Here is a 120,760-nt window from a genome sequence, read left to right as displayed (position 1 = left end):
TTAATATTGTCTGGGCACATGGAGTTGAAGTTTATTTGGGAAATCCATCAGGGAGGGAGGTTAAGACATGCATGCCTCATTGCTAGCTACATACAGAAAGTAGGAAGGGAGAAGAAAAAAGTGTGTCTCTTGGGTAAGAGAGTGAAACCTGAGACTATCAGTCTAACAAAGGGGAAGAAGAGTAAACATGGTCAGGGAGGGAATGCCTTTACTGCCCCTAGTGGTCATTAGAGTTGCTGGTGCTAAGAGTCAATGCCATCAGAAGCTGTATCTCCAACACACATGAATCTGCATTCCTTACCTTCATATGACACCAAGGAAGGTTGCCTGAGCAAGGCGGAAATCTAGCCTGGAAATCAGGAGACAAAAACTGACCATTAACCCCAGGAAGGATGACTGTCTGTGGAGTAAGGTTCACCTAGAAATGGCTAGGATTTGGTTAATATGCTCAGCATTAAGCCCAGGAAAGCAGTTTGAAATGGGGGTGCAAACTGGCTGGAAAAGAGGGAGAACCATAGCACTTGAACCCAGGAAAGGTGCTTGGCCCAGGGGCAGAAATCTGGGAGGCCAGGTCTCCCAACCCCTACAGCTGGGGTGTCACACACTCCCCAGCCATAGTTCCACTGTGAGGCTCCTGAACCATTGTTGCTGCCACTGAGGCCAAGAAGTTACCATTGCTGCTGCCACTGCCGAGGCCAAAAAGCTGCTCAGCAAGTGGGGCTGTTGCAGTGTGTAGTGGGGGTGGCAGCAGGGGTGGCAGGGGAAAGACAAGGACTGGGCGCTGGATGCTTCTCGGTCGCTCTGTCCCATTTTCCCCCTTGTCAGCCCCGCTGCTGCCATGACTGAGCAGGAGCCAAGTGCTTGCATTTTTCCAATCCCTGAGCAGAAGCTAGGAAGCTCAGCATAACCTGGCCACCATGTTTCTTCTCTCCCCCACCCTGCAGCTCATGCCAAGGGGCAGCATTCCTTCCCGCTTACTATGGCTGGCTATCATGCCTGCCTGCCTCCTCCTGCTGCTGCCACCACTGTCAATATTTCTCTCCCCCGCCCCATGCACTTCAAAGCATTTATCTTTCCTCCAGCACTGCCACACTTCTCCCCATTGCATCCTTGTGGGTCTTCAATATGAGGAAGAGAGTCACAATCACACTCAGCCACTTGGTGCAGCGCATGCCAGTGGTGCAGCACAGCAACCACACTACCCAGGACAGGATAAGGAGGATGTGGGGGCTCCCAGGGGGTGTGGAGGACCTGGGCTTTGGCCCTGAAGTCCAAGGGTAAGAGAACCTCTGGCCAGAGGGGAGGCTTGACTGGAAGGGAGGGGGCGGAGCCATGGAGCATTAAGCAGCCTGAAATGGGGGTCCAAGCTGGCTTGAAAGAAGGGGAAAACCATGGAACTTTAACCTAGAAAAAGTGTTTGGCGAGGAGGCCAGGTCTCACAACCCTTGGTTTCTCAATCCCTAGAGCATTAAGCCCAGGAAAGCAGCCTGAAATGGGGATGAAAGCTGGCTTGGAAGAGAGGGAGAATTATGGAATTTGAACCCCAGAATGGTGCCTGGTTAGGGGGAAGAAATTTGAGAGCCCAGACAGGTCTGCTGCTGCAACCCATGAGCATTAAGCCTAGATTGCTTGCTTCAATAGAATGCATGCATGTATTACACTTTGTTAATTGCTCTCCTCTGACATGCTTTCTACTGTGCTGTAAATTCAACATGTGGTTTTGTTTTAAAAGGGGAACAAATACACTGATTCAAAGGATCCTGTGTATTTAACAAATAGTCTCCTCTGCCCCACCACTGCAACTTCATGATGGAGCTGTTCCGTGTCTCCTGCTCAGGCACAGAAGTCTATTAGAAAAGTTGCTGACAACTCCTGTGTACAGTACAATGTGCTTTAACAGTCGTGTCTCATGAAGCTCATATCTTTTTAGATCTAGGTCCAGAACTTGAGAAGACTTCTGTATTTTGAGAACGTTGTAAAAACTATCTAGTCCAGCATCCTGAATGTATTATTTAAATTCTTCATGTATGAAATCATGGTTTCTTATGACAAACATTCTTTTAAAAACCACAATAAACCACAGAATCCTCTTGGACAAACAGTCTTGTCACAGTTATTGATAGTCTGGTAACATCTAGACCCAGTTACTGCAATGCTGTGCATATAGGGCTGCCTTGGAAGCCTATGATAGAATCTCTTAAATAAAGTCAAGGACTGATGTTAAGAAATCTTCTGTTCTAAGTATTATTCACAAAATGAAGTGACCAGCCTTTCAATTAGCTCACAAGCAGAGCCGTCCTATTTTTTGTTCCTCAGCATTGGAATTCAGAGGTTTACAGCCTCTGAATGTGGAGGTTCTATATATCTATCGTTGGTGAACAGCCACTGATGGTCCTGTTCTTGATGACTTTGTCTAATCCCCTTTTAAAGCCATCTAAGCCAGTGGCCACATCATGTGGCAATGAATTCCAAAGATTAATTATGTATTGTGCGAAGTACTACTTCCTATTGTCTGTCCTGATTGAATCCATTTCAATGGCAATCAATGTCATTGGGTGACCCTGAGTCTGAATATTATAATTTACAAGAGAGGGCAAAAGACTTTGCTCCAAAGAGCTTAAGGGGGGATTGAGAATTACAACAGACAGGGGCATTAGAGTACTAGATGGGAAAGAAGCTATACCTGATGACAGTTTAGTTCCTAGTTTTGAGTTTCTTATTCAGCACAGTGCTGCATGATTGAACAGCTTGAATGAGGAAATGAAATTTTCATTTCACTGGAAAATAAGCTTTAGGTTACCCCATGCTGTGTGTCCAAGTGACTGTCTCCTTTGAGCAGCATACACGTTCTTTAACACATGATGCATTGCTTTGCCACACTAAGAACTGGGGATCCGAGTCCTCAGATAAACTTTGAGAATGGGCCCACTGACTTGCTGCTAAGAGCGCACGGCAGAAATCTGCTACAAAGATAACAGAATCCTGAGACATTTTAACAATGCATAACAAACATAATAATACATGATAACAAACAATACATAACAGCATATGTTGAGGCATATGCTTTCATACAACAGAGCCCGTGTGTCAGGTTTAGAAGATGTTGTGTGTGTGTGTGGTGTGTGTGTGTGTGTGTGTGTGAAACATGGACACCGTTATAAATACGGGAGCTGGCGGGTAATACCACGGGTAAGCTTGGGTGAGAATAATATTTGCACAGGTCAGTTTGTCTACGCAGACTAGCTGGGCGCCTCCTAGCGCTCTTTCTTTGCCATTACAGGAAGAAAAGCGGCGTAGGCGTGGAAATTATCCGGAAAGGAAGCGAGGGCGGGCGAGCCGGAGAAGGGCGGTGTTGCTTCAGTCAGCTGACGAGGGCACGGCAAGGGTGAAAGGGTTTCAAAACACAGCACTTCTGATTGCTTCTTCGTGTTGTTGCTTCCTCACTGCTAAACTAGGGATCGTAGAAGAGGTCGAACCGACAGCTAGTACATGACAAGGCCCCGGCTGCTTATATTGCAATCTACGCCATGGAGGCGATAAATTAACCTTTTTTCCCCTATTAAAAGAAGCGACCGGGTTGCTGCGCTCCCTGGTAAGCCGAAGGAAACACTGTTATACGTGAGCCGTGGGGGAGGCTGGTGGCGAAAGGGGTGGAGAATAAAAGGGATGACTCGCTATCTTAAGAAATCCGGTGTGCAGCAGCCTGATCTTTTGTATGTTACTCGAAAGTAGGCCCTATTGAACTCAGTGGAACTTATTTCCCCGCAAAGTGTGCATTGTGGGCGTTGTAGTATTAGCAGTAAGTAGCCGTACAAATGACGCGAAGGTTGCATTGTATTCATTTGTTCTTGGGGAAAGTGAAAGTAAAGTCGCAGCTAACTGCACTGACAATGATAAAAGAAAACTGTCCTTGTACTGTGACCAAGGAGCTGGCAGCGGACCAAAGGGGAAGTTAATGTTGGATTGGGTAAAAGTAAAACCAAACAAGTAAATTCAGAGTCCCTGAAAAAGACAAGAGCACCTCTTAGCTGTCAAAGAACTGCCTTCGAGAGACTGGTTGAGGGATTATCTTTCCCACTTCTCATTGCAACTAGGTCACTGGATGCGAAGGTGGGCGGGGTTCCTGCGCCGTTAAAAATTATGCAGATTAAAGGATTTCAGATAGTGCAGCTATTCTCACTCCTGTAGGACAGACTTCACACACCTCCCCAAATCCCCTCTTCTGCATAACTTTGGTGTTTTTTTTTAAGTACATGAGCCCTGACTATCCCTTTTTATATTGGATCCTCAGGGCAGGACATTTATTTCAGCACCCCAAGCCTCCAGCTAGGCCATCCATCCTGAGCCTATTTTAAATTCCAAGATGATCTACATGAATTAGGCAGAATGAAGTGGTAGTGTTCTGGCCTATGCCAGGTTAGAGAAACTCAGATTGCTGAATGTGATGATAAGTAAAGGGCAGTGGGGCGGGGAACCTTGCATGTAGCAAACTAGTACATCACAGAGAAAGTTAATGCAGATCTATCCTATAAATTTGTTTACTGTGTGCAGGAACTTTCTAAGAGAAGTGGTGGCCAGTACAGGCTGAGCTGGTGGAAAATGGGGTGAGGAGAGAAAATGAGCTACAAATGAGCTCCTTCTCACTCTTCTTCACCCCCTGTCCCAGTTGCCTCACACTCTCCTGCCCTGACCCAATTATGGTGTTGATCCAAGGCACATGGATCAATATTCATCATATTGGGGATTGATGAAGCAAGAGAGAGCAAGGCTGCTGGGGCAAGAAGAGTGAGAATGAGCTACACCTGTGGTTTGTTTTCTGCGCTGCCCATTCTGGTTGCCACTAACTACGTCAAATATTTACAGTGTATACCAGTTTTCAACAAAAGTTCTCAAACATAGAAAAAACAAAAAGTAAAGAAGATGGTCCCCAATATCCTTAAGAATGATATTGTAGAACTGGAAAAGGTGCAGAAGAGGGTAACCAAGATGATCAGGAGCCTGGAGCATCTTCCTTATGAGGCTAGGCTACAGCATTTGGGCTTGGCTCTTTGCTTTGGAAAAGAGGCAACTAAGTGGAGACATATTTGAAGTGTATGAAATTATGCATGGAGTGGAGAGGGTGGACAGAGAGAAATTGTTCTCCCTCTCTCACAACCCTAGAACCAGAGGTCATCCCATGAAACTGGAGGTTGGGAAATTTAGGACCAACAACAGGATGTACTTTTTCACAAAGCGCATAATTAATCTATGGAATTCTTTGCCATAGTATGTGGTGATGGCCAACTGCTTGGATGTCTTTAAAAGGGGCTTAGGCACATTCATGGAGGACAGGTCTATCAGTGACTACTATTTAGGTGGCTGTGAGTCACCTCCAGCCTCTGAGGCAAGATGCCTCGCAATACCAGTTGCAGGAGAGGAACAGCAGGAGAGAGGGCATGCCCTCCGCTTTTGCCTGTGGGCTCCCCAGAGGCATCTGGTGGGCCACTGTGTGAAACAGGATGCTGGACAAGATGGGCCAGATCTAGCAGGACTGTTCTTATGTCCCTGAAGGGCTCTCATCTAAAAAGAAACATAAGGTAGACACCAGTAACAACCACTGGAGGAATGCTGTGCTTGAACTGGATAGACTCTCCCCCTGCTAAATATAAAAGAATCGCCACTTGAAAAGATAGAACAGTTAATCTGCGTACAGTTTTCGTGGGATTTTAATTTGCACAGGTGTGCTTTTTGTAAAAGAATAACATGACTTTTAAAAGGTTAGATCTGACCTGCGGTGGCAGCAGTCAGATGAAATGTTGTCACTTGGCACTGAACATCAAAGCTGTGAAATGTATTATAATCCACCTTTCTTTTCACAATAACTGTAGCAATGTCAAAGAAGCCATTAAGCTTCCCTACCAAAAATGAAGACTGTAGCAAGAATGAGGTGGAAAATGGACATCCAAACCTATCTCCTCCTGCTCTTGGTACATACACAGTTGAAGAGCTGGTACAGCAAATGAAAGAGCTTATCACTGAGAACAATGGACTTAAAGGTAAAATTATTTCTTTGCATGTAGTCAACTCTTCACTGCCCTGAGTTTGCTGTAAAAGTCCTGGGATCTTGCACATTGCGCTGACTGTTCTTTTGCACCGTACTGAGTGCCAAATTTGTGAAATAAACTGTGAGGGGTCAGGAAAACATGTTCTATGAGCGCTTGACAAACTGTTCCTCTAGTTCTTCATGAGTAGTCAGTTGACTATGGCTACTTCTTTCTCATCCCTTCTGCTTTTACTTTGCTGCAGAGGTCAGCTGGTTAGCTAGATCGGGGATATGATAGCCAACCAACTCTGAAGCTACTGGTGGCCCCCAAGCATATCCGAAGTAGCTCTCCAGGCTATTGAGCTTGCTTCTCCCTCCCTTCTCTTGGCCAGTACTGCAAATCTAATTGGCTGCCAGCCTGAGTGGGGACATGGTTGTGCCATTTCTTTTAGTGCTCAGGGTTGGTTTTTAATCTCTCTCCCATTAATTTTCTCCAGTTCCTTCTACAAAACAGTGCCTTTTGCTCCCTTCCTGTCCTGCAGGAAAAATTTCCTGCAATTCGGGGGTTTTGGTGTTAAAATCCCTTATTTTGTCAATGTAAATTTTTGTACAAGCAACTGAAACTAGCTCTGCTACAACAAGCCACCATTTCGTAGCAGCGGCTCCTAGGCTTTGGCAAAAATAAAGACTCTTGGAATCTTTAAGTCTGCTCATCCATGGGTTAGAGAACAGTGGATGTGCCTACGTTCTGTTCCCACACACTCCACTTTAGGAATCAGAAGAGACTTGTGAATGTAATGTAGGCTGTGGTCATTCAATTCCTTTTTTAAAAAATCAAGGAAGGGAAGTTTATCAATAGCTACTAGAGTCATAGAAGACAAAAACTGAACATCCATGATCAGAGGTGGTATACCTCCGATTATCAAATACTAGAGAAAAATAAGGGATGGTATGTTTTTTCTTAAAAAAAAAAACAACCCATAAGCTGCCTTCTGTGCATTTTTAGGATGAAATGTGTATTTTAGGAAACTTCAAATAAATAAATATATAGACCCACTTTCTTGGGATGCTTCTAGATGGAAGGTTTTGTTATGGTTAGGCATTCTGAATTGCGGCCTCTATCACCTACAAACTAGAGGTGTGCGCCGACTGTTCTTCACCATTTGTTCTGGATAAGAAATGAATTCAGAGCGAACCGCAGGTCCACGAACAGGTTCAGTCGAACCACCCGGCTGGGCCAGTCCCTTCGATCAAACCAGCTCGAACTGGCTCAGCAGTTTGAGGGGCTATGGAAAGTGGCTTGCAAAGGGGAATTGGGCAAGGATTCTCCTTTACAAGCAAAGGGGGATCCTTCACAAATGGCTTCTGATGGGCGACCAGTTGGGGGGGTGGGGCAGCAAGAGCTGAGGCATCTTTAAAAGTAAGTGATAAGGTCTTTAGTGCTGGTGGCCGTGGTACTGCTTCTCAAAGCTGCCTGAGCCCAGTGCAGAACAACGCACCCCCCTCCACACATACCTTTGCACGCTGGCGGAGCTCCAGCACTAACCTGGCCTCTGCGCGTGCTGGAGTCAGTGCTGGAGCCATACTGCTGTGCGCATACTGCTGGGGGCAGCACCATGGCTCTGCAGGGGGCCCAGGCAGCTTTGAGGAGTGGTACCACGGCCACCGGCGGTAAGCACCTTAATCATGTCCTTTTAAAGGTGCCTTGGCTCTCGCTTCCCACCCATCCAGCTGCCCTTTGGAAGCCTTTTGTGAAGGATTCCCCTTTGCTTGTCAAGGAGAATCCTCGCCGGATTCCCCTTTACAAGCCACTTACATAGCCCTTCGAACCACCAAACTCGTCCCCCATGAACCGTACTTGATTTGGTTCAATCGCGGACAAGCCCGCCTTCCTTCGAATAAATAAGGCCTGTTTGTGGTCGAGCCGCTCAAACTGGCCTGGTTTGTAGTGGACCAGTTTGCTGCATCCTGTTCATGCACACATCTACTACAAATCCCATGGTGACTGCTCACTGTGCTACAGATTACTTCTAGTCCACGCAGCTAGCAAGCTCAGTGGCACAGACTAAGTCTACAGTGGTAACACTATTCTATCTGGAAGCTGTCCTAAAATATATCTAGCTTTTGGGAGCTGAGTTTGTGGCTGTGGCAGTTACTGTGCTTGTAGTAACCTTACTGACTGAATATAGCAATGAGGCTTTTTTTTTTTTTTACAGAAAAAATGGAAATTTTGGTGGGGGGAAACTGTGGAAAGGGAGGGTCCTAGAAAATGTACAGCATGTGGTTTCTCCCCTCCTTTGCATATTGTTTGCGCAATGGAATTGGCACTTTCAAATGCAAACAGAAAACCAACAAAATCTGCTTTTTCACACACGTCTGTGATTTCTTCCTTCTCTCTTTCTATTTTTGTTTGTTTGTTTAAATTTTAATGTATTGGGGGAGAAACTGTAACATATTGACACAGTCTACTCCTGCATTCCCTCCAGAAGCCATGAGGCAGCGCAATCAAGCCATGAAGGATCGTTTTGAAGAGGTTTCTGCGTGGAGAGAGAAGCTGAAAGAAGAGCGGGAATTTTATGAGACCAAATTCAAAGAGGCTAGACAGTGCTTGGCAACCAAATGTAACGAGAATGAAGCACTTAAAAAACAACTCCAAATTTTAGAAGAAAGAGTAGTACTACTCTCAAATGTAAAGAAAATGTTCTTGTTTTGTTTTTTGTGGTGGAGGCACAAATACACTTACAACAAATGTGATGAATATTTATATACCGCTTTTCAACAAAAGTTCCCAAAGTCATTTACATAGATATAAATAAATAAAATGGTTCCCTGTCCCCAAAGGGCTCACATTCTAAAAATGAAACCTAAGATAGATACCAGCAACAGCCACTGGAGGGATGGTGTGCTGGGGATATATAGGGCCGGTTGCTCTCCTCCTGCTAAATAAAGATAATTGCACCCTTTTAAAAGGTGCCTCTTTGCTCAGTTAGTAGGGGCCAAATATAGGAAAACTGAACTAGCTTGTCTCCAGAGGCAAATACTGAATGCAGAGAGATTTTTCCATGCATGCTTGAATTCTTGTGGTTCTGCAATTCAGAATGTGGAGAGAGCAGGGGTGTGGCCGCAGAGCACATTGGTGCCAGTGGATCTGGCTAACTGGTGTGCTGTCCACTCCCCCGCCCCCCCCCCCCCATGTTTTCATTTGAATGCCTGAAGTGCATTCAAATACATGTTTCCAAATGGACTCATCAGAAAGCTAAAATTAGTTGTAGGTCGCTATTCAGTAGCAAGCCAGGATTTGCTGCCATATATTGGGTGAGTTTGGACAATATCTTAAAGACTATGCAATTAGAAAGGGGACACGCGGAGATGGTGCCCATTAGGACATCCTCCACTGATGTCCCAGTATCTTCACGGCACCTCCCTTTATCATTTGGGGGTGGACTGTTCATCTGAATGGCTGCAGAGCTCTTATGTGCCAGGAGGGTGCCAAGCATCCATCGAAGATGTTGCATCAGGCACATCTCTCTTCTAATTACAATGGCCAGTAAGGTATTATCTAATCCAACCCAGCATGTGGAATGGGCCTCACTCTCTGCTTATGGCTGCTGTTGGGGTGGACTCACCCTGTCCGTTGGTCTCTTCTAGGAATGTGCAGTTTCCAAAAAGGAGATGGTACAAGAACTGGAGCAGCTGAAGACACAGGTGGTGAAGCTCCAGACTGAGAAGGCAGATCTGGTTGCCATTATTTCAGAGCTGCAGCTTAAACTCAACACCACCGTAACCGAAGACTCATTTGTTGAGATTGGAATGCATGTAAGCTAGACCTAACCTCCCCCTCCCAAAGAACATTGGGAGGCTTTATTTTTAGGACATGGGCCTAGAGGCTCTCACACCACAGACCGAAGGTGAAGAGCTCTATGCTTGTTCTTCACATGCTCCATGAATGCAGATGGGGTGTGTGGCTTTGCACTGGCAGGCTCCACCTTTCACCTTAGAATGTTTTTAGAGAGCCCCTGTGTATGCATTATGTACGAGGATGGTTCCATGTGATCAGAAACCCTTGAAAAGCAGAGAGAGTAGTCACACAGAATTCTCTGTGCATATGGTTGTATGAGTAGGACCTCTTTACAGATGTTCTAATGAATGGGCTTACAGTGGATGTGGAAAGTAGGGATGTGCACAAACCGGTTCGGAGGTCCTTTTCCGGACCAGTCCAGTGTTTGAGCCGGTTCGGCTGTGGGGAATTACCTTTTAAGGAGCAGGGAGGGTGCTCTTACCCACTCACCCCTGCTGGCCACGTTTCCCCTGCCGGTGCGGTGTCTGAAATAGCTGTGCAGGATGGCAGTGTACCCAGTTGCCAGCTGGTCCGTGTCAGACGAAGTGGCCAGTTCATGTGCATATGCTGCTGCCCCACGCAGTGATTTTGGACACAGTGCCAGTGTGGGGAACATGGGGTGGGGGGTGTTAAGAGCACGCCCACTGCCGAACTGGCCCAGCACCGGTTCGTTTACATCCCTAGTGGAGAGTACCACTATCCTACTACACCCTATACGTGCCGTGAATGTGCAAAGAAATATATATATGGGACTGTAGCGTTTAATTCAAGCTTGACTCTGTAGGAGGATGGCAAGACCGTTAGGATGGGCCTGCTTTGGAGAACTATGTTCCACTTTATTAATTATAAAGTTTATTTTATTTTTTCAATATTGCATGACATAGCTAAAAACAATAATCAAAACTCAACATATTGAGAGAAAATCTTTCTAAATATATCAGAAAAAGCTTAAGCTTACCCTCAGTGCCCTAGGTGTGGTGTTCTCATGCTTTGATAATTTCTTATGAAAGTTTGTTAGCATCTAGAGCAAGATGCTAGAGTGTGTTTTTCAGCCTGGTAGCAAATTTTTGGCAGGGGGAATTTGCTTATACGCAGTACCATTGATAACTGCCTATCATAGGAACTATACGGAAGATCTACAGGGGCAGAAGCGGCAAGGTAGACGACTGGTGCACAAGTGGAGAAAGACTTGACTCTAATCCGACAGATTATGACATAGAGCACATTTAAAGATCTATGCTCAGGCAATATGTTCGGCAAATAAGCGGTTCTTTTCTGTCCGTATTGCATCTGTGAGTTCACATCCAGCAGGGTTGTGAGGGGACTAGTATCTGCCCCCCACTCCTTGAATCAGAATTTGGAGCCATCAGTTTCCCGCTGTGATGTGTTTAAAGAATTTTTCTCAGATAAAATCTTTCGGATTTGGGTCAACTTAGATTGAGATTCCACAGTTAATTCAATGTCTGAACTGGAGGTGTCCAGCAACTCCTCTCATGTGGTTCAACTGGATCGGTTTCAGTTTGTGACTTCTGAGGACGTGGACAAGCTGCTTGGAATGGTGAGGCTTACCACTTGTTCTCTTGACCCTTGTCCAACATGGCTTGTTTGATCTAGCAGGGAGGCTGTTGTAGGAGGCCTGGTAGAAATCATAAAAGCTTCTCTGAGTGAGGGCAGGATGCTTCCTTGTCTTAAGGAGGCAATTATTAGACCTCTTCTAAGCCTGCATTAGATCCCTCACAGTTGAGCAACTATAGGCCTGTTTCCAACCTCCCATGGTTGGGCAAGGTAATTGAGAGGGTGGTGGCCTCTCAGCTCCAGGTGGTCTTGGAGGAAACTGATTATCTACACCCATTTCAAACTGGCTTTTGGGCAGGCTATGTGGTAGAGACTGCCTTGGTCCACCTGATGGATGATCTCCAATTGGGAGTTGACAGAGGAAGTGTGACTCTGTTGGTCCTTTTGGACCTCTTGGCGGCTTTCAATACTATAGACCATAGTATCCTTCTGGAACATCTGAATGTTGAAGGTGGGAGGCACTGTTTTACAGTGGTTCCACTCCTACCTCTCAGACAGATTCCTGATGATGTCGATTGGAGACTGTTGTTCTTCAAAATCTGAGCTTAAGTATGGTGTCCCTCAAGGCTCCATACTTTCTCCAATGCTCTCTAACATCTACATGAAACCGCTGGGAGAGATCATCAGGGGATTTGGAGCTGGGTGTTATCAGTATGCTGATGACACCCAGATGTACTTCTCCATGACAACCTCTTCAGGAGATGGCATAACTCCCCTAAATGCTTGCCTGGAAGCAGTAATGGGCTGGATGAGGGAGAATAAACTGAGACTGAATCCAAATAAGATGGAGGTACTTACTGCGCAGAGTCAGAATTCCAGAGACGATTTTGATCTCCCTGTTCTAGATGGGGTCACACTTTCCCAAAAGGAACAGGTTCGCAGTCTGGGAGTACTTCTGGATCCACACCTCTCCCTGGTATCTCAGGTTGAGGTGGTGGCCAGAGGGGCTTTCTATCAGCTTCAGCTGATATGCCAGCTGCTTCTGTTTCTTGAGATGAACGACCTCAAAACAGTGGTACATATGTTGGTAACCTCCAGAATTGACTTCTGCAATGCGCTTTATATAGGGCTGCCTTTGTACATAGTCCGGAAACTTCAGTTGGTACAGAATGCAGTGGCCAGGTTGGTCTCTGGGCCATCTCGGAGAGACCACATCAGTCCTTTGCTGATAGAGTTACACTGGCTGCCAATAGGCTTCCGGGCAAAATACAAAGTGCTAGTTATAACTTATAAAGCCCTGAATGGCTTAGGCCCTGGGTATCCAAGAGAAAGTCATCTTCATTATGAACCCCACCACCCACTGAGGTTGTCCAGAGAGATCCGTCTCCAGTTGCGGCCAGCTCGGCCACACAAGGATGGTCTTTCTCGGTTGCTGCCCCGAGACTGTGGATGGGCTCCCTACTGAGATACGATCCTTCCCATCTCTGACAATTTATTTGAAAACCCACCTCTTCACCCAAGCTTTTTCAGTTCTTTAAAATTTTAAGGTTTTAATTTATGGGTGATTTTCAAATCGTTAAATTGTTTTTTGTATATGTTTCAACTTGTTTTATGCTATTGTTAACCACCCAGAGATGAAAGTTTGGGGCAGTGTATTAATTTGATAAATAAAATAAAAAATAAACAGCCAGAGTTCTAAGTTTGGGGGACTGGATGTTTTTGTGACAGCAGTTTTTGCAATGATAGAAAAATAGGAATCTGCCATAAACTGAGTCAGAACTTTGGTCCATGTAGCTCAGTATTGTCTACCCAGACTGGCAGTGGCTTCTCCAAGGTTGCATGTAGGAATCTCTCTGTCCTAACTTGAAGATGTCAGGGAGGGAACTTAGAACCTTCTGCTCTTCCCAGAGCGGCTCCATCCCCTAAGGGGAATATTTTACAGTGCTCACACATCAAGTCTCCCATTTATATGCAACCAGGGCAGACCCTGCTTAACTAAGGAGACAAGTCATGCTTTCTACCATAAGACCAGCTCTCCTATGGTCATAATTTTTAATTTGTTTCATTATTTAACTTTAATAATTAATCCCCATGTGAAGAGAAAAAGTAGGCATAAATTGACTGAAATCTCAGGGCTCCTGCTTAGCTGAGTTGCAGATTGGACTGTAAAGGCAAGCTAGGCATTTTCCTGGTCTTGTGGTAGCAAGCATGAATTTCCCCCTTTGCTAAACAGGGTCTGCTCTGGTTTGCATTTGAATGGGAGACATGTGAGCACTGTAAGATATTCCCCATAGGGGATGAGGCCGCTCTGGGAAGAGCATCTTCATGCTTGCTTGCAAATGGTTCCAAGTTTCCTGCCTGGCATCTCCAAGATGAGGCTCCTGCCTATAACCCTGGAAAAGCCACTGCCAGTCTGTGTAAACAATGCTGAGCTAGATGGACCAATGGTCTGACTCAGTATGTTCCTAGGCTATGTCCCTTTGGTGTTAGTGTGCATACAACTGGTATGCTTTGTTTCTCATTTTTGTCAGGAAGGAGAAGTAAATGGGGCTTTAAAAGAAAATAAAGATCTAAGTGGCAAAAGACTGGGTGACACAGCTGCCTACAGGTAAGTAGTGTCCTTGTGCTATTCCTGATACCTGGATTTGTTTAGTCATGCCTTTCTTTATTCACAGATCAACCAGAGCTGCAACCCCTGTGTACACTTACTTCTGAGTAAAAATGCATTGTCTGTACAAGGTTGAAGCATCTTTACTTATGAGATAGTTGAAACTTTTTAGTTTAAGGGAAGATAACCAAGCGTGGTGGTGGAAATACACAGAATATAGGTTTACAATATTATGAATGATGGAGAAAGTGAATAGAGTAAAATCTGCCTCCATAAGCAACAGCGGGAAAACTTCAGAAAAAAAAACTGTGATGGTACCAGCTGTGGAGATACAAACATATCATTAATTCCCAACACACCTCGAACACCAGCCTTTCCCACAGGATAGATTGCATCACAAATTACTGATAGCTGCTCAAACAGATAGGAGGCTAGTCACTAAGACCAACTGAAAGGAACTGGTTTATAGCACATTGGGAGTGAAATAAACTCATTTCTCTGTGCAGCTATAACACTTGCAGCTTTTTCAAATCTCTCTCCCTCAGTATGAGTACTTGAGGTTACTTCATTACATTTTTGCCCCATAGGAATTGGGTCAGAGAAAAGGAAGTAGTTATCCACATGGTGCATATTTTAACTTAAAGAAATTCACTGCTCCAAACTGTGCTAATGGTCTTACACATAGATGATTTGAAAAAGGCTTGGGTACATTTGCAAAGATGATTAGCCATGATGGAACCTGCATGTGCAGAAGAAGTAGCAGTATACTTCTGAACATGAGGTGCTGGGCCCATCACCTTCATGCCCTTCTTGTGGCTGGCCATTTCTCAAAACGGAATACTGTATTGAGAAATGGCCAGAAATTGATTAGATAGACCTTGGTCTCATCAACCCAGGCAACTTCTAAGTTCCCCTAGCATCTGTAAGATGCCTTTTGTCAATGGCAGTTGTAGCTCTTGAACTGCAGCCAGGAAAGCCCTATATGTCTGCTGTGTGATTGATTTATTTATTTATTACATTTATATCCCGCTCTTCCTCCAAGGAGCCCAGAGCAGTGTACTACATACTTGAGTTTCTCTTTCACAACAACCCTATGAAGTAGGTTAGGCTGAGAGAGAAGTGACCGGCCCAGAGTCACCCAGCAAGTCTCATGGCTGAATGGGGATTTGAACTCGGGTCTCCCCGGTCCTAGTCCAGCACTCTAACCACTACACCACACTGTGATGCAGTTGTATGGTTGGGGCAGTTCCCAGTGCTTGTGTAAATGGATGAATTGTGCTTTTGCACTGGTCCCTGGGACCTTTATACCCAGTCCATATTTCCCCCTGAGTTCTGCTGTGATCTCTGACATTGCCAGAGACTGTTATTTAGATTAATACAAACTTTGTACTCTGAATTCTACTATGAATACTGCAAATATTCTTTACCCATCATATTGCAGTCATTTGAAGGAGAGGGATCGATAAAAATCTGAACATAAAAATAAGATGATTCAGGGTAAAAGGAACTTTCTGCCCTCCTAACAGAAGGGAGAGCCTGGGCTTTGCCCCATACAAGGCAACATGTACATTGCTTTTTAACTGGATGTGGAGCCTGTTGCCACTAGATCTCTGGGGATCCCCCTCCAAAGGAAAGATTAGTTATACTGCTTGTTTTTACCGTTTCCCATCTTTATATTGAATCTGAATGCAGATTCAGATATAGCTCTAAGATGTACTAGACTATGGGAAATTAAAGGAGTCCCATTGAAATTAAAAGGACGAGTTAATAAATTCTTGTTGTTTATTTATTTAGTGCATTTTTATACCGCCCTAACCCAAGGTCTCAGGGCGGTTCACAACAAATAAAAACAGTAAAACACTAATTAAAAACAAAAACAGAAAATTTAAAAGCAAGAAATTTAAAACACGGTTTAAAATTTTAAAACAACATTCTAAAAACACTATAACAATCAAAAACAATATCAGTTATAAAAGCCTGGGTGAACAGATGTGTCTTTAAAGACTTTTTAAAAGTTGTCAGAGATGGGAGGCTCTTATTTCACTAGGGAGCGCGTTCCAAAGCTCCCTAGTGAAATAAGCTCCCATTGTTGTTTCACTGGGATTACTTTGAGTAACTTTTTTCAGTATGTCAGCCTATGTTTACCAAGGAGATGGCAGGATCCAAAGAATCATGCATCCCCTTTCATGCCGAGAGAGCTTTGGGGCTGTATTTCTTGAACAGCAGCCACCCCATCCTTTCTCCAGGTTCATGATAAAACCCTTTTGCAGCCAAGAGGAATCTAATTATGTCGCATGGGGGGTGGGTCTCCTGGTTTTTTGTTTAAAGGTAAAGAATTAATTGTGTGTGTGTGTGTGTGTGTGTGTGTGTGTGTGGGTGGGTGGGTGTGTTCGTCTATAAACCCACCTCAAATAGCTCTTTTGGTCCTGGCCAGCATCATTCATCTTCTTTCTCTGCTCTGCCTTAAATGCTAACCTTAAGATAGCACAGCTGTCAGGGATCTTCTGCGTACCTTCTACAGAGAAATGTCCTAATGAGAGAAGCTCATCCTAATGATAGATATATTTCATCAAAGTAGGAGCAGATCGGTGGATGAAACAAAAAACTACTTGGAATCTGAAGAATTGACTGTCAGCCAGCTTCTTCGTTGCCTCAGGAATGAAACTCAGAGGAGGGAGGCGTTAGAAAAAGAGCTTCAGAAAGAGAAGGACAGGTATGATAGATAGCATGTAATTTGTTTGTTCAGTGTCCAGCTTATATACATGAGCTCATCCAAGGCTGCAAAAACCTCTTTAGTTATCTAGAATAACTATGTTCAGCATTCATACTTCGGAGCGTTCAAAGCACTTTGCCTTCATTGTCTCAGTACTGTGTGGAATGATGTGATGGGTGCAGAAGAGAAAAACAAGAACTCTAATTTGCAATGGAAGCAAACATGTATAGTAGCAGCTCTATGCTAATAACTCCTTGCATTGTTGATATTTTATCTGCTATCCAGTGTTCCCTCTAACAGGGATTCCCAGATGTTGTTGACTACAACTCCCATAATCCCCAAGCAAAGGCAACTGTAGCTGGGGATGCTGGTAATTGTAGTCATCAACCTCTGGGAATCCCTGTTAGAGGTTACACTGCTGCTATCTCCTCCTTTTTATGAGTCTGCTTATAACATATTATTTGTGTGTTTTTATACTGTAAGCACAGCTGTCTTGAGCATTTAATAGAATGATGGGATACAAATACCATTATTTACAACATGTAAACATAAACAACTGCAGAGAGAGAAGAAATGCTTCATCTTAAAACCTTTGGCAGGAGTTAGAGAAGACCACAGCAGGAAAAGATGCCCTAAAACATTGGCAGCCAGTAGCGCACACATTCAAGCTGCTGACTGTCAGATGGAAAATTCACCAATGATTTTGGCTCCAGCCTCTTAATTCAGGCATGGACCTTTATTTTGAATATTCTGAACTGAGCAAAATGATCCATGACATTCAGAGATTAAAAGAGTATGGATTTGTTGTGCAACAAAGCTCTGAAGATTTTATTCAATAATTTACTTACTCAATAATAACTGGTGGGTAGCTGTGCTTGGAAAATTATTTTCTTATATAATTATGCATGCCAAGTTATCCAAAGGCTGGGAAATTAGTATAAAATTATCTGTTTATAAGAAAGAGGATAAGGATAATCAAAGGCTCTGATAATGACATCAAAATTGTATACAGGTTGGGCAGCATTCAGACTGAGGTTTGTGCAAGTGGGATGTTCCTGCTTGTACAGAGGGAGGGGCAGTTTTCCATTATGCCTTCCAAAAGTACATTCTTGAGGGCTCCACAACCCTCAAGGATATATTTTGTGGTGGGCACAGGAGTCTGCAGAGAGAAGGGAGGGATCCATGAAAATCACTCTCTTCTGCCCATGGGTGGAATCATTCCACTCACGCAAATCTTAGTCTGGATGCTGCACATTACTTTTTGACCATATTTGAAGAATGGTTTGAGACTGGGCAGCAAGAATGGTTTGAGACTAAGTTGGTTGAGTTACAAAAAGACACGGTGCTAAAGCACGCTTGGACTCAAGTAGAAAACACAGAACAAGAGGCCTCTAGTGGTATTGACCAACTGGCAACTTCTTTAATCTGATTAGACTGAGAATTAAGTGTGTCACTGAAGTAAAATCTGCACTCATAAGTGGAATAGCGGTAATATATACTGAGTAAGTACCACTGAAATCAGTGATACAAATCAGTCATAACCACAATTTCCTCTAAGCTGCCTTCAAGCCCCTGCACAGTGATCCCAAAGAGCCGCTCACTGAGCTGCTCACTTGCCCTCTTGGCTGCTCCCAGCTGAGTCCCCTGATCCTCCCAGATGTTTCTGCTTCCTTCGGAGCTGCTCCCCCCCCGCACCTTTCCCTGTTGCCTATATTTCCACCCTCCACCTTCACTGCTCTGCTCTCCCCCTGCTCCTGCCCCCTACACCTTCGTTCTGAAGCCCACGTGGCAACAGCAGCAAACAGGCGGAGGGACTCAGAGCGGAGGCTGGAGCCGACTTCCCCCAGTCTTGCTCTCCAGCTTCACCTTTCCCCCGCTCCTTGGGCTCTTTCTTGGCAAGATCGGGAAATTGGTTCCAGCCTCTGCTCTGAGTCCCTTCGCCTGTTTGCTGCCGCTACCACATGGGCTTCAGAGCAAAGGTGGAGGGGCCAGGCGGGAGAGCAGAGCAGAGCAGCTAAGGTAGAGGATGGGAGAGCATAGCATTAACTGAGAGCACCGACTGGGAAGCAGAGGGAATAACTGGAGAGTGTCTGATAGGCAAAAGAGGGAAAAGACGTGGCAAGAGCCCATGTGTAGCAGGGCCCTGACATCAGCTTTCTTTCTCTTGGAAAAATGGTGGTGGTGGGTGCATTTTGAGCAGAGGACCAGAGAGGAGGGAGGTCATGCCGCAGCAAGAGCCCACGCGGTGATGGGGATAACAGGTGGTGGAGGGGACTTGGGAGCAACAGCCGGCGGTGGCAAAAGGGTAGACTCAGAAGCAGTAGTTGTGGAGACAGTGGCACAGGGAGGGGCAGGGAACTTAAAAGAGCAACATTGGTCTCCAACTTGGGAAGGAAAGTAGTGTGTGTGTGTGTGTGTGTGTGTGTGTGTGTGTGTGTGTGTGTGTGTGTGAAGATGGGTAGGGTGGGGAAGGAGAGGAGTGTGCATGGAGGAAGGGAGTGTGTGTGTGTGTGTGTATACAGACCATGTTCTTCATCTCTCTGGAAACTATTGCCCTGAATCACAGACTAAAGGCTGGTTAAGGTAGCTTTAAGGCGGTGTACTCCCAAAGTACATGTGCCCAGAACTGCAGCCTTAAGTACTGTAAATTCACTACCATTGGAATTTCCAGATCATATGTTCAGCTGATAATATACATGTGTGCACACTGCCTTGATACTGCCATCCATAACAAAACTCACTCCACTCGCTGCTGAAAAAAATTAAAGGGAACACTGGTCATATCTAATTTCAGTGCGATTTAGACTGGAAGGTTCCCATTATTTTGTGGTGGGGAAACAGCTGTCAGGCACAGAGGAAATACAACTGACCAACACTATGCTCTTAACTATAGTATCTTATTAGTAAGTGTAAGCAAGGCTATAAAATATTTATGCAGCATTTGTAGATGCCACAGCAGCATTTGGCAGAATTTGACAGTTATCTGTACAGCCATATTATAAGCTGGTTGTTCTGTGGTAAATTCCTATTTAGGTCCAGGAAAGAGATCACCTTTAACATTAAGTGCTTTTATAACAAGATTTTCTAAGCTGTTTGTTCTATTCATATATATTAGATAGCCTGTCTAGTAGCTGTGGTTAGCATTGTCTGCCCTGAGGTGAGTTTTCATTGTGTTTGGCAGGGATGTGGTGCAGCACTGATCCTTTCTGGAATTCCAGCAATCTAGAAAAGCAACTTTATGGTAATAGTGTCATGCCTTGGAAAATTTGGATTTACGTTTTTGTGTTGCTCTAGAGTCATCTTGTACTCTGCACAAATTGAGTAGTCAAATAGTAAATAAAAATGGTGGGTGTGGCTTTTGGGAAAAATATAACTTACGATCACCATGTTCTCTTGACATTTTCTTTAACAATATGGTTGATATACTGACGTGTTTAAATTGGATTATTGCATTTCACAGATTGTTGAAGCTGGAAGAGAAAGCAGATCAATTTGAGAAAGGCACGCAAACGGACCTTGAAGAAGAGGACATGAAAGAGAGAGAAGAGAGTGTAAGTATCCCTAATTTATTCTTGCATCATGGCAAATATGTTTGTTAGTGGCTTTTGTGTAGAATCTTCCTTGGATTCTGCATGGTTGTAAAAAAAATAGAGAAGACTGCTTCCATTTCTTGTGCATTCACTTGCCCTCAAGTGCTTATTAATTCCCTCAAATCCAAAAAGCTTTGGTTTTAGATAAGAGTTAGGACACTTTCAATTTTCACTTATATCCTAAGAAGCATGGAAATTGCAAGTTAAGGTGCTCATCCAGGGGTGCAGCTATAATTGAGCGAAAGGGTTCAAAGAACACGGGCCCCCAGCTCCTGAGGGCCCTCCAGCTCCACCCCTCCCTGTTTTTTCATTATCTCCCTCACTCTGGGGGGCCGCCAGAGAGAGGGATGAACACGGGCCCCCTCTCCCCTAGCTACGCCCCTGTGCTCATCTTAACTGCAGCAAGGTTGCAGCCCTAAACTCATTCATTAGAAAGTAAGCTACCTGAGACATACTTTCTTAGGATTGTGCTGAATTAAATTTGGTATTGGAGTATAGAATTGTCTTGTGTGTTAAGGTGGTTTTGAATGGTCTTTTTCTTGCAGGTGGGCAGTGAAGTAGAAACTCTAAACCTGCAAGTGTCTGTCCTGTTCAAAGAACTTCAGGAGACACATGCCAAATTAAAAGAAGCTGAGCAGATCCAGAAAAGGCTGCAAGAAAAGTAAGGGTGCTATTGAATTAAAATCAGAAAAGACTTTTCTCTCATAACTTGAGGCAGAACCTAAAGGTTTATACTCGGTTGCTAAGGAATGTACAACCCAGTTTTCTTGAAATATTTCTCTCTCTCCTCCTGCCAGCAGCAGTGGCCTGTGTTGGTAGCTGGTTTTGCAGACCAGTGGGACAATGTGCTGTGTTGCAATCGTGTCTTCCCTGTGGTTTCATGCATGTTGTGGATTCAGTGGGCTGCGCTCTTACTTTTGGGCTGGGATCCAAATACTTTGTATTTTAAAAAAAATAATAAAAAAATATTCAGTCTTTCACCTATAGTTCTCAGGGTAGCTTACAATATAGCAAAAAATACTACCAGTAGATCAAAATAGCAAATTCAAATAGAATGATCACTTTCAATACCACTAAATGTAAGGATGACCAGCAAAGTTTTTCCTGACGTGTGGTGCCTTGACAATCATCAGAGCAGGTACCAATTGGATAGATATGGGGAGGGAGTTACACAAATGAGTGCCGTAACAGAGAAGGCTAGTCACCCACCTTACTTCTGGGGTCCTCTTGAACCTGGCCTTCAGTGAAGGTCAACAGTCCTAGGTGTGCCCCATAATGCTTGACATCAAAACTTTTGGTACTTGGGTGGGGTCTTGCTGAGCCCTCCTGGTCAAGAGCAGAGTCCAAAACAGGCCTGGAGACAAAGCCATAGTTGTTGCTTGGGAGTTTTTGACTCATTCAGGGGCAGAGCCTACTAGATTTTGATGGTTCTTTTGATGAGCCAATGTAAAAGCTGTTCATTCTCATAAGGCATACACTTTTTAAAAAAAGTACCATGATGGGGGAAGCCTTGCTTCTTGCTTTTTCTGGTGCACAGCTGAAAAGATTTAAAAAATAAAATAAAATCCAGAGCATTTATTTTCTTGGTCAGCCACTTGGGCATGCCCACTGGGAATTTTTTTTAAAAAACTTTTCCTTCTAAACTCAAACTGTGGTAAGCTAAAACAAACTAGGATCAAATTGTGGTTTGATGTCATAGTTTGTTAATTAGCCACTGTTCAAGTAAACCACAATTTTCCGAGTCTGGAAGTCACTGGAAAGCCACGCTTTATTCTAAGCAGAAATTTTCAGTCTTGTCTTGCACACAAAGGATGAGGAGAGGGAGGAACACAAGCACAAGGCTTGTTGCGGCTCATTCACAGTCATCTAAACCATGATGACCGTCTGAACCAGACTGGATCTCAGAAAGCAAGGATGTTAGCAGTTAAGAGGTCGATCCTTATTTTGGCTATTTTAATTACTGGAGGAAGTTTGCAATATTGTATTTACCTGGGTTTTTTCCTTACTAGGATTTACAGGTTCTTTGCTGTTAGAATTTGGAGGGTTGTCTTAAATTCAGGGTGGTCATCCTTTTAGGTAAATAGTATAATCTGTATTTAACCCATATTTTTAAGGGGGTCATCTTATCAGTAATCTTCTGTTCAGGTAAATGTGGCATTGTTCCAAAGGCTTAGAACAACATAATTTGAGAATCTACCCATTTTGACACATCTCTAGGTTCCAAACCAAAGTGCCTAGTAAAAAAGGGGAGGTTCTTCTTTTTAACACAGATTGATCATAACATAGCTAGTGAAATTATAGAGTGTTTTCTGTGAGACTTTCTCTGTATGAAAGTGGAGAATAAGAGAGATTTAATGTAGGGATTCACAACTGCTACCTTGTACCCAAATCTGGGCTCCTGGTGGACACCATCTGACCTTAAGTTACCAATTCCAGTAGAAGTGTTGTGCCAACATATGTGGCATCAGCTCTTGGCAGCTGTTTTTTCTGGGAGCTACTGATTGGTATGCAACCCACCATTCAAAGTGACCACCTAACTGGCAGCTGTCCCAGTGGGTAGGTCAAAGCAGGAAGTTACAGGAATAGGGAAGAGGGGCTGGAGAAAGCTCACTGCTTAAAAAAGTTATTTGGCTGCTGCTGGTAAGTCCAGTTTTCTTCTGGATCCTTTTTGTTTGTTTGGGAGAGAGAAGGGATCACAGCCCCTCCTGCACTTTCTGGCCAGCCTCCCCTGATGGCAATTGTGTTTATCCTGGGTACAGCACCATTAGACTGGTGCTTGCTGCAGCAAGCATCAGCTGTGAAGACTGATGCATGCCCTTAAACAACAATGTACACATGCCTAGCAGTATTCCCTGTAATAGGAATTCCCATATGTCGATGACTACAACTCCCAGAATCCCCAGCCAAAGCCCTTTGCCACTGGGGATGCTTGGAGTTGTATTAAGCAAGGTCTGGAAATCCAGTACAGGGAACACTGGAGCCTAGGGGAGTACACTGATTGTTCTGGGGCTCTCACAACATGCACACAGGTATTTTAGGACACATGTCTGTCTTCATGCTTTGTGTTTGCTATAGAAAATACTAGCATACCTGCAACAAATGTGATGGTTATGCAAACCGTGAAGTGCTCTTATTGAACTGAACTTAATACATGTCATGCATACTGTCAAAAAGAAAGAGCTGTGAAAAGAGATGCATTCTGTTTCCTTCTCTTGTCAGGTGTCAGGTACTTGAACAAAAACATAGTGCCAGTGCTGGAGACTTGGATGAGAAGCAGCAGCTGTTGTACACCATTAAGAAGCTGGAACTTCAGGTGGAGAGCATGCAGTCCGAAATCAAGCTGGAGCAAACCAAGACGAAAGATGAGAAGTGAGTTTGGACTCACTACTCAAGCAGGTAGTGAGGAATGGCTTTCCAATGTAATGATGACATGAGGGTCTTTTTTCCCCTTTCATCTTTGTGCATGTCTCTGCTGATCAGCTATATTGAGTTTGCAGGATTCATTCAGAATCCAGTTCCCTCCTACTTAGGGAAAGTGGTGCAGGTTGTGCTTCAGTCTAGATTTCTCCAGCTGAAATCTCCATGAGCTAGTTATACCTTTCTTCATACAATGCATTAGGACCTCGGCGCACACTGCATTTTAAGCTGTTTACCTTTTTGTCTTCCAACAGAGCCAAATTTAATAAGTTGCAAGATGCATACAGCAAACTCTTGCCTGAACTGAACAATGCAATGAAAACAGTTGAAGAATTAAAAGAGAAAGAGGTAAGCTAAAGAGGGATCCTAACGAAATGTAAGTAGGGAAGGCACCGACAGCGTGCTGCAAAAGTCTGTGACTAGCTACCACATAATCTGAAAGCATAACATGTATATGCAGTTGACATAATTCCTGTCTCCTGAACTGTTGTGGCTACTTGCATTCCAATCCTAACATTTTTATTCAGAAATAGTTTTCAATGGGACTTATTTCCAAGCAAGAATGCATAGGATGGCTGCCTTAATATACAAGGAATACCTAAGATTTTGAAAGTGATCAGCTGTATTCCCTCTTAACATAGAAACCTAGCCTATTTCTTTGACATGTGTTTTATTTCTCCCTGTCATCTAGGGGCCAAATTAGATGTAAGCTGATCAGCATTAATAAGAGACATGCTTATTATTTGGCCCTACACAACATATGTCCACATCGGTGTATGGATTGTGAGCATTTTTTGCTGGCCCACAGGGTGGCTTCCTCCCTGCTTCTATGAAAGAATCCTAGCCCTGAAGCACTGTCTTGGCAGAACTCATCCCATGGTGGCAAATCTTACAGGCCTGTCAGCCACACTGAAGCAGCCAATTATTGGGCAGGCGCATGGGGGTGGATGGCAGGAGTTGAGAGCTGAGGCAGGGCCCAGGTGAGCATGCGCAATGAAGAGGCAGGTGCCAAGACTATGGGTAGTAGATCATCTTCCTTCTCCTTGCACTCCCCGCCCATCACCTCTTTTGTCGATGGTGAGTCTCCCCAGGTATGGACGGGAGTGCCTTCAAGCTGCCTGTCGAGAGGCTGCTCAGAGTGTCTGTGCACGAGCAGTGCTGGCCAGGGCTGCCCTGCCACAAGGAGCACTAGCAGTGGGCTGTTGCATGTCCAGGAACCTCCCTGATTCAGGGAAGAAAAGAAGCTCTGAGCAGCTTCTCAGCAGGCTCTTTAGCAAGCACACCCTCCCTAGTCGGATGCAGGGAGGCTCATTCTCCTCCACCTCGGGGCTTTGAGGAGGCCCTCCTACTGCAGTCACCGCCATGCCTATGGCCCTCAGGTCATGGATATGAAGCAGCAGGACACCATCGGAGCAGAGCAGTCAAGCCCAAGTGAGCACAGGCAGCTGAAAGGTGAAGGAACCAAGTCCTGGTCAAAGAGCCAAGAAAGCTTTTGCCCAGCGACAGCCCATCTTCTCTTCTTAGTCTCCCTCCTTTCTTCAGTCCATCTCTTCCAGCCCTTCCTCTCTTAGCTCCCCTTTCCTCCTCCTCCTTTCTCCATTCTCTACACATGCAATCTCACTTTCCCAACCTTTTGGCTTTTGAACTTCCACCCGTCTTTGGGTGTTTACGCGCCCGCGCACACACACAATATGTGGCCTTTCTTCCCCTTTCTATGTTTCTCCCATTCTCCCTTCTTTTCTCCCCTTCCCTCTTCCATATAGGAAGCTTAGCTGCCTTATTCCAAGTCAGACCATTGGTCCATCTAGCTCAGTATTGTCTGCACAGACTGTGGAGCAGCTTCTCCAAGGTTGCAGACGGGAATCTCTCTCAGCCCTATCTTGGCGATGCCAGGGAGGGCACTTGGAACCTTCTGCCTGCAAGCATGTGGTTGCTCTTCCTAGAGTGGCCCCATACCCTAAGGGGGATATCTTTCCGTGCAATTGCAAACAAGGGTGGACCTTGCTTAGCAAAGGGGACAATTCATGTTTGTATCCCCCTCACTCTTGGCACAACCTTTCCATAATGAGAGTGCAATGGGCAGAGGATGGGAAGCAAAGAGGGCATCCCCATCCACAGCAGCTGCCATTGCTGCTGATACTCAGGTAAATGGCAAAAAGCAAGAAGAGGGGGCTGTGAAAGAGGCACATGCACATTTGTCCATCTGGCTGAGGGAAGCCTTTCCATCGGCTGCAGCAAATCAGTTTCCCAGCATGTAACATTAGAAGCTGTTGCCTCCCACCCCTAAAAAACACACACCTTCAAACCAACTCTGGGGCTGGGGATGATGGGAGTTATAGTTGGGCCACAGCTGGAGGACCCCAGGTTGGCAACTATAGAGTTGTTGGAGCTTTGGTCTGATCCAAAGGGCTCTTCTTTGGTTCTGACCTACTAGCCCATTGCCCCAGCCTGCCTCACGTCAGAGGTAGGATCCAGACACTGCTTGTTTTTGTGTCTCGAATTATATAGCTGTAATAATAATTAATATTGTGAATTCTTTGTTTTAATTCAGTAATCAATGCACTGAAATTTGACCTCGGCCCCCACACACCAAGTTACAGTTAGTTCTGGCCCATCAGGTCACTTGGGTTATGCACCTTTTATTATTGAAGTGCTTCTTTTCTTCCCATGAACAGTCTGAGGGGACCATGGTGTGTGTGGTGTAAGAGATTAGCCCTTTCTCATTGCACTCTTTTTTTCCTAGCAAAAAATCACATCCCCAAAGTAACCATTTGCCCCTGAAATGGCCACCAAACAGAAGTGGCTATTTGCTGAAAATAACTGGGAGTGGCGGTGGGGGAGAGAAGTTCAGTGAGAAAAGAGCCATTTCCATTTCCAGCACACATCTTGACCTAATTTGGCGAATGTCTCTCGTTGGCCCTTTTTCAATGGATGCTGCAGTTGGGTCCAGTCCCAACCTACTTTCTAATAATGATTTTTTCCAATTAAAACAGTAACAGAGAAATATAAGAAGAGAGCAATAGTTAGAGCACGAGCCCAGTAGTTCATTATTTTCAAAGCAAGTGGAGTAGAGCTGAATGTCTCTGCCCCACCTAACCAGGGTGAAGCTGCAGTCCTTGTTTTTGCAGTGCAGACAGCTTATTGTGTTGCAACAGCTACAGCTGATTGATGTATTTTGATTGCAAGGCAACTTCAAAAGATGTTCCTTGTTTCACTTTGTTTTCCCAATATGCCTGCTGCAGGCCAGAAAAATAGATAAGGCTGAGGCTGACGAATTAACTCGCAGGTTGGATCTGGCAGAGAAAGCCCTAGCTGCCAAACAGCTTCAGATAGACGAAATGAAGCAGACCATTGCCAAACAGGAGGAAGAAATTGAGACTGTGGCTGTCCTCCGAGCTCAGGTAGGGGCACTTGTTTGTATGGTTTAATGTCACTTTAAGACCCATGAGAGCTCTGGCTATTCACTATCTATCTCAAGGGTGTCAAGAAACTACAATTAACTTCCAGACATATGTAGCGACTCTTAATTTAGATGTAAATATTACTGAAAGATCAAGGTGGGGATAATCTTTTAACTATGTATGGTTTGTGTGGGTAAAATGAAAATCTACTTTTGATGATATACTCTCTTATTCTTTGTTTTCTTCGTTATAATTGTATTTTTGTATGTATCTTTTCAATTTAAAAAAACCAAAAAGCTACAATAAAATCCAATTTTTAAAAAAACAACCAAAGATTATTTTTTTTAAGCCTAGATAAACAAGGTGTTCTTCTCCTGCTGTCTAAAAAGACAAAGTGATGGTGCCAGGCAAGCCTCACTGGGGAAAGGGGAGTGGGGGAAAGAAAATGTATTTTAATTAGCATGACTGAATCCTTACATAGGGTAAGTTAAGTGTTCCAGATTTTTATTGGGTCCTTACATCTTCTAAGACTGCATTTTTATGAACAAATACAGGGAAGTAGTCCCTTTTAAACTCAGTGAGTAGGATCCAAACCAGTGTTGCACTAGTATAATGCTGTTGTGCATTGTTGGGCATAAGAATGTACTGTAAGAATGCTGCATGAAGAAAGAAACCTCTGCTCTTTGTTTTTGTGCTAGAGGGAAATGTACTACTTCTAGTGGAACAGAGGATCTGCGTACATGAGGAATAAGTCATGTGACCCCCCTGCACAACCTTGTATCTTGGAGAAGGTTGCTATAATGGCATTCTAATTATTATTGACAACATAAAAAATATTAATATGTTTCATTGGATTGGTACTGATGTTCAGTCTTCGTTTAGAAAGGGTTTTGCATTGCACCCAGCACAGAAACAAGAAGCTAATTGTGCAACATACATTGGCCTATAGTCACTCTATGACATTGGTTGGGATCTTCTTCTGCTAGTGGTTGTGTAGCATTTAGTAGCACAAACCACTTAGAGGTGTGCTTTTTATTGCCTTACACAACTAGCACGACACTGGTCTAGATGCTGCTCAATTAGATTTACTTCTGAGTAAAAGTGCATGGGATCAAGTTGCACATAAGCCTCTATAATCAATAGTTTGTTCCCCAACCCCATGTTTTAAAAGCAAATTGAGGTTATTATTCCTCCTTGTTCTCTGCTCAGATGGAGTTGTATTGTTCTGACTTCCATGCTGAAAGAGCAGCACGAGAGAAAATACACGAGGAAAAGGAGCAATTGGCTGTGCAGGTGGCATACTTGCTGTCGGAGAAACATGACCATGAAGATCTCAGCAGGTAGGAGATTGTAAAGGAAATTTCCAGCAAAGTCATATTTGCTGGAGAAAAGCTGGGAAAATATGGCTTTTTAAAAAAACGCATTTATCAAGGAGTTCCTCTCCTCTCCACTTCAGTTTGACCTCCTTTATTGATGCCACAGATTGTGTGTGTGTGTGTGTGTGTGTGTGTGTGTGTGTGTGTGTGTGTGTGTGTGTGTGTAATGAGAATATGCCATTAACTCTACTCTTCTCTCTCTCTCTCTCTCTCTCTCATCAGAAACTCATTGGCAGAATTGCAAAGTCGTCACGGAGCTAGGCTACCATCAAATCAGGATAACTCATCCAATTTTGGCCAAGGTGGTAAGATTTAAAGGACAATCCAAAGAATGTTCTATAGTATGGTCCCTGGCTTAGTATAATATGGTCCCACACTTAGCTTATTTCATCTTAACCATCTGGTTGTAAACATACTACATACACTTTAGCAGGTGTAGATGCACCTACACTGAGCAGACGCAATGCAGGCGGAAGAAAAACATGTTTATTTGCTGCCACACTGCCACAGAGTAGTCCTTACAATGGGCTCTAGCCTGTGTTCAGTTGCATTCGTTATGACTCTTTCTCCATGGTTGCTCTAGCTGTCATCCCAGTTGTTTCATTGCCCTGAGTTCCAAGGTAAAGCAAGTAGCTGAACTGATTCTCCCAAGCCAGAAAGGGTGTTCAGGAGCAACCATGTCAATAGCCCAGGCTGTCCCCACATTCCAGAAATCTACCAGAGCTTCAACAAACTCGCCATTTTCTGGACACTGGAAATTCCCTGAGGGCTGTCTGGAAGCCTCCAGGGGTGGACCATTCTAATTAGTCTACCACCCCTGCAGAGCTTGGTTGAGGCTGTCAAACTAAACCCCAGCATCTGGTAATCTGTCCATGAAAAGGAGTTATCTTAAACTGCCCCGTCTGCAGATCATTCAATTCCCAGTTGGCAAAAAACAGATCCAATGTGTGACCCGCCACATGAGTAGGACCCAATGTTAACTGACATAGTTCCATGGTTGTCATGGAAGCCATAAGATTGTGAGCGGTTCCTCCCCGCTAGACCGTAAGCCTAGGATAACCCAACACCATCTCTGACCAGCTCAGGCAAGGAGTCTGTGGTGCAGTGGGATGGTTGGAACATCCAACAGAATCCCCAGCCTATTTTGGAGGCCCATACTCAGGGACAGACACTCAAAATTCTGGACTTGCCTAACCAGGCATCTGGAAAAAGAAACATATTCAAGATAGGTGACTGCAACTCCTCCTCTGACTCTCAAGGTGGGGCAGCTGTAGGATCAGGAAACCTGGAGCTGGGAGAGACCCACTCCGCCAAGCTTGTCCAACCAGATCATTTCCATCACATGTATCAGGCTAGCATGCTCATCCACAATTAAATAATGGATGAGAGATATTTTTGTATTCACTGACCTGGCATTCAGTGACAGAAACCTAATCCTTGAGGGAGACTGGGAGAAAGAGTCAGAAAAAGGAACAGGCCTCAGTTGCCTAGATCGTTTCCTCCTGTAACGGCCTGCCCAGCTCCCACTGCCATATCTCCCACTCCCCACCACCCAAGAAATAGTTGCTCCCAGACTGTCTTTATCTGGGCTATACAACCAGACTGCATATAGAACCTCATTTTCTTTGGCACGGGATTATTTTTGTACATCAGTGATGCAAGCCTCAGTAGGTCTGTCTTTCTGGCATGGTTCTAATTTTAAGTGTATGCATATATTATGAAGTGTATACATTGTATTATGTATGTTCTGATAATATATACATACTTAATAAAAGTTCATTTATATGTTTTTATAATGAGATGGTTTCAGACATCCTCTGATGTACCAATGTAAAATCATGCACAGAGACTGAGGATGCTCTAACCCAGAACTAGACATGCTAACGTCCATTGAAATCCAAGGCCCTAGGCATGCCTCACTCTGCATTAGATTGTAGCCTCACATTTCCTACACAACTGCAAACTAGGACAATACATATAAAACAGCAATTTGAGAGCAGAGAAGGCTGTTTACATCATCAATAAATCTATTATTAAATCAATAAAAATGCCTCATTATATGCTGTAACTAGTACTTAATACCACAGTCACCTTCAGACAGGGCCATCCCATGCAGGGAGTGGGGCCCAGAGCAAGTGTAAGCATGCATGGGGCCCCAGCCATGCCCTTCATGTTGAGGAGTGCAGTCATTCTGCATTCTTTGCTGTACCCTGGTGGCGCAGTGGTAAAACTGCCGCCCTGTAACCAGAAGGTTACAAGTTCGATCCTGACCAGGGGCTCAAGGTTGACTCAGCCTTCCATCCTTCCAAGGTCGGTAAAATGAATACCCAGAATTTTGGGTTGGGGGCAATATGCTAAATCATTGTAAACCGCTTAGAGAGCTCCAGCTATAGAGCGGTATATAAATGTCAGTGCTATTGCTATTGCTACCCCTTCCTCAGGCTCTCAGCTAGTTCACTAGATGGAGGGCTTGCAAGAGAGAAAGCAAGCCCTCCATCTAAACTGCAAGCTGAGCTGGGAGGGGGTGATCAAGGTCGCTGAGTGGGCCAGACTTGCCTCCCGCAGCCCTGTGTATGGGCTGCCTGCTGCCACTTTCACTCATCTCACTGCTAGGCCAGCCCCTCCTTTCTTGCCAGTTGCACAGCACTGCCTTACCTTCTAGGCAGGCTGCACTGAGAGTTAAAGTACAGATCCACTGCAGCTGGCAAGGGAGGGCTCCTTCCCCAGCTGCTGCTGCTTTCCACTTTAATGGAGAAGAGAGCTGGTCTTGTGGTAGCAAGCATGACTTATCCCCTTAGCTAAGAAGGATCCACCCTGGTTGCATATGATTGGGAGACTAGAAGTGTGAGTGCTATAAGATACTCAGTCTCAGGGATGGAGCCACTCTGGGAAGAGCAGAAGGTTTCAAGTTCCCTCCCTGGCTTCTCCAAGATAGTGCTGAGAGATTCCTGCCTGCAACCTTGGAGAAGCTGCTGGCAGTCTGTGAAGACAATACCGAGCTAGATGGACCTATGGTCTGACTCGATATATGGCAGCATCTTATGTTCCTACCCTGTCACAGCCTGCCTAGAATGTAAGGCAGAGCTGGGTGATGTGGAAGAGATGTGGAAGCAGCCACCTTGGGGGAGGAGCAGAACTCAGGAAGGCACAGGGCTTGGGCAGCCGTTCCAATTCATGCTAAAGGACGGCCCTGTCTTCAGATTTTGAGAGAAACCAAACCCCCTCATCTTAACTGACATGAGTTACTTAACAATTACATGAACATGCAGTGTTCATATTTATTCATGCTTTTTACCCGACCTTTCTGCCAATTGACTCCCAAAGCAGCTTACAGTTAAAAAGGACACAAAGGTATAGTTGTAGTAGGGATATGTGGATGTGTGTCATATGTATGGCAGTCTTCTGGTCCAAGACATGTGATGATGACATGCTCCAAGTTCCAAGCTTTTCTTCCAGGCCTTATCCCATTCATTCTCCCAGCAGTGTTATGAAGCAGACCATATGCGTATTTGCATCTGTGGAGCATAGTCACTTCTAGCCTAGAGACAAGGCAGACCTCAATAATAATGTAAAGATCAATTTTGGAGCATGCGCATGGAGAGAAAAATCCTTTGTGTGTTTGCCATTCAACAATATCATTCCTGCCTCTCTTTTAGCTGGCTTTCGGCTACAGTGAGGAGAGCCAGTAGCCAGGAAGATAGAATGGAAGGAAACCTATCTTCCTGGCTCATCCTTTCTGAATTGCATGGGGCCTGATGATGTACTCTGAGAAATATTATTCTGATGTCTGGGGTCACTTTCAACAAGAGGACCGGATAGTCAAGAGCCGTTGTTCATAAAACACTGTACTTACATTCTCAAGAATGTAAAATCTCTTTCTTCAGGAGCAGAGGACCAGGATTGGGAGCAGCAACCGAGGAATATCCCAGTACATTCCTGTCCAAAGTGTGGAATGATTCTTCCTGATATAGACACACTTCAGATTCATGTTATGGACTGTATCATCTAAATACTGTCCTCAGAAATGGAAACTGCACTTTCAAAGCCCATCCCCATCCTTGAGTAGAGAAATTGGTCTTCAGAATGTAATGGCTTTTTTTCTATTGCTTTCAATAGGAATGGTTTGGTTTTAGTTTTTTGTATTGGAAATGTACCTTGGGGGAATAATGATTTTTAATATGTCTTTAAAGTCAGTTGTAAAATCTCTCATAACTGGTCAGAGTTGATGATTATTTGAAATAATATACTTGAAAGAGCAGGAATATTAATTCCATTCGGCAGTTTTATTGTTTGATAGAATTTTATTACAATCATAGATCAGTCAAAAAAGAAAAAAGACAAACATAGACATTACATAAAACCCAAACGAATTTTACATACAATCTTGCCATATTATAAGAGTTCTCCTTACTACAATTAAACAGTGAAAACTCTAAGTAAAATTCATCAGAATGTCCCGAGAACTTTACCAGCAGGGGAGCAATCAGTTTTAAACGACAATCCCTGTAAAGTTCACAATACAAAATTGTGTGAGAGGTATTTTCTATAGCACCAATTCCACATGGGGCATATCCTTAAATTAAGTGGAATTCCCGGTATATATCTGCCATCCCTGACCGCTGATGGTAAAGCATTAAGGTGGGCAATAAAAAAGAATGCCAAAATTTGGGGACAATTATGTTGTCCAGATAGTCTGCCGCTTTAAATCTAAACAATTGATTACCTAGAAAATTCCCATTCGTTAATCTAGCTATTTCCTCCTGAAGTTCCATGTCCATAGTATGTTGTTTAACTGCCTTCCAGGCCTGGTCAAGTCCTAGCCTGAGGAGTTCCTGACAGGAAAACGGAGGTTGCAGAAGTTTGGTATTAATCATAGTCCTCCACTTAAACTCAAAACTATCATGCATTACTAGGGAGGCCAAGCCCATATTAGTAAATGAGAGTTTTAACCAGAACTTAAGAATGCATCGCCAATAAGCCGGTTCAACCCTCAGCAAGCCATCCTCCTGCCTAATAAGAGCACTGGCCACACAACAGGGCACCTGGAGAATGGCTCTAATAAATTTTGTTTGAACAGCCTCCAGTGAGGTGAAATTACTTGGGGACCCTAGTTGAGCGCCATAAAGGATCTGAGGGTAAACTTTGGTGACATAATCTTATTGCTGCGGGGATGAACAAGACCCCCCTCGTGAAATGAAATTGTTTTATTTTGTTTATAGAACACTGAGCATTTTGTATGGAAGAGTTTATATGAGCACTGCGAGAGCCAGGGGACTGAAAAACAACTCCAAGATATTTAAATGACCTGACTTGCTCAATTTTTGTGTCCTTGAATAACCCAGTTATAATGCTTTGAATGTTTAGAAAACACTAATATTTTTGTTTTATGATAATTAATCTGAATAGACTCCATCCTACAGAAATCATGCAATATGCCAAGAGCATGTTTTAGGCCAATATATGTCTGTGCCTAAAGAAGCACCGACACATAAAGAAGCACCGACACATGTCTATCAGCCAGTTTCGGGGGATGAATTAAGGGCACTGAGAGATAAGGCACTACAGAGTTAATGTAAACGTTAAATAGAGTAGGCACAAGGATACAGCCCTGCCTTACTCCTTTAAATGTAGGACTCTTGTTAGATAAATGTCCATTCAAACTATCAAATGAGAATTTGCATGTAAATTGACAATTAACATCAATAACCTACTATCAATTGAAAGGTCCTTCAATTTCAGCCAGAGTTTTTCTCTAGAAATGAAATCAAAGGCTGACTTCAGATCAATGAATGCTACATATAGAGCTGAGCACGGGTCCTGTGTATATTTAGTTGATAGAAACTTCAAGGTAAAAGTGTGCTCTGTGGTGGCCCACTTTAAAACCAGCCTGTTCTGGAGCAAGAATATTATTACCATCTATCCAGTATGTAAGCTTACCTAAAAGAGGTTTCGCGTAAATTTTACTAATAGTATTTAGGAGGCGTATAGGTCTATAATTGACCGGTTCATCCTGTTTCCATTTTTTATAAATGGGGACTATAATTGCTATGCCCCAGTCCTTCGGGATTTACGTACACAATCAGTGTACATAAACAAAGAAGCTAACATCAGGACTCACCAATCCATGTTCGCTAAAAAAACCTCAACAGAAATATAATCCACACCAGGGATTTTAAATTGATTAATAAGGTCTCCAACCTCCCAGGCTGGGAGATCATCAACATTTAGGCCAATATCACATTCTGTAGCATCTGTCGTCTTCTACAAAGCACGAAAATGCTATTCCCAAACCTCTGCAGAGGTTTGATGAGTGAGATGAGGGTGAGGGGTGAGATGAAGGATCCCTCTCTAGCACAGGCGAGACAAGCCTCCAAAACAAGGTAGAATTTTTTAGTCTATCAATTCAGCCCAATTACGCTTAACCTGCTGAAGTTTCTTAATCTTTAACAAATGCTTGTCTTGAGTTTTCTTATCATGAAGTTCCTGGGCAGAGATGTTAGAAAAACCCTCTATGTAGCCCTTAAGGGCTCTAAGCAAGATATTTTTCGCCGCTACACATTTCCGGTCAAACCATGGATGGTGACAGTGTTTAGAGCACTTCTTAGAATATGATGGGGCCTTAGCAAGGACAGGGAACAACGAAGATAAAATACTGTCACAACAATCTAAGTCTGTCGACTTTTCATCAGTAGGTAACCCTTTTAGAATATCCTCTAAGACAATAAAGCTTAGAAGAATTGAGGACAACAGAAAGGCGCCTGACTAGATCCTCAGACTGCCTAACTTTCCGGTAGGCCCTAGTCTGTTCAGGACAGGGAACCCAGGCACCCACTCGCTGAGCACCATCATTCAACCCAAAACTCAAGAGTAGAGGGAAATGGTCACTCTCAGAACTGGGGAGAACTTGAAAATTTCTCACCCTCGGGGCCAGGCTGTATGAAATAGCTATGTAATCGAGCAGCGAAGACTTGGGCCCAGACCAAGCATATTATTTTTTGTTGTTTGAGAGTTGAATGGAGGTGCATATATACCATGTTTGTGCATGAATGTGTTACACATTTTTGGAAGCTTATGTGTGCCAACATAAGCCTGTGTACATATGCTTGCATGATTTCAGGTCCAGCACATAAGCCCATGCATCTGCTTGTGCGTGTCTGCACATATGTATCTCTTCACATGCACTTGTGTGGATACACAAATGAACATTTGAATCGGTGAAACAGATGATGATAGTTTTAAGCAGGAAGAAATATGGGTCCAGGTCCTGAGAAATTTGTTTCTTGAGTTCAGTAGCACATGTAATTGCTGCATGCTTGGATGCGACTACACATGGCCTGGTACAGCTGCTGCTGCACATCCCTGTCTCTTGTCAAAATGGTGAAAACTATTGCCTACATTGCTTGGGCATACTCTCATTTATACCCAAATATGAGTGGAATTTAAATATGTTGAGAGTATATCAAGGAACCCAAACCCATGTTCTCTTCGTTGTTTCAGCTAATTTCTAAATGAGAAGTTAACATACATTTGGAACAAATTTAATATACTGAAACAAAATACTGTAATATCACTTTTTCCAAAGGCACCTTAATGATTTAATGTTCTTAGTGCTTTTTCTTTACTATTTGGTCAGAAAATAAGATTAAATTAACTGATCCTAATATCTTTTTATGAAGTTTTACTGGTGTTGGGTTTGTTTTTTTAAAATAATCACCTGGATTCATTATGCTTGGATAGAGACAATTTCATGATATGACAAATTAAATTGGGTTACAAGAAAAATAAAAATGTTCTACAAAATCGTGTTCCAGACTGGTTTATTTGCATATTATAGATTTTATCACACTATAAATTGAAGTTTATGTTTTGTACCACAGGTATCTGCAATATATTTGCATTACCAAGTGAAATTTAAAGTATTAAGATAAAGGAACACCTATAAATCACTCCTTGTAGCAATCTTGCATAATCACAGTTAAGCAGGGGAATCCCTGTATTTTAAATTGCGGAGTTTAAATTTTTCTTTAAAATGTAAAATAATGTAGGTTTCAAACATATGGAACTAATTGTAAAGGTATTGACTTTAAAATGAAATATATACAGGAGGTTCTTAGTTACTTATGAATTTCTTGTAACGTTATAAAAATGGAGATTAAATCCCACCACCACCACCACCACATGCCACTAATAGAGTAAAAATGTGATAAGACGACACTGCTTCTTAAAACCTGTCTCATCGTGTTATACTTCCGGTGAGGATATCAAGAGTTCCGTAGCTGAGCCTGAGGCTAGTGGAAGGGAGGAGAACGGGATTCTCAGCCTTGGGTCCCCAGACGTTATTGGACTTCAGCTCCCATAATCCCTAACCAAAGGCCAAAGGGGCTGGGGATTATGGGAGTTGAAGTTCCCACCACCTTGCATGCCTCCCCTCTATACTTCCCCTGCGGACGTACGGTTCGGCGTGAGTACAAAGAGATAAAAATGCTAAGAGAAAATGATTTCATTGTCTCTCTGGGGCTTTCCTAGTTGACATCAAGTCATGTTTGGGGACGGGGCGGACATAAAAACCTTCAATTAAAAATGAGAAATTCAGGATTTTGTCATTGCTGTGTCTGGGCAGCAAATGAGGATTTCTGCTCTTTCTAACCTTTTCATGTGGAAAACTGAAGGTTTTTGAATTTTTAAAAATTCAAAATAGTCCTGCCGATTCAAATGTATGTTAACAGCCAATCACAGCGGCATCAAAAACTCGATTTCTCTACTGATTTCTATGGGTGACGCTCACTTCTGCCTTGGGGCGACAGGGGTGTAAAATCTGAACTTTGCCATATGTGCTAGTCTAGTGATTAAGTCTATGGTTTCGTTTCTGGGTTTGCCCGAGGAGGACTCAAGAGCACGAGAGAAAAGTGGGAGGGATTCGAGTTAGAATTTAGAAATTTGGCGGGTGATTGAGAGAGTGAGAAGAGGACGGCAAAGGCGGCGAAAGGATCCAAAGGTTTAAAGAGAGAGGGAGGGAGGCTTTCCTTTCCCATAGAAAGACCAGTCTGAATATAAACGGGAACGGAGGGAATTCTAATTGGCAAGCTAGTTGAGGAGGTGATCGGGTTGAGGAGGCTGGCGGGGTGTATCTGGAAAGGGCATCTGGGTCGCCAGGGAAGGGGATATTTCCCGCCATTGTGAGAAGAAGGGGGCAGCGGAAGAGCAGCACAGAAGTTGCGAGACATCCCCGAGAGGAATCTTTGGAAGAAGGAAAGCGGAGATCCGTGAGAGCCTCTTCATCATTACAAGATGGCTTAACGCAGCCCAGCCTTATGCATAATTTCCTCGTAAGTCCGTCTGAGTTCGCTGGGGACCTATTGTTCGGTAAGCGTGCATAGGAGTGCTGCCTTAGGCCAATGCCGTATATAATACTACATCTAGCGCATTTCCTACACGGCCAACGCTGGAAACGGAAATGGGATGTTCAGTAACTCTGCTGCCTGAGGCCCAAGTCTGGTAGTCCCAGGGGGGAAATCTCATTATTAGGACGGAGACCCTTTGCTTCCAAGAACTGAAAAGTTCCTGTTTTCAGCCTGTGTGTATAATAATTAGAGTGGCCAACATTCCAGTGCCCAAATAAGGGACCCAAGGCGGGGAGTAATTGGGAGCCTGGGTGCTCTATGTGTTTTTATCACTTTCAACTTAAGCTATGGTATAAGTTGGTTGTATGGGGGGGGACTTAAAATTGCTTCTCCTCTGCTTATTGATATAACCATGGTTAGCCAAACTGGGTGTGGTTTTGTCTTCTAGAAAGAGAAATGTTGTTAGTTAAAAAAAAAAGGGTTTCACACATGAGCTCTATAATCATCGCGTGCATGATTTTCGTGATTCTGATATACCTGGATAATGCTGTTTGCCAATCATTGATGGTTGTTAATGTTAATGTTAATGTTAGAGCCCCTGGTGGTGCAGTGGTAAAACTGCTGCACTGTAACCAGAAGGTTACAAGTTCGATCCTGACCAGAGGCTCAAGGTTGACTCAGCCTTCCATCCTTCCGAGGTTGGTAAAATGAATACCCAGAATTTTGGGTTGGGGGCAATATGCTAAATCATTGTAAACCGCTTAGAGAGCTTCGGCTATAGAGCGGTATATAAATGTAAGTGCTATTGCTATTGCTATTAATATTGTTGCTAATGTCCCATATTGGGGACATTTTTGGCAACCCTAAGCCCGCAGGCCATCCAGAACCACAGAGTACTCTGGGAGGGAAGAAGGGAAGGGAGTTGGAACTTATTTTTTTTTTGTTAGTGAAAATAATAGGTTTGATCTGAGTCATAGGTTCTTCCCATTTGTTGAAAATAAGGGACATATGGCATTTCCTAAGAGACAGGCAATTTGGGGCTGAAACAAGGGATGTCCTTGCTAATAAGGGACTGTTGGAACCCTAATAAGAATTGTGCCTCTTCTCCCAAGAATTTTTTTTTTAAGTTGCTGGTTTTCTTTTATACTATTCTTGATTTTTACTGCTTTATGTACCTTACTTTGCTATTACCATATCTTATAGTTATGAGGAGTTATACTAAAAATTAATGCATTTATTTCTGTAGAGGCCAGGCATGTCGTGGTATTCATGACTCCCAGTATTTCCAGTGGACCTTGAGGAAGCACCCACTGGTTCTTGTAAGAACTGGTGAGTGTTCTTGTAATTCATTTTAGTGCATTCCCATCATTAATCCCCTTGAATGTCTTCCCACTTTCTGAGAACATAAAGCACCCCATTCGTGCCCATGCAAACACCTTTCCACAGCAGGCTGACCTGTGCAACTAACTCTTTGCAGCTGGGTGAGCTGGCAAGCCTGAGTCATGTTTTCTTATAACAAGCGCACAGCAAAATTTCCACACAAAAAGGCTACCAGCTGGGCAAAAGGAAAAAGGGGTGGCTGGGTGGTGGGGAGTGTGAAAAAAGGGGGAAAGAAAACACTACTGGGCAAGAGAAGAGAACAGGGGTAGCTGAAGTGGTGGGGGGATGAAGACAAAAAAGAAAGCCCACTGGGCAGGAACAGTCAGTAAATAAAGGCAAGAGGGGAGCAACCAAGGAAACAAATACACTTGCTAAGAAGAAAAAATTAAGAAGCAGCTTAATCAGGAGAACCACAAACAGCCATTTTCTCTGAGAAGAATGGTGTGCATGCTCTTGCACTCTCTCTCCTGATTAAACTGTAAGCAAGGAGCCCTCAGTGCTGAGATCATTTCCTAAAAGGTAAAAGGGAGACCACCACCTTCAAAAGAACATGCTTGGTTTAAGTTTGTGTGTGTGTGAGCGTGAGCGCATGGGTTCCTAAACCCTTCACTTCTGCCTCTGCCTCTATCTCTGTTACTTGTCCCCCAAAGTCACTTGTCCCTTGGCCAGACATCAGTACAGCAAATGATTCCACCTGGGGAGCGGGGGACACCTGTGGGGAGATTGTTCTATACTCTTGGTAATATGCTCCTTTGTTCTTAATATTAACATGTATGCCCTTTGCTTTATAATAAATGGGGCAGACGACAGGCCTGCCACCATCATGTGTAGTTTGAACTAATGGCTGAGATGCATGGTCAATGACACTTCGATCAAGGACTTGCAGCATGTTTGTGGCTCATGTTCCATTATGCCGCACTAATTTTCTGTGAACAGATAGATAATGGTTGCTGGGGATTTTTCTACTGGGATATATTCTACTGAAAGGATTTGTTACTTTGGACAGTGAAACACCAGCTAGAGACTCTGCTCTGATAATGTGCTTGTGATCTGGCTTTATGTGGCTTCACAGCAGCTTTGAATGTGGTGACAGTTTTATCCTTTTTAGCCCTTTGATTTTATGGCATTTCACAAGAATTTTATTTCTTTTTAGGTCTCACACGTTTACACTGTTGTTCTTGTGCATCTCTCAAGCAGACAAGAGTTCTTCTGTTGAGTCTCTGCTGGTGCTGCTGAAAAAATGGATGGTGAGTAACGAATCACTTTGGTGTTTAATTTATTTATCCACGACACATACATCCTGCTCTTGTGTGGGATTTCCATTGCTCTACCGTCCATGTAGCTCTGCAACATCACGTAGTCCCAAAACATTCGTTCAGGCCATTTTGTTTTTGTTGTTATAACAAAAATGTGGTGTTATGATAATGATAAATAAATAAAATATTAAGGCAAAATGCTGTGCCCTTGCCCAGGCCCCACCAGAGGGATTGCTGCCTTGAGTTGGAAGGAAGCATATATGACCATGCTTTGTTGCCACAGAGTTCCCATTGAATTACAAGTAGAGACTCAAAGAATATAATTTATTAAAGTTTTGCAAGATAGATTGACTGATTGATTAAGTGCCATCAAGTCAGGGTTGACTCTTAGTGACCACATAGAGTCTCTCCAAGATGATCTGTCTTCAACTTGACCTTTTAAGGTCGCTCAGTGGTGCATTCATTGCTGTCGTAATCAAGTCCATCCACCTTGCTGCTGGTCGTCCTCTTCTTCTCTTTCCTTCAACTTTTCCCAGCATTATGGACTCCTCAGGGGAGCTAGATCTTTGCATAATGTATCTGAAGTATAATAGTTTGAGCCTGGTCATTTGTGCCTCGAGTGAGAATTCTGGATTAATTTGTTCTATGATCCATTTGTTTATTTTCTTGGCTGTCCATGGTATCCTGAAAAGTCTTCTCCATCACAAAGTTCAAAAGCGTCAATACTTTTTCTATCTTGCTTCTTCAAAGTCTAGCTTTTTCATCCATTCAGTGTCACTATTATGGGAAAAACCATTGTCCAAACAATTCTAATCTTTGTAGGTACAGACACGTCATGGCATCTAAATATCCTTTCCAAGGCCTTCATTGCCATAGACTAGAGTTACTAATTTTCCCTATTCATACTCGCAGTACATATATTTTGAGAGGGAGGCAACCCCGAAGGTAATGTGAAGAGTGGAAAGGCCCGGAGTTCTGGAGTATGCACACTCTGCTTTAAAGTATTAGTTGTCTCCCGAAGAAGCCATTTACAAAGTAGCCCTTTATATACTGTTCTCTATCTGGTCATCGCCTCGGGTCTTTTGTGTTGATATTCCATTTTATGGCTTTCTCCGGCAGCTACTGGTTTCACAGACTCATTCTCTGGGAACCAACTCCCTCCCTCAGAGGATTCTGTCTTCTTAGGAATGTGATGTTCAGCCAACTATCTTGCTTATTGGGGAACTGCCTCTCAACTCAGCACTTTGGTGGCAAGCTGAACTTCTTCTCCTCTGGGCTTCTATCTTCAGGTTATTCTGTATGTGCAGGCTTGACATCTCTCCTGGTCACTCTGGACTTTCTGGCCTCCATCTTCGGCCTTCTTCTGGCATGAATGCCCATTCATTCTTTTCCACCCATGCATGCTCTACATTATAGTAAATTAGTACAATTTGCTTTAGTGGTGATATATATACACTCAATTCAAGCAGTATATAGACAAACTACAGCAATGGATTTCCTCTACAGCCAGGCTGATTCACAACAATTCCTCCTCTTGACACTGCACTGATCCCAAATCAGTAGGTTTCATGTTAAAGGATATGCTTCATGGGAGAGCACAATGTTGGTGTGTTTCTTTAGTTTGCAGCTGTAAAAAACAACATGAGACAACTAATATATAATGATCTGCTAGCTACATACTATATAATAGTCCACAGGGCAAATTTCCAGTAGTACACGTGGTGGCAGTGTGTACCCCATGGCCTATACTTCTGTTCTTCAACTGACTTTTGTAGCTCCTTCCCAAAAGCCTACAGTCCTTATGTAGAACTAGCCAGTGTTTCCTCTCAGGCGTGCGCTGTTTGCACACTCACAAGTTTTCTCATGTCTGCTCGGTTTGTTTTAGATCCCACTCAGGTTGAATCAGGAGGGCCCCACTCTGAATGCACGTGCACACACACTGCCTTGATATGACTGCCAGGAACAAAACTCATTCCATGCACACATGAAAAAAAATTAGAGGCAACCGTGCCCACCACCATTCATATCATGGCCATGACTGGACAGTTACCTGGTTCAACAGCCCTGTGGGTTGTATATTCAGTTATCTGAGAATTGTAAGCTCCCTGTTATGGGTGTTGGTGCTGTGTGGGATGTGTGATCCAGAATGTTCTACAATTACACTGGTTTCCTCAATCCCAATAATCCAATAACTGGGTAATGTCAGGAAAAAAATAGCATAACTTTCTTAGTGTGCTGTGTGACCACTTTCTGAATAAATGAACAACAATATCCACTGCTTTAACTGCCCCAGGAGCTGAAGGCTTTCATTTTTAGCTGGAAGCATGCGCAAAGCAAGGGCCTCTGCTCTGTTAATATCAAGAAAAAAATAACTCTTGCATTTCACCGGCACTACCATATCTGTACTGTATTTCAGTTGCATCCCATTTTGCAGTTGGCTTGAATGGTTTCATCATATTTGACGCCTGCTTTTTGAGGTTATAACTACTGGCTCTAGGGTGCTCTGCAGTACAGGCATTACTCCACTTGGTGTCTCTCTCACCTCTATTATGGGCAAAACCGGCCTAAGCATGCCAAACTACCCTCTGTAACGTCTGGGCTTATCCCTCTGATGTGTCTCATAGAGTTTCCCTGATCCAAAGCTACAGAGCTCAGTCAGTAGAGCTGAACAATTGATCTTCCTTGTTCTGAATAAACCAGTTACGTTGCTTGCAAATTCTCCTTTTCTCTCTTTCCTGTCTCATCATTCTTTGCTTCCCACTTCTGATTGGGAAGTGGAATGAGTGAAGGTTAGTTGGGTAACAAAGGGGTGTGAATGTTGGGGATAATGGTTAGGTTTGTTTTTTATAGACTTTATTAGAAAAGCACAAATATCATAAAAGCACAAGCTTTTTTCTCTTAAACTCACTAAAATATAAGTAACGAAAGAGCGATGGAGAACACCAGTGCTATAACCCTGATTGTATTGGCTTCTCTCAGGTTTGAAAATCTCGCTGCACCTTCTGAATATTGTACTGAGACAGTTAGCGGGAGAGGTCCTGAGACAGCCCCGTGCTGCTGTCTGTGGTCAGATAAATGGCAAAACTATTGTGATGGGCTTGTACTTACATAGGAATCTCTCTCAGCCCCTACTTCATTTCTTTTTCCTGCCCTGGGGGCAGAAGACATGCTTGCAGAGCAAATGATGAGAGCAAATCTAAATAGGGCTTTAATACCCCTATTTTCCCGAATAGAAGACGACCCTGAATTTGAGACAAACCCCTTAAAAATATGAGTTAAATATAGGTTATACTATTTACTCAGAAGGAAGAGGATCCTGGATTTAAGACAATCCCCTAATGTCTAACATTGAAGAACTTGGAAAAAACCTAGTCTTAAGTATACCTTGCATCATCATCATCATCATTATTATTATTTATTAATAACATTTATATCCCGCTCTTCCTCCAAGGAGCCCAGAGCGGTGTACTACATACTTGAGTTTCTCTTTCACAACAACCCTGTGAAGTAGGTTAGGCTGAGAGAGAAGTGACTGTCCCAGAGTCACCCAGCTAGTTTCATGGCTGAATGGGGATTTGAACTCAGGTCTCCCCGGTCCTAGTCCAGCACTCTAACCACTACACCACGCTGGCTCTCATTGTGCTTGCATTTTATTTTGTTTTGATTTCCATCTGAGTAACAGTAAGCTTGACTCTTTGAATTCATCTTGTTCCAGGAAATGATAACTTAGACCTCTTAACTTCCCTATTGGAAGAGAATGAGGCACCTCCCCCAGAAGATTCTAAAGAGAATGGTGGTGATGCAACTGGAGAGCCAGATGAGTACGATGAACTCTTTGATGCAGAAGCTGATACATCCTACACAGAAGAGGTGGAGGCTGATGAGGGAGAGGATAATGACCACAAAGAAAATATGGCTGAATTGTTTGGAGATATAGGTGACCTGTCGGAGGAGGAGGAAACTGTTCAAAAGAAGCCCCATCATCCAGCTATTGATGAGGCAAAGGAGAAGACCGGTCAAGATCTACAAGGTTTCTAAAATAATTATTTAATTTTAGCAAATGAGTATTTTGTCATATGCATATCTAGCAGAATGAACGTTCAAAAGGATTCACAGGATTATCTAGTGTAGCTACTTCCTTAAAACAGGATACCAGAGCCCCCTGACAAAAGCTTGCCCATCTTTTTCTTGGAAACCTCCAAAGAGAAGCATTCCACAGTCTCCTTCCTATTCTAGCTTTGCATATAATTTGTTTCCTATTCCAGCTTTGCATATAATTTTGCATATAATCAGATACTTTGGCTGGGAAATTTTGGAGAGGAGCTAGTTGTGCTTGGAGACATAGCTCCTCTACAGATATAATGCTTGGAGATTCAACTTTAGAGCTGTTCTCACCTTTTTGTCCATGTGTTGACTGAATGGATATAAGAGGTGGAGGAGTTGGAGAATCATGATGAACTGGTCCCACCTCCAGCCTCTGTGCATCTGACCGAAGGTGAGAATGCTCTACACGCATAGAACCTGTATGTGAAATTGGGAACTCTAGTTGAATGTTGAGGCTGTTTTCATCTTCAGCTAAACATACAGGGGTCAGGGTGGGGGCAGTCCAGGATGAATTGATTTAAATCAAGGCAATTAAAATCAATAAGAGAAAACCTCAATTTAAATCATAGATTTAAAATCAGTTTTCCCACTGATACTTCACTTGTTTCTTAAACAATGTTTTTCAAATCTGATCATTAAGACATGTTAATTTCCAGCTCAGTAGAGCATTTGCAACATCTAGGAGGATGTACTTCATGTATATTATTTTCCCCCCCTAGATAACTGATTTTCACGTTCAGGAAATACAGGTGGCCCTCATTATTTGCAGGGGTTTCGTTCTGGCCTACAACTGCGGATAATGAAACCATGGATAATGAAACCTTAAGTCAGTGGGAATTGGGCAATTAGGTTTCAGAGCCCATGAAAATGACCAAAAGATCACTGAAAAGACAGGGCAAAAGCAGAAATAAGGATGGAGCACAGCACTCAGCTTTCTTTGGACACCTCAGCTTTCCCGTTCTCAGCTTTCCCACTCTCCAGCTTCTACAGTAATGCGTAATCATGACATTTCCTCACCCCACTGTTGAAGTCCAGCACTTAGCAACACAAGCCCCTTGGTCTGGTTGGTAGGTTGACCAAAGAGGCAGCACAAAATTCAGTTCAATTCAAGTAAACACACAGAGGAATGTGTGAGTATCAAGGAGTGAGAGGAGAATCAATTTTCAATGGAAAATTAAAATCAATTTTTAATTTAAATTGGATTTTTAATTGCAATTTAAATTAAATGCAGTACTGTAATTATCAAAATTGTAATTAAATGTTTAATTTGAAATTTTTAATTAAATTTCATCAAAATTATAATTAAATTTACTAATGTGATAACTAGCATTTTACGAGGACGGCACCATGCTGCAAGAGGCTCCAGAAAATGGCTCCAAGAAGCTCCATGGGAATGGCTCGAAAAAGGCTCCACAGAAATGGCTCCAAGAAGCCCCCAAAAGCTCCAGAGCAATGGCTCCTGAAGACTCCCAGTGGCTCCCTAAGGATGCCAGGTGCTACCCAATATGGCTTTTAGAAGCACAAAAAATGCTAAACGGGCAGACCAAAGCACTCCACTGGCCTCCTCCAAACTCCTCTCTCAACCCATGAGCATGTGCAGCAAGAGCACGACCATGTAAGGGCAGAACTGTTCTGCTGAAAACTGCGGAAATGCAAAGCTGTGTACCGCAGATAATGAGGTTGGGTAATTGCCTGATCCCAAATACATGAAACTGTAAATAATGAGGGGCCACCTGTAATACATAATACCTGGTTTTTATCTTGACATTACCTGTGTCAAGCTGCGCTGCATCTCCTTGTTGCACTGCTTACACTTGACACATTTTCCTTTTTACCTGGGGAAGACATGTCTTCAAAATATTCTTGGTAGGGTGTCTTACACCCAGAAGCTACAATAGTTTTTCTATTGCCAAGTTTGGGGCAATATAAGGAGGCTGTGTACTGATTAACACCGTTGCTTTGTCCTTCCACCATTTATATTATGTATAAATTTGTCTTTCCACTGTTTATATTGTGAATAGGAGTCTTAACTACTCTGCCTTGACCAAGCCTCACCACAAAACAACCACACTACTATCCAGCCTGTGTCTTTGCACATGTGACCTTAGTCTGTTTAGAAACTGAATTTAAAAGCTCAGAAACTTCCAAAAGAAAGAGCTGGTAATTGCTGGGTGGTGGTGGGCAAACTAGGGCCATTTTCATGAGATGAAACAAAAATGAATGCCCATGTTTGACTGGTAGGTAACTCAGTGTGTGTGACAAGAATGAGTTATTTATTTTTAGGAGATTGTAAGATCTATGATGTGGTCCGAGACAATTCAGAACATGGGTTCTGTGCCTGCGCAGTAGCCCCCACGGAAGGTTTGAAAGCTCCTCGAAATGCTCTGTAGCTCTGCCCTTTGCACACAATGTGCGGTATCTTCAGCGGTAGAGCACTCTTTGGCTCAGTTCCTTCTCATCTACCGTTGCATGTTCCTCACTTAAGACTTGCTCCTCAGTCATGCTTGGTTCCCTCCTCAGTCATGCTTGGTTCCTGAAAGAAATAGAAAAGTTTTTTTTGGTCTGGATTCCTTTCTCTCTCCACATCTAAGCATTGAAAGATATTGTCATCTACCTGAGTATCGACTCCTTCATCCTTGGGTGTTGCCCATCCATCAACAAACCCGAGGGACAAAAAATTAGTCCCACCGACACCAAATCAACCACCAACCTTGGCGTCTAAGGAATCAATGTTGTCGGAGCAGACCGAACTCTCTTACCCTTGGTGGTTCAAACTACAACATCTACCACTTCTAGATCTCCATCTTTCCCAGAACTTCTTCAAGTTCCCCCAATCAACCACAGATCATGCTGCCAATACTGACCTCGATGCTAGCACCATTGCTGACACCAAACATCAGTATTGGCGGCATGATCTATGGTTGACTAGGTTCTGTCTTCGACCAACCTGCCCACAACATTGACTGTTTCAGCATCGACTCTGACTATTACTACCTTGACCTTGGAGACAGTTTTTCAGCCTACCTGTGTGCTTGTTTCAGATATTGGATGAATTTTCCCTTGACACCGTAGATGTTGCTAAACTTTCCTATCCTACAAGACATTGATTCTATCCTGGGCTCTTCCCATACAACACCTTTTGGCTCTACCTTCAAGGGATTTTCATTACATTGCCATGGACTACTGGAGTTCTCCAGGAGCTCTTAATTCTGGCTATGTTCGGAGGCTGGGGAGATTCAGAAAACCATTCTATATGCCCTCTCCATCCCTTCATTATGACTACAACGGGTTCAGGCTGTGGAAACTAAGAAAACTTAAATCTGCTTCCACTTCTCAAGATCGAGCTCTTGAAAAGGACCAAGGCACTCCACCAAACAGTGGTCTCTGTCATTTCTCTGTACGGAATGAGTTCATTCCTCGGTGCGGAATGAGTTTTGTTCTGGGTGGCTGTATCAAGGCAGTGTGTGTGCATGTGCATTCAGAGTGGGGCCTTCCTGAGTCAACCTGAGCAGGATCTAAAGTTAACTGAGTAGACATCAAAAAACTTGTGAGCGCATGCATGTGTGCATGCCTTAGAGGGAACAGTGCCACCAAACCCACCTCCTTTCCTACAACCTTTGCAGGAGAAATGCAGAGAACATACTTGCCTTACATCTCCAGGTGTACAAGTCCTTCCTTCTGGACCAGCCTACGGCTCCTGAGAGAGAGAAATCAGATAATGAATACACTTCCACTTCTGATTCAGATTATGGTTCTATAGAATTGGGGAACCCTTCTAACCCTTTGTCTGATAAGACCTTGCCTGATCAGCTTCCGACTCTCCCACTGAGAAGACAAAGTCATACCGTATTCAAGTAGTGGAAATGGCAAAAGCCTTTGTCTTGGAACCAAAATCTCCAACTCCTGAGGTTAAGGACCTGGTCTATAACTTTATGTTCTCCTTCACAACAAGCAGCACTCCCTATCCTTCCAGTTTTAGTCAATTCTGCCAAATCAGCATGGGATGCTTCATCTTCAGCTTCTAAGTGAGAGAACCTTTACAGAGTCAAGGAGGAAAAGTGCTTTTTCATTTCAAGCATCCTCCACCTAACTCTGGTGCTGCATTATGCCACTGAAAGCAGATCCAAGGAGGAATCTCAAAGCGGCTCCTAAATCACTTAAGTGTAAGGAAGTGCTCCTTAAATCTATGGATGTTATTTGGCAACATCTTAGAATGGCTAAACATCTCACAGAAACAGAGTCCTGCATGCTCATGGGTGCTATATCTTTATGTCGTCATGCTTGGTTACGTTTTTCGTTGCTTCAAACGGACATGAGGGACAAGATAGAAAACCTCCCATTTAATGGAGATGGCTTATTCAGTTCCCAGGCCAACACAACACCATGGACAATATGGAAAAATCTAAGTTCACAGCTAAAACCTTTACACTTTCTTCTACTCCACAATCTTACTCTCAGAAGTATAAGAAATATGGGAGACAGAAGCTGGACCGCGAGGACTATAGGAGGTTTTTCCAATACAACCAGAGTAGGTCCTATACTCAAAGCACAAGCAACAACAGAAGACTACGCACCAGGACCAGTCAAAGCAGAACCTTTGAGCTCTTTCCTCTTCTGCCCTCCATTTCTTCAAACCCTTCCACTATCAGGCTAGTCTTTTACTCCAGCTTTGTGTCTCATTACATCCAACACCTGGGCATTAAGTATAATCTCCACTGGATACACAGTCAAATTCTCATTCTCTCTCTCTCTCTCTCTCTCTCGGCGGTAAAATACATGCACTTGACTCCTACTTTACAAGTAGAGGTAAAAGATCTCCTAGAAAAGGGTGCAATAGAACCTGTCTCTCAAAAAGATCAAAGGAAGGGTTTTTATTCCAGATATTTTTGAATTCCAAAAAGGGATGGTGGTCTCTGCCCCATTTTGGACTTAGTTTGCCTCAACCAATTCATTTATCCAAGCAGGTTTTGCATGATAACTTTACAGGGCATTCTTTCTCTTTTGGCAGAGAAGGAATGGCTGTTTACCTTGGACCAAAATTATGCTTATTTCCATATCAAAATAAGACTGAGAGTTTCTTCGATTCGTAGGCTGGGGACTCAAGCCTGCCAATACTCCATTCTGCCATTTGGCCTCTCTGAAGACTGTGCCTCAAGTCTTCACAAAATGCATGAGCTCAGTAACTGCCCATCTACGAACACAAGGAATCTCCATCTTTCCATATCTGGATGATTGGATGATGAGACAGAGAAATATTATGTACCCAGATACAGTACATCCTAACATTACTGCAAGATCTGGGGATCCAGGTCAAATGGTAGGTGATGACTATGGAAAAGGTCTTTTGAGTTGTGGTGCTCCACTTATGGTACTCACTCCACAAGAAAGTTCATCTGGTTATGCCCTCCTGGCACCAGGAAAAGAACTTTATTATAGCAGGCATTTAATCTTTTACATTTTTGATGGAAAGGGTTTTAATTGCTGCTGTTTGTCTCCTTATCTGTTTATCGCTACTGTTTTTAAACTTGGCATACTCAAAACTACCATGCTGAACTAATCTTTTACATAAGTTGCATATTCTGTATTTATGTTGATTTATTTATTTTTAGATGAGTTGAGGAAATTGCAAGAACAGATGAAGGTATTACAGGAACAGTTAAAAATGACAGCAATAGGACAGCAAACTCACTCTCTCCCTAACAAGAAAGCGTTTGGTAATTAGATTATTTTGTTTACATAATGAAATAATTGGTGCATGCATTTACTTATTTTTCTTTTTCCGCCCCATCCCTTGTTTCTTTTGTCATAGTTACTATACTAAGATATTAGTATAGTTTAGTCTGCTAGACTATATGCCACTATTTTAAATTGTAAACCACCTTGTGCACTGGCAAAAGGCAGTACAGGAGAACCCCGTTATCTTGGAGAAATTTTTACAAAAATGAGCCACAAAATGGCAGGCAGAAATGACCTCAGAGGTAATTTCTGCCCATCTCCAACCTGTGGATACACAGGTCTTAACCCTTTAATTGCCTAATTTGTTGTGTATACCAAGGTTGGGTGGCAATTACCTGACCGTGGATACTTGAAACCACAGATGCTGGTTCTGCGATTAACAAGGTTCTCCTGTATATAAACATAGCAAATATATATTTCTTTGAGTTTAACTGTTCAGCATCCAAGCTTGCATTTACAGATAAATTGTAAAGGCAGTTGCTAAAGAGAACAAAGGAAGAAAACATTGTTATTAGAGCATTGTGCTTGATCCCTGAACAAGCTGCTAAGTCTCCATTACAGTATACAGATTTCTGAAGCTTGCCAACTCATTCATGTAGATATCAAAATGATTAGGATACTTTCACTATAAATCTGAAATTTGTCTTAAGGCTCTCTGGTGTGTAGAACATCTGAGCTTCTGTCCCTCAAATGAGGATATGTAGTATTCTTGAAAATAGATAAAGTACTTTCTTCCCAGCTAGAAAGCTAAAACTTAGTATGAATAGTCCATGATGCTAAAATATGGAACATATCTGGCAAGCAGAACTCAGGACATTAAAATTGCCTTGTAGTCATGTAGATGCTAGCACCGTATATGGGATGGCATGTTGTGCCCCTTCACCTGGCCTCCGATTGCCCCAACAGCGTTGAATTAGGCTGATTGGAATGAGTGGTATTTCTAGTAGTATCTAGAAGCACTTGTTACTATTTGCAGTATGCAAGCTGAATTTACTAGTATAAATATGTTTATGGAGGCTTTTAGTTCCTCATCTTTGTTGGGGGAGCAGTGATATCATTTGGTGCTGAGACAGAGCAAACACCCCCCCCCCCCCCCCCCAAGAAGGGTAAGGTTCAAATCTGAAGCCAGTGTTGAGCTTTAAAAGCATTGCCAGATATGAGATTAAGTTCATTTCTGCTATTTAAGCTGTTCATTTCTTCTTTAATTCAGTTTATAAACTAAATTTATAAGCACTGTTTTGCCGTGGAGGTCAGTTCCTTATTTATTGTAAAATACACCATTACATTTCTTAGTCTTTTTTTTTTTTTTTTTTTTTTTTGGTCAATCAGGTACATTGCCTGTTGCCCTCTTAAATGAAAGGAAACCTGCAAAACTTCAAGAGTCACCATGTTTCGCAGCACAGCTCAACAGTCCTGCTTTGCCACCATGTAAGGGACAGGGCCAAAAACCTTCATCTTCAGGTATAGTAGTCCATAACTCTTCAAGTGTAATGAAGCTTTGTTCAAGCTGCTCCTTTACCTGCATATTTAACTATGGGTTGTTCACTTATATCTCTGGGGTAATGTGAGAGGTATATGAAAGAGTGTTTGTTTTTCAGGTGTATCAGTTTGATATGTTGTGAATTCTGCAACAAGAATGTAAACCGCAAATTGAAATGGAACATTTGCAAAATTCTTTGTACGGAATTTGAAATGTATGAGCACCGAGACATGAAGATGTAAGAGGCAGGGAGATGTGTGCCAAGGAGGGATTCTGAGGAGAAAGGGATGCACTGAGGACTGGCTCTAGCTTGCTCAGCTGCTTGTAATAATGAACATTCAAGAAAAAAGCTAATGCAATACTTTCATCCTAAATTAGTTGCCTGTGTGGCCATGTGAGGGAATTTACTCTTCCCTCTCGCATAATACTAGAACCAGGGGTCATCCCATAAAACTGATTGCCAAGAAATTTAGGACCGACAAAAGGAAGTTTTTTTATACAACATATAATCAACCTATGGAATTCTCTGCCACAGGATGTGATCACAGCCACCAGCCTGGATGGCTTTAAGAGGGGTTTAGATAAATTCATGGAGGGCAGGTCTATCAATGGCTACTAATCTGAGGGCTATAGGCCATCTCCAGCCTCCAAGGCAAGGTGCCTCCAAATACCAGTTGCAGGGGAGTAGCAGTAGGAGAGAGGGCATGCCCTCACCTCTTGCCTGTGGGCTTCCCAGAGGCATCTGGTGGGCCACTGTGTGAAGCGGGATGCTGGACTAGATGTACCTTGGGCCTAATCCAGCAGGGCTTTTCTTATGTTGTTTATCTGCCTTCTACCATGATTCTGCAGTAACTGCTAATTTCTGAAAGAAGTTTAGGAACTAGAATCTGATAACAGTTTTAAAATCCACTGAGAGACAATACCTGTATTGGCAAGGGTAGGTGTAAGTCTTAGTAGCATTTTTCATTTCTTGCATGTGATTATGAAATGTAGGATAATATTTTGTTTTCACACAGCTAGATCATTCTTTTCCCTCTTTCTCTTAGAAAATAAAAGACATGCCCCAAGGCCAACTTCAGGTTTGTTGCCACAACCTCTGAAGTCTATCACTGGGAACAGGCCTGGTTTGAGCACCAGTCAGAAGTCTCAAGTGCCAAAACGTTCCAGTGTAATTGATCAGGAAGTCTCCATAGAAACCTTCTCTGGCCTGAGGTTAAGGTCAGCAAACTGTGTGGAAAAATGATTTGGTTTATTCTTTGGCTGTCATCCAGATTAAATTTGTGCACATGGAAAAAACATTTCACATGTGTACAACTGGAAAGGACTATTTTTGCCTATTTTCCCTTCCTTCTGCAGCCCACTGTATTTCCAAGAAAATATGTTCCCAAGGGTTGCATGACCCTCAAGGATATATTTCAGGAGGCATAGAGGGCTGCAAAGAAAAAGGGAGATTGGGAAAAATTATTCCTTCCCCATTGTGTGTAGGGAATGTTTTTCTGTGTGCATGATATGTTAGACTGGATGTCAGCCTTTGGGTATAGTATGTGACTTGACAGCAGAGTTGTGTATGTGTGCTTTACTAAGAAAACTGGTAAATTCTGCTACCTGTATACTGTAAACTGAGTACATAATTTCTTGTTTTGCATAACTTATTCTGTCTTTTTACTCATGGGGAGGGGAAGGTAGGTATGCAAATAATGAAGTTAAACCACTAAAAAGCTAGTTTATTTGGAAGCCAGTTTCTGAGATTTCAGCAGGCATTGCCCACATACTTTAAGCCATATTTTTTTCCCAGCCAAGAGTTAGAAACCAGCTTTTCTGTGCTTTAAAAATAAACTAAAACTAGAAATCTTCAGCAGGCTGAATTCTTCATCCAGTGCATATTCTGAGTACTCCTGTAGAACTGCATCATACAACAGCTTTGCCTTTTAAATGATGTTATCTTAGGCACATTTTCCACTGATGCATAAGACATGATTTGAGCAAATCATAAGATGCTTGTTGAATCTCAGTGAGACTCAGTAGTTCAAATGGAACTCAAAGCATAGGTATAGTTTAATTGAACCAAATGAAACACCCAAACACTTTCCCCCCTGCAATGATTACAGTATTTCAATAAAAGTTCATTATACTAATAAGGAAAATAAAGCTGCTGATAATTTTTTTAAAAATTGTGTAGATTTTGCCATTTCTCTGTTCTTCTTCCATTGCTGACCTGGAACATTTTACACTGACTAGTTGTTGTTGTTTTGTCTCCCCGAGGAAAGGGCATTTGGATGAGTTTGGGGTTTGATGGAAATTTTTCTACTACTCTGTTCTTCTAACAGTTTCCTCTTTGTTTTTATTGTAGAAAACCCCGTGTGTCCTCAGTTGAGATGGAGAGAAAAATGGCAGGCCGGAAATGTATTAGACTCTCTCAGTTGCAAGGCAAACTTGCTTCAGTAAATCTCGAGGAAACAGATTGGGTAACATTTGGAATCATAATAAAGAAGGTCACGCCTCAGAGCTCTAATAATGTAAATATTTTTCTTGGTGACCTTCCTGTGACATTGTCATTGAAGTGAAAGTTAGGCTTGTTGTACCTCATTGATTTTCTCCGGGTTTTTGTTTTAAAGATAAACTACTGTATTGATGTTTGAATAAGTTTACAGTACTCTTCATATTTTCCTCCATGCTGTAGTGGTGATGTTGTGCAACACTATTTCCCCCAGGCATTCTGCTAGATTCAGGATGGGCGTTCCTTTTCATACCCCTGAAGCACTGACTAGCTGGAAGCTTGAAGAATTCCTTGCTAGGTTATTTTTTTAGTCCTCTCCTATTGCAGTAGATGGGCACCAGTGAGAGCAAAAGTATTGAAGGGAGTAACACAGGCAGTGGTGATCATGAAACCTGTATTTGAAGATGCTTATGTGTGGTAATTGATCCAGCATTTAGCAAAGAAAGATTATAGTCCTAATTCTTGGTTAAATTACAGATGGGTTATGTATCTTGGAATATAGGTTTTACTTGTCTCTCTTGTGAATAGAGCTTTGTAAAGTGAGAAGTTGGGTTTCAAAACCAAAAAAAGTTTGATCTTTAATATTCTAGAGCCTTTCCACTATAGTGTTATCCTTTATATAGTCTGTGTTAGTGAGTGAGTGTGGGGCAGGAAATCTCTTCTTCATATCTCACTTCAGCAATAAGCTTCCTAAGGCAAACCACTCTCTTTTAGGCTAAGGCCTCCTGCTTGCAGTATGGAGGTGGATAATACTGAACTACTTCATGGAGTTGCTGTAAGGATTACTTGAGTAACTTATGTGAAATGCAATGAACACTTGAAATGTGCTATACAAATGCTTAAAATACACTTTATTTGTTAATTGCCCCATAACAAATTGTCCTCTGGGTGGCTCGCAAAACAATAAAAACATCCAATTAAAACACATAACACAAAATAAACAAATATACAATAGTAAATACAAAACACAGTGCAAAACATTTAAAAACTTTTCTAAAGCATCAATTTTAAAATGTCTGAGTAAATAGAAAGTTTTCACCCGGCATCTAAAATAACAAAGTGACAATCCCAGGCGAGCCTTACTGGGGAGGCTATTCCATAGATGGGTACCTCCACTGAAAAGGTCCCTAGTAGCCACCCACCTCACCTCATTTGGCAAGGTCACTCAGAGTAGGGCCTCTGAAGAAGATCTTGCAGTCCAAGTCAGGTCATATGGAGCAAGACACTCTCTCAGGCAACCTGGTCCCAACCCATTTAAGGCTTTAAAGGTTAAAACCAGCACTAGGAATTGGGCCTGGAAACAGACTGGGAGTCGGTGCAGCTAATGAAGTACTGGCATGATGTAATCAAAACGTCCAGCCCCAATTAGTAATCTTGCAGCTCTATTTTGGACCAACTGCAGTTTTCAGACCATTTTCAAAGGCAACCCCACGTACAACGCATTGCAGTACTCTAAGTGGGAGGTTAGAGTCAGAGTATGAGTAACGGTGGCCAAGCTAACTCCATCCAGGTAAGGTCGCAGCTGACGTATAAGCCAAAGCTGATAAAAGGTTCTCCAAGCCGCAAAGGCCACTTAAGCCTCTAGTGATAGTTATTATCCTATTAAAAAAGAGAATTTGGCACTAGTCCTGCATTCTTGTTCAACCTATGCCATGAAGCTTCTTTGGTCGATAAAAAGAGTATTGTGGAAGTTAACATTATGAATAGTTGACAGTGCTTAATTAAAAACAAATAGCAACAGCAATAAATAGGTTACAGCTTTCAACATAGCTATTTTGTACATCTAGTTGTCTTTGCAATGGGTGCTAACTCAGTATAATGTACCCATTATTATATTTTTAATGTTTTAAGAAAGACCTCAATAACTGGGTCTTTCAATAACCACATGTTGTGGTTTTCATTTGCTCTGCTTTTACCTCTCTCTTCCAGGGCAAAACCTTCAGCATCTGGCGCTTGATTGACCTGCATGACTTCAGCAAATGTGTCTCATTGTTTCTGTTTGGTGATGTTCACAAAGGTCACTGGAAGACAGACCAAGGCATGGTCATAGGACTGCTCAATGCTAATCCCATGAAACCAAAAGATGGTTCAGATGAGGTAAGGATTCATTCTTTGCTGCTGGATGAGGACATCTCCTGTGGGTTATCTTTCCCATGTGCTCCAGAGGCAAGACTATGTGAATTAGAAGTTTTCAAGGGCCCAGGGAAGAGAACCCCACCCAGTACTGCGGCTAGCTTCAGAGATAGCCCTTCTATTTTCCAATTTAAGGCCCTGTTTTTTCTCTCCTTCCTTCTTTGCCCTTTTTTATCTGTTTTCTCTTGCTTCCTTAGTCTCCAATCTTTGCCTAATACAAAAAAACCTCAAGAAGTTCTGGTAAGAACTAATCTGCCTACTTTCCTTTCACTATAATCTAATTTATAATTACCATCTTCACAAGTTAGCCCACTTCTGCCTCAAACGTTCATGCATTTGCTATCTTGTCACTACAGCTGTACCAGATTTGGTCCAACTCAGTTAGGTGGTTCACAAGTTAACCTCAAACGTTCATGCACCTGCCGTCTTGAATTGGGGTGAATGACATCATCCGAAACAACATCATTGACATGTTCCTTTGTGTCAGAACTGTGCTAAATTTGGTCCAAATCAGTTCCAACTTGCACCTCAAATATTTAGATGCCCACCATCTTGAATTGGGGTGGATGCTATCATCACAAACTATGCCGTTGAGGTGTCCCTACAACTGTACCAAATTTGTTTCAAATTGATCCAGGTATTGCACACACGGACACAGAAAGCTGGGTGATCTCATAAGCTTTCTTTCCTTAAGGAAAGTAGTCTAAAAATCCTTCATTCCTTGCCCTGTATTTCTATACCTTACTCCTTTATCCTACTCATTGAAGTCTCCGCTGGCAGCAATGGAACGCACAGGAATGTGTTAGTGCCCAAGCAAAAGAACTCTTCAGCTTTAGGTCCTCATTGTCGCTACTCGCCACTGAAGCACTCAGTCTCAAGGAGGGTTCTTCAGTCTTCCCTCCTTCAGGACACACCCATCGCCACCAAAACGGCCTTGCAGAGGGAAGAGTGGCAACCCGGCTCGTGAATCTGCTCCTGCCACTTCCTCCTTGCCACTCCCATAGTGGCCTTGAAAGGCTACAAATGGCACATAAGAGCCGGGGGCTCTGACAAGCCCTCCAGACTTGCTGTGGACCCCAGCCTTCTCCACCCATCCGGGGCCTTGGGGCTCAACTAGGCCCATCTCCTCAGCCAGGCCTTTGCTGGCGGCCATGGGTCTCACAGAACATCTAGAGATTCCAGAGAGCCTGCACACACTCACTGTGAAACTGGCACTGGCTGAAACCAGTGAGACCTGAGCCAATTGAGCCCCAACCCTCTCCTTTGGATTTAGAAAACCCCTCCCCCACTCCCCTTCCCATTGTCATGTGAAAAGAGGTACCTCCTGCCTGGCAAGCTTGGTTTAAAAATATGCACTCCTAATCTTTGCAGCAGAGTAAGGGCTTTAGAGAAAGGAAATGTAAGAGAAAGAGGAGGGAATATCCATCTTAATCATCATCATCCTCTTCTAGCCCAGTTCAAAAAAAAATCTAGAAAGGAAAAAAAATTGTAAATGCTTTGAAAAATTGAGAAAGTCTGCTAAATCTAATAACTTGCAGCATACTGGGGAGAACAGTAATCCTTAACATTCCTCAGATTCCCCAGATCCTCGCTCTAATATTTAAAATCACCCCACTGGTTTTAAATCCAGTACAGCTCTGAGAGATCCGTCTTTTGGGGGCACAGTGAACAGAATAGAATAAACCCCACACCCCACTGATGAACAGAAACTGGTTCTATTGTGCCTAGATTTTTCAGTAATATTCCACCGCATATCAGGATATTGTAGAAATACCTGTTCTGGTGGAATATTTCTGGAAAATCTAGGCACAATAGAGCCAGTTCCTATTCATCAACAGGGCACAGGGTTTGTTCTATTCTGTTCACTGTACTCAAAAAAGATGGATGTCTCAGAGTGATACTGGATTTAAAATTCCTGAACAAATTCACAAAATGCAGAAAGTTCAAGATGGAGACTCTGTGGTCGATAGCATAATCTCGCCATCATCTAGACTACATTACCTCAATTGATCTCACAGAAACCTATTTACATGTTCCCATCCACCTAGACAGCCATCCTTCTTCCACTTCACCTATGCAGGAAAGCATTATCAATACAAAGCTCTGCTGTTCAGGCTGTCATCATCACCCCTAATAGTACATCTCAGGCTGCAGGTATCTTTCCAAACTTGAACGATCTGTTAATCAGATCACTAAACCTAACATCAGCCATACAGAGTCATAAGGACAACATTGCAGGCACTGGCAGAATGGTTCTCTAGTCAACAAGGTTAAAAGTCATCTTTCTCCCTCACAGAGAATACATCTTCTGGGCGTCTTAATAGACACTGTCAGGGGCAAGTTCATTCTCCCACAGAAGCACAAGCAGGAGACAATCAATATTACTCATTCAATCCCACAAATGAGGAAGGTGCCTCTTCCAACCTTAGCATGCCTTCTGGGGCTGATGGTATTATCCCTAGAGGCAGTTCCTTGGGCCTGTTTCCATCTGAGGGACCTTCAATGATTTCTTCTCCCATTCCAGTTAAGTTAAGAAGTGTCAGTTAAAGTTCCTCCTCATATCCTTTGCTCTTTCACATGGTAGATAGCCCCTGCATGGCCCTCACAGGGGAAACCATTCCAAGATACACCCAGATAATTGTGACAACTGATACCAGTCTTTTAGGGTGGGGATCTCACTGTCTCCAACATTCAGCACTGGGAAAATTGTTTCAGTGAAGGAACAGAAACAGATCAATTGGCTAGAACTGAAGGACATCAGTCTGGCACTGATAGCTTTCCAGTGCCTTCTGATAAGCAGGCATGTTCTCATCCATACAGATAAAATAATGGCAAAGATTCATGTAAACCATGGGGGGTGGAAGGGGACCAGGTCTCAGTCTTTGCACCAGGAGGCAGCTCTGATCCTTCATTGAGTAGAAATGCATCTAGCATATCTGTGGATGCAAGACGTTCTCAAGCAACAGACATTCAATCGATGAGACATTTATGATCAACAGACATTGATCACAAAACACCTGGTCAATCCCAGGTAGATCTGTTCGCCACACCAAACTCAGCAAGTTCTTCGCACACTTTCCCTACAAAGGCAGTACATGCACTAGTTAGTAGTTCAGCCTTTCCCGGGCTAGTTGTCCCCTCGTTAAGATTGTAATGAATAAAAGCCATAGAGCTGACTGGTTTAAAGTTCAAATTATGTCACAGAAATGAAGTCTGACAGCAGTTAGCCAAAAAAATGGGGCAGCTACAGATGTTCAGTAGGAAACCCTTTCAACAATTATAAAAGCATTAATTGATGTAAAGCTGTTTCGGTTCCTCACTGTACTTGCACAATAGGTTACATTTAATATTTACTAGCATAGAAGAGATGATATAGGCCCAGGTGTCATTTCCAGCTCTCTGTTCACTGGACCGCATTCATTTGGCCACACTTTTATGAACCAAAGGTTTGAAGTGGGTTTCAGATCTCAGTTTATTTCAAGCAATGTGGTTAAAATAAACCAAGATAAGTCAGTTCAGATGTCATTATTTATCTTGGTTTATTTCTAACTGCAGTCAGAAGTAGAATGCTTCCAACTTGTGTGCAGGCAGGGAGCGTGGAGCACATGATCCTGAGGCTTCAGGTCATTGTGCAAAACCAAGATTTGACTGTTGTTCTCCATTACCTCTGAACTGATCCTGTGTCTTTTTCAAAATGGCACCAAACTGTGTCTTGTCATGGGACTCTGCATCAGTGTTATGAGATGGAAGGGAAGGATTGCTACAGATACACCATCTGCCACTATTTCTCCATGAAAGGTCCATCCTAGGAACAAAAGAGATATACTTGCTTTGCCTGAGAAACAGAAAAGCTAGAAATAACTATTGGCTGCTATGCCCAGCCAAAAATTGTGGGCTCCTCTGGAAATAACCTTTCATAAGGTGCCCATTAGAATTGTCCGCCCAAAGAGGTTATTGGATCCACTAAAATTCCAAGAAGCCTTGGAGGGGTTTAATGTTGGCTTTGCTGGTGATCCTGTTGATGCCCTCGTTGAGAATTGGAACAACTTGCTCACCAGGGCAGTAGACATGATTGCTCCCAAGCGTCCCCTCCGACCCGCATCAAATTTGGCCCATTGGTATACGGAAGATTTATGGGGGCTGAAGCGGCAAGGTAAGCGACTGGAGCGCAAGTGGAGGAAGACTCAACTCGAATCTGACAGATTGCGACATACAGCACATGTAAAGATCTATGCTCAGGCAAGATTGCGACATACAGCACATGTAAAGATCTATGCTCAGGCAATACATGCGGCAAAGAGGCGGTTCTTTTCTGCCCGTATTGCCTCTGTGAGTTCACGTCCAGCAGAGTTGTTTTCAGGGTTGTGAGGGGATTAGTATCTGCCCCCACGCCCTTGAACCAGAATTTGGAGTCATCAGTTACCTGCTGTGATGTGTTTAAAGAGTTTTTCGCAGATAAAATCTCTCGGATTCGGGCCGACCTAGATGGAGATTCCACAATTAATTTGATGTCTGAGCTGGAGGTGCCCAACGACTCCTCTTATGTGATTCGACTGGATCGGTTTCAGTTTGTGACTCCTGAGGATGTGGACAAGCTCCTTCGAGTAGTGAGGCCTACCACTTGTTCCCTTGACTCTTGTCCAACATGGCTTGTTCGATCTAGCAGGGAGGTTGTTGTAAACATCCTGGTGGAAATCATAAATGCTTCTCTGAGGGAGGGCAGGATGCCTCCTTGTCTTAAGGAGACAATTATTAGACCTCTTCTAAAGAAGCCTGCATTAGATCCCTCAGAGTTAAGCAATTATAGGCCTGTTTCCAAACTCCCATGGCTGGGCAAGGTAATTGAGAGGGTGGTGGCCTCTCAGCTCCACGAGGTCTTGGAGGAAACTGACTGCTTTGGTCGGCCTGATGGATGATCTCCAATTGGGAATTGACAAAGGAAGTGTCTCTGTTGGTCCTTTTGGATCTCTCAGCAGCTTTCGATACTATTGACCATAGTATCCTTCTGGAACATCTGAGGGGGTTGGGGGTGGGAGGCACTGTCTTACAGTGGTTCCGCTCCTACCTCTCAGATAGATTCCAGATGGTGTCAATTGGAGACTGTTGTTCTTCAAAATCTGAGCTTAAGTATGGTGTCCCTCAAGGCTCCATACTTTTTCCAATGCTCTTTAACATCTACATGAAACCGCTGGGAGAGATCATCAGGGGATTTGGAGCAGGTTGTTACCAGTACGCTGATGACACCCAGATCTACTTCTCCATGTCAACTTCTTCAGGAGCTGGCATAGCCTCCCTAAATGCCTGCCTGGAGGTAGTAATGGGCTGGAGAATAAACTGAAGCTGAATCCAGATAAGACGGAGGTACTTATTGTGCGGGGTCAGAACTCTAGAGACTATTTTGATCTCCCTGTTCTAGAGGGGGTCACACTTCCACAAAAGGAACAGGTTCGCAGTCTGGGAGTACTTCTGGATTCACACCTCTCCCTGGTTTCTCAGGTTGAGGCGATGGCCAGGTGTGCTTTCTATCAGCTTCGGCTGATACGCCAGCTGTGCCCATTTCTCGAGATCAATGACCTCAAAACAGTGGTCCATCTGTTGGTGACCTCCAGACTTGACTTTTGTAATGCGCTCTACATGGGGCTGCCTTTGTACATAGTCCGGAAACTTCAGTTGGTTCAGAACGCGGCAGCCAGGTTGGTCTCTGGGTCATCTCGGAGAGACCATGTTACTCCTTTACTGATGGAGTTACACTGGCTGCCAATAGGTTCCCGGACAAAATACAAAGTGCTAGTTATAACTTACAAAGCCATAAATGGCTTAGGCCCTGGGTATCTACAGTAAGAGAGCATCTTCTTCATTATGAGCCCCACCACCCATTGAGGTCATCTGAGGAGGTCCGTCTCCAGTTACCGCCAACTCGTTTGGTGGCTACACAGAGACGGGCCTTCTTGGTCGCTGCCCCGAGATTGTGGAATGCGCTCCCTGCTGAGATACGATCCTCCCCATCTCTGGCAATTTTCAAAAAACACCTGAAAACCCATCTTTTCACCCAAGCTTTCTCAGCTTCCTAAATTTTGGAGGTTTTAATATCTGGTTTATTTTAAAAGTAAAAACCCGATTTTGGGATTTTAATCACTGTAATTGTTTAATTGTTGTTTTAAAATGTTTTTTTAATTGTTATATTGTTTTAAATTTGTTTTAGCTCTTTACTGTTTTAGTGGTTTGTTTTAATTGTAAACCTCCCTGAGCCATTTTGGAAGGGCGGTATACAAATCAAATCAAATAAATAAATAAGTCACATTTCCCCCCATTTATTTAGTACCTTCAGTAAAAATAGCCACTGAGCAGAAGATTAGTCTGTTCAGTTAAACACACTGAATATTGAAATCTGATGGTGCCCTTTCTCTTTAGGTGTGTGTGTCTGTTGATCATCCCCAAAAGATCTTAATTTTGGGTGAAGCCATGGATTTAGGAACCTGTAAAGCTCGGAAGAAAAATGGAGAACATTGTACACAGCTGGTTAACCTGGTGAATATTTTGGGCTGATATTGCATGGCTGATGAGAGGCCATCTGGCTGTTTGCGGAGACACTAAGTTTTGGTTTGGTGATGCTGCTGGTCACAGTCTGTAGCAAGACTGACAACCTGTAATGAGTGAATGGAGAGACAAACTCTCCATCCCGCCCAAGGCCACACCCACATTCTTTTTTTTACAGAAGAATTCTGATTTTGGAGGAAGGATGGGTGGTTAACCTTTTAATCCCCATGTGCTGCCCTTCCATATTTTGACTGCCCCAATCCCCCAGCTTCCTCTCGGCTGTGTATCCCCCTTTGTAGTTCCCAGCTCCCCTCCCATGTGCTGTGGTGCATTCCAAAAGACCAGAGCAGCCTCTCTGCCGGTCTAAGCATTTCTGTGTCCAAGTCTCTTCCTCCACTCGCCCTGGCAAACATCAAATTCTGCTCTCTCGGCACACTTTGACACCCATACTGCTAATTTAATGGGGCGGGGGGGAAGAGGCCAACGAAGTTTGTGGTAGTAGTCATTTGTACAGCAACCAGGCGCACCCAGGTTGTGGTGCACTGGTGAACTCAGGTTGTGACTTACCTGAGTGGGTGGGCAGAAACCAAACAGGAATGTTGTCAAGCTTCTGGAAGGCACACTAAGTGGACAGCTGGCTGCAGGTGTGGGGTGGAGCACTTTTTGAACCAAGCTTCTCTCATGGGGAAGAAAAATATAAGAAGATAATCTGTGTGATCTTTTCTGATCTAAGGCACTCCAGTCCCGTTTCCCAGTGTGAGCTGCAGATGGAAGCATATTTCATTATCTGCTTTTCATTATGCTGTGACCAGTACTCAGATTTCATGACTACAGCCCTCCTGTCTTTCTCCTTTTCTCCCTTCAGAATGAATGTCAATATTGTCAGTATCATGTGCAGTTCCAATACCGAAGGCTCAGTTCAAAGCGGGCAGATCTGCAGTCAACCTTCTCAGGTTCCCAGGCTCCAAAAAGGGGAGCTAAGAAGAACCTTGGCTTGAAAGAGAGGCTTTGTCAGGATGGTTTTTATTATGGAGGTGTTTCCTCTGCAGCCTATGCAGCCTCCGCGTAAGAGCAACCATGGCTACTCTACCCTTTCATGCAGTTCCTTTTCACTTCTGGCATTGTTTAGTGTCCATCTAACAACACTGTTAGGTCAATTTTAAAATGCAGCTATTGTGCCACTTGTCCCCATGGTTAGTGTGTTGTACCCAGGAGAAGTGCCACTTTCTCCTTTTTAAAAGAGCCAATGGTGTGACTGAACGGCATTTTCAGATGAGGCCAGTCTGCAGAAAGACTGACTGTGAGCACCAAAGCGTCTGCCGTCTAACATGAGTGTGGGGAGAGGCCAGAGCAATAAGAGGAAAATGTTGTTATGCATCGTAGTTGGGGGTGTAGATTAGGTGTAGATTGCATTACGGTTGGGGAAGAAGACTAAGGGATGGATGGATGAGGATTGTGTTAAGCAAGGGCTTCATGGAAGTTCATGAGGAGTGAAGGAGCTCTGCTCTCTGAGGTCTGGGAGGCATGCCTGAGCCTGCTTAAAATAGATTAGCTTGACATGCCTGACACCCTTTAACTGCCTTGTCACCATCCTAAGCAAGGTGGATTTCCCCTCAAACCTTTCAGTACATGCATGTAGGCAGTGCCTCTGCCTCTTTTCAGCTTATCGAAAAGCTTCTCCGCATTTGACAAATGAAAACATGCAACATAGAGGTCTCTCATGTTGCACTGCAGCGCTCAGGATCCCTCCCTTGATAAAGAGCAGTGCCTGCCCAATTGCAGACTTCAAGAGCCACAGTTTAGATTTAGAAGCGTTGGGACTCTAGTCTGAGCCAAGCTGCCTGTTTCCAGCCATGAAGCTGTGTTCTGCATCTCCTGTGTTCTGCAGTGCAGCAGCTGCTGCTCCTAAGAAGAAGATCCAAACCACTCTGTCCAATTTGGTTGTAAGAGGAGTTGACGCAGTTCTTCAGGAAACAAAGCAAAAACTGGGTAACTCTCTTCTTAAATATTCCCTCCTGTCGTCGTCTTAAAATCAGCCAGAGGCACCTGCATTTATTCTTCCAATAAGAATATTCGTTTCCAGCCACCCTCTAGAATTGAAACTGTAGGCAAAAGCTGGCTGAAACAGCTATCAGTTGTTTACAGTTTCCCATGAATGTGGTCATTATAGTAAATCGCTTCATGAGTAGCAATCCAGAGAATAATAAAATAGCAGTAGACCAAGATTTTGGGATAACATGAAATGAGTAGATCTTTATCAGTGAAATTGGCTGAGCCTGAATATAAATCAGGCACATTTCTAGTTTTGTGTTTTTACATACCTACTTAAGAGCTGTTTCCTAAGATGAAACAAATGTCATTTATTTATTAAGTATTAGGTCTATCTGTCAAGACGTGCCCTTGGCCAGCATAATGGATAATGGTATTCCTGTGACCTATTTCTCACTGAAATAAACATGCATCTGTTCAACTTCTTGTGACATTTTCAGGCATCATCATCTGTATAGTGTAATGTGCTTATGTTTTATAGACCCAATACAGATGTAATGCTGGCTCTGCAAATCATGGTTTGCAAACTCTCCTTTCCTTTGTCAGCATTAATCATTGTACTGTTTACTGAGTACATTAGCCATGGTTAATGCTAACCATGTTCCCTTGTAACCATAATTTGCAAAAATTGCACTTCACACTATGGTTAACATTGTGTTTTTTGATGAAACTATGCTTGGTGCTAACCATAGTTATGGTTGGTACACATATAACATGGTTAACTCCAGCCAGGGAAGAGAAGGAGTGTATATCCTTGAGACTGGCTTAGCAGGGAAAGAGCCCGTGCTGCTAAAGCTGCCTCCCAATTTAAAAAACATGATTAGACTGTTTTTCATCTGTGCCCTGATGTTGTCCTAGCTTTGGACTTCATAGTACACTAGTAGGAATATAGGAGGCTGCCATAGACTGAGCCAGACCATTGGTCTATCTAGCCCAGTATTGTCTTCACAGACTGGCAGCGGCTTCTCCAAGGCTGCACACAGGAATCTCTCTCAGCTCTATCTTGGAGAAGCCAGGGAGGGAACTTGAAACCTTCTGCTATGCTTGCTACCACAAGACCAGTACTGCCACAGTTTGCTGGTACTTGAAATCTTACTGCCATCATGTTTGTATTGCCTTCATGCCCAAAACCAGTGGAAAGTTTATTTAGCCACCTCATCTGCTTTTGAAATTCTTGCCAGCTTTGCACACCCACTGGTAAGCACATCTTTGCAGCCAAAAGGACTAGAAACTTGCTTTGAAAGAAAGAAAAGTTAGAGATGTGTATTAAAGTGTAAACTCTTAAGGCTGTTATGTTGTATTTCAGATGTGCCAAAGCAACCTTTACCATGTTCCGAGGAATTCAAAGGACTGTTGGCAATGCCCTCCTTTGGAGCACGAAACCTAAACAAACACTTGGCTAAAGCCAGTGCCACAGGTATGTTTGAAAGAAAGGTGTGATACCGTTGGCTCTTCGTGGGTAAAGCTTTGTCACTTGCAACTTTTGATTTTCTTCCTCAGAGTCTGCTGGGAAGCAAAGCCTGACTTTCCAGTCTATCTCTGCTTCAGCACTCCTTAAGCAACAGAAGCAACAAATGCTGGAAACCAGAAAAAGGAGGTCTGAAGAGCTGCAAAGAAGGTAATACAAATCAGGGTGTTTGGATTGCTCAAGAAGAACACTGTTCAATTGTCTGTTCCTTAGTGCAGAACAGCAGTCCTGAGTCTGGGGCAAGGACTTCTGTGCCAGACTAAGGACAACTCTGGATGCTAACTAATAATACAACACCAATATTCAGTATATTCATCATATAGAAAAGAAACATTTATATTGACGTATGATGAACAAAAAAGTAAATAAATTCATAGAAGCACAAATAGATCCCAAAGAGAGTTCCTGCTAGCCTCACTGTTGCTTTAAAGGTGAATAAATGATTGTCCTCTAGACTTCCATTTCTAATCCAGATCAAATTTGTTAATTTCATAAAGTCTAACACAGTCCATTACTCCTGTAGAATTTCAGTTGGCGCATCCTGACATTTCTCCATCTCTTTGCAACCTCTGTTTTTGTCCATATCATTATAATTGACATTAGTCCAACTTCTTCCTCAACTGCAGAAGCTTTCAGAAAAGCAAACAAGGGCCAGAGAATCTAATGATAAGTTATACCAAGAGATGTGAAGGCCCAGGGGGAAACCAGGAAAAGGAGGCAGGCACACTGTTTTTTCCTTAAGGGTGTGGGTGTGTGTTGGGGGGTGTTTTCCAAAAAATGGGGGGGGGGATTCAATATTTTCTTTTCAAATTATGAATACAATATTTAAGAAAAGGTGTTCAAAAATATTCATAGAAGGGAAAGTATTCTGGCCCTTACTCTCCCAAGCTTCTTACTTGCTGCAGATTCCTCCATCTTCTGCAGCATGTGCAAGAAATTTGTCTATGTTTGGAAATATACCAGATCAAGCAATAAATGAACACGTGGAACGATAGAGGCTTCTCTCAATCCAGGCAATTCAGTTTTCATAAGTCATTTATATGATAAAAATGAAAGATCAGAAGAAGCAGAAACTGCTGATAGTGATAGAATAACAGGAGACTCATCACTGCAGTGATGACATAAAAGTTAGTAGTGATGGAGCCTCTGTGAGCTTGGTAGAAGCAAAGACATGGTTTTGGGATGTATCGAATGAATGTGCTCAGCCCACTCTTCAACTGGCAAGGCATTGCACTGGATGTAAGCCAGTTTTTCTGTTTTCAATGCCAGCTTCTCTTGAACAGTTTGACAGTTAATGGGGCACAGGCAAAAAACTGATGTTGAAAATAGAAGAAACTGACTTACATCTCTCTCAGCCCTATCTTGGAGAAGCCAGAGAGGGAACTTGAAACCTTCTGCTCTTCCCAGAGCGGCTTCATCCCCTGAGGGGAATATCTTGCAGTGCTCACACATCAAGTCTGCCATTCAGATGCAACCAGGGCAGACCCTGCTTAGCTATGGGGACAAGTCATGCTTGCTACCACAAGACCAGCTCTCCTCTCCTAATTCGCCATGGGTATTCCTTAGAGAATTAAATATATAGATTCTCTAAGGCGTACCCATGGCTAATCGCATGCTTGGCAGCTCTCACAAGAGTTCACGAGCAGAAGCACTGTGGTGATTGCAAAGAGAGGGGTCATGAGGGAGGAAAGAGCCTCTTCAGGAGAAGGAGGCTGCTGTTGTGTGAATTAGATGAGGAAACAAGATGAACAAGATCTGTTAACTCAGGAAGGGAGAGAGAGAAAGAAAATAAGAAGGGAGGGGAAGAGCGAGTGGAGGAGATAAAAAGAGAAAAAGAAGGGAGGGGAAGAGAGAAGGGAGGGACGAAGGACGTACCCAAGCCTGTTAGCGGCCTGAGGGGAATGAGTGGCCATGGCGGCGCCTATTGGCAGCAAAGAAAGGCCCAGTCAACCACTGCTGCTATTTGGGGCTACCAAAGCCATTGTTAGAGGGAAGCAGGCAGGCAAGGGATGGGCCCAAGCCTTTCAGCGGCCTGAGGGGACTGAGTGGCCATGGTGGTGGCAGCAGCAGCAAGGAAGGGCCCGGTCAGCCGCCGCCACTGCTCCTGTGGGAAGGAGCAGGGTGGGGGTAGGGAGGGCTGCAGCTTGGCCAGTAGGCACCAGCAACGCTGCAGCCATGACCAAGAGGGGTGAGGGGGATGGAATAAAATGGGGTGAGGGGGGTGGAAGCAACCGGATGGAGGAGGAGGAGGAGCAGGAGTGCAGCTCTAGTGAGGGTGAAGAGACCTCTGAGGTATAGGGGGCTGTGGCAGGTGGCAGGGAGAGCAATCTACTAGCGCGCAGATGCTCCGCACAGGTGAAGGTAGTTTAAATTACTAGTTGTCTGAATAAACTACACTTCTAAATGCAATGTGCCAAACATGATCAATGTTATGAGCAAAGCAGGTTATGCATAATAAATACCCTAAAGGAACAATGTGACTTTAGACCTGTGAAAGGCACTAAAAAAGGATTGCATATATTTCAATTTTCCTCCAAATTTTTATCCTCCTCCCCCCCCCCCACACACACTCTCAATATTTCTGGAAATTTTACGTCTCTAGTTGTACCCCGATGATATGTTGTATCTATAATGTTTATCTCGCTTGGTTTACTTCTTAAGCATGCTGACTTAATAAAAAAATGACTATTTGCAAAGCTTTTCTAAGTGTGAAGTGAAACTCATTGGAAAGGAGTAGGCATTTGGTAGAAGAGATGAAAGGACCCTCCCTGATCTTGGCCTCCTTAGTTTCTTGTCATGTTGTGTTTGCCTCAGAAGCTGAAATGTTCCCTTGCCATCTCCTCTATGGTTGCTACAGTTTGAAAGCCACTGCTGTCTTCCACCACTGCCTTCTGATAATTATGGCTTTTGTCTTTTGATTTAAGCTTTCTTCAAGATACCAGTAATGCAAACACACCAGCATTACCATCCTCCACAGGGATATCTATGCTACGGTCTCCAACACCAGGAGCTGAGTTTCCCAAAGCTGCCAGATTGTCAACTCCTCAAACACCGAAACTTGCCATGGGCATTTCTGAGGGAGATGATGTTCTCTTCTTTGATGATTTGCCTCCTCCCGGACCCAAACTGAATGCCTTGGCAGAAGCTAAGAAGGTAACACAAACATTAATGTTGGCCTTTAGATAGGTAAAGGTAAACTGTACTGTCAAGTCGGTGTTGATTCCTGGCGACCACAGAGCCCTGTGGTTGTCTTTGGTAGAATACAGGAGGGCTTTACCATTGCCTCCTCCCACACAGTATGAGATGATGTCTTTCAGCATCTTCCTATATTGCTGCTGCCTGATTTTTCCCATGTTGTCTCCAATGCTTTTTAATATCCACATTAAACCGCTGGGAGAGATAGTCTGGAAGTTTGGTCTGGGGTGCTGTCAATATGCTGATGACACCCAGATCTATTTCTCCATACCAACTTCATCAGGAAATGGCATGACACACACACACACACACACACACCCCTGCCGCCCAAGTGCCTCCCTGGAGGCAATATTGGGCTGAATGAGGGATAACAGGCTGAAGTTGAATTCAAACAAGACGGAAGTATTGTCTGTAGGGGGTCGGGATCTGAGAGATGGTTTCGATTTGCCTGTTCTTGATGGGACTACACTCTCCCTAAAATATCAGATTCGTAATCTGTGAGTGCTCCAGGATCCCAAACTCTCCCTGGTTTCTCAGGTTGAGGCTGTGGCCAGGAGTGCTTTTTATCAGCTTCAGCTGATACGCCAGATACATCCATAATGTGTGTTTATTTTATCTTATGTATTTTAAATGTTTTATATTTTATATTATGTTTTAATTCTGTAAACTGACTAGAGATTTCGATATCAGGCGGTATAATAAATACCAGCGGGGATTTGAACCAGCAACCTCTGGCTTGCTAGTCAAGTCATTTCCCTGCTGCACCATTAGGTGGCTGGCATTTAGATACCATTAGTCAAATGCAACAATTGCTATTAGTATGTAGGTTCAGCATTCCCATTATGTAGGTTCAGCGTAGTGCTGTAGGTAGGTTTAGCATGATGACAGTTTTGCAAAACAATTGACAGTTTTTTAGCATGAAGGCCTGAAGGTTTTTGAAGGCTGGATGTACTCCATTCTAAAAGGCATAACAGGATGCCATATTCTAAACTGATAATTTTAACTGCGGCTTTTAACAAGTAAATTGAATTTTGAGTTGATGGCTTTTAACCTCCAGTTTCAGGACCTCCAGGCTCAAAGGCAGGATGCCTCTAAATACGAGTTGCCGGGGAGCGGGCATACCCTCAGGTCCTGTCTGTGGGCCTCCCAGCAGCACCTGGTGGGCCACTGCATGTAACAGGACGCTGGACTAGATGGGCTTCGGCCTGAACCAGCAGGGCTGTTCTTCTGTTCTTATGACCAGCTTTTTAGTTGAGAAGCAAGATAGCAATATAAATACCAATAAAATTCTGCACCAAGACAAAACGGAATTTTGCACACTTCTCGTGCAATTTTAATTTGTGTAATGTCTCTTATTTTGCACAACATATGATGGTTTGTAAACAGAGTGTGGCAAGGAGCTCCCAACCCCGAGAAAATGTATTGAGCTGCCACTTCTGGCTTCCGAGATTTCAGCAGACATTGCCCACATACTGCCAAGCACCACTTCCCAACTCTTGGGACTGGAATGAGCTCCAGGTTTCTACCCCATGACTAGTGTAGGAATCCCCAGAGGGCAGAGCCCTGGATACTCCTCTCCCACTGTAACGTGCCCTGTATGGGCACAAGGGGGTATGAGGAGGCGCAAACAGGCCTGTCACATTGGTGCAATGGGAAATACATGGAGCACAGCCTTGTTCTGGCAAGCAGAGCAGTGAGGCAAAACAGGGCCTTTGGGTCTGCAGCTCCAGTAGGCCCTGTTGGTGTTCTTTGCTAGTCTGAATCAGGGATGTTTATGACCTTGAGCACATGTCTTGCTTTCATTGTTTTTAGATGGCAGCTGTAAACAAACTGCGTTCAAAGGGCTGCATTCTCTCTAAAATTGACCCAAATAACATAAAACGTAAACGATCTGATCTCGACGTTCTAGAGATTGCAGAGAGAGTTGAGAAAAATATCCCCATTTTGGAAGGTAAGGAAGTACCACATTAAATGCAGTAATGTGTTGAGGACTAGTTAGTTGTAAGGCTGCCATGTCACAGCTTGCATCAGACTTGTCTCTGTTCAGACCCACCACTATGGCAGGCTGGCCCCATGACTATGGCTTGAAGTTGCCACCTGAGAAAGAGGACGCACAAAGGCACAGACTGTGAATTGGAAGTAGGATTCCTTTTTGCCCCACCCTGAGCCTCTTGGGAGAAGTGGGATCGCCAGCACTATACCTGCCCTGTTGAAATCCATGCCAGTCTTGATACTGGTTTCTGCAGAACCAAGGCAGCAAAATGGAATAGCTGTCTAGCAATCACTACTTATTTGCTTTCCTTTTTGGGGGGCTGTGTTTCAAGCAATAGGAACATAGGAGGCTGCCTTATACCAGGTCAGACCGTTGGTCCATCTAGCTCAGTATTGTCTACACCGATTGGCAGTGGCTCTTCAAGGTCTCAGGCAGGAGTCTTTCCCAGCCCTCCTTGGAGGTGCCAGGGATTGAACCTGGGACCTTCTGCATGCAAAGTAGATGTGCTACAACTGAACTGTGGCCTCATAGCCAGCTTGATCCTGCTATAAATCATAGCACGCATATTCATTTATTTATTTAGTTCTCTCATCCTTACTGTTAGTGAAGGATTTTTAGAAAACTTCTTTGGCTGGCCAGCCATATACTATATTGATCTCTCACATACACCCTCACTTCTTTCCTGTCAGTTGGCCTTCTGATTTCATAAAAATTTCTGATGTTTATCCTTCCTTCCTCTTCTGATGCTGCTTATGTCAGTAGGCCAGTGAGAATCTTCTCCCTTTTCTGTTCCCTGCTTGGGATTCTCCCTGAGGAGCTATTGGAAGGGCCTTCATCCCTTCTCTTTAACTAATCACCACAAGAAGAAAGGACTGGGAAAACCACATGGTGAGGAGAGTGGAAAAGGGACTGTGTGAGCCCAAAGTCCATTTACTTTCTTCTCTGGGATTCTCCTAGGCGAACAGATCAAAAGGTCCCTTGTCCGTTCCACCTTGGAATCCATTACACACTAGCCTCCCTGCCTAAGAATGCCACTAAGAGCATTGTATTAGGTTGATTTCTAACCTGTATCTCTTTAGAGAGGGGTGAATTAGATTACCAGGACAAGAGTGAGTGGCTATTGCATTGTTATCTGATAGCTGTAATAAACCTCAGTAAGCCTTTACATTTAGTGCATGGCTATGTAAGGTTATGCTCGTTGCACTGTTCTATCTCCATGTAGCTTGCTGACATCAACAGGGTTCAATGGAGTTTGGCACCTTGTGTAATGGCCCCTCTAAAAATAGTCCAAGAATTGCCATGTTGGGTCATGTAAGCAAGGCCTTTGTCTCCAGAAGTAGCCAGCCAGCTCATCCTGGGGGCTCTTGCAAGCATCATGGATATGACCATCTCTTGTTCTTTGTCCCCGATAGTCCAAGAGCATGGGAATCACAGATTAGGCCCATTGAAGAGCCATATGTAAGAAGTTGGAAGATCTCAAGTTGGATGATGTATGATTAAGGAGTGCATGAACCTGACCTCGGTTGAGGCATAACATTCTTGTGCATCCGTGGCTGAGCCTGTGTGTCCTGCTCTTTGTTTCTGTAGATGTTGGTGCTGCAGAACCTACTCAAAAGAAACGATGCCAGCAGCTTGCATATTTGGAGTCTGAAGAATTTCAAGAGATTTTGAATGCTCGATCCAAACACACAGGTGTCCTTAAGGAGGTAAGCATCTCCTACATATATATAGGAGAACTCCAGTTATTTGAGATGACTGAGAATAACTAAACATGAATTCTTAGTCCCTGGCATTTGGAAACCTGCACAAAAATGTTACATTGGCTTGCACTGTGTGTTGAAATGGTGGTGTTTCCATATATATATGCTGCCATGGGACCAAGTCTGTCTCTTTAGGGTACACCCGGCTTCCCTGTTGTCATTCTAGATAAGGAAGGGGAGGCTTAGAATGATGGCTGTGGCAGCAAAGGCTAAACAATGGGCAACACAGGGTAGGAAGGAGGGGTCTTGGTTGCAAACATCTACCAACTTCTCAAAGTATACTGCTGGGAAAACGAGCTCATTGTGGGATTTCAGGGGTTCTTGTAATGTAATGTCCTTGGCTGCAGCAGGGAGTCCGACACACAGAAGTTCATAGTAGAGACAAGGCAGTTTATTAACTAAAAGAGGAGAGATAACCAGGACCCAAAACAGTCCAGCTGAGTAGAGCATTCAGGGTAGAAGGAATGCTTCTCCAGCATGACAAACTGCATGAATACCTTTCATACGTTTCAGGTGTGCTGGGAGAGCAATACCATTTAAAGTAACATACAGCACACTTGGGTCCCCAGGATCACCAAAGGAGAAGAGCCCAGATGCTTGCTCCCTTCTTGTACTGTATCGAAAAATGCTTGTCTGACTGCTTTGTATCTCAGCCTGATGACTCCACCAAACAGCAAACTCTGGCCCCGGAGCTCCCAGCCATGCCCGAAAACACACTCCCAGTGCCAGTGCCACTTCCATTGCCCTCACAGCCATGGCAGCAGGCAGCGTTGGAGACAGATGACCGGGAGCAACTAGCCGCTCAGGGACCAGTGAGACCTATCCCAGCTACCCCAGAATCTAGTTCTCTGCAGGTTCTCCCCCCTCAGCTGCCACCCCTTCCTGTCCCAGGAGACCAGACTATACTACTTAGCTGCCAAACTTGACTATAGGGTTTCCTTCCAACAACCTATCCATGAAGGGCAGGAATTGGAACACACAAACTGCACTCAAGAGGACTCCAGACAGAGATTTCCATCTCCCGTCTTCATCCCTCGATCACTTTTCTGCAGAACAAAAAGTGGAAAAGTCTTTACCACGGGGAAGTCTCAAGACAACACTCCTCAACCCGATATGCACTCATCTGAGTTGTTGGGAGAAGGGTCTCCCAGCACACACATTCCTGTGGACTGACCTGGGTCACCTCCCCCAAACCTGAACAAATGAGGAGTGCCCCTCCAGTGTCACTGGACCCCCTCAGTGTCCAGTGACACAGGTAAGGGGTAATGGTTGACCAGGCCAAGGTGCACATTCCTATATCTAGAGGTTATTCTTACAGGAGGATTTTAGTTCATTCCTCCAGTGTTTTCCAGGATGGAGGCTGCACACCCTTCTGTTCAGGAGTCTGCCTCGCAGGGCTCCTTGGTACTCTCAAGGACCAAGCCTATTCAGGCTAATCTTTCTGTGCCCAAAGGTTTTCTAGATGCAATAAAGCAGGAAAGGCAGAGGCCCTCCTATAGTAAACTCACTAGCAACCTACCTAATCCATTTTACAGTTTTCCTTCCTTTAACAGATGGGCCAGTGGTGGCTTCGCTCAGTGGAGCAATCTTACCTAAAGATGGAGAACCCTCTGACAAAGAAGCATGCCCTGTGTTCATGAAGCTTCAGCTTTAGCCATCAGGGCAGGCACAACAGCTTCAATCATTTCTAGGGCTTCCATCTTATGGACAAACTGTTGAATAATCCTCCCACCAACCAAGTCAAACTAAGACTCAGATTGCTACAGCTTCAGAGAGCAACAGCTTTCACAGCAGATTCCACACTGGATAGTGCTGGATTCACAGTCAGAGCCATGGAAGCAAATGTAGCCAGGAGAAACATCTGGCTTAAACATTGGCAGGTAGATACTACCTCTAAGTCTACCTTGGCCATGCTCCCTTTGCATAGACCCAAAGTCTATGCTTTGGGGATGAAGCACTGAGGGATGTCCTGATTGAGATTGGAGGTGGCCACAAGACACTCCCTTCCACACCTGAGTAGGAGGACAAGGGATCTGCCCTAGGTTTTCACAGTCTTTTCCACCTTACAGGCCATCCTTTCACCCTGGGGGACACTCATGGAAGACGGTGCTCCTTTTGGAGCCGACCAGGCAGACAGGCCACTCACACCCAGATCAGTTTCATCCTTTGCCTCTCAGTCCAAGACTTGGAGACAGCAGTCCTGACTCTGGCCACCATTGATGGGGGGATGTCTTCGGACTTCTGACACACCTGGGAACTGTCCACAACAAACAAATGGGTGCTACAGTCAGTTCAATCTGGATACAAGATGGAACTATAATAAATAGCAGAAGCCTACAAATTCAGGACATCTTAGTATCAATAGATTGAGGGAACATTGCCTGCATAGTCCCATTCACCCAGACAATAGGCCCTTCCAGAGATTTTATTTGATTTATTTGATTTATATACTGCCTGACTCCAGAAGGCTCTAGGCAGTTTGTTACCAGAAACAACACTTCCAATACAGAGTCCTTCTCTTTGCCCTGTCCTCGATGCCCAGAGACTTCACGAAGATGCTGGCTCCACTGGTTGCTTACCTGCATCTGAAGGGCGTGCACGCACGCACGCGTACCTACATGACTGCCACCTTCACTCCCCAGTCCCTTCCAGGGCAAGGTGCACCTTCAGCAGACACTAACTGTCTCAGGGACCACAGCTTCCTTATCAATGTGGGAAAGAGTTACCTTCACCTTTCCTGTTGGATTCAGCATCTCGGGATTGTCATAGATGCCACAACAATCTGTTTCTTCCTAACACTGGATTGCACACAAACCCAGTACACTCTACTTCAGTCAATTGCTCCGCACAGATATTCAATCACTAGCATGCCTCCCAGGCCTGATGGTCCCTATGGTTCTGTGGGCCAGGCTCCACCTCAGGCCCCTACAATGGACACTCCTGCCACATCAAAAAGACATCGCAAATGCATGCCACCTAGATTACCCTTCTACCTGCTCTGAAAGAATCTCTTCTAAAGTCAGCTTCTATGGTGGAGAAGCATGGACAATCTGACAAGTGACAAATTCTTCACAGAACTGAGGTAGATCCTCATCACCATGGATGCCATCTTACAGGGCTGGCCCTCACACTGCCTGCCAGAAAATGCACAGGGGAAATGGATGGTGATAGAACAACACCACAGTACCAATTGGTTAGAGCTCTGCCCTATCCATCTAGCACTCCTTGTCTTCCACCATCTGATATCAGGAGCCCACGTACTGATCAGAACGGACATCTCAGCCAAAGCACTCTGCCAAGGTGGGACCAGATCAAGATCACTGCATCAGCAGGCATCAGAGATCCTCCTTAACAGCCCATCACATCAGTGAGATTCTTAACACAAGGGAGGACTGGCTGAGTCCCCAGGAAGTAGAGCCCCAACACAAAGGTCTTCCTGTGGATTATCACACAGCTGGGAATACCCAAGTCAACTTCTTCACCTCTCAGGTTCTTCTCCAGTTCCCCACGGAGAGAGCAGAGTTAGTGGATCCCTGTGGCCTCCCATTTTCCTATTCTTGTTTCTACCAATACCACTCATAGCCAGAGTCCTCAGAAAAATGTGCACAGGCAAAGCCAAAGTGCTCCTAATAGTATCATATTAGGCAAGGTGGCCATGTTTTTCAGAACTGCTGGATCCAGCTGTGTTGGAACCACTTCTCCTGCCACATAGCACAGAGGGTCCGTTCAGCCAAGGGGCCCTTCTACATCCCAGTCCAGCTCTGCTTCAGCTTACCACATGGCGACTGAATGCCATGTTAAAACACAACCTGGTTATTCCCCTTGGGACGTGGACATACTTCTAGTATACCATAAACCCTCTATGAACCGTATTTATCATATGACAGACTGAAAGAATTACTGGTCAACAAGAAGGACGTAACAAAGGCCAAAACACTCAAGCAACAGGCTTCTTAATTGGCCAGTCTCTCTCTATCCCAGGCTGATGTGTTATCTCAAACCATCCACATTACATAGCTTCCTTCAAGGTGCATCTGTGTTAGTGCCTCTAACTGTACCATCTGTGCATTTTTTCTAAAGATTCAGTCCACCTAATTCCAGATCCCACTTTTATTCCTAAAGTCAACTCTAGGTTCCACAGATCCCAGGGCATCTATCTTCCTTTGTTCTATCCACATCCAGTGGATCCTGAAGAGGAACAATGGCATAAACTGGACGTGTGATGTGCTGTATGCACTTATATCTCTAGATCATCTCCTTCCACAAATCTGATTCCTTATCGGCTACCATGTAACAAAAAGTATCTAACTCAACCATAAGCCATAAAGGCTGTCCTTCCTGGTTTAAGATGTGCAACATCTGTTTACACTGTCCCATGTCACGGCTCATTCTGCCAGATAGGCAGCCACATCCATGGCCTTTTCCACCAACGCTTCCTTCGAAGAAATCTGTAAAACAGCTGCTTGGAAATCTCCATCCACCTTTACCAGGCATTACAAACTTGACACATTAGCTTCATCCTAAGCTGCCTTTGGATGGCGAGTCATGGAACAGGTACTTCTGACACATTAGACCCATCCTTACCCACCTGGTTAGTGAGCTGTAGTACATCCCACAATGGGTGCCCTCCTACACTAGCAGAGAATGGATCATTGGTACTCATCGTTAAGGTTACTTCTTGCTGGTGTAATGGAGAGCACCCATGCTCTTCCATGTCGGCTGCATTTTATGTGTCAAACTATCTGTATCACTATGCTTGGCCTTGAATTTCTCTAATATGTTCTCTGGCCTATCTTCCTCTACTTCAGGTACTTTTCTTTGATGAGAGACATTTCTATAGTTGGCTTTATAACAGAACTGAAGGGGGACTGCCCTACACAGGCTCTGAAAGGTTCCCTTAATTTGAGCTACCCTGCCTCTGGAGCATTGTGAGTGGGGATAACCAACAATGAGTGACCTCTGTTACACAAGAAGGAAGAAACCTTCATGGGGAGCACCAGTGTTCCATTTTGAAAGTGTTAGCAGTCTTGCTGTTAGTACTCTGGGTGATCCTTTTTCTTGGGTGACAATGCTGAATAGATTACCTTGGATCCTTTTGGAGATGCCTGTTGCTGGAGAACTGATAGACAGATTTGAAAAATCAAGCTGGTTTTACTTGACACCTATCAAAAGGACTAGGAGGTAGACATGAGGAATTCAGGGTACAAAGAGAGTGCCAGAAAAAAGAGAGGTGGATATCTTCAAGAATCACAGTGGTGCACATGAATTTTGTTCTTTAAGTTTATGAATTCAACACTAACTACTGGACATGCAAGGAAGTCTTGCAGGGACCTTCCCCACTTCCTCCATCCTACATCATTCTCCTTAGCTCCCCAAAGGCCTCTTCTGAGAGTCAAAGGACCCTCGGCAATGGGGTGGGACATGAGGAGAATGGGAAACTGCCCCGAATCTGATGTGCACTTCTTGTCTGTCTCCACCTTAATTTGGGCCACTTCTCTCTGCAGCCCCTCAGCTTGCTCCTGAGAGTGCTTTGATCCTCAGAGGAGGCCTTTTGAGGGCAGGAAAAATTCCTTTGCAAGTACTTCTGTGACAGAGGCAGTAGGACCCAGCCCTATCTTTTCAAATAAGGATTTCATTTTGATCAGGGGTGGTGGGCTGGATTTGATTCCAGTGCACCTCCAGGAGGCCACACCTGCCTCACACCTTTCTCCCTCCCTTGCCCTCACTCACTCACTCACTCCTTCTGTCTTCCCTCTTCCCCTCTTTCTCCTCCACCATCTTTTTTCTGTCTTCCTCATAGGAACATAGGAAGCTGATGTATACTGAGTCAGACCATAGGTCCACCTAGCTCAGTATTGTCTTCACAGATTGGCAGCGACTTCTCCAAGGCTGCAGGCAGGAATCTCTCTCAGCCCTCTCTTGGAGATGTCAGGGAGGGAACTTGGAACCTAGATGCTCTTCCCAGAGTAGCTCCATCCCCTGAGGGGAATCTCTTACAGTGCTCACACTTCTAGTCTCCCATTCATATGCAACCAGGGCAGACCCTGCTTAGCTAAGGGGACAAGTCATGCTTGCTACCACAAGACCTGCTCTCCTACTCTCTCTTCCTCCCGCCCTCCCTTGTCCTTCTGTCTTTATCCTCCATGCTCTGAAGAGCCACACGGGTGCAAGGGAAAGGAGCATGGCAGTGTGGGAGGAAAGAGAAATGCTTAGTTCTGAGTGGGAGGGGAGGGGAGAGAGAAGTATTGTCAGCAGCAGGAAAGAAGGAAGGAGCCCGCTGCAGCAAGTGGGGAGCAACCCCCTCTTCAGCAAGTGGTGGGGCAGAGGGAAGGAAACACCAGTGGCCAGGGTTATGCTCAGCTGCAGTGCCTGGGGGCCAGAAAAGGAAGCTCCATGGGCCGGATCCAGCTCACAGACCGGCAGTTTGACACCCCTGATCTAGGAATTGTGCATTTTCTGAATGTTCCACCTTATTTCAGAGCTGTGTATTAAATCAACAACTATCTGTTAGATCAGTTTTTCTCTCTTTTTTGTTATAGTTTGAGGCTGAATTGCAGGAAAGCTACTTTGAGCCCTTGGTGAAAAAGGAGCAAATGGAAGAAAAGATGAGGACTATCAGGGAAGTGAAATGCCGAGTTGCAACATGCAAAACAGTGAGTGAACCAGCAGACTGGTGGGTTCCCCGAAATCAGGCTTGAATGATGTCTTGGGTGACAAATTGTTTTGATCCTGAGCAGCTTTTACTGTTGATTGACCAGTATTTACACAGAATGCACAGGATCCCTGTGAGCAGCCCATTTATACCCCTGGTCACATTTGGATATCACAAATGGGGATTTGTTCTCACCAGCATGTACCTTGAGATCACATGTTCCCCTTTCCACTTCCATCTTTCAAGCGTGAGGGAAGGGAAATTTAAAACTTCGGCCATGGTTTTGAACAAACTGTAGTTTCCTGTTAAATCCAGGTATTGGGAACTGTGTTTTGTTAATTCACCAGCCCGGATTTCAGACCACACCTTAATCTTGGTTTGTGAACTGTGGTCCTATACTGAGAGAGGTCATGGGAAACTCCAGTCTGTACAAAACCATGAGGGGAAGCTTTCACTCTCCTCTTCTTGTGCACATAGAGGGTGGAGAGGACCAGCCCAAGGCTCGTGCTTCTGCGTTCTCACAACAATCTACGTGCCATCTGAATACAGCCACTGCAAGGGAGAAAGCTAGGATTCCGTTCTTCATAGGATTGTGACACCAATACAGAATTTTAGAATGCTCCTGAGATGATTGTATGATGGTGTTATACATATTATTCATGTTGGGAGCAAAAATCTACTTCCCACATGGAGAGAAAAGTTGGGCAGATCATAAGGCAGCCTGGATGTTCTAAGCAGCCAGGGCAGTCAACAGTTGCCCTTCAAAAGTTTCTGTAATATTTGTAAGACTGTGAGGCGATTCTCAAGATAGCTGAGAAAGGATGGGCAGGAGCTCCAAAGAGCTTACCTTCCCCGCAGACAATCCCCAGCTTGGTGGCGGGGGGGTGGGGTGCACTCTGTGAAGTGTGGAGCAGGGCAGAGGGATCTGGAGCCGGGACTCCAGGCATCCCACACTGCAACATGCAACACGTGCGTTGTACTGGGGGATTCCCGTCAGACAGGCGCTCTGTGTGCCCGTCTCTGTGTCTCCTTAAGCTGAACTCAGCCCAAGGAGACAGACACACATGACAGCCGTCTTAAGGATGCAAGCGCACCCTTAACCTCGACTAACAGTTGCATTTCAGAGAGTTAGAGGGGCGGGAAGTGTCGAGGTTAGGCTGGGCTGCCCCAGGGCTGGGTTAGGCTGGTTGTGAGAACAGAGTGAGTGTGTGCGTGCGCGTGTTCATATTCAGAAGCAGGTTTTCCTTTGCCTAATTTTGCTTGTAGCTCCTGTGACATTTGAAACTGTTCTTGCTGAATCCACCTTGGATGTAGTCTCTTACCCAAAGACTCTCCAGAAAGCAAGATGCACAGCTAAAGGTCCAGTCTTTCAATCTATAGCAGTCTAAAATTTTATATTAAAATCCAGTAGGCTCCAATGATTAACAAGTTTGAGTTTTACTATTTCTCGTGCTTGTATCCTGACCTTCCTTCAAAAAATTCGGGGCAGTGGGCACTGGGTATATTGCATTTTATTTTTACAATGATCCAGCAAGGTAAGTTAGGCTGAGAGATAGTAAGGTTTCCAGATCTTCTCAGTCCAAGACTAGCATTATATCCATTATGCCACACTTTGGCTCTTCACTGTATTAAGAGCTTATAATGAGCTTCAGGTAAACTTTGCAAAGGTGAGCATTTTCTGTCATTAAAATTCATGAGTCCTTTCTCAACAATCTCACTCTTGATGCAGGTTGATTGTGTGTTCTTCACTTTGCCAGGAATTAGGCCAAGTATGACTAGAGCAGGAAGATCAGTGTTGAGAACAGAAGTGATGAGTTCAGACTGGTTGTCCTCTTGGGGAATAAAATAACAGAGGGCTGCTTTCTTCTGCTTCCCAAATGAACCAGCAATTCTTGTGCATTAATGGGCTATGCTTTAACTACAACAGTCATGCTTTTTTTTTTTTTTTTAGACAAGCTTCTTCATTGTCTCTCTCTTTTTCTCTCTGAAGTGTAAGTACACCTATTTCAAACTCCTGGATTCGTGTGTGGAGCAAAGCCATGACTATCACTGGCATGATGGTGTAAAGCGATTTTTCAAGTGTCCGTGTGGGAACAGAGCCATCGCTCTTGACAAGTTACCCAAAAAGCACTGCAGGTAAGAGTGGTCTTTGGATTTTCTTTACTAATGTGCAGCCACGTTCATCTCTTGCTCTTATGGGAAGGACTTGGGTCAGCCTTTGAGTGGTAGACTAGTGCCAGTCCATGGACTGTCTACCTCCCTTCTCTCCCATCTGCCTCTGGCTCATCTGGCCCCAGGAACTGGGCCTGATTCTAACAGAAGCCTGGTAGAGTTGTTATCATCCATTACCACTGTTGTGGGTTGTTCTCTTGGTACTTAAACCTTTTTACGTTTTTATGTAAAGATAATCACAAGCTGTAGCTCTTGCATTTCATCTTCTTTTCACCCCCACCCCCCACAACTTGCCCCCACCATTGGAGAGAGAGATAACACTTCATGCATCTGATGAACTGAACTCTACTCCAGGAAAGCTTCTGCCACAACAAATATATTAGTCTTTAAGGTGCCATCACACTCTTTGGATTGTCTTTGACAATCCTGTGGCCTCAGCTGATTCATTATAGGGTAGTGGTGGTGGTGGTGGTGGTGGTGTAAAGGCAAGAGCAGCCTTTGTCAGATGTCTAAGCAGGCTTTTTCAGTCTCTTGAGGGAGGTGACATTTCAGAAGCTTCTGAGGTGATTCAGGCCCGATCACAGGCACTACACCAAACAAATGGCTGGTCCCCAGAGTAAAACAGAAGATTGAATAACCCTATGTTATAGAGTGACTTGTGTGATGCTACTAATTAGTACTGAATGGCAGTGGGGACATGTTTTACAAACCCAACCCCACTTCTTTTTTTACTAACCTTTTGCAAAAGGGTGCAAAGCTGTTTGCAAGGGAGCAGATGTCATGCAAGAAGTGTCCCTGTGGCCAAGGCAATGAAGCTAATGCTTCTTCATCCCAGTCTGGTTGGACATGGTTAAGACAGAACATAAATGAGGGTTGGCATCTGAAATTGCAAAGCTGAACCAATCCTGATTTTCTGGCTTCCTTTTTCAGCAACTGTGGTCTCTTTAAATGGGAGCGTGATTCAATGCTCAAGGTAAGTAAACCCAAGGCTGTCTCCCACAGAGATGACCTGACCTGTTGACCAAATGGCCATTTAATAGCCACACTAATGCAAGATACTGCTGGCTGTTATGCATGTTCTAACTGGGGGATGGGTGGGCAGCAATGTCCCCACATCCTTTGATCTGAGCCAGACCATCCCTCCCCTCGCTTCAGTAACCACAGGCACCTGACAGAGTTGTCCCAAAGAAGGGAGCAAGCTTCCTCCAGTTGTATGAGTGTATAAGATGCCTTTCCTCAAAAAGCTGGATAGTAAGGAGGAAACGCTGACTGGAGTAAATAAGTACCTCCTTGAAGTGTTATAACTATAGTGCATTTTGCAGGGGAAATTACTTGACTAGCAAGCCTAAGGTTGCCAGTTCGAATCCCTGCTGGTAAGTTTCCCAGACTATGGGAAACACCCATATTGGACAGCAGCAATATAGGAAGATGCTGAAAGGCATCATCTCATACTGCGCAGGACATGGTAATGGTAAACCCCTCCTGTATTCTACCAAAGACAGAATTCTCTTGGCTCTGTGGTCGCTGAGAGTCGACACTGACTCGACGGCACACTTTACCTTTACTTTACCCAAGAATATAATGACTTGGTTAGTTAATGGCACTTGCACTCTGTGCAAGTGTCATTGAAATGAATGGGGTTTGTATGGGTGAGCTTCCTTGTGGATTATTCCCAAGTTGGTTATTTTCACTGAGATGACTTGGAGACGCATGTTTTGTTTCCTTATAATGTACTGAAGCTGACCTTTATGCCAATGTACTAAAAACAGAATCTCATTATAAACTCCCCTTTCTAGGAAAAGAAAGGTCCCAAGATTGGTGCAGAAACTCTTCTACCAAGAGGGGAAGAACAGCCCAAATTCCTCAGCAGCATGAAGTAACTGTGAAAAGTGCATTCATTATCTCTCTGTTATTTTCGTATTTTTAACTTCTCCTATTTCTGGTAAGACCCATTATCTAAATGAAGGGTGAGGCCCTTCTTAAAGACTTGGTCACCCAGCAGTCTTTTTACCATGAAATCTGAATGATCTTCTACTTTGAGCTCTTTTATTTGCTTTGAACTATTGACTTGGTGAGACTCTTCCTTCTTTAGATTTTAGTCTTCATTCAATGTAGGAAGTGCCTGTTTTCTTGGGCTGCAAATTAAAACAAAGTCCTCTACAGTGCCAGGGGCGTGCCATGGCAGAGCTTTCTCAGGTTGTGTAGTGGTGTCTGTGATCAACAGGGATTCAGCTGAGACTACCTCAACCACAAGGAATGTTTACCAAGATGTGCCTGCGTGTAGAGAAAAGGGCTTTGCAGTACTTGAAGACATCATCATACTCCTCAATTATTGACACTAAAAATCCTCCTTCTTTCTAGGGTTAGCAGATTGTGTGAACACTGTATCTCACATCTGTGAGGACAGCACATTACCAAGGTATCCTCCGAAATGCAGACCTTAGAACAAACCCTCTTAAGGAGCAGTGCCTTAATTTCTCCTAATGAAGGGGTGAAAATATCATGTGATTTTTAACAAGATAGCTTTTTTATTGCCTTTGCTTTTTAAACTTTTTTCTAGTTGGTGTGTTAAAATCCATTGTGCTGTGAATATTTTTATTAGCAGTGTGGAAGGTACAGACTGCTTCAGATAGAAAACTTGACTGCAAACATTTCCCACAAACCACAACAGTTTGTAGAAAAACCTGTAGTTTTCCCCAAATGGTCAGAGTACCTAGCCATAATATATTACACACAGAGAGAAGCAATGGGACCCCAAAATTAGAACATAAAGCAATGCATTAACGTTCAGATAAAATCCTACATTGGCTCTTTTGTCTTTCTTTCTAGTGTAGTTTGGATTGGTAGTTAGAACTGTGCATTTCTAAAGTTCTTAGCATGAGTGTTTAGCAATTGCCATCAATTAATTCCACTTCCCTTCAGCTTTGCCCATGTACATATAATGCATATCAACTTTGCTTGCCGTCGTTAATCAGTGGGGTGTATTTTTTTGAATATGCATTCTGAAATTTATTGAGAGTTGTTAATATTTAAATGCAATGCTGTGATTTAAACATATACCTAATGCCTGGAATCTTAATTATATGGTGCAACATAAACATATTGTGTGGCCCTAAGGAGGCCAGCACATATTGTAATGATGAATGCCGATTAAAACTTCATTTTAAAAAGGTAGCAGAGCTGTTTCCAGTTATTTTGCAAGTAGTGAAAGACAGCTTATGTATCTGGATGGAGATCTGATGGCCTCCATAAGTATGGGTTCTGCACCTGAGCAGGACTATCTGGGTAGAGTCCAAAGCTCCTCACTGCCCATGCAGGAGTTCCGTTATAATTGGCAGTTGGGCACTTTCTTTCTCAGTTTCTTTCAGTCAAAATCCTTGATGTCGGAGACTCCAGCATTGTCGAAATCGGGCCAATTCAAGAGCCAGAGCCTCCAGCTCAGGAGAGAAGGGAGCAGAAGTGGCATCACAAAAAGGACAAAGCAGAGAGGGATGAAAGCGCGAACCTTTCTCTAAAAACAAACAAACCCAGGGATAAGAGTTCCCGCGCCCCTGTGCCTGCCCTGTAATCAGCGTAATCCTGTAATCAGGCTCCTCAACGCCATCACCAACCGGACTGCAGCGTAATGTACAGGCAACTCCACCATTGGCGGAGCGATCCCTTCTTCTGGCTAAAGAAGTAGTACTGGCACCAGCTGTTGCTAGGAGATAGCAGCAGCTAGCTATGTCTACAGTAACCACACAAAGCATTCCATCTGCTGAGTATCGGGCAGCATCTCTTTCTCCTGCACCAACTCCACAGCAATCCCCATCCACTCCGCCAACACTGGGCATTTTCTGCAGCCCAGTCTCCAATAGGTTTCCAGAAAGCGCTTGCTCAAATGGGGATGGAGGCTAGTCTGGACCCTAACTCTGCACAGACTTTGTTAACGCTGCTAGAATCTAATGAAAGCACCTTCTCTGTGTCCACTTTCCTTGGATTCTTGAGCCATGGTTTAGAGAAGCCACTTGTGCCAAAAACTCTGCATATGTCCCTTGTGAGACTGATACAAGCATCTAGTTCTTTAGTCCATCCATCTACACCTCATCTCTTTACGCAGAGGCTTTTACCACAGGAGTGTGTAGATTATTCCAAGGACTGTAGATTGTTGCCCCATGGTGGATGGGATGACACTAGATGACTTCAGGCGGTGGAACCGCCTGGCTTTTAGGTATGATTACCAGAAGTATAAATTATGGAAGGCAAGGAAAAGTGCTTATGAGACTATGATGCCCACAGCAATGCAGGTGACACCATTGCGCACAGTCCACTCATCCACTACAACTTAGACCTCTATAGAGGTTCAGCCTTCTTGTCATTCAGTGAGTACTCAACCATGAGTGTGAAAACTCCTAGAAGGCCAGCTGTCAGTACACAGACCACACTGTTACAACACTCCTGTGGGTACACATAATGTTGGAACCAAAGCAGCATATCACCAGACAAAAAATAATCAAACGTCTACCCATGCTGTTGTCTGCAAAGCCAAATGTTTCTGCACCTGCAGAACCAATGGGATACTCGGATGATCTGCAATTCCGGATACAGATTCAGATTGTGCAAGTACAGGTTCCAATGAGCCAGAGCCTCCTATAGATCCCACTCCTGTGGTGCCTGCAGCTTCAACTAATACACCTACAGCGGAACTCCTTTCCTATCACTGGCAAACTGAGGAGATGTCATCAGTCTTGGGTCTTAATCTGAAAAACAAAAATACAGACTTACAGGATCAAGTTTATGATTTAATGAAGACAGCATCTGCTCCCCAGTCTGTGTTTCTTCCAATGTTGCCAGTCATCTCAAAGGCAGCACAGTCAGTCTGGGCTGTACTCCAAACCACAAGTCCTACATCAAAGCATCTAGAGATGCTTTATAGGATTCAGGAGGATGAGAATGAGTACTTGATGAAGCATCCAGTACCTAACTCACTGGTCATTGATTATGCATCTTCAAAACCGGGCCGCAGACTTGCTACCCCTGCAGATGAGGAAGGATGGAAGCTGGATGTCTTGGGAAGGAAGACGTATTCAACTGCATGTCTAGCAATTAAGATAGCAAATTATATGGTTGCATGACCAAAGAGAATACATAGGGGCAGTGTTGGGCACAAATGAACAGAGAGTGTTTCTCCCAAGGGAACATTTTTACAGAATAAGGGACTTGGTGATGCAGTTTTGACAGGTACCAACCAGTGTTCCCTCTAAGAGAGGAATCCCAGATGTTGTGGACTACAATCCCATAATCCCCAAGCAAAGGACATTGCAGCTGGGGGTGCTGGGAATTATAGTCAACGACATCTGGGAATCCCTGTTAGAGGTAACACTGGTACCAACTCAATGGGTGCATACTGTGCAAAGGCTGTTGGGGCTGATGGCATTGTGTACAATGACCGTGAGGTATGCCAAACTACAAATGAGAAAACTGCAACTCTGGTACCTGGCAACGTTCCGCTCCAATATAGACAATCCACTCATGCATCTTATGCTGCCCGAGGATGTGCTGGCAAGCGTGAAGTGGTAAACTGCAGAGAAGAGATTGCAACAGAGCATACCATTCCAAATTCTACAGCATGGCTAACCACCGATGCATCTCTTCTAGGCTGGGTGGAGCATTCAGGGGTTTATCAGACTCGGGGAGTGTGGACTCCGAGACCACGGAGTCTACATATCCGTTTCCCAGAACTCTTGGCTGTATTTTTAAGGCTCAAGTCATTCCAGCCTCAGCTAAGCAGCTGTGTTGTTCAGGTGCAGCTTGACAATACAACAGCAATAGCTTGCATAAACAAGGAGGGACGGTGTCCCACTCATTGTGCCAGTTGAGTCAACAAATTCGGAACTGGTATATCGCACAACAGATAGTCATTCAGGCAAGGCAATACACATAAGGGGAGTAAACATGGCAGATGCATTGAGCAGGACCCGGGTTTTGAGACAACATGAGTGGTCCATGAATTGGGAATATCTCTTGCCTATTTGCTACCAGGGAGAACAAGAAATGTCACACTTGCTGCTCGAGGGTGGGAATAGGTCCGGGCATGAAGGGGGATGCCTCCCAGTATGCCTGGACTCAAGGATATGTTTACATATTTCCACCTTACCTGCTGCTGAGCAGGATGGTGGCCAAGATATTGTAAGTCAAGACACACTGCATTCTGGTAACTCCCTGGTGGCCAAGGCAGCCATTGTTTCCTCGAGTACTCAAAACTACCACAATGCACAGACCTCCTCTCCCAAGAGGGACGTCAGGTGCTTCATCCAAGTCTAGGAACCCTGTGCCTAACAGCCTGGAGAATAGACTTTTAGCCCAAATTTTACTTTAATGAAAGGAAAACATCCACTAGGAGAAATTACAACTCTAAGTGGAGGCATTTCAAAGAGTATGCTAGATTGCATGGCTTTAAACCAAGTTTGGCAAAGATCAGGCATGTGCTGCTCTATTTGACCCATTTGAAGCAGGGTTGGCTAGCAAATGTTTCTGTGAAAGTCTACCTGGCAGCCTTGTCCTCACGCTACAAGGGATGGGATGAGAAGACTGTCTTTTCATATACTGAATGTAACAATTCATGAGTGGAATAAATAATTTATGTCCTCCAATACGTAGGCCAATGGAGTCTATCTTTGGTCCTTGCTGCATTTACTGAAAAGCCATTTGAGACAATGGCTACAACCACGTTAAATAATCTTTCGCTAAAGATGGCTTTTTTTATTGCTGTTACTACTGCACGTAGGGTGAGTGAACTGACTGTGTTACATGTGGATGAACTGTATACTAGGTTCTTCCAAAATAAAGTTGTTCTCTGTTTGCATCTGGAGTTCCACCTAAAATTTGTTTCAGACTTCCATCTAAACTAGAATATTATTCTTCCAACCTTTTTCAGGAAACTGGAAATGAGGCTGGAACAGGCTTTGCATGCACTAGATGTATGGAGGGTGTTGCTCTTTTACATTAAAATAACTCTGGCATTCCCTAGAACCTAGCCTATTTGTATCCTACAAGGGCAAGGTAAAAGGGTTTCTGATCTGCAGACAACGTATGTCACACTGGTTGATTGAGTTTATTTACCTAGCATATTGGCAGCAGAGGGTGGATCTGCCAAAATCTATTAGGGCTCATTCGAATAGGGCTTATGCAACTTCAGCTGTATATCTGTCTGGAATAAAATTTAAATATGTTTGTATGGCTACAACTTGGTCATTAGAGCAAACATTTGTGAAACACTATGCTTTGGATCTCTGCTCTGCTGCAGAGGCTAATTCTGGAAGAAGTGTTCTGAAGAAGGTGTTGCTGTAGCTTGCTGCACACTCCACCATTCTGGGTAGCTCATAAAACACCCATGCTTACGGAGGTCATCGGATCTCCATCCAGATAAACAGGTTGCTCACCTGTAGCAGATGATCTGCAGGAGATCTGATCCTAGTCTCCACACAGGGGTAAGCCTGCAACACATTATCCACGGTGGTTTTGTTAAACGTTGCCATTGGCGTCTTGTTACAACAATGTTGAAATGATAATTTTTTTAAAAAAAACACCTTATAAAAATTTTATTTTTATATATATATGTTATAAAAATAAAGGTGAATTCAACTTACCTTGTGAGTTGCACTGGCTGTTGTTTTCTGGACAGTGAGTAGCTGGTCGAAGAAGGAAGTGAGAAGGAAAGCGCCCAACTGCCAGTTATGGAACTCCTGCATGAGCAGGGAGGCGGTTCTGGGCGCAGTGAGAAGCTATAGAACTCTACCCGGATAGTCCTGCACAAACGCAGAACCCATGCTTATTTTATTTATTTATTTATTTGATTTCTATAGCACCCTTCCAAAAATGGCTCAGCACAGTTTACACAGAGAAATAATAAATAAGATGGATCCCTGTCCCCTAAGGGCTCACAATCTAAAAAGAAACATACGATAGACACCAGCAACAGTCACTGGAGGTACTGTGCTGGGGGTGGATAGGGCCAGTTACTCTCCCCCTGCACTCATGCACTCATCAGATCTCCAGATCATCTGTTACAGGTGAGCAACCTGTTGGTTTTTGTTTTTGTTTTTGTTTGCTTTGCCCAAGTATTATACTGTATTTACCTGAAGAGAATTTAAGACCATCCCCTTTAAAAATTTGACTGAATTTAAGATGATCCCCTTGGAAATGCAGGATATAGCTATATTTATCTAAAAGAAAGCACACACTGAATTTAAGACAACCCCAATTTTTAACATCAAAGAACTTGGAAAATACCTACTCTTGGATTCAGGTAAATACGGTAATTGATTATGACTTTACAAGTTTTTGTATTGGTGTCTAGCTCATGATTGATGATCCTGGAGTTCAGCTGCCCGAGAACTTAATTACAACTTTTTTTTAATGCTGCTTGAGCAATGGGAATGGAGGTCAGAGTTTCAGGAAAGGTGAAGAAATGAAAGGAAGATTTGGCCTTGCATTTAAAATCGTTTCATGGCTAATATAAGATAGAAATAACAATGCACTCACAGTTCAGGAGTGATAGACATTTGAATGTTTTGAGTCAGAACGTATTCTTCTCTTATTTATTATCTATTCACAGATATATATTTTTATTTTTATCTTATTTATTCACAGATAACAGAACACATCTGTGAAATCTAAACAAATGTGCTGAAATCAGCAAAAATCTATTTATTATTATTATTATTATTACATTTATATTCCGCTCTTCCAAGGAGCCCAGAGCGGTGTACTACATACTTGAGTTTCTCCTCACAACAACCCTGTGAAGTAGGCTAGGCTGAGAGAGAAGTGACTGGCCCAGAGTCACCCAGCTAGTATCATGGCTGAATGAGGATTTGAACTCAGGTCTCCCCGGTCCTAGTCCAGCACTCTAACCACTACACCACGCTGGCTCTTAAAGGAAAGGACTTGATCTAAATTCAGCTTTATCTTGGGCAACTGTTGCTTTATGTCCCACTGTTAAATAAATAAATGAGAAATATATTTTCTAGCACCTCTGTTTCTGCTTTTCATTGTCCTTCAGTCTAAGCATAGCAACAATATATCATTCCCCTTCATGCACACAGCCACCAACCACAGAAAATAAAATGAGCTTCTACCAACACTTCCAAAAGTGTTGTGGACAGTATGGAGTTCCACAAGACTCCATATTGTCTCCAATGCTTCTTAACATTTACATTAAACTGCTCGGAGAGATCATCAGGGGGTTTGGTACAGGGTGTTATCAGTATGCTCGTGACACCCAGATTTATTTAGCCATATCAGCTTCATCAGAAGATGGCATAACCTCCTTAAATGCATGCGGGGGAGGGGGCAGTAATGAGCTGGATGGGGAATTTTAATGGAACTGTTCCTGGGGAATTGGTGGGAACCCTGAGCTACATTTTAGGCTTGTGGTGGTGTGGGCGGGGAGAGATTAGCTAGCTTGGAATGGAGCAGCCCCACCTTCACAATAAATTTGTTCAAAGCTTCGGTCATGGAAAGAACTGAATGGAGAGGTTGATGTTCAAAATAAAATGAGGTTTATTGAAGGGTTTGGGGGTACAGGAAGAGAATACTGATTAAGAGCATCAATATTTAACTAGCAAAACCAACAAGTTAAAAAAGACTATGTTACAGCTCACAAGGAAGCAATTTGGCTTGAGTTTCCTAATTGAGTTCACTCAAGGCTAGCGAAAGAGAGACCAACAGTTTTGTATTTTAGGAGGAAAAGGGAAAGTAGAGTTTTGAGAATAGGGGTTATATACTACCTCCTTCCCAGAGGAATGCTGTGAACCCTTGCAGCTTGGTCATGACCAAGAGGTTTCTCTCCTACTAGGCAGGCAGGTGGGAGAGAAAATCCGGGGACCAGGCAGCGGCCCATCAACCCAGCAAAATCCAAAAATGAACCAGAATCTCGCAGCCAACAGTACTGTGCAGACCAGGTTAGAAAAAGGGCCGGTCTGGAGGTGAAAGGTAAAGCAGTCGCAAGAGTCAAGGCAGGGCAAAATGGAGGTGCCTGTGCAAAGATGGAGGCGAAAGATGGTGGAGCCGAGGGAAAAAAAACCACCTGGTGGGAAAAGATGGTGGATCCAAGGAAAACCACCTGGATCAGGGACACGAGTGACACGCAGATCCCAGGAGACACAGAAAGCACACGGATTGATGGTGTCCTAGCCAGTTATAGGGAAATTCTTGCCCAAGGGCATTATGCTAAATGCACCTTGCAAAGGTGAGCAAAAGGGACAAAGTACAGGACGTGCCAGTGTGCTATTCAAAATTGAAGAGTGGAGTTGGACAAAAGCTAGGGAAGGACCCATAGAGGGAGAAGCAAAATGAATGCATTAGAATTTATCTCTCATTCTTTTCAAAATATCTAGGGGTAGCTAAAACGTAAACAAGCTAGCTTCCTGAGGCCCTCAGTCAGCCATTAACATGCTCATTAGTAAAGGAGATGGCCTATTGCTTCCTTATCAGTCCTTCCTGAAGAGGTGCTATCTTGACTTTATTCTTTAATGAATAGCTCTTGATTAAATCATGTCTACTCCAGCTTCCTACCTGTGAGTAATCGGGGGTCCACAGAGTGGGGAGGTCCTCCTGCTGTCCTGTGCTTCTAATTTGCCCTAAGATTTCCTTCTCCCAAGCTATGTGCCAAAGTGACATGCCTTTTGCTACAGGTGAAGCAAAGTGGGGATCTCCTGGTCCTGTTAGATCCAGAGTGCAAAGCAGTGGTAACTACAGGCTTGTAGTTCCAAATATAGAGGGGTGCTTTCTCTCTCTCTCTCTCTATATATATAGAACAGGCTTTATTAGTAAAAGGGATAACAAACTAAAGTTGAATCCAAATAAGACGGAGGTACTAACTGTGGGGTCAGGACCCGAGAGGTGGCTTAGATCTGCCTGTTCTGAAAAGGGTTACAGTTCCCATGCAAGATCAGGTACATAGTTTGGGAGTACTCCTGGATCCCAAACCGGTTTCCCAGGTTGAGATAGTGGCCAGGACAGAGCGCTTTTTAATCAGCTTTGGCTGATAAGTCCACTACAACAATTTCTGGAGGTAAATGACCTTAAAACAGTGGTGCATATGCTGGTAACCCTTCGACTCGACTACTGTAATGCACTCTATGTTGGGCTGCCTGTGTATGTAGTCTGGAAACTACAACTGGTACAGAATGTGGCAGCCAGACTGGTCTCTGGGACAACCTGAAGGGACCATATGACATCAATTTTTGAAAGAAATGCATTGGCTGCTGCTATGTTTCTGAGCAAAATACAAAGTTTTGGTCTTGCTAATAGACACTAATTCGTCAATTACACACACGCTTGCACAATTCTGCTGTGTATTCTGCTCACTAATGGTTAGAACCAATATACACTTCAATTGGTCTAGGTGTTCTGGTATTGGTCAAAGACTGAAATAAAGACTGACTGACTGAAAGTGCTGGTCATTACCTATAAAGCCCTCAACAACTTGGGTCTAGGGTTCTCAAGAGTGCCTCTTTTTTTGGTCATGAACACTGTTACCAATTAAAGTCATCTGGAGAGGTCTGGTTACCGTCAGCTTGTTTTGTGGTGACTTAGAACCAGGCCTTCTCTGGGGCTGCCCTGGGGCTTTGGAACATGCTCCCTTTTGAAATAAGAGCCCTTCCTTCTCTGTCTGCTTTTAGAAAGACTCTCAAGGTCTCCGGCTTTAAGCTGGAAATCTTAAACTACTTGATTTGTTTTTATCTTGAGAGATTGCTTTTGCTTTGTGAATTTTTGCTGTTTTTATATTTGTTGTGTTTTCTAACTCTGTACACCACCTAGAGATACATATATCAGACCGTATAGAACTGTAAATAAATAAACACTTGTGCAGAATTTGAAAAGCCTGCTAATTTAGTCCCCCAAGTTGCAGGGGAGGGGGAGGGGAGCAGAGCAGAGGTGACTTAAACTAACTCTACAGCCAGACTAGTCATGCGGCAGTGTCTCCATATATGCAGTACAAGCTAATGGATTCCCATCCCTCACTTTCCTTGCTACAGTTTCCTCTTCTGGTTGTTCCTGTGAGATTAGAGGGTGGTATGAGGTGGTCTTGAGAAACAAAGTGTCCTCCCAGAACTGTGGGTGGAGAGCTCAAGCATGGCGGTGTGGGGGAAGCTACAGGGACAATGAAAGAGCTTTGGAGTACTCCATTCATGGATAATATAAAAGGTGTTGAAGTTTCTGGCTTGGCATTTCAGTCAAACCATTAAGATAAACATGTCTGGAATTCAACGCAGCATCTTAAATATGTGTTTTATAAGAGGCTGCGTTGTTTTCTCATTGGAAGAAACAGCAGGCCAGCTGCATAATGGAATCTCTAGGTAAGAAATGAGTTGTTTTCTAGACGCAAACTGCCAGGCTCCCATATCGTGTGCAAGGATGAATTCTGAGCTTTCAATTACAGCCTGTCTAATCAAACATTTATTTACTAGATACTTTACTGTGTTCTTTGCATTTATCTTCATTGCTTAGAGGGCTATCCATATTAATTTCCATATTTTTTGCCTTCTTGTTAGCTATTAAATAAAAAACTCATGAAAATGTGGTACATGCTTTGAAAGCATCTAAAAGTACCTGCAGTTTTTCTTTCTTCTTTAAGAAAGCAATAGTGTGTGAAACCACAGCCTAACAGCTTTGATTTCTAATTGAGCTGGAACCTTGATAATGTTCCAGTTTAGGATTCATGAATGCTTCCACTAAAGCATTCATAATGGAAATTGTTTTCATCATAGATGTTTCTGTTTCCATGCACTTCTATAGCTCTCCATTTTGCATTTTTGGCTGGTGCGACTGTTCTTGACTTGTGTTGACAGGATGCCTGGCAAGACTATGTTAAACTACTCCTGTTGGTGGATCTATCTATTATTTTTGTCAGAAGTTCCACTAAAGAAGGTTGTTTTATCAAAGGCTTCCCTCAGAAATAAATGAAATGCCACTGTGTACGCTTACTTGAAATAGTTCAAAATGATGGTGCTGTTTTGGTTCTGGTTTAGGAGGGAACCCTGATCAAAAGCCCTAGCACATTCAGCAAGGTCACAATGTATTTCTTTAGGCAGGCCTGTGTATGTAAAAAGCCACAGAAGATGGTGTTTGCTGCTGAATTCAGTATCTAAAGGTTCTTTGCTGTAGTTATTGTTTAAAACTGTTTTCCAGTCCTTATGGCTGCAAATACAGACTTTTAAAATAAATAAGGGTCTGATGAAATCTGCGAAGTTAGAGGTGAGCTTAAGAGTTCCACAGCCAGAGAAGGAGTTTCTGTGCCTCGCCTCGTTCGCTGCCCTTCCCCAAGACTAGCAGAAGGAGAATTGTGCACATTAAATAAGCCTATGCAGATTTGCTTAATGTGCATACATTTAACCGGTCACCAATTGCAACTTTTCTTGATGCAGAATTTCAATTTTTATTTTATTTATTTATTAAAAGCATGGAGTTCAAGTAATCCTATATTTGGAGTGTAAAATCCACTCTTGTCTCTTCTCAGCTGTCATGTGGGGTTTAATATTTAAACTTTTAACACAGACGCCAAGCAGGATGCCCACGTCTCAGCTGACACCTGGACTGTTCAGGGAGGTTTAAATAGGCTGAAAGGTACAGTACTGTATGCCAATATAGTTAGGGGTAGTTAAAGGAGTTTTCCTAAGTACCCCCACAATAACTGTATTGGTATACACGGAGAGGTTGCCCATGGGAAATGAACCCACGATCTTGGAGGGTCTCTTGTACCACCTGCTAGAATAGTAGCAGTATGTTTGGTCTGTGTTCCAAAAATGTGTTCCTGTGAAGTTTTTCTGAAGTTTGGATTTCAGGCAACATCCCAATCTAATTTAGAGAAGGTGACAAAAATATACACTCTGGGTGCAGGGAACAGTTTTTTTTTGTTTTTTGTTTAATTAAATCACTACGTGTGTGTCCCAATGTGTGTGTTAAGACAAAGCTCTTCATAGACAGAAGTGTTGTTGAATGAGCATTTAACTTAAAGGGAGCTCAACCTCCCTCTCTCCCTTGCCATCCTCTCACCACCTTCGGTCTTCCTCCTCCTCCTCCTCCATCTTCTTCTTCTTTCCCACTCTCTTCCTCCCTCTCTTCCCCCTCTCTCTTTCTCTCTCCCTCCCTTGCCCTCCACTCAGCCTTCCTGTCTCTATACTCCATGTGCTGAAGTGCCACAAGAGTGCATAGGGAAGGCATGTGGCAGGAAGGAAGTGTTTCCTTCCAAGCACAGGATTTGCGGGGAGAGATACTGGTGGCAGCAGGAAGAAAAGAATGAATGAGCCAGCTGCGGCAAGCAGGGAGCAATACCCCCACTTCACCAGGCCACAGCCTGCAGAGAAGAAAACACCGGTGGACAAGTTTATACTCAGCTGCAGTGCTTGGGGATTTTAGAAAAAATGGAGCTCCATGCCAGAGCCAGCCTGTGGGCCAGCAGCAGTTTGCTACTCCTGTTCTACCTGTCCCAGGACTTTATTGCTGCCAGAGAATAACTTTTAAAGCTAATTCTAACCTAATTAAATTACCCCTTTTTTGCAGTTGTAACCCAAAGCAGCTTACAATGAAACACTATAGATGTTTTAATTTTGTCTTATTTGTAAATGACCTAGTTTGCTAATTTATGCATATTTAAAGGGATCATTAATCGGTAACATCTTTTAACTAAGGAAAGAATTTGCAAGAAGCTAAAATATTTTTAATGGACAAATACAGTGCTGGGGACAATAGTCTTTGCCCTACATTAAAAAAAATAATAATCATTTGAGAGACTCTACATACAGCATAAGCTGGCTTTTTTAGTGGCCCTCTTAAAATATAGTGATTATTTTCGAATAATGCTTCCCCATTTGCTCAGATATACAGTTCTGAAAGATCCAGTACTAAATTACAGGAACTGGTGCTGCATTTGCCTTATGCATCAAGATCCAGGTTTACACAGAAGCACTTCAAAATACAAAGCAAAACAGCAGTCTGTGAACAAAGTCAATGCTAATAGGAGAAGGGTTGAAAAGGCAGGTTCGACAGGGAGGCATCGATAATGTGATCATAACTATAAAAATCTCGCCTTGGTGAAAATTCTATCAACAGCATGCTCATCAGATATTTAGTTGTATTGTTTAGTGCAGTCCATTCTTCCTGTTTGCTCTAGACAATATGACGATTATATTGATACGATGGGTAGAGGCCATCATAATGGTACTCACGCCACTGCTCTATTTGTTCTCGGCTTCTCTCGTCTTGCTCTGTAGAGGAAAGAGGAGTTTAAAAAAAAAACTCTCGGTGGTGGCTAACTGCAAGCACATAAGCAAAATGGAAAAGGTAAGCAGACACTTCTGAAAGCTTTTGAGTCATATCACACTTGGGACAGCATCAACAGGATCAGGTGCACAGTTTAAGACTTGCCCTGTGTTTCAATTCTTGACCAAGACAATGCATGTGTTCAAACATACTGCTGATTGGACCAACCACACAGCTGCAGCTATGTGGAGGGAAAGATTTACAAGCTGACATAACTACATAGCTCCCTGGTGCTGATTTGCACTAGGAATGTGCACAGAAACAGTTTGGAGGCCCTTTATGGGCCTCTGAACCGGATCGAACGGCCAGCGGTTCGGGGAGTTCGAAGGTGGGGGTGGCATACCTTTTTAAGGGTGAGGGAGGTTGCCCTTACCCCTCCTGCTGCGTTTCCTTCGCTGGTGGTCCATTTTTAAAAGTGTCCATTGGTGTGGCAGCGTACCTCCCTGCCACCCTAGCGTCCTTTGCTGGAAGTGCCCGGCACACGTCATGCTTACGTGCATGATGTGTACGTGCGACCGGTGTGCACACACATGCCAAGTACTTCCAGGTACTTCCAGCCAAGGACACCAGGACAGCAGGGAAGTACTCTGCCGCCCCGACAGACACTTGGTGGGAGGGGTAAAGGCACCCTCCCTTGCCCTTAAAATGTATGCCCACCCACCTTCAGCCCTCCCACACCAGTTCCGTGCACATCCCTAATTTGCACAATGGTTTAAAGAATGTGGTGGTGCCATTCACATGACTTCCTTCACATGGCTGCTGCTTCCCTGCCTTCTCTGTGATGAATCCTTGAGTGTATGAAGTGGTCTAGAGATCTCTTTTAAAAGAGATTTCTAAGCACTGTTTATAGTGTAGATATGACCACTCCACAGTGACCACTCCACTCCACTAGACAAACAGCAACAACGTTTATGTATGTACTTTACAGCCAGCATCCAGTTTGAGGTGACTCATTAAACTTGTGACTGTGGTTATTAAACTAAGATTACTTATTAAACGAAGTATCAAAACGTATAAGAACGTGGCCTATACCCTCCTCCCCATCATTACACGATCACTATATTTTCACTGACTGGCAAGAAATCACCTTCCAGAAGACTCCTTCATTCGTTAGCGGGGGTGCGGGGTGGGCTGTTGAAGACCTTCCTCTTTCTAGTCCCTGGCAGAGGAGGACTAGAGAGCTCCTCAGCCAAAGTCAGCTGCCAAGGCTGGGGGCTCAGAAGTAAATCCCACTGTGGTCAGCCCTGGGATTCGCTCCCAGTCAGTGCCTAGGATTGCAGCCCTAGTGAGCATGATGATGAGATAGTGTTGAAAGAGTTCACTCTTACTGTAAAGTTCAAGTGAATCAAATAAGTGAAAGGTATTTTTCTATTTCTCAATTACATTAGATAAATTTTTTTGTTTGCTAAAACTACAGATTTTCTTTTGTTTCTGCATGATAAGTGCTAAGGTCTACATACTACTAAGCCCAAATAATAAAATTTATCCACATTTCCCCCATATTTTCTGAACTGGCAGAAACTAAGCTATACTTTAGAATGCAGTATTGCAATTCTATTGCTAGCTCTAATTAACTATATTAATTAACTCTATTAATAATACTTTTCTAAAGTATATTTATATTCTGCTATATATAAAATCCCATAATGTAATAAATTAACAAAAAGATATAGTTTGTGTTTCCAGTAATTAAGATCATTACCTTATTGTTGTCCTCCTTTACATGAGCTAATTTAGCTAAAAAGACATTATGCCTTCTATAGCTTATTTTCTGCGCTCCAATATTTAGTATAAAGGTACTTGCTTCCCTAATCAGATACTTATTCTTAATAAGATCTTAAATTATTTCGGTAGGTTAATTACAATGTCAGAGTTTTACATCTACAAATACACTTTATACTAGCCAGCCCTGCAGAGAACATCTGCGCCTGCCCCTGCTTTATTGTTCAGTGTCAGCCACCCCTCTCCTCCCCATCACCACCCACTCTCTAAGCTCACTCAATCGTCGCTCACTCCCTCAGCTCCAACCACTGTCCTCTGACGCCCTGCTGAGTCGCCTCACGAGGAGGATGGCCAAGAGTACCTAGGGCCATCTGTGCGGGCCGGATGGGAAGCCCCAGCTTTGTCGTTGTCCTCTCAAGGAGGCACATCAGAGGCCACCGGTTGGAGCTGAAGGAGGGAGTGAGCGATGCTGCTACTTTTTCTTTGGCCCTCCTGCTTCTCCCCGGCAGCAAGTGCCCCTCCATCCACTCCTCAGCCTCCTCCTCCGTGTCTTTTCTCTTTCTCTCTCACACCGAGTCTTGTCAGAACTCTCACGAGATGTGCCACGTACCACATGAATTGTTACATACGTCCTAAGGCTTTTAAATATAAAGATGAGAGTATGTCAATTATTCAATGTCAAAATATTCAAATATTTGAATATTCAATATTCAAAATATTCAATTTTCTGGATGACTGGATAGGTTCACCCTAAAAAGTTCGTACCTTTTTTCTTACATTTTCAACATGTTGGATATGAAATGTTATGTTTTAAACCTCATGACTACTTATTAGTTAATAATATCAATTTTTGTAGCTTGTTTTATATAATGTGTGTTTGAAGGTACTCAGCCAAAAAGGTCTTTGATTATTCATGTTCCTAATTGTTTTAGGAACTTAATACTTAGACATAGATGTCTTAAGCGTTATGTTTATTATAAATTCCATACTTCTAAAGTTAAAAGGTTTAGGTTTAATAAGCGTGCATATATATTTAATATATTGCATAGATTTACTCCCCCCCTCCTATTTTGTATTTTTCCTAGGGGGGGGAACATGCTCCCCATGGCTTCAAAATGTCTGGAAACATTCCCCCTCTCCATGCTGCCATATCATACTATTTGCCGTGGGGTCAATCCTTTGCTCACGTGCAGGAAGCTTTGTGTTAGACTGGAGGAAAGCTTACCTTCAGCCCTAGTGGCAGTGGTGCCTTGCCTATCCCAGAATGCTATGGCTATTCATGATAGTTTGAGGGATGTCTGCATGGACCAACTCATGCTGCTGTAGTGCTGGGGGCAGGCTGGGAGTCATCCTTACACACACACACCAAATGTTTCCACCCATGATTGTGGAGGCAGCCTTTCTACCAAAGGTAGAAATGCTCTCCTACTCTGCCTTTTTCCTCCTCTATCAAAATGTTGTCATCTTCAAAACTTGCACAGTTATTTCAAAAATAATTTTTGAAATAAAAATTCTATCAAAAGTTTCCAGCATGAAAGCAGGCCTCTGAACTAGATTCATCTTTCCATATCTCACTTCAGTGGCATGTGAGACACACTCCATGTAAAAGGTAGTACGGTATTCACTCTGGGCAGTACAGAGAATTCCAGATAATGATGGAAATTCCTCTAGAGAATCTCTTCATCCTCCCTGCCCAGTGTGGTTTGTGGTGGAATATAATGTGGTCATACTGTTAGAAGTGACATAATTTCCTAAGTGGGAAAAAGTATGTATGGGAAGAAGTATTTTCATTTGAGGTTGAGGGAAGCAAATACAGCACAAGGCAACTGTTCATACAGATGTTGTTACTGTCTCTCAGGAATTCAGAAGGCATTCCATGCCATCTCCTAACTCTCCCTAGAGGAGCAGTTTTTACATGAAATTAGCTCTCAAATTCTGATGAAAAGCTCTTGCCTAAGATTTGAGTCTCTGACACTTAATGGGGCTTTTGGGTTTTTTTCACAAACAATAGCCCCTACGGGAACGTGTTGCAACAGGGAAGTTTCAAATGCAGGGTGTGATATGGTATGGGACTGTGTTGTCGAAAGCAAATGTCAAAAATCCTACTACTACTTTCTGCCTATGCATTCTTCATAACTTGTACTTATTCTTGTTCTAACTCATGTTCACAGCATGTCAGACTTGCGTTGGTTTTATCTTTTGCATCCTAAGGCACACTTACATTTAAAGGGGGGGCATACTATCTCTCCCTCCCCACCCCACCCCGCCGATTTGCAGCAGCAAAGCTGCCCGTGGTTGTATTCATTTATTTTAGCTTTCTTCCTCCTCTAAAATTAGTATTGTTATTGAATATTTATGTACCACTTCTCAACAAAATGTTCTCAAAGTGGTTCCCTTCCCAGTTCCCAAGGGGCTCACAGTCTAAGAAGAAACACAAGGGTAACACCAGCAACAACTACTGGAGGGATTGGGGCTGGATAGGGCCAGTTGCTCTCCCCCTGCTAAATAGAAGAGAGTCACCACTTTTAAAAGGTGCCTCTTTTGATGGACAAAGTATGAATTTCAACTGAGTTTTGAAGTAGTCTGAAAATGACAAGTTTGTACACTACATCTAAAAAGGGATAGGGAAAAGGTTCACTCATTAATTTCCACACATCATGGACAGGATTGAGGAGATACTTTGTCCCTTTAACTGACAATTTGCATGTTCAAAGTCCTACTGCCTAAATGAGGAAAGTGGACCTTCATTCTTGGTTTTAAACATATTTGAAACATAACTGAGATACCCCCATTGTAACTGTCTCCACATGCTATACTGTACTAGATTTGTTATCTTTGCAACTTGCTTCTGAGGCTAGATCTACAAAGCAAAATGAACTGGGGAAGGACATGGCATAATAAATGTGTGGATCACATCTTTGAATATACCCCTTCATTAAAAAAAAATGTCTTCCCTATATGTAGAAAACTAGCACAGTAGGCAAAAGGCAAGGCTAGAATCTTTCTCTCTGCTGTGCTAGTTTTCTTTTAGAAGGAAGATTTTTACTTGTGGGGTTGGAGGGGGGAGATTACAGGTGGGGAATATTAAATGGCACAGTCCTAACATGCCCAGGATTTTAGCACTTCATTCGTGTGTGTACCAGGCCTAAAATAAAAAGTTATTCTTGTTTTCTAAATACTATTAAGACATTCTGCTAGGCTATAAGTATGTGGTCACTCTGAACAAAGAAGGACATCTATTTGTTGTTGTTTTTTGCTAGAGTTCTGTGTCTTTAAAAGCAGCTGTGTGAAAAGCAAAGATGAGAGGTGCAGCATGGGGCTACTGTACTTGGGAAGAAGGTGTACTGTTGAGTTCCTGCCTAGCGCACAACAGTGTTATATGTCTTAAAGGCATGAGAGGCCTAGCAGAACAAGAGAGGGCTAGGGATGTGCACGAATGTCTCGGCAGGGTACAGTACTTTTAAGCATGAGTAGAGTAGGCCCTTCCCTGCTCCTCCACTGCCCCACTGCTTTTCCAGGCATGGCACTGGGCCACTCAGAAGTCAGCACACAGGCTGCTGGGTGTAGCCCTGTGGCCACCGCACGTGGACTTCAGAGCGGTGCACCTGGGAAAGCGGCAGGGTGGATGAGGAGCCGATAAGGACCTCATGCTTAAAAGGTACCGCTCCCTGCCCTGCCGAACCAATTTGACAGGCCACACCAAATCAATTTGTGCACATCTCTAAATAAGGCAACCTTGATTGTGAGCCAGGAGTTGTAATGAGCACAAAACAGGCACTTCTGTGCTCCCTTGTGCCCTGTGAGGTGTTCCGTTTCTAGTGTTGGAAAATGTTAGTAACCTTAGATTTGACAAGGCAAGCACTAATTGGTCAGGAAGTGGTAACATTCCACTCTTATCAGTGTTTAAAGTTTGCTTTGGCAGAAAAGTTGAGGCTGACTCAGAGATGCCACCACTGTCAACTCAACAAAATGGCTACCAGCCTCAACAGAGCAGCTATGCTTCAGGACATTGCCTGTGTACATATGGTAGCCAGTCCTGGGACTCAACAGCTTCTGAGCAGCAAGTATACTATATTCAGAAAGGCAGTCTCCATATTTAGTACATGTTTCTAAAGAGTTTAACTGCTATCTGCACCCCTCTCTCTGTCAATGCCTTTAAAAGTCCTTTTTAAACTCAAGGCAGGATTGGGTTCTTTTATGTCCTAACAAAATCAGTTCTTTTGAAATGTCCTAACAAAATCAGAACTGGCAACCTTAGACAAGCAGCTTGTGTGTGTCCTAGCAATATCAAGTGACTTGCATTTTAAGAACCATTATCTTTAAAACTATAAATAAAATCTCACGAAACAGAGATGTTCACAATAGTATCCTGATTCCTTTCTTAGCATCACATTTCACAGGAGCCCTTCTATCAAGCCATTCTAGTAGGGTTGCATATGGATGCTAAAGAGGCATCCATATGGCAATTAAATAAGGGATCCAGTTGGCACCTCCCCTAATTTTGCAATTTCCTCATTCTGCTACGCAGGACACTGGGATATCTGCACTTGTTCTATGTAGGTCAGGTGACACCCCCCCCAAAAAAATCCAAGATGGTGGCAATGTATAAAAAGCATTCCCCACCTCCATCCCCATGGTTGTTGGGTTTTTTGGCTGCTTGACTTGTGTCCTTACCATCACGCTCTTCCTCAACAAAGTTCTCAAACTCATTCCTCTGCTCCTCATAGTACTCTCTCCTTTGTTCATCAGCAGCCAGCATCTGGCGGTTCTCTGCTGTATTAAGAGATAAGCGTAATATTAGCCTGGAGGGCCTAGGAGGAACTGAAGGATGTTTCTTTATTATTGTACTGAATCACTTCAGCAGAAATCATTTACAGCCTTGCCCACTTTACTTAAGCCTTTAAACTGTAACTCTTGTGGCTATACTCTAGACCAGGGATGATCGCCTCCAACCCACAAACCATGTGCAAGTCCCAAAGTACTTTAGAATATGAAAGCAGAAAATAACTTTAGCTAATACCACTCAATTATTGGATTAGCCCCTGCTATTTGAAACCTAATCCACTAAAAAGACCATCTTGCAACAATTTTTTTTAACCAATGAGGGTAATGAGTCTCTTCAAATAAAAAGGCAAAAATAATTCAGATGAGTAATATTTTGTGACTTTGAAGCCAAGACCCTCATCTTGCTGTTTCTTACAAGTGGCTTGGCTTGTGTTACTGACTTCCATCATCAGGAGCTTTGAACTGCTAACAACTTTAATATGCCCGCTGTCCGATTTGTTATGGGTTTGAATTGTGGGAGTTAATCTGAATGAGGCTGGTGTGTTTAATTCCACCTTGGGGTAGGAGGTTAGACTGAGTTGCCTTCTGGTACCTTGGATGATTTTGTGGATGTGGGTCACTTGCAATCAGCTGTCTAATGCCCTTTATCACCCCAACTGTTGATGAAACTGCTATTCACTACTCTGAGACCCACATAACTAAAGACATCTGAAGCACATGAAAAAGAGCCCTCTTGTAATCTCTCCAGTGCAATGGCATAACTGTTGAAACCAGAGCCCACACGTCCTTGTACTGCTGCCAAGCACTCCTGCCAACAGGTAATGCGAAGATGGGTGTTAATGATAATAATGCCTTGTTCATGAGATTTCAGTGTCATCCACCTGAGCAAGAAGAAGTGCTCTTCCTACATTCTCACCACTTTAAGAATGTCATTTGCAATTATGCAGGTTTTTGCATAGTACAAACTCTTAATTAGAACTCTGTTTGTTAAATGGCAGTACAAAGGATTATTGTCCTGAAAATTTTACTTTCTGGTGTGGGGGCCATATACGTACAATTGATTATATAGTATACAATTATATACAATTGATTATAACGTACAATTGATTATATAGAACAATATCTTGTTCGCTCCTTTCCTTGTGACAAGTTACCTTGTCACTTCTAGTTCTATAGTTTTAGACTTAAATGAAAACCAGCAAACGCATTGTTTATGAAGACACAGCAAAAACTACAAGCAAGGGATGACTTCATGTTTAAATGGCTGGCCTGTTCACTTGTTCAGGCCACCTTATTCGGGAGGGTCTAATCTCCACTACAGTATAAGCTCTATAATCTGATACCTTGTCACTTTTTGTGTTAAAGTATATTTGTTGCTGAGACATACTAACCAGGGGAAGGATGGGGGAGTCCATAATTGCACCCTAATTTTTATTTCAAGGCCTACCAAAAATCTTGCATGTATGAAAATGCTATTTGTTTTCTCACACTTCTATGAGCAGATTCTTCAAGAAACAAATCTCAGCCCTGGTTCCCATGGTTCTTTTAGGTATATACTTAGTGCTGGAATCTTGTACACAATTACTTGGGAGTACATCCCACTTAACACAGTGGATCATGTCAGTAAATATGCAAAACATTGGGCTGTAATATTTTTATCTGTACATCTGAAATGTTGCTTTGCCCTTCTAGCAAGCCCATACATAATTCATGCAAAGTAATCAGAGATTGGCTACTGAGTATACACTTTGTGGCAATTTTGGGTCTCCCTCTGTAAAATAGCTCTTGAATACTGAAGGCAAGCAGAACATAGGTGCTCCCTAGCAGGAAAAAAAATATGCTGTGAATAACTTCCCCCATCTTGTAGCACTTGTGGGTAGTTTGCAGAACCAAGTGGCAAAGCTTTCCTGGACTGTACTACAGGAAGCAGAGTTTGTTACCATGTTTAGATGGTCTCTCACATGATGAGTGAGATCAGCTGATCTCACCTGACAAACTTGATAAAGTGGACATTAAACTAAATCCTGTAGGGGCGGAAGACAAGAGCCTGAAGTACGAAAAGTAATTACTGAACTTGGGTGCTAAAGAAATGGGCAATTGTGAGATTGCTTAGCATAACAGAGATGCTGGAACATAATATACCTGGCTTTTGATGTCTATGAGCTTGTACTCCTAATACAGGAAAGTAAACATAAATTGATGGGTATAAATGAGATTTGGTGGGATGATTCGTAAGTTTGGAATGCAGCAAAATATAGAACTTATTCAAAAATAGACATAACTTTTTAAAAAATGTAATTATTGTTCAAAAATAATAGATGTCCAAAAAAAAAAAAGTGCACTTCTACAGAAATCCAAGAGAGAATATCATGGCCCAGCAGCTGTGTAAAAACAGATGAAAAAGGAAATAAACACTATATTGCAGTTGGGAGTCAACTACAGACCACCATACCAAGCCAAGGACGTGGCTAATGCTTTAAACAAACTTCAGATGCTTTAAAAAAGGGAGAGAGGATAAATTAGTAATGTGAGATTTCAGTTAGCCCAATATATGTTATCAAGCTTTACTATGCATTGTTGTCCTAGTCTTAAAAAAAAAAACCAAACAGGGCCCAGGGTGGGATCCAGGAAACTACAGACTGGGCAGCCTGACTGATACTAGAACAGTTTATAATTCAGCCAATGTAAGTCAGCATGGATGTGTCAAGAATAAATTATGCCAAACTAATCTTACAGAAATTATTCATTGGGTTATTCACTTAGTGGATTGTGGGAATGCTGTGGATGTAATTTATCTTGATTTTAGCAAAGCATTTGATGACTCTTCGAATAACATTCTGGTTAGCAAACTGGTCATTTGTGAACTAGATGAGAATACCATCAGATAGATTAAAACTGAATAGAAAACTGAATATTCAAAGTGTGTTCATCAGTGTCTCCTCGTCAAACTTGAAGGTGGTTTCAAGTAGTGCCACAGAGCTCTTTCCTGCTTTCAGTACTATTCAACATGTAGGGGTGGAGGTATCAAACAAGAGTGGGAGGTATAGTTGACACCATAGAAGACACAGGAACTAGATTCAAGATGACCATGCGGACTGAAGCAAACAAAATTAAATTCAACTTGCAAAGTTCTGCCCTTGGGTGAAAATATTTCTACAACAAATGAAGATGCATAGAATGGGGGGGGGGGAAGATACTGACTTGGTAGTAGGACATGCATAGGCAGAACTGGGTGGGCAGGCAGGGCACGTGCCCTAGGCGCCACTGAGGAGGGGGCGCCACGACAGTTCCTGCCCCCCCCACCCCACTGCCCACCTGCCCAGCCCCAGGGCCCCTCAGCCACTTGCCTCCAGCTCCAGCCTAGGATCGGCAACGAGGCCTAGGATGAGAGCGGCCTGCAAACTGCAGAGTGTAGTGCTTTCCTTCCTTTACTCTGAATTTTGGCTTTTCTGCAGTAATTGCAGTGCCTCCGCTACTAATAGCAATTTTTGGTCCCTCACTATTTACCTTTGCATGGTATTTTTCTATTCTAATTTCTATCAGGCGTGCATCCTGCTTTGTTGCCATCTTTTAAAGAAGCACACAGGAGGGGAAAGCACCATGCCAAGAGGTAGGAAGAAAGGAAACAGTAAGTAAGCTGTTTAGAGGTCAAGTATTGTGCCCTGTAAACCACTTCCCCTGAAGAAGAGTTTTACTCAAAACACATCAGGATCTACTCAATAAAAAACTGTATTGCCCCATTCCTTTCTTCCTAAGCCCCTTTTAAAGCTATCCAAGCTAGTGGCCATCACCACATCCTGTGGCACATAATTCCTTAGATTATGTGCTTTGTGAAACTATTCCCTTTTGTTGGTCCTAAATTTCCTGGTCATCAGTTTCATGGGATGACCCCTGGTTCTAGTATTAAGAGGGAGAAAAATTGCTACTCTATGCATAATTTTATAAAGCTCTACCATGTCTTCCCATAGTCACCACTTTTCCAATCTAAAACCCCAGATGCCTCAAAAGGAAGGTGCTCCAGGCCCCTGATCATCTTGGTTGCCCTCTTCTGACCTTTTCCCCCAATTCTACAAATGTCCTCCTTAAGATATGGTGACCAGAACTGTATGAAAATGTGGCCTCACAACAGATTTGTACAAGGGCATTATAATATTAGCATTTTTTATTTTAAACCCCCTTCCCAATTATTCCTAGCATGGAACTTGCCTTTTTCACAGTGCACTGAGTCAACACTTTCAATGAGCTGTCCACCACAACCCCAAGAACTCTCTCCTGTCCAGTCATCAATGGCTCAAACTCCATCAGTGTATATATGAAGTTGGTGATTTTTGCCCCAGTATTGTCAGTTTACACTTGCTTACATTGAACTCCATATATCATGTTGGCAACCACCTGTTGCTGATCTCTGCTGTAGTAATATTAGCGTTAAATCAATTCTTTCCCATGTTTCAAACCTGAACTAATTTTACCACTTTGCTGAAGAGCTATACTTCCTATCCCAGAACAGATGCAGAAGGGGTGATTTTGTGCTCTCTGTGAACACTTTGCTTAGTTCTCCATTTCAAAATCAGTTCCCTTCTCATCAGTAGGAGACATTAAAACAGATTTTTGTGAAGTCAGTTGTGTGAATGCTGTTTGCAGTCATTCTGTCAAGAAGAAATTGTCATCTAGCTCAGTGCCTGAAGTCTGCTAACTATTTAGCTTCTTTCCTAAGTAAACTGTCAAATCGGAGCCACAGCAGAAGGGCTCTATTTGGCGAGCAGGTACATTCCATTCACCATGCTATCCTGCACCTCCCACGACTGCTTCCTAAGCACTCTCTAGGTCACGATCTAGCTTAGCCAATTAAATAGCTCATGCTTTCAAAGATATTTGGCAGATAATCCCATTTTCACTTCCAGAGCAACATCTTAGCTAATTTAGAATCACTACCAATAAATATATATATTAAAACATCACATAAAAACGTTAGTCACCAAGGGAACTCTATAGATACTGTTTTATTTAAGCAGACTCACTTTGATTTTTCCTTACTGTTTGATACTCTGTACAGTTCACTTCCTGAGATCCTTCTGCAGCATTTTTTCCATTCATGCATCAGTCTTTCACAATTACAGATACAGTACACAACTCATTTAGTCAAGAGTAAATTGAATTCACATAAACAGTGCTTAGTCAATTGTATAAGTGGATTGCAACCAATGTATACGTCTGTTCCCTAATATAAAAGTCAGGGAAGGTAGGAGTCTCTGCTAGCTGAAAACCACTAATGCCTGATCAGTTAATTAATTTCAGAGTGTGGTAGGAACAAAAGATAAAATAAGCATTAAATTAATCATAGCTTCCCCATAAACACCATCTGAACAGTCTCACCATTTAACTCATCTCTGGATTTGGTGAATCTTTTGCTTCGCTTCTTGAAAAAGTTAGAGGCATCCGATTCCTGCATGAAGACTCTCTTTTTCAAACCTGAAAGCACAACAAGTGGGTCTGATCAATGGTGGGAAGTGGGGGGGGGGCTGGGGGCATGGGTTGTATGCCTTTTTTTTCTACTCCGTTTCCTCTTCAAAATTCGGGAGTTGCACTGCAGCTCCCCACTTACTTTCCTTGCTCAGCTCTCCAGCTGCTGCTTGCTTGGAATTCACAGCCGCGGTGTTGCCTCCCTCAAGAACTAGAGAAGACAAAAGCACACATCCAGTTTTGGATTCTGTGAAAGTATAACATCTTGACGAAAACGGTAGCTGCTCACGCCTTGGCAACCTTGTATCCCTACCTGACTCAGCAAAGGTAACGGAACACCTTGGAGATATAAAGGTTTCTGTGTTTCTTCCCTTCAGAATTTGTGGGAAAGAGAAACAAGTTACTAAAGCACACTCCATATCTTGGATACAGATGGGGAGGGGGAGCAGTGTTTCTGATAGAGCTAGATGCTGTAAATCCTTTCATGATTGCTCTTGATGATTTTGATTTGATCAAATGCACAAATAAACTCTCCCATCCCATTAAACTGGCAAATACTGCTATCTGTTGCTGTGTAGATAACCTTAGATAACTGCTTGCTGATATTCAACAATTCCTTGTTGTTAATGAAAAATATACATACCAATCAGGAGCGCAAAAGTCATGAGGCAAGAAAGAAAGAGCACTTGTTTCCAGCTCATCTTTGCTGTAGCCCAGCTAGCACAATAATGAATGTCACAGTGACTGCTGGAGAGGTGCTTGCTTTAAAAAAAAAAAAAAAAGCAGGGGTGGGGGTAGTCCTACCCTCCTTCTAGGAAATGAAATGGAGAGTAAGGCTTTTCCCTCGATGGTGGGAGTGGGGAGAGGAGGAACTTTGGGTGGCACTTGAGTTGGCAGCTCCTCCTGGGCACACTGTAGGCAGGTTCAAGGGAGTGTGGAAACATCAACATGGGAAGAATTCAGTGCATCCTGCAAGAACAGTGACAGCACACACATCATATCCTGAAGTTAATGAATTATGAACATCCAAGCAATATGGAGACAGTCCAGGAGAGGAATGTCTTATTTGCAAAAATAATTAAGAAAAAAGACTGGATCTCAGCAAGGAATCCTCACAAGCCTACATCACTGCTGTGAGCAAATGGATGGCAGCATTTGTTCCTGTAATGGAGTGGGTGAGGCAATGGACACATCTAATCCAAACCATTTTTCAATTGCAACTACAAAAGGATTTCAAGCATAAAAACTGTGGATCAGACCAAAGGCCTATCTAATCCAACATGCTGTTCGCAAGAGTTTCTGGCAATGTCCAGGAAGACCCTTCTGGGAAGCTCACAAGCAGGGCATATCTTTCTGTCCCCCACCCCACCCCCTACAACTGATTCTGTATTGAAGCAGAAGTTAGGTATCACCTACCTTTTGCTCAGCTGCTGAATGCAAAAACAAGTATTTGAGTTTGTCATCTTGGGACAGAAGCAAGGCGGCTAGAGCTGCGCCACGATTAAGTACAATTTACCTACTTTGGCCTGGAGAAGGCAAATAGTCTGAGGGTAAATGGGTGTTGTGGTTCTAATGATTTGTTCTATGGAATATGGTTCTAGTGATTCCTTATCAAAACCATATTCCCTTTGGAATATGGTAATGTTATTGTGATGCTGCTTTACTTTACTAGTTCCATGTGGTTAATGCTTCTTTTCAAAGCACCCATTTCCAGTTGGCTGCTGGTATCAGGATCAATAATCCTGAGAAACAGGCTGCCTGACATGGTAAATACAGGTAATCCAGCCCCATTAAGTGTGATTTCCATGTGTGGTTTCATGTATCCACAGTTTAAAAATAAGCACCAGATTAAATATTTGTGGTAGGGTGTTTCATGTATCTGTTATTTTGAACATGACACTTATGTCTGAATTATCAGACTTAAATCCTTGGGGGCCTGGGGTGTGTGGAGACCAGAGGCGTAACTAGGGAAAACGGCGCCTGGGGCAAGCACTGAAATGGCGCCCCCCACTGCGCCCCCCCACCGCCCCCCCAACATATTACATTATACTTAGGTTTTTCCTCACAAGCGCCCGCCGCCGCCGCCAAGCCAGGCCACTGACTGGCCGCCAGGCGCCAGCAAAGCAATGGGGGGGCGCAGGCGGCGCGGAAGGGACCGCTCATGGGGAAGGGGGCACCGACGCACACCCTTGACTGCTGCAGCGCTGCTGCACTGAGCAGGAAACATTTGTATTAACAAAAAATTTAAAAAAAAATTTAAAAAATTTGGTCATGGCGGCGCCCCCCCATGTGACCATAAAAGATGGCGCCTGGGGCACGTGCCCCCCCTGCCCCCCCTATAGTTACGCCTCTGGTGGAGACCCTGGACTTTGAGGGGCTGGAGGCCCATTTTAAAATCTCATCTCTGGGCCAACTCCAACCTTGCTATGCCCCTGGTGGAATAGATACAACACATGGGTTTCTGCACAACACCTGCACAGAAGAAACTTCCATGTAGAAAATGTGTCTCTTGTAAATTGACCCTGAATTTTCCATCTATGACTGGGATATCTGAGAGTTAGAGGCAATAATAAAAGAACAGCACACCGCTTGTGACAGGAAGGGACAAATTACAAGACAAAGGCTGGCAGGAATCATTCACTGGTTTATAGGCTCCCCCCACCCCGCCACCTTCTTCTTCCCTTATTTTGCTAGTGGTGATTTGGGCAGGTGATCCTCTAGGACAAAGTCATGTTTTTTAAAAAGCATTAGATGAGACAGAAAATGACACTTGGAATCCTCACATAACTCCTGACTGTTGTTCTAAGTCTTTAACAGAAATGGCTCATGTTTTCAGGTTTTGATCAACAACCATGTCTAGATGTTACAGTGTTCTAGTCTAGATGGTACAGTGTTCCTTTTAACAGGGATTTCCAGATATTGTTGACTACAAGTCCCATCATCCCTGTTTGGACAGGGGCGCAATTTCAGTGCTTTCCCTAGGTGCTATTTTCCCTAGATACACCCCGGCCCATGTAAATGTTCTTGTCATCTAAAGTGACAGATAAATCCCAAGTAAAGTTCTGCTCATTAGGCATTTTATTATTATTATTATTTATTTATTTTTACATTTATATCCCGCTCTTCCTCCAAGGAGCCCAGAGCGGTATACTACATACTTAGGATTCTCCTCACAACAATCCTGTGAAGTAGGTTAGGCTGAGAGAGAAGTGACTGGCCCAGAGTCAGAGTCATTTATCATAGGTATATAGATAGAAGGCTAGGAGAATGGATGCAACCTGGATAATTTCAACCTGGAAGCTAGGAGAATGAATTGCAACATGAAAAATGAATGTTTACTTGTAAGCAATCAAATCAACAAACATTATTAAAATCAGCAGGGCAGGTAAGCCAGAGTAAAGTATCTAAAAAGCCTAGGCAAATAGTCATCTGACATTAGATGAGCCTCACTGGGGCAGCATTCCAAAGCTGAGGAGAGGGTCCTGTCCACAGTTACCTTAAAAAGGTAGGGATCTGCGTAGAGATGGACCTCTAAATATGATTGTAACATTTAGACAGGTTCATGCAAGAGAAGACAGCCCCTCAAAACTTGGGTCTGAAGATATTTAGGGCTTTAAGGTAAGCAGAGATTCCATTCCCCACAAATCTTGGGGCAAAAGTCCATGTGCCCCACTGTCTTGGAGGGCCCTGCTGCCAGTGTCAGGAATCATGGGTGCCAACTTGGAGATTCCTGCCTGGCTACCTTCTCCACTCCAGCAGCCCAGGTAGACTCTCAAGGGCAGGCAGGCTACCTGGTGTTCAGCTGTTTGGTGGGTGGGGCTTATGAAGGTGGAGAACTGTGCTCTCTCCCTGCCTCCCTGGGAAGCTCTTCTATAGCAGAGCTGGAAGCACAGAGGCCTGCACTGCCCAATACACACCTTCTGCCCTGATGCCACCTCCTCAGTGGCCTGTGCCTGCCTGAAGAAGAGCCATGAAGCCCTGGAGAAGGCAATGCTGGAGACTATGGGGCTCATGTGGTTTTTATTTTTCCTCTTGTATATTTCCATAATGGTTTGGCATAGGGCTTTGAAATTGGGCACAGATATAGGGCAGGGTGGCAGGACTTGGTGTACTGGATTTGAAATGGATAGGTCAATCTGCTGGTTTTTAATGAATTAAAAAAAAACTTCAAAAAAAGTTGTGTTTCAAGGCACAAAATTACCAAAACACTTTGCCTTAATAAAAAGGGGTAAAGGACCCACTTTAATGCCCAACCCTTTAGATCTCCAGGAATAGTTTGGCATAGGGTGTTGAAACTGGACACGGATATCAGAAAACCATGGCAGGATTCTTGTATTATTTATTATTATTTCAAAGAAATCAGTCAGTCCTGTGGTTCTTATTGATTTTCCCCATGCTGCAGTAAAGCTGCCAGAAAGTTATCTTTACCTATGAAGTATTTCACACCTAGTGAAAGTGGAACTGTTAACATCCAAACAACACACACACACACACACACACACACACACACACACACACAAATGCGCTATGTAATGTTCAAGTTGACTGGGAAGCAAGAGGCATGTGTTGTGGTTTTAATTTTTGAATTCATTGGCATGATGCAACAAGAATTTGGCCTAAGTTTAGGAAGTGTCACATGTGTGAGCATATGTACAGGAGGAAGAATGGACTTTTTTTCTGTGGCTCCTGAAGGCAGGACTAGAAACAATAGGCTGGAATCACCAGGGAGTGAAGGGGGCCCTGTAAGGCCATTAGATCCAGATTCTAAAATTACCTAGCTGCACCCCTGAAGGTAAGAGCCAGCACTCTGAACTGCACCCAGAAGTGGACCAGTAGCTCGTGCAGTTGATTCAAGACTGGCAGGATATAATCCAAGCTGTTATATAAAAGAGTGGCTAGATGACTAAGGTTCAGAGTCTCCACAAGCAGCCCACTATGTAATGCTTTACAGTAATGTAAACAAGATGTTGCCACAGCATTAATAAACATGGCCCAGACTATCCCTTTCCAGGAGGAGCCATCCCTGATGTGCTTTGTGCCACTTGGGCCTCTAAATATAAGGCTGGACTCAAAAGTACATCCAGTCTGTGAACCTGATTCTTTAGCTGGGAGTGTAGTCCAATCCACAGAAGATCACAGAATGCAACTTAACACTCAGATCTCTTTCCTTAGTCCTATCATTCTCAGAATGTGACATACTTCTAGAGGTTATTTGTCCCTGAGCATTTTTAATTGTGGCCACAATAGCCAAAGTTAATCCGTTGTCTTGCCACAATTTTCTGTCAGAATAGAGCATAGCTGATAGGATGTAGCATAACTCTATGCACATTCTCCACAACCCAACTTATTCTGCCTACACAACTTTATCAGGTCAGTTAAATTAGGAATCTTACAGGATCTTCATAAGGTTGCCATGATACTTTCCATGAACATTGCAAAAGCATGTTCAAACTGGTGGCTAACTTCTATGGAAAGGTGTCTGGACTCAAGGCTGCCAGAAGGCATACCCTCTCATCAAGAAGTCTTTCTCCCTGACACTAGATATGTGGGACGAACACACACATTGTGGATACTATGAATCTTTCTACTGTTTCACATAATCCAGTTCCAAGACTAATAGAAGTGCTATGTAGCTGTTATGGCTTTGAAGTCTTGATAGACCTGCCCTATAGAAATGTGTCAGTGAACATCAGAAATGAGCATCAGATGCAAAGGGTAAACAACAAGGGAAGGTCATTGCCTTCAGTCCTTACTTATGAACTTCTAGAGGTATGTGCTGGTCACTATTTAAAACAGAGTGCTGATTTAGATGGGCCCTTTGTGTCATCCAATAATGCAGTTCTAACAAAGATGAGAGTTCTGTTTATGTCATTCATTTTTATCATAAAAAGAATTGAAATAGGGAAAAGGCTTGGAGCAGGAATAGGAAGGTATTCTTAAAAAGTCTTGTATCTGAATGCTGCACAGAAACACCATTCCAGTTCTGAAATCCTGCATTGGCAGCAGCCAGGTTATGGAATGTACACGAATACTTGAAAGTAAATACTGTTAATGCTGGGTTTGTGCTCCTGGCATAGCATCATCTTACTCTGATGAATGAATGGTTTATGCCCTGAATCTCTTTGCTTCCTCTAATGTTTCCACTACAAACTGTGCATGATGTTCCTTGATGTACAGCACATGATGTAATTAAGCCACTGAACTTGTCAGTCTAAGGATTCTTTCCCCCTACTAACCAAAAACTGACAAATCTCAGCTTAATGTATTCTCTAGTTGAGTGGTTCTCAGTCCATCTATGCTGACTGAGGATCACCAGTGTGCTTTTGCTTGCTTTTTGGTGATCAACCATCATACCACACAACCACTAAATGGAAAAGAAGTTGAGAGATTTCTGAATGCTGATCTTAATACTGATCTTGTCTTCTGTGGCTGTGCTCCAACAAATAATATTCATGTATGGAAGAGGACAGTCTGTACAAGTTGGGGATTCTTTTAAGTTCCCACAGCAGCTACTTATACTGCTGAAGAGGCAAGCTACTTTTCATTCTAAAAATTAAACACAAAAGTTCATTGCCTCTTTGACAGGTCATGCAGACTTTAAAGAAACCTCTGCTATTTCAGCATTCTCTCTTGCTTTTATTACCATGACAGGTGTCACCTTAATATGCACATGGGGGCTACTGGTGATTCCCAAGCCATAGTTTACTGCTGTAGTTAGAACTATATTTCATCAGCTTTTGAAACTTCCTGCAATCATTAATCAGTGAAGAATTGGTACATCTGATGCACCTTATATAGTTATATTCTTATCCTAGCAGAACTGTTCTTCAGGGGAAGTTGGTGCAGGATGCTGAAAGGGGAGTTTCCCAGTGGGTACTGTGACAAGGTGAAATAATGTTTTTACATACCTGAAAACCCAGGCACTGGCTACCTCTCTCATGATCTTAGCCCTGGCTCACAAATGAAATGGAACATTAGTACTCACTCACCGCAAAGTTCTTCTTGCTGGTGTAATGGAGGTCACCACTGTGATTTCCCCACAAGTCGAGGAGCAAGCTACTTAGATTGCAAAGGTTCTTTTTTACAGCCAGTGCTATCAAGTTTTCTGACAAAGCTGTAGGATTTAATATAGTGGCCCAGAAGAGTATCTGGTTAAAGCACTGGCAGGCTGTAAACTCTTCCAAGTCTAATTTAGCCACTGTTCCCTATAAGGGGTCTAAACCTTTCAGTGACAAGGCTCTCAAGAACATCTTGGTGGAAACTAAGGACAAACATAAAGCTCTCCCTTCTTCTCATAAGGAGAAGGATAAAAGGCCTCTGCATAAATGTACCCAATCTTATAAGGGTTTCTGTACCTTCCCCCCTGCCCACAGTAGAGACCCTCCACGGGCCCAAAGTTCCTTTTGGAACAGACCTTTCTATCTGGGAATGCAGACTTTACAATCAATGCCTAGAAAATCCTCTTCTTTCCCAGTCCAAGTCCCCAGGCAAAATTCCTGACTCCCCCTTCTTATGAAGTGGGGAGCTTATTATCAGTTACTGGCAAGCCTGGGAAGTCTTCAGCAATGATCAATGGGTTCAAAATAAAGCCCCACCACCACCACTCAAGGTCCGGATTACAACTGACCCCAAAATCCCAGAGCCAACAGGTCTCCCACAGGCAATACAGCATGACCTATTATGCTGGCCTTGGGCCGAAATAAACCAATACATACATACATACAGCATGTCCTGCAAATAGAAGGCATAGAAAGGTTCCTCCTTCTCAGGGAGGTTTTGGTATATATTCCATCATTTTCACCATCCGCAAGAAGGATGGGTCACTTTGGGCGGTGCTGGATCTACAGTTTTTCAACAAGTTAGTGGTCCAGGGGAGATTTTGAATCGAAACCCTATGTTCTATAGCAGAGGGGCTCCAGATTCTACTTAGCATCCATAGACCTGAAGGAAGCTTATCTGCATATTCCAATTCACCCCTCCAGCAGACATCTGCTGTGCTTCTGTTACCAGAACCAGCACTATCAGTCTCAGTATCAGGCTCTTCCGTTCAGACTCTCCTCTACAACCAGAGTTTTCACCAAGATCCTGGCTCACCTGGTCACTCATTTCCAACTTCAGGGCGTTCATCTGTATTACTACTTCAATTGAGGGCAATTTACCTAGCGCCTCTCTCCTTTCAGCCTCCCACTGCAGGTGCCTATGTACTTATTTGAACAGACATGTCTGCCAAAGCGCACACAAATCACCAAGAAGGGAGCAGATCTCGCTCCCTACACCAACAGACAATGGAAATCATGAGATGGGTAGAGTGGCATCTGGTATCCATTATGGCATGGCACATCACATCAGAGGTGTCTTGAACACCAAGGCGGACTGGCTAAGCCAACAGAAGGTACAGTCAGCGGAGTGGAGCCTCCATGCTCAGGTATTCAATTGGATAATAGAGCATCCAAGATCCGCACAGAAACACCTCTTTGTATCTCCCATCAACTCCAAACTTCAGCAGTTTGTCTCTCGGTTTCCAACCGAGGGGGCAGAGGCGATGGATGCACTTTTGATTGTAGCCTCCATTATTGCTATATGCATTTCCCCTGGTTCCACTCCTTGCAAGATTTATAAGAGCTACTCCTGGAGAGAGTCAAAATAATCCTAGTAGCTCCTATCTGGTCCAGAAAACTGTGGTTCTCAGACATTAAGAACTTGGCAGTGAAGGGTCAACATTTTCTCCCTCCAAGGGATTCTCTAAGCAGGGTCTGTCCTGGTTGCATATGAATGGGAGACTTGATGTGTGAGCAATGCAAGATATTCCCCTCAGGGGATGAAACCGCTCTGGGAAGAGCAGAAGGTTTCAAGTTCCCTCCCTGGCTTCTCCAAGATAGGGCTGAGAGAGATTCCTGCCTGCAACCTTGGAGAAGCCGCTGCCAGTCTGTGAAGACAATACTGAGCTAGATGGACCAATGGTCTGACTCAGTATATGGCAGTTTCCTATGTTCCTATGTGGATCTCCTCTCCCAGGGTCCAATCTATCATCCAAACCCAGCTTGGCTAAGGCTAGCCACTTTGAGGTTGAGTTCAACTTACTGATACATCACGGGTTCTCTTCCACAGCAATCAATATCATCCTTTAATCTCATAGGGCCTCCACAAATCGTATCTACCAATTCACTTGGAGAAGTTTTTTTTAAGATAGTCTTCCAGATGTTCCATGCAGGTGTCCAGCTGTGGCTTTAAAGAACTTCTCTCCTTCCTCCAGCACAGTCTGGAGAAGGGCTTAAAATCAAACACTTTAAAGCTCCAGGCTTCGTGCCTAGGCTCATTGCTGTTGTCTTCCACTTCCTGACATGGGGCCTTCACACTGTCCTGAGGGTGCTACATCTCCTGCCGTTTGAGCTTCTGCTAACTTGGCAAAGAGGCACCTTTTACTGTAGTGATTCTCTTTATTTAGCAGGGGTAGAGTAACTGGCCCTATCCACCCCAGCACAGAACTTCCAGTGACTGTTGCTGGTGTCTGTCTTATGTTTCTTTTTAGATTGTGAGCCCTTTGGGCGCAGGGATCCATCTTATTTATATATTATTTCTCTGTGTAAACCGCCCTGAGCCATTTTTGGAAGGGCGGTATAGAAATCGAATTATTATTATTAACCACAAGGCACCACTACATATCTTGCTTTTAAAAAAAAGTGGCAATCCCGATAGCCATTACCTCTGCCAGGAGGGTGTCAGCATTACATACATTGTCCATTAATGCCACTTTAAAGGTCACAGGGGATCTTTTGTAGAATTCATGTCTGTTAGTTGTGCACCAGTTAGTTAACCAGTTTATACAGAACTTGACCAGTCAGCATTCCTTGGTTTTTGCCTGCCTGCTGTTGTGTCATTTTCTTTCTTTTCAAGATGAGTTATATTGTTTGTAGCTCAGCTGTTCAATGGAACTGAAGGGATCCTTTTAAAGATATCCTTCATTTACATAGTCCTGCCTTCTGGAGCAAGTGGGTGGGCATAACCCTCGATCTGTTACACCAGCAAGAAGAAATGTTCACATGGAGCAATCAGCAGACCACACTTCCCAGCTTCGGCTTCCATGAGCATGGCAGTACATCTTTGCCTATCAAAGAGGAGTATGGCCCACTGGTTCATACATTACTTCTTCCATGCAGCAGCAGAAACAGGGCTGCTCCACATGGGAAACGTTGGATATATAAATGGGGGCACTGTCTATGAGGGAAAGTAGTCCAAATGGGGTGGATTTTGCTCTTTTCTTGGATCAGTACTCATCCATAATATTAAAAAGCAAGAAAAGAAAAAGCAAGTCAAAAAGCAAGAAAATGCTGTGTGCTGCAACAGAGCACACATAGGACACACTCAGTCCAAAGGAACATTAGAACATTACATGGTTCAGAACATTACATGGTGAAGGCCTTTCTATGCACCAGCATTGTGACTGCAAATGGAGTTTACAAACTGAACAATGTTCTGCGTAAAAATTAAAAAAAAATCCCCTAAATGTAACCATTTAAAAAAATGGACACACCAGTGAGAGAACTGAAACTTTTCTCCTCCATAAGTTAGTGTAAGAGCAGCAGGAAGTTTCCTTTTTAGGTGAAGAAACATTTTAAAAATGCAATCCCTTACCTGCAGTCTGCCGAGATTAAGTCCAGAAACATATGGATCCGCAACAGTCAGACCATTGGTCTATCTAGGTTAGTATTGTCTATGCGGACTAACAGGAATGTTCCAGTATTTGACAGGGGTCTTTCCCAGCCTATCTGGGGATATCAGAGATTGAACCTGGAACTTTCTGCATACAAGCCATTTTTATTTTTTTTAGTAGTGACAAGATTGTTAGCTTGCTGCCTTATAGGAGTTTTCTCAGCAAACTTACAGAATATGCATAGTATAGCTGACCAAAGTCCCTAGGAGGAGCTTTTCCATGGAGAATAGAAAGGATACAAGTTAAATGTATCTCATCCTGCCTTCAGGGAGGTGTACATAAGGTTATACCATATTTTCCTCACAGCAAGCCTGTAAAGTAGGTTACGCTGAAAGAATCACTGGCCCAAGGTCATGGCTCAGCCATTAATGAGTTGAACCCAGGTTTCCCTAGTTTGTGTCCAACATTCTGGGTCATTGCTTTATATCTATGTTCAATATATTGTCATGCCTCTAAGCACAAGACTGAAAGCAGAAGGATGACGGACCATTTTTCTAGGAGGGCTAAATGGTTGGTTTTTGTTTGGGGTTTTTTTGGGGTTAA

At 43.4% G+C, this 120,760-nt stretch overlaps 3 protein-coding genes across 17 annotated transcripts; 2 read left to right on the top strand and 1 right to left on the bottom strand.

The window, feature by feature from the left end:
- Positions 1-3,298: 3,298 nt before the first annotated feature.
- Positions 3,299-36,285, top strand: OPTN (optineurin). 3 transcript variants are annotated; one of them, XM_053254334.1, is made up of 14 exons: positions 3,299-3,592; positions 5,868-6,035; positions 8,509-8,711; positions 9,671-9,838; positions 13,907-13,983; positions 16,562-16,696; positions 20,157-20,247; positions 20,832-20,947; positions 23,506-23,655; positions 23,958-24,051; positions 26,946-27,104; positions 28,314-28,444; positions 28,703-28,785; positions 32,365-36,285. In XM_053254334.1, the coding sequence occupies exons 2-14, from the start codon at positions 5,870-5,872 to the stop codon at positions 32,487-32,489; spliced, it is 1,698 nt and encodes a 565-aa protein (XP_053110309.1). In that variant the 5' UTR covers positions 3,299-3,592; positions 5,868-5,869; the 3' UTR covers positions 32,490-36,285. The 3 variants fall into 3 exon arrangements, with proteins under 3 accessions (XP_053110309.1, XP_053110308.1, XP_053110307.1); XM_053254333.1 differs by having other exon boundaries at positions 3,300-3,592; positions 16,559-16,696; positions 28,703-28,782; XM_053254332.1 differs by having other exon boundaries at positions 3,300-3,592; positions 16,559-16,696.
- Positions 36,286-36,830: 545 nt separating this feature from the next.
- On the top strand, positions 36,831-85,407 carry MCM10 (minichromosome maintenance 10 replication initiation factor). 9 transcript variants are annotated; one of them, XM_053254327.1, is made up of 21 exons: positions 36,831-36,941; positions 39,068-39,150; positions 40,355-40,448; positions 44,173-44,487; positions 50,171-50,275; positions 51,627-51,758; positions 52,824-52,995; positions 54,128-54,293; positions 56,204-56,371; positions 62,819-62,935; positions 63,810-64,009; positions 64,833-64,933; positions 66,300-66,410; positions 66,494-66,611; positions 69,386-69,614; positions 71,469-71,607; positions 73,237-73,355; positions 79,949-80,062; positions 82,013-82,197; positions 83,164-83,206; positions 84,030-85,407. In XM_053254327.1, exons 3-21 carry the CDS (start codon positions 40,442-40,444, stop codon positions 84,111-84,113), a joined length of 2,625 nt encoding a protein of 874 aa, XP_053110302.1. In that variant the 5' UTR covers positions 36,831-36,941; positions 39,068-39,150; positions 40,355-40,441; the 3' UTR covers positions 84,114-85,407. The 9 variants fall into 9 exon arrangements, with proteins under 9 accessions (XP_053110302.1, XP_053110305.1, XP_053110298.1 ...); XM_053254323.1 differs by lacking the exon at positions 36,831-36,941 and adding an exon at positions 37,313-37,806; XM_053254322.1 differs by lacking the exon at positions 36,831-36,941 and adding an exon at positions 37,313-37,843.
- Positions 85,408-91,758: 6,351 nt separating this feature from the next.
- UCMA (upper zone of growth plate and cartilage matrix associated) lies at positions 91,759-111,480 on the bottom strand. 5 transcript variants are annotated; one of them, XM_053251211.1, is made up of 5 exons: positions 110,150-111,480; positions 109,649-109,717; positions 109,420-109,515; positions 103,936-104,034; positions 91,759-97,484 (listed from the first exon to the last, which is right to left on the bottom strand). In XM_053251211.1, the coding sequence occupies exons 1-5, from the start codon at positions 110,205-110,207 to the stop codon at positions 97,387-97,389; spliced, it is 420 nt and encodes a 139-aa protein (XP_053107186.1). In that variant the 5' UTR covers positions 110,208-111,480; the 3' UTR covers positions 91,759-97,386. The 5 variants fall into 5 exon arrangements, with proteins under 5 accessions (XP_053107186.1, XP_053107185.1, XP_053107182.1 ...); XM_053251210.1 differs by lacking the exon at positions 110,150-111,480 and adding an exon at positions 109,820-109,950; XM_053251207.1 differs by lacking the exon at positions 110,150-111,480 and having other exon boundaries at positions 109,649-109,925.
- Positions 111,481-120,760: the final 9,280 nt, after the last annotated feature.

Source organism: Hemicordylus capensis, chromosome 5 (assembly GCF_027244095.1).
Source record: "Hemicordylus capensis ecotype Gifberg chromosome 5, rHemCap1.1.pri, whole genome shotgun sequence".
NCBI lineage: Eukaryota > Metazoa > Chordata > Lepidosauria > Squamata > Cordylidae > Hemicordylus > Hemicordylus capensis.
This window is presented reverse-complemented; position numbering and strand designations above follow the sequence as displayed.

Bases quoted from the DNA above. Each gene is read 5' to 3' on its own strand.
- OPTN (XM_053254332.1), top strand. From the start codon at position 5,870: ATGTCAAAGAAGCCATTAAGCTTCCCTACCAAAAATGAAGACTGTAGC. The intron at 6,036-8,508 runs GTAAAATTATTT...CATTCCCTCCAG, and splicing joins TGAGAACAATGGACTTAAAG to AAGCCATGAGGCAGCGCAAT. The intron at 23,656-23,957 runs GTGAGTTTGGAC...GTCTTCCAACAG, and splicing joins ACCAAGACGAAAGATGAGAA to AGCCAAATTTAATAAGTTGC.
- MCM10 (XM_053254327.1), top strand. The intron at 64,010-64,832 runs GTAAGAGCAACC...TGTGTTCTGCAG, and splicing joins GCAGCCTATGCAGCCTCCGC to TGCAGCAGCTGCTGCTCCTA. The intron at 82,198-83,163 runs GTAAGAGTGGTC...TTCCTTTTTCAG, and splicing joins TTACCCAAAAAGCACTGCAG to CAACTGTGGTCTCTTTAAAT.
- UCMA (XM_053251207.1), bottom strand. From the start codon at position 109,925: ATGGAGTGTGCTTTAGTAACTTGTTTCTCTTTCCCACAAATTCTGAAG. The intron at 109,516-109,648 runs GTAAGTGGGGAG...TTGTGCTTTCAG, and splicing joins TGGAGAGCTGAGCAAGGAAA to GTTTGAAAAAGAGAGTCTTC. The intron at 104,035-109,419 runs GTGAGACTGTTC...CTCTTAATACAG, and splicing joins ATCCAGAGATGAGTTAAATG to CAGAGAACCGCCAGATGCTG.